This window comes from Neovison vison, chromosome 14 (genome assembly GCF_020171115.1).
Source record: "Neovison vison isolate M4711 chromosome 14, ASM_NN_V1, whole genome shotgun sequence".
Taxonomy (NCBI): Eukaryota; Metazoa; Chordata; class Mammalia; order Carnivora; family Mustelidae; genus Neogale; species Neogale vison.
The window spans coordinates 1923975-2064531 of record NC_058104.1 but is presented as its reverse complement, the minus strand read 5'-3'; the positions used below and the strand labels follow the sequence as shown (position 1 = coordinate 2064531).

General features: G+C 56.0%; 2 protein-coding genes across 2 annotated transcripts; both read right to left on the bottom strand.

The window, feature by feature from the left end:
- Positions 1 to 32050: 32050 nt before the first annotated feature.
- Positions 32051 to 33387, bottom strand: FOXL3 (forkhead box L3). Its single transcript, XM_044233978.1, has 3 exons — positions 33281 to 33387; positions 32735 to 32903; positions 32051 to 32443 (listed from the first exon to the last, which is right to left on the bottom strand). Exons 1-3 carry the CDS (start codon positions 33385 to 33387, stop codon positions 32051 to 32053), a joined length of 669 nt encoding a protein of 222 aa, XP_044089913.1.
- An 8577-nt stretch (positions 33388 to 41964) lies between these two features.
- Positions 41965 to 77118, bottom strand: FAM20C (FAM20C golgi associated secretory pathway kinase). Its single transcript, XM_044233125.1, has 10 exons — positions 76502 to 77118; positions 74523 to 74701; positions 66325 to 66403; positions 54621 to 54713; positions 53803 to 53918; positions 48732 to 48912; positions 48017 to 48126; positions 47787 to 47868; positions 43541 to 43600; positions 41965 to 42951 (listed from the first exon to the last, which is right to left on the bottom strand). Exons 1-10 carry the CDS (start codon positions 77107 to 77109, stop codon positions 42702 to 42704), a joined length of 1758 nt encoding a protein of 585 aa, XP_044089060.1. The 5' UTR covers positions 77110 to 77118; the 3' UTR covers positions 41965 to 42701.
- Between the last annotated feature and the right edge of the window lie 63439 nt (positions 77119 to 140557).

Genomic DNA, 140557 nt, shown 5'->3' with positions numbered 1-140557 from the left:
CTAATAACCATTCTGCCAAGGAGTTCTTATGTCTGCTGGTTGTTGAAGCCGTTCCCTGGCCGAGGGGCCTGGCACAGCGGGACTGATTTTACTGTCACTAGACCCTCAGCTCCTCAGGGACGTCATCTGGAGCCAAAGCTGGCCAGTGAGGCTGAGTGCCTGGTGGTTAGCGCCTTCCACGTGGGCGGGAGCTGGTGGAGTTGGGGATGGGATGGGGTCTTCAGCCCTCCTCCCTCCCTCTGTCTGAGTGACAGGAGGCCCTGGGCCTCCCTGTGTCCTGCGGAGGATGTGGGGATGGTGACAGCCAGCAAGACTCCCAGCACCTACCCCCACATGGCAGTCACGTCCCCATGCCGTTCCGGGGACCCACCTCCCTCTAGGCCACTGCACCAGCACCTGAAGCTTCTGGCCTTACCCCTGGACACGCTGTCCCTGTCGACCTTTCCTGCCTCTCGGGCCTGAGCAAGTTTCCAGGGCTTCCCCTATCCAGCTAAACCCTGTCTCCCTTCTGTGAAGCCCTGGAAGGTTGCTGGTGAGTCATTGGTGGGTCTCGTCTTGGGACCTCAGCCTGGTTCCCGGGGCCAACAGCAGCAGTGTGGCTGGGAACCCTGGGAAATGCAGATGTCTGGGCTTTAATGAGCCCACAGGTGATTCTGATGCTTAGAGTAAGACTCCCGTCCGTCCAACTGTGGCAGGTTGGGGAGGGGCCCAGTGCTGTTAGAAATGTCAAGGGGGCTCCAGGCAGCATTTGGAAAGTCAGGCTTTCTGAGCCCGATCTCAGTTGTTCCTGAAACCTGGCAGCCAGATTAGGCAGCCAGGCCTCACTGTGTAGCCGGGACCCACTGTGCAGCCGGGGCCCACGGCCGAGGACCCTCCTTCCACTCGGCCATAGGGGCAGCAAGCCGCGGGAAAGGTGGGTCCAGCCACCCGGGAGTGAGTGGGGAGCCTGTGTTTTCATGTGCGTGTGTCCAGATCAACATTGACCTAAAAGGAAATTCAAAGCTGTTGTTTGCAGAATATTCACGGCCAAAACACAAGACCACCTGTGTGCACGGAACCCATTTGAAACATGGAGACACATGTAGATGGAAGGTAAACGAGGGGGCCGTTTAAACGTTAAATTGCCGTGCTAACAGCAATCAGAAGAGTGCGGGCGTAGCTACCACATCCGCCGGAACCCCGGTTAGAGCAACAGCTGTGGGCAGAGATGGAGAAGGCGGTCGGGACAAAGGGCCAGGTGTCCGGGCAGACGGAGCTCTGAACACGAAGCGGGAGGCATCGTGCGGAGGGATGGGTGTTTCAATGAATGTTTCTGGGACACCTAGGTACCCACACACAAGAGGTGAGAACTGTGCTTCTGATTCACACGTCTGTGATACACACACACACACACAGACACACACACACACACACCCGGGTCAATTAAATGCTCAACGTAAAACCAAACTAGAGCGGTTTTACATTAGAATATGGGGACCATCTTCATAACTTTGCACTGTGTACAGACTTCTTAAACAATTTACAAAATAATCGTCATAGAGGCAAAGACAGATGCAGCCTAATTAAAATTAAGAAATTCCGTTTCATAAAAAGGCACCATAAAAGGAGAGAGCAGACAGACCACGAGGTAGGAGGAGATCTGCCATACGTACGACCAAAAAAGGAAGGTCTAGAATATAAAAAACAAACTTTAAAAGGCATCAATGGGACAAAACACCTAAGAGTAAAAATGGGCCAGTGACTTCACCCAAGAGGAAACCCAGATAGGATCAAACCTCATTAGTAATCAGGAAAAGCAAGTTCGAGTCACAATGAGAGACCGTTACTCACCCAGAAGGTTGGCAAAAGTCTGAAAAGTCTGACCATACCAAGGGCTGGCGAGGCCCCGGGACCCTCCTGCCACCAGGCTGGGGCTCCACCAGGCTTGGAGCGCCGAGCCCATACCCCGCCCAGCTGCCTGTCTCGGGGAAAGTCTTGTGCCGTGAATGCAGGGGCTTTTATGGGAATGTTCAAGGCGGTGTTATTTACGGAGCGAAAAACTGGACACAGCACAGATGTGCACTCCCAGCGGTGGGAAGGACGTGTGTGAGTTTACCCAGCACGGCCGGCAACACCGGCGGGAAGGGCTCTCTCGGTGGAGGGGAGCGGCCGGTCCCACGCCGTGGGAGGTGTGACCTTGTCCGTGAGGATGGTTTGTGATACAAGTACGTAGGAGAGCAATGCCGTGACCCTCACGCGACCCAGGACGGGAGCCAGAGGGGAGGGTACGGCACTTCAAATGGGACAGAATGGCATCTCCTCTGGGCTGGGATCAGGCTGCCACCTCCTTGTCCCCCACTGGGGCCCTGCTTGGGCGGGCGCACCTGCTTCCGCCGTCAGCGCTTGGCCCAGAGCTCTCGGCCCGGGCCCTCTCTCCACGGGTCAAACGTCCCGCATCCTCCCTTCCTCCCCTGAGAGGATTTTCCATTGACTTTGGCTCCTGCACACACAGGCAAGCCGTCCACCTCAGATCCCGTTTGCAAGTGGTCAGGGTCTGAGTCAATAGGAGCAGAGGAGCTGGGGGTGTCCAGCCAGGCCCCTCCAGGAAGTGGCCTGGCCACCTGGTGTGCCCACACCTTCCCAGGGCCTCCAGGGAGGAGGTCCCAAGTGTGCCAGAAAAAACAACCACCTGGGCAATGGGCTGAGCCCCAGCGCAGACTGGCTGCCTGGGAGTCTGGGGCTCCCCTGGCCATTCTGTATCTGCTGGGCACACTCTCATCAGGGTCCCAGAGCGGGGAATCCCGTTCATGGCTGGCTGACGGGGACCAGCGGGCATGTCTCATCCGTGATAGCAAAGTGTTTTAATTTAAGGAGCAAAAATAGTTTCTAGGAGTCTTAAAGCAAACAGCCTTTTGGAGGAGCGCTGGTCTGGGGCAGGGCTGCTGGGCAACTTGGGGCAGATCCCATAGTCCTCTGGGCTTCAGTTTCCCCATCTATACAGGGAGAAGGCCAGCCTCTGTCCCGAATCCCCTTGCAGGCCTGGGCCCCTCTGACAGGAGTGTCTGCTAGTTACCCCCTCTCTCCCCACGGGATAAGGAGCCTAAGATGGAAGGTAGGCAACATGGGGCCCTGTTGACGGGGTTCCTTGGGATGGGTGGAGGTCAGCGCCCAAGGTTCCCCCTTCAGAAGGCCTTTCCCAATGCAGGTTTACCATGAGGGGTGCCCCAGGAAGGCCCCTTGGGAGCAGAAACCTTGAAGCACACAGAGCCCAGAGCTGGGCTGGACCTGACCTGCTTCTGGGCAGGGAGAGGGCTCCCAAAGGCAGGGCTCAAAAGGAAGGGTTCCCTATCTCTGCTCGGGGCCCACTACGGATAGAATTATGTCCCCCCCAGTTCCTAGGCTGTAGCCCTACCCCCAGTGTGCCCAGGTTTGGAGATGGGGCGTTTAGGGGGTAATTACAGTTAAGCAGGGTCATATGTGTGGGTCCCTGATGCGATGGGAGCATGTCCTCATGAGAAGAGGGGGAGAACTCTGTCCCCACGCACACGCACCTGGAAAAGGCCATGAGCCCATGGCAGGGAGGGGGCTGTCTTCAAGCCAGGACGAGAGGCCTCAACAGAAACCCCCAGCTGTCCCTCATTTTGGGAGGAGGTCCGGCTGCCAGCACTCGAGGGTCTCTGTTGTTGGGTACACAGCCTGAGCAACAGGAAGGGCCCCTCGGGCTGGGAATTCTGCTTGGTCCTTGAGGCCCCCCACACCCCCTGAACCGCCCCCAAAGAGGGCCACCATCCAAGCTCCAGAAATGCTGGAGAGTGTCTCGATGACATGTTGCCGTGTAACAAGTTGTCCCAAAACTTGGTGGCCTTCAAGGACAGGGACCACGTTCCTTACTCATGGCCTCCATGGACCAGGACTTTGAGAGCTGGGCCGTCTGGCTCAAGGCTTGACAGGAGCTGGAGGGTCCACTTCCCACGTGGCTCCAGCACGTGGCCGGGGTGTTGGATTCTCTGGGAGGGGCTGCTCCTGCAGAGACCAACAGACGGGCCATGGGGGTCACATGTTGTCCCCTCCCCGTGTTCACGGTGGCAGCAGCCTCATACAGGGCTGGGTGCCAGGTGGCTGGGATCCCTGGGGGCCCCCTGGGCTCTGGCTATCACAAAAATTGGCAGAGACTTTTGCAGAAGGTTTTTATGGAGAGGGAGAAAGGGAGTTACCCGTGCCTCATGCCAAAGCCGTCTTTGCGAAGTTTTCTTTTGTTCACTGCTCCCGATCCCACAGGAAGGCCTTTGTTCATAAGACATTTTCATTCCCAGAAGCAGGTAAAGCGGCCTGGATGGAAATCAAGCAACATTTCCCCCCACCTCCCCAAAGTGCGGGAGGGGCTGTGTCCTCAGAATGGCTTTGCCTGGAGCAGGGCTGGGCTGTTGGCCCATTCCAGCAGGGAGTGCTGCCCTGTGGGCCTGTCTCCAAGCAAGGGACATCCTTGGGGCAGGGGTGGATGGGCCGGAGATGGTGGCCAAATGATGGGCTGGACAGAGACCTCCCAGGGCAGGGAGAGGGAGTGATGGTGGGGTCCAGGCAGGGGTGTAAGTAGCATCTAACTTGAACTTACAGCCAAGCCAGGGGCATCAGGGTTTGGAAAAGGATGGAATCGGATTTGGGAGAATGTCCTCCACCAGCCAGTTAGACACGTAAAATGGGATGCCCACCTACCAAAGCTATAGTGAGGTTTAAATGAGATTTAGGAGGGCGCCTGGGTGGCTCAGTGGGTTAAATCCTCTCCCTTCGGCTCAGGTCATGATCCCGGGGTCCTGGGATCGAGCCCTACATCGGGTTCTCTGCTCGGCAGGGGGCCTGCTTCCCCCACTCTCTCTGCCTGCCTCTCTGCCTACTTGTGATCTCTGTCTGTCAAATAAATAAATAAATAAATGAGATTTAGGGTGTGAGACTCCTTGGGTATTTCACCTGTGGGTGTAGCCGGGGGTCTGAGGTCTGTCTAAGCCAAAGTGACTGAGAGGATAGCAGCTTCCCTGAGCCCCAGCCTGTTATATTTGCAGTTGACACAAAGGAGCTCCTAAGCTAAAAAAGGATGAGGAATTTATGCATCAGTGTCTCGGGAAAATGTAAAAAGAGAGAAGTAGTGATGTTGGTGATGATGTTGTTGGTGATGATGACGATGGTGATGGTGATGATGATTGTGATGATGGTGATGGTGATGACGATGGTGGTGATGGTGATGATGATGGTGGTCATGGTGATGACGATGGTGATGGTGATGATGATTGTGATGATGATTGTGATGATGGTGATGGTGATGACGATGGTGGTGATGGTGATGACGATGGTGGTGATGGTGATGATGATGGTGGTCATGGTGATGATGGTGGTCATTGTGATGACGATGGTGGTCATGGTGATGATGGTGGTCATGGTGATGATGATGGTGGTGATGGTGATGATGATGGTGATGGTGATGGTGATGATGATTGTGATGGTGGTGATGGTGAGGACGATGGTGGTGATGGTGATGACGATGGTGATGGTGATGATGATTGTGATGATGATTGTGATGGTGGTGATGGTGATGATGACGATGGTGATGGTGATGATGATTGTGATGGTGGTGATGGTGATGACGATGGTGGTGATCCTGGTCTAGACCTGACCACCAGCATGGAGAGGACCTGAACTACAGAAGGAACTGCAGGAACAACGAAAGCTCTGAGACCCACATGGCTGTGCCTTGGGCCCAGGGCAGAGCTTCAAAGAAGGAATCAGAACAGCTGGTGCCCAAGGAGTCAGGACAACCCTGAGGGGGAGCAGGCAGTGGCTGTACCAGATGGGGCGATGCCTCTCTTTCCAGAGTGTCTCACAGAACTTGCTCCTCTCTAGAGACACGTGGGGGGGCTCAAGACTTTTCTTGGCCAGACTTAACTGCACACCCAGAGGCACGGGGGCAGTATGTGGTCACGTTTCCCAAAGACAGAAGCCCTAACTAAGACCTCCATTTATGAAGCACCTACTTGGGTCAAGGGTACCATGTATCCTCCGCCATCCAGGGAAGGTGATGTGGGACTCGTCCAAGGTCATCCTGCTCAAGTGAAGGGCCAGGACCCACCCTCAGGCCTCCATCCCCAGAGCCTAGGCGGCCCCCGGTCACCCTTCTCTGGGCCCACAGGGGTCTAGTGAGCCCGGGGCACCATGCCAGCCTCGGGCACATCAGAGAGGTTCATCCTGTGGCGACTGAATGCGCCTTACCCTCCCTCCTGGCATCTGTTCCCTGGCAACTCGCGTCAGCCTGGAAGGAATGTCCGGGAGCTCGTCAGTGTCTGGTGCTTGTGCTGAGGGCTTTCCCTGTGGGCGCGGTGCCTGCGGTCCTGAATCATGAGCATCTGGACTGCCAGCCAGATGCCCCTGGCTCCTTCCTCCGTCCCTGTTTGCCTTTGTGCAATTCAGAGTCTCCCAGATTCCTTGGAAACAGGGCCCATGACCAGCAGCAGCACAGAGAACAGAGAGCAGGAAGCAGAGAACAGAGGGCAGGGGGCAAAGGTCAGACAGAGAGCACAGAGCAGAGGAATGACCCTCCCGAGCTACTTCCCTCACTACGTTCCTCCAGTCCTGGAGACCCTGGCCTTGACTCTCTTTCTCCTTTCAGAGCCTCCTGTGTGGCCTCGGATGGGAGTGCCCCAGACCCCAGGATTCTTCTGTCCTGGGGCTGCGCTCCAAGCCCCTCTATCCCACTGGGCTGCCAGTTCCCCACCATCTCAGGGACGTCACCAGACCCAGGTCGACCAAGGTCCGGCCAGACCAGCTCAGGGACAAGTCTGCAGCCCGAGGGTCTAAAAGGTACTCCCTTGCCCCACACAGTGGGGACGGAATTCATTGTATTGGGTTAATAGTTTACTCTGGAAAATACTTTTTCGTTGAGCATTAATCAATGAAGGTGAGATTATGGTACCCTTGTTTCTATTCAAATGTTACTGAGGCCTGCACGTCTTCACTCTGTGTGCACACGCATGCACACGTGTGCACATAATGCTCTCACACACATGTGCACACATGCTTACACGTACAAACGTGTGTGCGCATGCATGCGCGCGTACACACACACACAACACACACACACACACACACACACCCTGTCTAGGGCTGGCCAAGCTCTTCTTCCATCAAACCAAAGTGTCTCTCGTTCAGGGAAAAAGCCAGGCCTCTGGGGTCAGACGGACCTGCTCTCTGGCTCCAGTCCTTGTTTGGGACTGAGTGGGAGTCCAAATCCTTATCCACGTTCCCTAAGCTTTCTCCTGACAGCCTGGTAAGCTGTTTTCCCCTAGGGATTTGTCCATTTCATCTAAAATGACCACTTTGTTGGCATAAACTATAATCATCTTATTATATTATAATAATGTAATTGAACTGACATAAATTAGGGAAATGATGGAGCCCATGGGGGGCCATTCTGGCCCAGGCCTCCCATCAGCTGGCCCCTGGGCTCTCCATCCCTCCCCTCAGGGCCTCTGGGTTGCAGACTTTCCAGCCTGTCAGAGGAGGCCACCTACCCTCAGGGTTCGGAGAAGTTCCTGCAGAGGTCACCTGTCAGTGCTGCCCCCCACCCCCGCCCTTCCACTGGGGCCTCTCCCACCTCCTGGGCAGCATAGGGCTCTTCGGCCTGCTCTCGGGGAGGAGGGACCCAAGCCCATCCCTCTCTGACCTCCTGGCTGCTTTGGGCCCAGCCTGGAGACGGGGGCACTGGACCACAGGTCTGCCCACGGTGGCTGGCGGGCTCCGTCCAGCTCCGACTTGCACCTGCAGTGGGACCTCAGGCTCGGGCAGGGCTCTCTGCCAGGGGTCACCTCCTGGAATTCTGGAATAGTCCTTTGGCAGGCCCAGCTCTGCCAGCTTCACCCCAGCAGTGGGCACGGAGGCAGTGTCTTTGTCCCGTCTCCACACCAAGCCTGAGATAATGATGAGGGGCACAGGGGTGTGGGGTGTGGGGCCCGTTCCAACCTCTGTTCAGTTTCCTGAAGATGGAACTGTCTCCATTTCCCCCGTGCCTGTGAGAGACCCAGAGCTCTGCCACCAACCGGTGAGGGCCCAGGGCCCTCTGTCACTGTCCCCCAACTCTATGGTCACCTGGTAAGTATGTCCCTCGCCGGACTGGCGTCCCAGGAGGGCAGGGATGGAGTCTGTGGTCCCTGGGCCCACCAGGAATGGCTCCCCGCTTCTTGTGGTTGTGGGGGTGGGGGCACAGCCTCTCTCCCTCCCCTACCCTGCTCACCTCACAGCCCCGGGCGGATGCCTGTCTTATCTTTCCCAGGCCTCTCGGGTTTCAGCCTCGTATTTGTTCTGACATTAGGTGGGGTTTATCTCCCGCTCTGGCTTGTCAATAAAACCCCAAATGCTGCTGGGAAGTCTCTCCGAGGTTCGAGGGGCCCTCTGGAGCAGGCATGGGGGTCACAGCACCCAGGGAGGACTGGCTTCTCCCCAAAACCAAAGCTCCAGAGGAGCAGAGGGCCTGCCAGGGCCGTTACGCAGACGTCCACCCCACGGAGTTTTGCCGCCCTGTTTTTGGGGTGCAGGCGTCCCCAGCAGAGCAGGTTAGCCGGCAGCCCTGGGGGTCAGAAGTGGTGACACACGGGTGGGCAGGACGAAGGCCTGTTGCACCTCCACAGCACAGCCCCGGCCCTGGTGGTCCCAGGTCCCTCCTCAGCAGAGCTCCAGGCTGTGGGCCTGACCAGTCCTGTACTGGGCCCCTGGGGGCCAGACTGCAAAGTGGCCTTTGTTCCAAAAAGAGTTTTCTGGAAAGAGCTTCTCCAACCCTTTCTTTCTCAGATGAGCCTCTGAGTGTGGGGCCTGCTCACTGGGCACGAGTGGTGGGATTCGGGGAGATCAGCTACGACCTGGAAGGAGGGGACATGCCTGCTCTTCCCACCGCGGTCGGGGACCTGGAGTCACCCCTGTCCATTCCCGCTCCTGTGCCTCATCCCCTAACCCAGCTCTGTGCCCTCGCCTGGCACTCCAGAGGCCTGCCTGTCAGCTGACCGGGCCCGACCAGGACAAACTTTTAACCCCTCCCAGCCCCCAACCGGGAGCACAGTGGGCACAAGGCAGGTGTCATCGGAAGTCTGATTAGATCCTCCGCGGAGCTGGAAACGTAAATATTGATAGAAGTCGGGAGGCCTGAGTGATCCCTGCTAGGAGCGATGATGTCACCCCCAGCACCTGTTTCTGGACGGTGCTGTGAGAACACGGGACGGTCTTTACACACTGGCACTGCCAAGTCGAGCTGATAGGTGTGCTTGCCGCAGAGCTCTGGGGGAGGGCCCCTCGGATAAGGGTGCAGCCCGCGGCTGGGCAGGGTGTGTGCCAAGCTGGGTCCTGGTTGCAGGACCTGCCAAGCCCAGCTGGCCCGGCCCGGCCTTGGCTGGTGGACACAGGGCCAGACAGCCGCTCTGGGCCTCCCGGAACTTATCTTGAGTCAATAGGACACTGGGCAGTTATTGACGAGGGCCCGGAGACAAGGAGAGCATTCAGGCCACAGCCCGGTTCCCTGTGGGCTCAGCTGGCCAGGGACCGGCTCGCACCTCTGCCAGGCCTACTGTCCCCGCTGGTCAAAGAGGGGCAGGCAGGGGACAGGGTGCACAGTGACCTCGGGCACGTAGGCCGTGGTTTATGGCGCCCACCCCTGTTGGACACCGCTTCGGTCGGGCAGCAACGGGTTTCTAGAAAAAAAACATGGGATGGTCCAAGAAGTGTGGACGTCCCAGAGTGAGTGAGCGCAGACCCCAGTGTTTCCGGAGCCTGGGGGCTGCACGAGGACCCTGGGCCCGAGGACATGCCTGGTGGGGCTCCGTGGGTGGGAGTGGCTGCCGTTCTCTTGGCTCCCCGGGGCGGGCATCGGCAACACCGTAATCTCTGCCATTGGCTTGCACCCCGGGCGTGGGGGGCCCTCGCAGGGCTGGTAAGGAACCAGGAGGAGGAAGTCCCTGTTGGCCCTCTGGGCGGCCAAGCCGCACTCTCTGAGCACCTAAGTGTTTGTGAGGACCAACAGGTAACAACGCACGACAACCTTTGTCCTCAGGAAAGCAGGGTGCAAAAGCCAAGCGGCTGAGGGGGTTCTGTCTGGGAACATCCTTGAGCAGGGGATTCTCCTACAGACTTCCAGGACAGCAGAGGCCAACCACAGCGCATGAGGTCACCGAGATGACAGGACAGGTGCCTGGGGCATAGAGCTTCTGGTGGCGGCAGTGATAACCGTCATTACAGAGCACTTTGCCCTCGCCGTCCCAGACGCGGCTCTCGGTCATCCGGCCCTCCCTGCCTCTTCTGCCATAGAGGGAAACTGTGTCTGGGGGGGCCTGCCCTGGGCCACATGCAGGCGACAAGAAGCACAGAACCCAGGTGGGTCCAGCCCCAGCCAAGAGAGCCCAGAGGACCCCAGGGGAATGCCGCTCCGGACAGCCTGTAGGTCCTCTGCGGTGGAGGGACCGGGCGGCGGGACCCTGGGTGCGTCTATCCTGAGTCCGGTACTCCCAAGACCTGGGATGGGAAGGTGTGCAGTGAGGGAGACACACCCATATCCTCCACCCCCAGCAACGTGGCTCAGGGAGACTCGGTCCTCCTGCTGGGGCTCAGTTTGCTCACCTGTGAAAGGGTCTCCAAGTTTTCTTGGAGCGGCGCTGTACAAGGGCTGACGTTACTGACGTTGGTGCCCGGACCCGCACTTTTGAAGGGGGTGGGTCCCATGCCTGCCATGCAGATTAGCGCGCTGGGCACCCCTGGGGGAGGTTGCTATGCTTGGATCCCCGGTTCCGCCCAGAGGGGGGTCCAGGGGGGATGGGCTCCAGCTGGCTCCAGGCCGCTCAGGGGTGCCAGCCGTCCAGACCAGCCCCTAGGCATCTGCTTGGGCACCCAGGTACTTAGTTTGCACTGATTCTCACGCCATTAATGCACATTATCTGAAATAACATTGCCTAGAAGATGAACTCCTCTATGATACTGTTTTTGTCTTTTTTTTTTTTGAGGAAAAGAGCACCACATTTCAGTCTGGCCCCAGAGGCCTCTCGCTGTGTACTCGCACGGGCTCTGTCTGCGGACCTCAGATGTGCTAGCGCGGTAACATGTTAGGAGTGACCCTCCGCTGACAAGCAAAGGGACCGGGGGGGGGGGCAGATAGATCAACACTCCAGGCATGGGGTCCCTCAGAGGGTCCCGAAGCAGGTGGGCCTGGGGCTGGAGAAGTGTCCTCTGGTAGTAGCTCCTGCTCTCAGCTATACCTTCCCACTCCTGCTGCCGGAGAACTCCTTCCAAACAACCCAGCCACACAAGAATCCTTGTCTCAGGCTCTGCCTTCAGGGAACAAGGTGACGGGAGTGTGTCTGTTTCTGTGTGTGAGCACGTGAGCATGTCATGTGATTATATGTTCGCACACAATTCGGCTTATTTACATAGGTGGTAGGCTGGCAAACGGGCTTCTCCTCCAAAACCCAAGATGTCCTCAACCTAGTTATTGGAAACTGGGGCGGTCCCAGGGGACTTTATGACAATGGGGCTTTGATCTTAGATGGACTGTCCTGTGCTATGTGGGTGGGCCCCGAGGGCATCACATGTAGGGGGGGTGGAGAAGAGGACGGGACCAGTGTATCAGGCAGAGGAAGTGCCCTGGTGAAGGTGGGGGCAGGCACCTGGAGAGACTGAGGAGGGTGTCAGATCCAGTCTCCCCAGGGAAGGGAGCAGAGCTATGTCTCCGATGCCTCTCGCTGGGGTTCGCTCTATGGCATGCACACACACACATGTCTCTTGGGGACACGCGTGTGTGCGTGTGCGTGTGTGTCTGCATGTGTGTGCGAATGAAGGTGGGGAAGTGGGACCGTCGCCCTCCCGCAGACCTGCTCTTGGGACACGGCCAAGCTGTCTCCATTGTCATGTCAACCAAATATTTTCAGCCTCCACGCCCAGGAGCCTCTGGAGCGCTGTCTCCCGGGCTCGCAAACCCCGGCCAGACTTCCAAACCGCTAGGCAGATTTCGATTCCCTTTTTTTAGCTGCTGAATGAAAAAAAAAAATAAGCAAACACAAATCTGCTGATCCCAGGCTGCCCCCTCTTTTGGAGAATTTAATTTCTGAGCTTTGATCTGATACCAGGACCCAGAGGACTTGTTATTTCTAAATAATGAGCTGAATGTTTGTGCTCTGAGCCTGAACTTTTCTGGTTTGGGGAAAAATATGACTTTCCAAAGAAGTTCTTTGATGCGGCCAGTGGTGTTGTCCACACAGGGATGAAAAGGCCTTTCAGAGGGTTGGTGGCAGGCGGGAGGGGGCCGTCGGGCTCAGACAGCCCCACGGCCCTGAGGACCAGGCCCTCCAGGGCCCCTGCTGCACGGCCCCACCGTCGGGGGTGTGGGCAGCCATGGGGGAGGGACCCCTAGGACCCACCCCTTCCTTCCTGGGAGTCCCTCTCTCCCTGAGCTCTACCAGCTGGATGGCCAGGGACTTGGGATCAGAGGGTCCTGAGGCAAGCACAGAGAGGGTGTCCAAGGGGGAAGCTCGGAGCCCACAGCTGGGGTGCTGGGGAGACCTCAGGATTCCTTTGGAGGAAATTCTCCTACCAGCTTCATCCCTCAAACCAAGAGTGGGGGCCGGACCCCTGCTTTCAGGGTGGGGCCAGAGATGAGGACAGGCTGCTGGGGGGCTGTCACCGGCACTCCAGCCCCTTCCAGAGAGTAAGACAAAGGTGCGCCTGCTGGCAGACGTGGACCTGCAGGTGCTTGGCTGCAAGTCAAGGCAGAGGTCAAGGTGCACCCTCCTGCCCAGCCAGGAGGGTGCGGGTCTGTAGCCTGCACTGTGTCGTCCGTGGCGGTTCAAGGCTTGGGGAGGGCGCGTGGGTGAGGGAGAGCCCTCGGCTTCATTCTTGCCCGGGGTGCCTGGCACCTGCGGGGCGGCCGCACTTGCCCTGGGAAATGATCATTCCAGGTCAGAGCTCGGGGTGAGCCCGGGGCCCCCTCCTTGGCCAGCCCCAGCGGTGACTTCATGCCCTGGGAATGGCTGATTTCACACTCGAGATAGCATTTCTCCTGGAAAGCAGCCTACAAGCTGTGGCAGGATCGGCCCCGGAGGTCAGGAGGCAACACTGTCAGTCATCCGCCATCCTGAGCCGGAGGATCCGTGTGTCCCCCTCACTGGACAGCCCCCGACTCTGTCCAGCCCGACCTGGTCTCGGTGGTTCCCACCAGGGTGTCTCGGGTCCAGCTCCACTCATGGGCCAGACTGGGACCAAGACACGCTTAAAAAAGAAATTGAATAACTTAATTAACAGGTGATATGGTCCCATGGTTCAAAACTCCAGCAGGTTGGGAAAACCAATGAAATGCAAGGAAAGTGTGGGCTCCAGCTAGTGGCCTTGGCAGCTCTGGTAAGTAACTGTGGCCGGTGTCTCCCACGTGGAAGACAGCAGCAGGAGAGAAGGGGAGCTGGGGTATGGGGGCTCTCTGGACTGTCTTCACGACTTTCCCGTCAACTACAAGTCTTCTAAAATAACGTGTATAAAAAAGAAGGGGGGGCAGCCGCGCAGACATTCTGAGGGAGTTGGGGTCTTGATTTTTGCTTTGTGGAGGGATGCCAATGCCGAGGGGCCCAGAGGCCTGTGGCCGACGGGGAGCAGGTGTGTGTGGAAGGGGTAGGTACGGAGCGTCCTGCCTGCAGAGCCCGTGGGGCTGTCTGGCGCATGTCGAGCCCCTCGGACACATCAAGGCAGAGCGTGGCGGTGGGGGGGAGGCAGGAAGTCATGGCCGTGTGCCAGGGAACCCCACTCTATAGCTTACAGACCCAGCACCCCAGGACCGCACCTGTTCTGCTCGGAGCAAGTCTTGGCCCTGGGACCCTGCGCCCGAGTGCCTGTCTGTGTGGGAAGCCCCAGACCACCTCCCACTGCAGGGAAAGCTCTGCTGACCTGCTGGGTGTCTTGGTGCCCCCTGCCCCCCCCCCCCCGCCCCGCCGTCTCTCGGCATCTTTGCGGCGCCCCTCCCCCAACCACCAGACAGCTGCCCCTGCTTTGAGCGAGAAGCACTGAGTTCAGGGCGTCCCTTCTCTGCGATGTCCCAGGCCTCACTGGCCACGCAGCCACTCTGACGTGGACTGGCCTGGGGCTTTCTCCCACCTGGCCGACCAAAGCCAAAATCTGTGTCTTCATTCTGTTTAAAAACTGTTTATTTTATGGGCCTGTTAGGATTTATTTAACAGTTTGCTATTAATGGGCTTTTAGGTTATAAAAATGCATGGAAACCGTCTGCCTATGTGCGCTGTCTGCATGGGGTCAGTGAGTTACACAGCCGGGGGTGGCGGGATCCCTCAGGGACACTGACACCACGCGTGGCTGTGCTAACTTTTCTTTCAGTTGGTACGAGGTTGTCGATAGGGAACGCTGGCTAGCACTTTGCTCTTTCCCAATCTGGATAATAAAACAGAATCCCCCTTAGTCTGATCTGGATTTTCTCTCACTGTGACTGAGCATCTCTCCGGATGTTACAAAGCCACTTGTTTCTTTGTATCTTCTTCCCTTTCGACCAGGACCAGCCTTTATCTTATTGTTTTGTAGGAGATCTTTACATATTTTGGAGAGTAGCTCACGGTTTATTTTATCATTGCTAATGTCTTTTCCCCAGTTGGTTGACTATCTTTCTACATTGCTGATAGCATCTTACTGTTTTCTTTATGTATATCCTGCAGTTTCTTGTTATGTTTATTCCTAGGAATTTGCTCTTTTGTTGCTAAAATATGCTGCTTAATCTCTCTGCTGGTCACTGAGGCCGGCACTCTTGGCAACATTAAATAAAGTCAACCCAACCAGGTGGACAAATGGCAAACGGCTATTGAGCACCTAGCTAGTGTTTAAAGTATTTTCTGAGTGAAGAGGCTTCACTGGGAGACATGGGGATAGAAGACTGAGTCCTTGGGAATTGTTCAGAATCTACTGAAAAAGACAGGACACAAAAACGCACCCCAGTTGGTGACGGGTGTGTGGCTCCAGGCAAGCAGTCAGGACCACGTGGTCACAGGTGGACTGTGCCGGGCGCTCAGGCTCCTGAGAGGTCAGACCGCCCCGGGAGCCACAGGCTAGATGGGGCGGGATTGCCGCGTGGTGGGAACCCGGCCGTCTCCACAGGACAAAGGAACACACATCGTGCACATGGAGAGAGCCCTTCTCACCCGTGCCTGCAAAGTGGCCCTTTATTTGCCCACCAGGTGGCAGAGGTTTCCTCGAGGGACGAAAGCCAGAGTCAGAGGAAATCCCGTTCCATGGGAGAGACCGTGTGTTTGCACGCCCGTCTCCAGATGGGCTTTCTCGAGGACAACTGGATGACCCACAGGAGAGCCTCAGGGCACGTCCTGCTCTGGGTGTTCTTCCCAGGAGAGCACCAGCAGCGGGCCTGCCGCCTGTCTTAGGATCGGGGACCTGCCGCCTGTCTTAGGATCGGGGACCGGCCAGTGAATTATGCCATCCACTCGATGGGACTCCGGGCAGCTTTCCAAGTGATATTTAAGAACATTTAATGGCCTCAGATGAGGTCGTAAAGACACCTACAGATATGGAGAGAGATGTATATATACGCATGTACATATAGGGAGAAGTGTGTGCGTGGAGGACGAAGCAAGAAATGGAGAGGCAGAAACCACTTTAGAGGGAAAACTGCCCTTCTGTTCCTATAAAAGGCCACATAACTACAAAGCAGCCCCTTCGTCCCCACCCAGGCCACGGAGCCGGGCTTGGACCCCGGCAGCCCCCCGCTGTGTTCCTGGCTGCCAGCCGTGCTGGGTGGCGGGCCTCACGGGCTGGGCCAGGACGAGCATGATGAGACCCACTGAGAGCAAATATCAGAAATCAGTGAACGGTGGGATCTGGGGAACACACGAGGACGCACTCTGGCGGCTTCCCGGAGAGCGGTACCCGGGCAGATGCAGCCCACAGTCAGGACCCCACCTCAGCTGTCAGGGTGAGGTCCTCCCCTTCACGGGGCCGTGGTCCCAGCCTGAACGAGATGACCGTCTGTGTGGCGTAGGCCCCGTGGGATACACCTACCTTGAGATACAACACCCACTCTAAATCCACCAAAGGCAAACACCTCGTGCAAGGCTCACGGTGCCCAGGTAGAAGCGGGCCAGGTCCCCAGGCTTTACACGTACGTTGGCCAATCAGATAGGGTCACCCTGGAGTTACTGCATGCGGGGAAATGACCTCATAACATTACAGCTTGTTACTGATTAATCTTGTGTGATAGGGGAGGCTGAGCGGACTGTTAGTTAGGGTGCCTTGTAATGGCAGGCTGGTGGAAGCTTCTGGAATTGTGAAGTGCATTTCAGGGTATTTGCAAAACACAGGACCCAGGCCAGCATGCCCAGCGCTCCCGGGCTGGTGAGCTCTTGCTGACTGAGACACGGACTCAGGAGCACGAGGGCCAGCGGGTGGGGCCAGCCCCTTTTCCGTGCATCTCTGGCCTGGAGGGCTGGAGGGTTAGTCTGTATGTCCTGGAGGGCCGGTAAAGAGGGAATAATGACAGAGAAAATTCCAAAGGCTTTCAAACCCATGGTGACCCCCGCGTCCCTGACATCTGTGCCAATCTGCTCTGTCCTTTCCAAAGCTGTGTGACAACTGCCAGGCCCCCTCAGGTCCCCACGTAGGAACACGTGCATGCCTTGCTCTGAACAAGCCTTGTTTCTGTAGAGTCGTCGGGAGCTTGGCTCAAAGCGCCCGCTGGCTTGTGAGCCGAGCACACCCGCTGCCCAGAGCATCCCGGGAAACAGGATCACAGCTGTGGCAGAGGGAAGGGATGTCCATGGGGGAGCACCGGGCTCTACAAGAACAGAAGGGCCCGCCCAAGCTACCTAAACCCAGAGAGGCCTGGCGGGATGACAGGTTCGGAGAGGGAGGCAAGGGGGTCCAGTGGGTGGGGAGCCTGGCTCCAAGGAGCCCACAGCTGGGCTTTCAGACTTGTGAGGTCTGCGACAAGAGAGCAAGCCGGTAACTGGCTATGCAGGGGCATTTTTGGGGGGCTCTGCAGGGGCCCTGTCTAGCACACCCTGCTGGGCCCTCCCCGTCTCTTGGGTGCACTCTGTTACAGAAAACTGGTGCACAGCCCTAGAAATGAAGTTGGGTTTGTTTAGAGAATCTGATCGATCACTGCCCAGAGGGGAGACCTGCCATCCATCATTTATAAATTCCCTGCAGCCTTCCCAATTTCCTGTTTAATTTGGTGTTTTGAATTCTCCTGCCAGCTGGTTCTAACATGCTACTGGTTTCCTCATTAATTCATAAGTTCAATAAAATCTTCGAAACATTTTATGCTTGTATGATAGTCCTGATTTTACCTTTTAAAAACAACGTTTAACAGCCCCTGATCATCTGAGGTGTGCTCTGGGGCTCAGGGGTGGGAGGGCCTGGAGAGCCTGGGAAGCCTCCAGGGAGGACGGAGATGCCAGCTGGGGGATGGGTTTGCAAGCACGCCTGCCCTGCCTGGCCTCTCCCTCCTGAAAGTACCCCTCCCTGAGGCCTCCCCAGCACCCAGGGCTGCTGTGTCACAGCCCAGCACACAGCACCCCCACCAACCCAAGCTGTCAGTGTCCGGCTCCTATAGGTGCTGCTGACCCTCCAGGCTCCCAGCGAATTCACTCTTACTCTTACTAGGGTGTTAGGGCTGATGGTGACTTTCCATGGATGTTCTCTAACATATCTGTGGGCACACTTTTAAAACTGGAGGGCACGCGAAGTGTGCCCTTGCCCCGGATCAGTCCTATCCAGATTCAGAACTTCTTCAACATTCCTGTTTTTTTAAAATAGGATTGAATGGAAAATCTGAATTCTATGCCAGAGGACATCTGTGTTTATCTTAGTACAAAAACACTACGGTAACAGGTTAGAATCAACATGTGGATTTCTAAACCCCATGGTGTCCTCAGAGGGGTGACTGATGGCATCACTTTGAGAGACTTTCCTAGGGTCCCCCTCAAGGGTGATACCTCAGGGGTCCCTCCTGGCCACAGCTAAGAAGAAGAAAAGATGCTTTCCCAGTCTGGTTGGGAGTAACTCCAGAGACTAGGCTTTGAGTTTGCTCAGAGTTTTGAGCAAACTAGCTTTGAGTTTGCCCCTGAAAGGGCATTTGGGAATGGACAGGGGAAAGGGGACATGAGGGCAAACAGACCTGGAGATCTGGGTCTAATTCCTGTGTCTTCTCATGGTTGGTCTCATTGTGAATCCCACTGGACAGCTGTTCTCCAGGCCCACCCCCACCAGAGCACAGTGGGGGGCAGTGGGAAGATGTGGGGAAGAGCTTTGCTGCGCCAAGAAACCCACCAGGGCTGGAGGTCAGAGCCCATCTGGGCCCAGGTGGTTCTTGTGTCTCTGCTTAGGCTGGAGCTGAACGGGCTGTGGGAGGGGACCAGCAGTGTCTCCGTGGGGGTGTTGGTGAGGGGCCAGCTCGCACCAGGGCACCAGCATGGCCGGGATGGGAGACGTCTCGGATCTCCCTGTCAGTGTCTCCTCTGTGCACCAGGTCCTGGTAAAGATTACATGGGTGTCAGGGGCTTGGAAAGGCCTGGCGGTTTAATCAGCTCTGCGGGCAGAACCTGCCTGCTGCCCCCACTCCCCAGCTCCATCACCCAGGGCACACATTCCTTTTCAGGAAGTCACCCTGGGAGACTGCACCCCAAACCTGGGTACTTTCTGTCAGGGCGGGGGGGGCGGGGCCTGGGCCGCGGGCTGGGGGCGGGACAGGGGCGGGGCCTGATGCGGGGATGGGGCCAGACCGCCACTCTCTGCGCTTGCTCCAGCCGCCTTGCTCCGGGCGCCCCGGGCCCGCGCGTCGCTGGCGTTCTGCTGCCACCCGGTGTCACCGCGCGAGTGTGCACCCTCTGGCCCTCACCTGTGGGACTTGCAGGAGCGGTGAGTGTTCCTGGGAGGCCAGCCCCGCGGAGGAGCTTCCAGGCATCCTGACGCGTGATGGGGAGAGGGTGGGGATGAAGGGGAAGCTGCTCCAGCCTCTGGACTCAGCTTTTGTGCCTAAAGGGGTCCCTGACAAGTGCACTGCCACCTGTGACGTGGAACGAGGGGCTCTGCACCTGGGGGGCTAGGAATGGCTGTGCGTTCACGAGCTGCTCTCCTCACTGTCCTGCTGGGGAAACTGAGGCTCCAGAGGCTTCTCTTGTTCAGGTCCTGGGGCCCGCGGGTCACTGTCAGAGAGCCTAGGGAGAGCCCCAAACAAAGGTCTGGTCTGTAGATGGAGCCTATACCCCAATGTGAAAGGCAAATAAAGAAGGAAACAAATGCCAAAAATTGTAACAGTTAACACACTACAGTAGTGAGGAGTTAATCGTTCTGTAGCAACGGAAGGTGTGGTCACTAACAAAGCCAAGGGAGAGGTCAGGGACTGGGGTGCCGCTGGCTTGGATGGGGTGGCGTTTTCATGGACACCTGAGGGAGGACAAAGAGTGGAGATCACTCCAGGCCAGGAGACGGGGTCCAAAGGCCCTGGGGCGGGAGCCACTGGGAGGCCATCGCTGGAGTGGCTGTGGGAGCCCAGGGAGCATGGAGAAGAAAGTGGGGTGAAGAGGAAGAGACTTCCAGGCCTCGGGCCATGGCACAGATGTGGACTTATTCTAGGTGCGTGAGAAGCCTGGCAGGGAAAGGGGTGGGCATGGTGTGATTCCAGAAGTCCCACTCTGGCCAGCACGGGCAGGGAGCAGGTGGGGGCACTTGCTGCCTTCAGGGCTCGGGGAGAAGGCTGCAGGTAAAGCCTGGAGGAGTTGCTGTGGGTGAGGGCTGATCCCAGGTGTCAGGCCCAAATTACCCACAGGTGTGGTGGGAATGGGGCCAGGTGACGTTTTGTAAATGGTGACATTGCATGCATTATCTCATTATTTAGCACAATAGCCCAGGGCGTTCCGTGCCTTATCTGACTTGATTGGCACAAGTACCTCGTGAGTCAGGGTTATTGCCCCCATTTCAAGCACAAGGAAGCAAAAGCTTGAGAGGGACGTGCTCCCAGTTTCTATTGCGGTGAAGGGCTGAGCTGGGCTTTCACCAAGGCTGGGTGTGTGTGTGTGTGTGCAATTTTAAAACTGAAATATAATTCACATAGCATAAAATTCACTATTTTAACTTATACAGCTCAGTGGTTTTTAGTACATTCACACTGTTGAGCAGCATATGTAAACCCAGAACTTTTTCATCACTTCAAAAAGACATCCCCTTTCCCGTTAGCAGCCGCTCCCCAATCTCCCCTCCCTCCCCTTCCCTTGGCAGCTGTGGATTTGCTTCTTGTCTGTGCACGTTGGCCGAGGTCCTTCATGGAAGCAGACCTCCAGCACGTGGCCTGTGGTCACGGGCTCCTTTCACTTAGCACTTTCCAGCCTCGTCCATGTCTTAGCAGGTGCCTGCACTGTATCACTTTTTATGGCCAAGTAATATTCCCTTGTAGGTAGTGTGATGTAATGTTTGCGAATCGATCAGTGTAGTTGACCATATGAACAAAGCAGCAAAGAACAGCCACATAATTATCTCAGTTAGTGCCGGAGAAGAATCTGACAGAAACTAGTTATCTGCTTCCAGTATAAACTCTGGGCAAATTGGGAACAGAGGTGAATTTCTGTCTGTCCCTTCCGTTCCTGTTCGTGTGGCTATGAGTTGCTCTCCTGGCTTTGTCCCCCTGGACGGTAGCTGGTACCCTCGTCCTGCTCACAGACCAGGTGGGGAGCCTCCCTGCTGGTCTGAGTGAGGGGCCCCAGCGTGTCGCTAACGCCCTCTGTCTGTGTGACGCCTGCAGGACACCGTCCGGGTGCGTCTGTCGTTCGAATGCACTGTTTTCCTCTTGATGTGGCCGGACGGTGCCGTTTGGGTCCTGTCGGAGCTCGGGTTCCCGTCTGCGGACCTCCTCAGCTTCGGAAAGGGACGGCCTGCAGCCTCCGCCCCGCCGCTGTGCGTCTGTACTGTTCCCTTCCGGGGTGGTGTTGCGTGCGTCTCGCAGGCCGAGTGAGGGTCTGTCACTCTCAACTGTCCCTCTTAACCTCTGGAGAAGTTATTTGCTTTGGTGCCCACCTCGCGTGACATTGCATGCATTATCTCATTATCTAGCGTGACACCACCCTTCACAGGTCATTCGGTCCCTGGCCCGGGTTCTGGCTGTTGGAGGCCCAGGGCTGAGCCTCGTGTCCCTAGCCCGGGTCTGGCCGTTGGAGGCCCAGGGCTGAGCCTCGTGTCCCTGGTCCAGTTCTGGCCATCGGGGGCCCGGGGCTGAACCTCATGTCCCTGGCCTGGTTCTGGCTGTTGAGGCCCTGGTTCTGATTGTCAGAGGCCCAGTTCTAGCCATCGGGGGCCTGAGTCTGGACGTTGGAAGCCAGGGGCTGAGCTTCCTGTCCCTGGCCTGGTTCTGGCCGTCAGGGGCCTAATTCTAGCCATCAGAGGCCCAGGGCTGAGCCTTGTGGCCCTGGAACTGATTCTGACTGTCAGGGGCCTGGGTCTGGCTGTTGGAGGCCCAGGGCTGAGCCTTGTGTCCTTGGCCCCTCATGGATGATTCCAGGATGTGTGCTATCTTGGGGCATTTGGAAATTCTCACAGCCTGGCCCATGTGTGTGACTGGCCCACGTGTGTGACTGAGCCTGGGTCTGACCTTTGGAGGTCTGGGGCTGAACCTTCTGTCCCTGGCAGGGTTCTGGCTGTCAGAGGCCCAGTTCTGGCCATCGGGAGTCTGGGTCTGCCTATCGGAGGCCAGGGGCTGAGCCTCGTGTCCCTGGCCCAGTTCTGGCCATTGAGGGCCCTCTTCTGGCCGTCTGTGGCTCTGATCTGTCCATAAGAGGCCCAGGGCTGAGCCTCACGTCCCTGGCCCACTTCTGGCCTTCGGTGGCCCAGGTCTGACCATCCGGGGCCTGGTCTTCCCATTAGAGGCCCAGGGCTGAGCCTTGTGTCCCTGGCTCAGTTCCAGCCGTTGGGGGCCTGGGGCTGAGCCTTATGTCTCTGGCCTGGATCTGACCATTGGGGGCCCGGGTCTGGCCGTCAGAGGCCCATGGCTGAGCCTCATGTCCCTGGCCCCTCATGGATGATTCCATGTGTGTGACACGTCCTGGGTTCTGGTCAATAACTCGGACAGAGGACCAGTGCGGGTTACACTTGCTCTGTCTGGGGAGGCTGCAGAGCCTCCAGGATGAGGGGCCATCAGTCTCCATGTGATTACGGACATGATTCCTTCCCGGTTCCCTGAGTGCAAGCGACCGGCATTGCCCCGCCCCAAATTACATCTCAATCAGTGTAAAACGGCACTTGACATTTCCCTTGATTTATGTACTAACCTTTCCATCTAGCCACGGTTGCACTGATTGCTTTCCCCGGCTGCGTGGCGGCGGCTCCTCTGGGAGCTTCTCAGGGCTTGGGGGCTCCCTGAGCGGGCTCACGGCGGGAACCCTTGGCGAGACCTCAGCCCCCACCTGCCCAGGGAAGAGACGTTCCCACAAGGTCTGGGCCCAAACAGGTGCCACTGCCAGCCGGGGGGGTCTGCAGCTGGTCTTGCATAGGTGGCCTGAGCCAGACTCGGTGCAGCAAGTGCACTCAGAGGGCGGGGAGGGTGGGCAGGGAGTTCGAGTTCAAGAGCACCAGAGAGTCAGGACTGTCTCAGCTCAGACATGGGGCTGGAGGGGCGGGAGGCTGAGCTGGGTGGAGGGTGGAGAGCTGCCAAAGTGTGGGGACACACAGGACGCAGTGCCCAGTTCCCTGCCCCCACCTTCTCTCCCCCTACCCCCCCCCCCGGTTGTGCCTGACCCGCAGGCCCCTGCTGGGCTGGTTCTGAGCCACTGGCCCCCCCATTCTGGCCCTGCCCCTCCCAGCAGGATGCTGGGGTCCATATGGTCCTGACCTCAGCAGCAGGGTTCTGTCCTGCCCCCTCTGGGACAGAAGGTGTGGGAGCGTTGTTTGGGCCTCTCCCTGGAGTTGGGAGTCTGCAGACCAAGCCCCCAGCCTGGGGCAGGCCACATGGGGGCCTTGACTACCTGCCTGTGTGCCCTCTCACAACTGCCCCAGCAGTAGAGAGACCCACACTATAGTTCCCAAACTCTGATGCATCAGAAGGTGTATGAGAATGCGAATTCCAGGGGCGCCTTGGGGGGCAGGGCTCAGCCCTTAAGCTTCTGCTTTCGGCTCAGGTCATGATCCCAGGGTCCTGGGATCGAGCCCCGCATCAGGCTCCCTGCTCAGTGGGAAGCCTTCTTCTCCCTCTCCCTCTCCCACTCCCTTTGCTTCTGTTCTCTCTCTCGTTGTCTTTCTTTCTGTCAAATAAATAAATAAAATCTTTAAAAAAAAAAAAAGAATGCAGATTCCAGTGTCCTCCTCAGCTGTGTCATCTCAGGACTTGTAGAAGACCCTGCATTTTTTTCCTAGGGGGTTCAGACCAGGTCCAAACCTGTGGACCAGGTTTCCATGTTGAGCTTGAGCAGGGGACCTTTAAGCTGTTATGTCAGTTTTACTGATCATGATTCCACCATTAGGGATATATTTCTTGGGCGAAAGCATTTATCCTCCATTGTGGAACAAATGCAAAAACACTTTTGTATAAACAAGATTCTTTTAGTTGGGAGTCTTAGAACCGTAAGTCATATTGCCTTGAGCTCAGTGGAGTAGTACCAGCATAGGTAACTGGAAAGTAATGGCTTCAGGCATGGTTGGATCTAGGTGTTACTGTACTTTCAAGAATCTGTCTCTCCCCACCTTTTGGGTCTATGTCTGGTTGTGCTATTTATTCTCCAACAGGCTTTTCTTAGGCAGTAGCAAGATGGCCACCTACAGTCCCAAATTTCCATTCCACCAGCCAGAGAGTGCTCTTTTCCTCCTGTTCCAGTGGAGACCCTGGTGCTGGGGTTTATTCAGTTGTTTGGGGGTCACATGACCCTCCCTGCCCCAATGTCTGTGGCCAAGGGCAAGGAGTAATCTGACTGGGGAGATTTGAATCCTTTCAAGGATGAGGGATATGCCAAGTGGCCCTGGGTAGGAGGGTCTGTCCCCAAGGGAACAATTGAGTGGGGACAGCTGCAGCCACTGATCCCATGTGATTCCCTGGGCAGAAAGACACTATTCCATTGCGGGTGGGGGCTCCTCTGGTTGTTCTTATGCTGGCTTCAGTGGAGGAAGGTCCCATGCCCCTCGGTCTGCTCCTCTTACTGAAGCCCAGGTATTGGGGAAAAGCTCCAGAGGCAAGACCAGAAAGAACCAACACAGGATGTGAAGGCTCCAACCCAGGGTAGCCCAGAAGCATCGCCTAAACCCACAGACACGTCCAGCCAACCCTTGTCTCATTGACTGTGATGTGAGACCCTCTGAGGGCTGTTGATGAGGACACAGAGCCATGGAGGCCCATCTTTTCTCTTGGCTTCCATCTCTCATCTGTGGAATGGGGATCCATCCCTCGCTCCATCATTTTTTTGCTTTGAGTGCTGTGGATAGTGCCTGGGAGGGTCCTTTGCTCTAGGACTGGACTGTGGGATCCCTGTGTGCTGATGGGGGCGGCAGAAGGTGGAAGGCAGGCATCCTCGGGACCCCAGTCAGTGCCGGACGTGTCCACATCCCATGTTTGGGGCACTGGGCCCCTTCGGCTGGGCCTGGGTCAGACACCCTGCCCAGCCCAGACTACCACCTACAGGGGCGCAATGGCTGCCCTTTGTGCCTGGGGAGCTGGAGGTCTGCCTGTCTGCTTCTCTGGGCTGATGTGAGACACTCTGGCCAGGTTCCTGGACAACATCCGGCCAAATCAGTGATTCTAAACAGAAAACAGTGGGGGAAAATTGTTGCCAGCTTTTCAGAAACTGCAGACACATGGGGCTTGCTTGTGTCCATGTCTGGAATGTCTTGCTCCATGGGCCCGACTTCCCTTGGAGACAAGGACATGTCTGAGATGCGCCTGCTGGGGTGCCTGCAGGGTGTGGGATTGCCAGAAGTCAGAGGAACACAGGGGCCAGGGCCGGGGCAGTGTGGGCTGGGAGCTCCTGCCTCCTCTGCTCCATCATGTCCCTGCCTCTCTGGGGTGGGCAATGCCAGGGACCCTGGGAACCCACACGACCCTTTCTGAGCCATGTGGTCCCGGCACGTCTGTCCAAGGCCCAGCTCCCGCCTCTGTGTCCCCATTAGATGCTGATTGTTCCATGGCCACCAACTGAGCCTGGACCAGATAGCCATGTCTGCCTGTGGGCACCGGGAGCCTGGACAGAGGTGGGAATTTTGCACCATGATTTGAAAGCCAGATAGGTTTTTATGAGGTCATGAAGATGGAAAAGGCATTGTGGGAGTGACCAGTAGGTCCAGCCAGCAGCGCCCAGTGAGACTCCCGTTTCCTTGCTGATGTGAATGATGTGAGAGTCGTATTTCACATGCTGTGGATATGTGTCCATGAGAGTGTGCCTGTGTGCCCATGAGTGTGCACGTGTGCCAGTGTCCGTGATTGTTCTGTGCACGTGTGCCAGCACCTGTGAATGTGTGTGTGTCTGTGAGAGTGTGCCTGTGTGAGCACATGCATGCACGATGGCCCTCTCTGCTCCTTCCATCTGTGAACAGCTGGGGTGGGAATCTGAGGCCCCAGATTTACACGTGGCCATGGCTGCTCCAAGCTGTGACCTCTCTCGGAGCTCAGGGTCCCCCTTTATCAGGCCAGAGTGTCCTCTGCCCACCCCTCTGAGGATGCTAAGATGGTGACTATCAGAGGCCACTGAGGAAAGCTCCCCTTCTTTTTTTTTTTTTTTTTAAAGATTTTGTTTATTTGTTTGACAGACAGAGATCACAAGTAGGCAGAGAGGCAGGCAGAGAGAGAAGGAAGCAGACTCCCCATGGAGCAGAGAGCCCGACGTGGGGCTCGATCCCCGGACCCTGGGATCATGACCTGAGCCAAAGGCAGAGGCTTTAACCCACTGAGCCACCCAGGCGCCCCGAAAGCTCCCCTTCTTCCGCAGGATCTGGCACGGGCACATCTGATGGGTGAATCTCCCTCAGGTGTGGAGATGCACAGGAGGCCAGGCTGTGCGTGGGTCCCCACCCTCACCCAGTACCAGAATTTTCTTTGAGCAAACCTCCCCAGGTCTCGGTGGCTCTGACTTTTGTCTCATTGCACCTGCTTGCCCTACAGAGACAAAGTGGCTTCTCCTGGACTTCCGGCACCCCTGCTGCACAGGAGCCCTCAGCCTGCACCTGTCACCAGGGGAGGCAGCAGGGGGCACCACTGCCCGGGCTCTGTGGCCCACTGGGTTCAGCACAGGCATGGCCCTGCCACCTGCCTCCTCACTGGGGAACAGAACTCCCTGCTCTCTGTCCTGCAGGGTTCCTGTCCCTGGTGGCCAATGGCATCCGTGGTCCTTAAGAAGGGGGTCTAGACCAGGAGCCACCAGGGGCCCCGGCTCTAAGGTCATCCATGTTCGCTGAGCGCAGCACGGGGCTCCAACACACGGGGCAGCCCCGGTGGGACGGGGGCGGTGACACAGCTCAAGTCAGGAATGCGTGTGACACGCTGTCTACAACTAGATCCAGAGAGAGCTGGTTTAACTCGCTTCCTCTGGCTCCACACTTGGTACAGACACCATGGTGTCTGTCAAAGCCAGAAGTCGAGTGACTGAGGGGTGAGCGTGGGCGATTCAGGTGCGTCCTGGGCTCACGGGGACCCAGGGACCAGCAGGTGGGGGCGGGGCATGTGGGGATCCACGACGGTTGTTGGAGCATGAGCGACCTCACGGCGGCCGCTGGGGGGTGCAGGGATGAGGTGTACGGCGGTGGCCTTCCTGCGGTGACTCAGTGCCCAGCAAAGTTTCATCGGTTCCGACGTTCCCCCTCAATCTCCTTTCCTTCGGAACCGGTGTGACTGCGTGACCGTGCTTCATTATAAATCTAATTCCGCTGTCACAGTTGAGCGAGCTTGTGTCGACGTGGATGGGGTCGGATGTGGCCTAAAGCTGGGGAGACGCGGCCCTGCAGGAGCGCAGGGGCTGGGAGTTTGCAGTCGACTGCGATGAGGCCTGACAGGCAGCACCTTTCCTTCCAGGAGCCCGTTTCTCTGGGACGGCAGGCGCCTGGCTTGCCTGCACTAGACGGGCTGGGTATTTTTAACGGGACGAAACATTCATTATTGCAAATGTTTATGGGTCGCTAATTTGGCTGAATGCAAAGTCAGGTTCCAGGCGACAGATAGCCCGGACCCCTTGGTGGCCCAGTTCCATTCGACCACCAGCCGAGAAGGTGTCCTTCCACCTGCAGCCTGATGCCCTGGCACCTGGAGGGACAGGATGGGCCAAGGACCTGCCTCTGCTCCCATGAGCTCTGGGCAGCCTCTCAGAGCCTCAGTCTCCTCCCCTGTGGAATGGATCTGTGTGTGACCCCCATACCAGCCCTCAGCCGACATGGTGTGCAGCAGGTGCTGGGGTGTGTGTCCGTGTCCTTGGCTGTCACTATAGTAGCCTCTTGTCCAGGGCATGGAGCTGAAGTGCCCCGAGAAGAGGCAGGTGGAAGCAGGTGCCCAGGGAGTGTGGGGAGCCCCGGCCCTGCCCTCTCGCACCTCCCAGAGGGACCCCCAGTGTCACGCTGCTGCCAGGCCAATGACCCTGGGACCCTCTAGACAGACTGTTGACTGGTGCGGTTGGACTCCTGTGACCCGAGGATCCTCAGAACCAGAATAGATATGCTGAGGAAGCTGTACATGGGGGAGAAGGAGAGCCCCCCACAGTATCCCTCCCACCCCGGAGGCTGCAGATGGCCCCATCCCAGCCCGCCTGATGGGGAGACAGGAAGCTGGCAGTGCCCAGGGCAGATGCAAGACCCCACAGAAGGAGCAGGGGCCCTGGGGCCTGCTTCAGGAAAGGAAGGTGCTCTGAGGACTTGCCCAGCTTGGGGGAGCTGGTTTCTGTGAGGCCCGTCATAGCCCAGCAAGTCAGGCCCTTCCCTGCCTCCCTTGCTGGGCATGGGCTGAGCAGAGAATTGGGGGCAGGCGGCAGACATGAGAGGGGAGACGCAGTCTGCCTCAGCTAAATCCCCGGGGGTTCTGTGTGGGGCCCATCCTACAGATGAAGAACCTGGGGCTCAGGTGGGCAGATGGCCTGTCCAAGGACACGCACCTGCAAGGCTCCCAGCCTGGGGCTGCTCCCTGCCCTGCCTGGGAGGCCGGGACCATGGGCCCAACGACCTCTGAGGTCAATCTGGGGCAGCTGACTGAGGCTTAGAAGATGCCAAGGAGGTCTGGTGCCAAGAGGAGCTCTGGAAGACCCCTCTCACTGTCTCTCTGGCATCACCCCCCCAGTCAGGACCCACCCAGCTAGGACCTGTGTCTTGGTTTCCTGAGCACAGGATGGGATGGTTCAGGAAGAGGGGCTTGAGGACAAGAGTAAGAGACACGCAGCGTCCAGCATGGAGGCATTAACCAAGGTAAAGTGCCCAGAACCCGGGAGGTGATTGTCCTGTAGGAGTTCCATGTGTCAGAAAGGACAGTGACAGACTGAGGCAAATGCAGGAGATGCACTTCAGACCTCAAAGGCTAAAGACATGGTGTTTGTCATGGATTTGGGAACTGGGAGAGTGTTTCCCCCTCCCAATGCCTTCCTCCAGCCTCAGTGGCCTTCTGCAAGACACCACCCCAACTCCTTCCCCCCTCAGGGGCTCAGCTTACCACCTCCCACCCAGAATGCCCTTTCCTCTTGGCACGTGGGCACCTGCCAGTCCTTAGGGCCTCAGCTTGAAGGTGGCCCCCGGGGGGCCCTGTCCAGCCACCCTGTCTGAGCTGGTGGTTGACTTCTGAGCCACCTGCTCTTTTGGCTTGCTGGGCACAGGCTTCCTTCCTGGCCTCCTGAGGTGTGAGCACTCCAGACACGCTGGGGGGACAGGCTGGTCCATGATTGCCCCACAGCCCCTAGCACGGGGCGCATAGATGTTTGTGGAATGAATGAACACAGAGTCCTAGAACCACTCAGTCAAGGAGGGAGGGCATTCGAAGAGAAGGGAGGCTTTTTCTCTTCTTCCCCAGGGGCACACCAGGGGCCAAAGGGTAGCTTGATAGGGAGGACACTGTTGGCTGAAGGAGGCCTCTGTGGGGACACACGGCGATGCCAGACCCTGAGGTCGGATATGCGGAGGGGAAGGCACCGTCCAGAGCTGCTTTGCACCCATAGACCTGCTCGTGCTCTCATCCCAGGGCTGTCTCCCACCTACCCAAACGTGGTCATCACGGGTCTCTGGCTGGGGCGGAGCACCCAGGCCCGGCCGGCTGCTGTGAGGAGGGCACCCTCCCGCAGAGTCTGGGTGAGGAACGGCTCAGCCTGGGCGCAGGCAACTTCGCTCTGCATGATGGCGGTTTGCACGAGCCTCCCCTAAGTCCCGCACGGCAGCGCCTCCCAGCTTTGTTAATGGAAACGCGGTGATCCGTAACCATGTGGCAGACATCTGCTCGGGGGTAACACGCGGGTAATGTACGTATCGGTGATCAATCAGCGGATTTGCAAGAGAGGCATAAAGTATTTAATTAGACGTGCGCCGGGCGAGTCTGCATGCTGCTGGTATTTGAATAGGTCAGAGCCGGCCCTCACCCCTGCAATGTTGTTTGGTATGAAATGCCACTCACTCAAAAGACTAGAAGACCTGCCTGAGTCGTGGGCTATCACACGCTGGCAAATTGAAAATGTCCCTTTGCTTTTACAAACATGATTGATATCCTTTGCAAAGCAAATGTTAGACCTCTGAGTACCCAAAGCTCGCCTGCCGGGCACCCCTTTGCTCCCCAGCAGCTGTGGTCACCTGGCCCAGACCCTGTACCCACGGAGGACGTGCTGGTCACCAGGCCCCCTCTCGCCCTCCAAGGCCGGGGCTTCCAAAACCTCCCTCTTTACGACATGGAACTTTCTGTTCCATCAGGCTTTGCTCACCGGAACACAACGCAGGAACACGGCCAGAACCCAAAAGATAAAATGCAAATTGTATTTGCATGATGGGTAACAGAAAAATAGATCTCCAGCGACTCTGTGTGCCATCTACTTACATATAGCAGTACAGCCTGCATTGTACCGCCTATGTCTTATCTACTATCGTTTAAAACAATGCTTTCAACACAACTGGCAAAGGGATGTCAATAACGGGGATGCACACAGACATCACAGCTATGACACACACACGCACATACATGCACACGGACACTTGGAGTCTGCATGAGCCACGGCTTGGAGGGCATGTTAGCAGCCCAGCCCCAAAGCCACATGCCTGGGCCCTGGGCCTGGGTCCACCTGCGTGCAGGTCCACATCTGTAAAATGGGGATGCGAAGTAATGCAGCCGTTCACCAGGGCTGGTGTTGCAGCCATGGAGACAGACCCTATCTCCCACCTACCCAAACATGGTCATCACGGGTCTCTGGCTGGGGCGGGGCGCCCAGGTCCGGTCAGCTGCTGTGAGGAGGGCAACCTCCCGCAGAGTCTGGGTGAGGAACGGCTCAGCCTGGGCACAGGCAACTTTGCTCTGCTTGATGGTGGTCGGTGAGGGCCCACTGGGGTCGGGCGCTTTCCCAGTAAAGGGTTCTGGAGGCCGGCATTTGCGAAGGAGAGATGTCATTTTTGTTGCAGACTTAGTCCTGCTTTCCAGAGGGCTGTTAGAGGCAGGGCTTGCCTCCCCCCATGAGGCCGACAGGTTGCCCCATTGGCAGGGCCTGGCCAGACCAAGAGAGCGCTGATAGGCAGGCGGTGGGCACACTACCAGCAGGATTCCTCTCTGGACTTGGGGATCAGGCTTCACCACATCGCTAAGTAACAGCCTTCTCCCCTCTTCTCAAAACGATTACATCAACCCAAGGAGCCTCTCCAGGGTGGCAGTTTCAGGAAAGGTCAGGTTGTCTGAATCAGAAGCGAGCCAGTCTGAGCGAGTCTCTTGGAAGGCTCTGTCTCTACCTCCTGCCCGCCTTCCTTGACGGGCCTGGGTTTGTCAGAGTCCGAGAAAGCACGACCATGTAATTCCCAGTCGAGACAGTCAGCCTCCTTGGGTGTGTTTTTGTTGTTTATAAAATTAGCCAATCATTGTCACCTAGTGGATCAGATTAGGTGTAATCCATACTAATGTTCAAATTAAGTCATGGAAAGCAATTAACGCCGCAAAAATGGGCTGGTGAAAAATGATAAGGTTGGTCAAATAGTTTCACTGTGCATAATGGTGTTTTTTAAAATGCCCGTCTCCGCGCAGTAATTAAATCATTTACATTTCAAATGGAGTGCACCCACCTCCAACGCTGGTGATTGCACACTCCCTAATTGCACACCTCTCCAGGTAGCGGGGATCTATCAGCCGCTGCTACAGAATGTCTGCTTCCCCGGGAAGCCAGCTGGGCTCCGCGTGCCCCAGTGGAAGCGTGTGCCTGGCTCAGAGGGACAAGAAAAGTGTGCTTTGCCCTGTGTTGTCCCAAATTTGGACCTTTCCCTCCTCCCTCTCGCTCCTTCCTTCTTCTTGCCTTCTTTCCTCTATAAATAAGTACACAGGATTTCTCAAGCAATCAAATCAAATCAAATGGAATATTCTGCCACAGCACAAGATGCACTTACACGTTCGAGCCCATCATCTGTAACAGGGCCACAGCCAAAAACTTTGGGGTGACGTCCACGGGTTCAGCTGATACCCGACTTCTCTTTTAGCCCTTTTAGCTCATGGGAGGATGCCCACCCGTTTCACCAACTGAATACTGACACCCTGGCTCCTTCCCGGGCATGGCTGTCTATGCAGCAAACTCTCAGATGACGGAGGGGTGAAATGTGCCCCGGATCTAAGCGGACCTAAGTGGCCCTGAACCCATGTTCCTAGTCCTCAGAGGAGGGTTATTCAGTGAATCTAGAGCAAATGCTTTAGTCAGGTAGAACCCCATGGGTCTTCTTGCAAAGGGGACTTGGAGCAATGAAGCCAGAAGACTGACCTCCCATCTCTGCAGCCCAGGGTGGTTTTCAGCCTGGAGCAGGAGGAGTCTGTGGAAGTTAGTAGGATGTGGCAAAACCTTGCTTCTTGGCTTGAGAGGGGGCTGAAATCCCCTGGAAGACCCCAGGCTGCCTGGGTGCCAGCCCTGCCTTATGCTGTCCAAAGGTGGAGGTTCATTTGCTGGGTCCCCGGCTGGGGGTTTCTGCCCTCCTGGGGGCTGCAGGAACATTTGAGCCCCGGAAAAGGGTCGGGTGAGGACAGGATGTAGTCAATGCTGAACTTGATGCCCCTGGTCTCCTCCTTCCTCAAGGCAGCAGGACTGGTGGGGGCAGGGGGCTGGCGGTGGGGGGTCGGCTCAGGCGGCCCTGGAGGCCCCTCCGCGGCCCCTGTGCGCGCTTCCCCCGCCCCCTCGCGCTTGGGGCCACGGCGACGGCGCCTCCGCCGGTAGTTGCCGTTCTCGAAGAGGTCCAGCAGCGACTCGCAGCCACCCGCGAACGTCCAGTAGTTGCCCTTTCCCTTCTCGTGGCCCTCCGTTCGGGGCACCTACGGGAGAGGGAGGGGCTCCACGAGGGTCTGGCCCCCAGTGCGCGTGCCGCCCACCCCTCTCTGCCTCTGGGCAAGTGCTGGAGAGGTCCCTGTCCTTGCGGTGCATGGCGTTGGTCATGGAGCAAATTGGAGGCACTCCGATTTGCCGAAAACGAACTTTCCAGCAGCCGTTGCTGCAAAACCTGCCCCCACCCTGAATCAGGGATGCCTTGGTCCCGGAGCCCTCAAGCCCGGGACACTCAGGGGCCTTTCCCGGGAGCAGGGCGGCGGGCTGGGGCTGGGGCTCACCTTGACAAAACAGCTGTTCAGGGACAGGTTGTGGCGGATGGAGTTCTGCCAGGCGCGCTGGTTGGCTCGGTAGTAGGGGAACTTGCGCATGATGAAGTCGTAGATACCGGACAGGGTGACCCTGCCCGAGGGGCTCTGCTGAATGGCCATGGCGATCAGCGCGATGTAGCTGCAAATAGGGGCACATAGGGCCATGCGGGGCGGAGGAGGGGACACCCCAGAGTCTGGAATCCCCTCCAGCCAGGAGCCCCTCTAGGAGTGCAGGGCTCCTCCCTCCCCAGGGCTCCGTGGTGTGTGGGAGGTGCAGACAGGAAGGGGCTGCTGGGGAGCATGAACCCTGGAGGCCACCGCTCCGCTTCTGCTGGGACCCAGGAAGCTCATCTTCACTCTTGGGACTTTGCTGAGGGAACGCGTCTCCTCCTCTGAATCCCCCCACCGCCCCAACCCCCGCCCCCCGGGGAAGCAAGCCCTCCCTCCATCCCAGGCCAGCCCTTGAGGAGGAGGGTCGCTGGCGGGGGAAGCTCTGACCACGCGCCCCGCGGTCACCTGTAGGCGGGCCGCGTGAGTCGCTTCTCCTCGTCGGAGCTGCCAGCTGGGTAGTCGTCCGCGTCGTAATTGAAGCAATTGTAGGGATACTGTGAGCTGTCAAACATCTTGGCGCGCCCGGCTCCTGCGGGGGCCGCCGCTGTCGTTGCCGCCGCCTCCGCGCCGCCCGCCAGGTCGGTGCGAGGTCCTCCCTGGCGCGGGCTGGCAGCGTCTGCACTGCGGGCTGCTCTGCGCCCGAATTGGGAACCTGGGCTTCTGGGGTCCCCCCGCCCGCGCCCACCCCGTTCTCTCGCATCCAATCCCAGCGTGGGGGAGGCCCCAGCCACTAGTAAAGCGGCTGAGGGGAGCCGAGCGGGTCTCTTGGTGACCCTCTGACCGCCGCGGACCCAGGGAGGAGGGAATGCCGCTCTGGGTGGTCCGACCGGCGGGACGCCATCCCCGCCTCCCGCTCCCGCCCGGGTGCGCGTTGCCGCGCTCCCTGCGCGGGCCCCTGATTTCGAGGCAGAGCAGCTGGGTATCCCTCCCACCCCCAGCCCCCGAGCCAGAGCTGGGGCTCCTCCTGGGCTCCCTGGCCTGGCGGATGTTTCCTCGGAGCTCGCGGGTCCGTGCGCCCTGGACGCGCAGGGAGCCACTAGCTTCTCCCGCGCCCTGGATTCCAGAGTGGACCCTAGGGTTGCCAGGCCACAGGCGGGGCCAGGACTATGGCCTCCTCCACCACCAGGCTCAGCCCCACCTCCTGTCCGGGAGCAGCAGGGTCCAGGCCAGAGAGTTTGGAAACATTGAGTGTGCTTCCAGAACAGAGAGCTCGGTGCCCCTCGCACTCAGGGGCTTCCTGAGTGAGCAGGCTTCCAAACCCCTTGTGGGATCTGGAGGAGGCACCCCTCTGTGCAGTGAGAGACAGTGTGGCTGGGTCCCAGGGCCTTGGAGGAAATGCTGGACCCTTTCCCCCTGACCCCGCTCTGGTCCAGTGCCAGAAAATTCTGCTTTCAAAGCGCGACCTTTAGGTCAGAAATGAGCTCTGTTCGGTCCAGCCAGCTGGCCTCACGAGAGCTTGATGCTGCCCATTGCCGCTGGCGGAGAAGAGTGGGCAGGCCTGACTTGGTGCCTCCAGCTTCCCCCAGCACCACCTGGGAGGCCAGTTTTCTGCTGACAATCCGAAGCCCACTGGGCTCACAGACATTCAGAAGCTCCGTGGTATCCCCTCTGTCAGATGCCAAGATCAGACGAGCTGGACCGTGGGAACATAACACGGTGCAGCCCCCATGGAAAACATTCTGGCAGCTTCTTTAAAAACTAAACAGGTGGCCAGAGTGTTGACCAGCAACTGCCCTCTGGGCCATTTATCCCAGAGAAGCAGAGAAGTGAAGTCACCATATACCTGCACGCACGCCTTTCTGCTCACATCCCCAAACCGGATCTTGCCCAGATGCCCTTCCCCAGGGATATGGCAGAGCAAGCTTCGGTCCCCTCCACGTCGAGGGATACCTCAGCGATGCAAAGCTACCACCCACCGATACCCTGGAAGCCTGGACGGAACTTCCACTGAGGGCAAAAGCCAGCCTCAAAGGGTTACCGACTATGCTGCCATTTACGGACCTTCTCGAAAAGACAGAATGGTAAAATGCAGAACAGAGGAGCAGTTTCCAGGGTGAGGAGGCAGTCCGGGCAGGAGGGATGGTTGCAGTGGTAACAGGGCAACGCGAGGGGCCCTTGTGGCCTTGCCACGCTCTGCGTGTGCTGCATCAGGGCCAAGGTCTTGGTCGTGGGATTGTGCGTTGGAGTGTTGCAAGATGTCCCCAAGAGGGGACTGGGTAAAGCGTCCCTGGGATCTCTGTTTCATTTCTCACAACTGCATGGAATCTACGATTATCTCAAAATGAAAAGGTTAATTAGATGACCCTGCAGCTTGGAGACCCCAGATGCCAGGCTTTGGGAATGAGACTGGAGACAGGCTGTCTGTGCTGAAGAGGGAATCCCATCCCCTCGGCTCCACCGGGGCGTTCTCTGCCAGATCCTGTTCATGTCCTCCTCCTTCCCTCCACATCTTTCTGTCCAGCTCCAGCTGCCTTCTCGGAGAGTCTGGGTTCTGAGGCTTGGCCTCCCCAGGAGCTGCATGGTCAGACAGATGTAGTGGGAGCAGGTAGGATGGGCTGGAGCCCTGTCCTGGCCAGCGAGGTCAGTCGGCATCAGGGGACCCTGTGCACTGGGCTACAAGAAGGACCTTGAAGCTTCTTTCACACAGATGATGGACTAGCGGGAAACCACATGGTGGCTTTACTCCAGCCTTCCACCCCTCGGCGAATGGCTCCTGTGGCCACCTAACCCTGAACCTCATGAGGAGGGAGCCCTGAGCTAGAGTAGCCCAGAGATGCACCTCTCAGGGGAGTTGTCACCTCCAGGCCTGGGTCACGCCTGGCCCATTCAGCACCTTCCATATCATGTGAGCTGGCCCAGCCCCTGAAAATGGTCCCTTCCCTTGGAAAGGCCACATACCAGCCCATGGAGAAGCAGATGAAATTAACCCCGGGCCCTGCGCCCACTGGTGGTGACAATCAGAGCCCAAGACCACTTCCAATGAAGAGCTCTCCTTACCAAAAACTGTGTCCTCCCCCAGGTGTCACTTCTGGGGGCCAGTGGAAATCCCTGAATGTCGTAACAACATGATAAGGAGGTGACCTTCTCTCCCAGCTGCAGCTGGGCTCCTCTGCTGGGGTGGGCATGTGGTCCCAAACCCTGTGATGCACTTTGTGACGCCCCTGTGGAATCCTGCTTCTGTGTAAAGCCAGTAGACACATTCAACGGGATGGCTGGTTCTGCTGGAGTCTGTGTTTGTGGGTGCAAGCCGATCACCTTCACAGCCGCTGGGTCTGAGACTTTGCCGAGGCGCCAGGTCCCTAGTCTGGTTCTGGCTGATCCGTGGGAGCTTCCTCTGGACCCGGAACCCAGCACGAGGCACCTGCCAGCTGCTTTGAAACCCACCAAGAGGACAAGCAGCCTGTCCGAGCTGACAAGAGCTGCCTGTGGCCAGTGTGGCACGTGGCCAAGGAGGAGGAGATGCTGAAGCCAGGCACGGACGGGCAGGAGAGGGCACAGCCCCCGGGAGAGGTCAGCAGGGGCCTTGGCGTCGTGGCAGGGATTCGGGGGGGGTGGCATCAGGGGACGGTCTGGTCGGGCCACCTGGGCAGGGGAGTGCAGGCCGGGTCCCTCACCCCCTCTGAGGTTTCGGTTGATCCCGTCCTGGACTTTCCCAGTGAGGTCACAGGGGGTGGGAGGGGGGCGAGTAAAGCATGAAAGGACGGGACCTCCACACGGTTCCCTTGGTTCAGGAGGAAGTACCGGTTGGTCGGTTCGGAAACAAGCCTAACGAATTTTAGTTCCTTAGACTTCTGGAACATTTATCTGACTTACTTTAAAATGAACTTATTAAGATAGGGCCTGGCAAGTGAAAAGACTTCTCTGATTTTTAGGCAGAAACGTCCTTGAAATTCTACTGAACACAGTGGTGTCAGTAGCAAATAGAGTCAGCAAGGTTCTGAGATGTTTTTACGTACACCGACTGGTTCACCTCTCGGGACGGTCCCTCAAGTTGGACACGCCTGGTGATTCCATTGCATGGGGTCTCGCCTGTGTGACGCCCCCTGTGTGTGGCAGGGAGAGGATTCGAACTCAGACCCTCCAGGAAGGTGATGGAGACTCCGGATGTCCGAATGTGTGGCCGGGAGGCTGGGCAGAGACGTGGCACAGGCACATGGAGGAGATCCCCGGGACCACCAGCCCTCAGGAAGGGTCTCCACGCCAGCCCATCAGTGGTTCTCACCTGCCCACCCAAACTGGCCATGCGGTGCCACTCACAGATATCAAAAGGGCAGCGGTGATTCCTACTGGTTGGGATGCTTTCCTAAATGGCAAGAAGAAAATTCTGGTCTTGATAAACAATCTGTTTTTATGTTTGGAGCAGCGGGAAAGAAGATGGGGAGAGGAAAGGGACATGGGTCCTTTAGACACTCTCTGTTACGCCAAGTCACGGCTTGCTCGGACCCTGCTGTGTTGTTTAATTAAAGGCTGTGTCTGTTCCAGAAAGTGTATAGAACAGAGAAAGATATGAAAATAGAAACCACTGGTAATTCAGTCGTTCAGAAGCAGCCTCCGTCCACACGCTGAATATTCAGTTTCGATTTCTGAAAGTGGGAACTGTTCGCAAAACGGCTAACATAGAACATTCTTCAAGAACTTGATTTTTAACCTTACAGGATATTGAACGTATCAGAACTCATTTACAAGTCGTCTTTTAAATGTAAATACTTTCAGGAAACTCCTTATGTGGATAATCATTAGCTAATTTGGGCATATAGATTTATTAATGCCCAGTTTCCTTAAAAATCAAACCGGAACCTTAAAGAGCAGAGGCCTCCAAGGCTTGCTTGTGCTGGGCTGGCGTTGGCGGAGCGCGCCGTGTTCCAGACCTTGTGAGAAGTTCTCCAGCTGGGCAAGTGTGCAGCAGCTCCCACAGAGGAAAGGTCCTAGTCTTTTCCTACAGTGATTTGGCTGGAGCTCCGAGGGGAAATTTGGTTCTTTTGCTCCCAAACTTTCCATGAGTGACGCATGGGGAGAATAAAGAAGAAATCTAAAAATCACATCCATGTCACTTTTCCAAACCAACACCATAGGCATTAGAATAAGCTTCTGATGGCTGTGGCTGAGTGTGCGCTCTTGGCAGCCAAGGTAAATGGAGGCAGTTAGTATCTTGGGATTTCTTCTTGGCCAGCAATCATGGCTCTTTTAAAATCAGAAGCAAAACAGGGCATTCACAAATATTTAAACATGCCTTTCCAGAACCCTACACTTCGGTGTGATGAATGACCAACGAAAGAACAAAGCTAATTATGTAAATCCTGCCCCCAGATGGGGTGGGGAGACTTCCCCCTTGCATTCTGTCCATGCCTCACACTCACTCCTACCCACAGAGATCCCGTGGATCAAGCTAATGACTGAGGCTCACAACGGCTTGGGATCCTCTATAGCGGGGCGAAGGTCCTAGTAAGAGGAAGGCCTGCTTCTCGAGGGGAGGCAGGCCCCGGGCAGCAGGCATATAGTGGAGTGTGCAGTCTGTCTGCACAAACAACATAGGAGAGCAAACCGTCCTGTGTTTTGCTTATTGCAAGGACCTGTGCAGTAGCTCAGTAGAAACAGGAATAGCTAGGATATAGATATGGAGTCAGGCTGATCTTCTGCTCCTAGCAAGTGAGCTTGGAGCAACTGTGAATGGATGGAGATGTTCTTGAAGTTCATTCAGAAGTCTTGACAGGTGCATTTTGTTCCATTTGCTGCATAACAAGCCACTCCAAACTTAGTGGCTTAGGCTAAGAGCAGACATTTACCCTCTGGACCCACTTTCTGAGAGTTGAATTTGGGTGTGGTCCTTGGGCCCTGTGGTGTGGCTCTTGCTTTTCTGGGACTCTCCTCTAGGTGGTGCAAGTGGACTAGTCTTGGGCAGTGTTTCTGGTGCCCACCCCACCCTGGGGGTGGGGTGGGGTCGGGTGGGGGCCTTTGCTGACTGATGGTGGCCACAGGACATATCTGGCTACAGCAGTCAGTCTGGTCCACTCGGCCATCCTGGCACTGCCAGCAGTCAGTCTGGTGAAGAGAAGTTGCCTCTTAAAGCCCTGCGACCCACAGGGATGGCCACACCAGGGGCCTTGGGTAGGCACAGCAGCCTAGCCTGACCTGGGCCGAGGCCCCAGTGTGGACCCCACCAGACCCCACCCAGCAGCTGACCCCTTTCACAGCTTCACCCCATTTGACCCTTTAAAACCAGCAGGCCAGGAGCCGTCCTTACCCTGTGAGATAGAATGGACGCTGTTCCCACTTCCCAGGTGGGCAGGTCCCAGCCAGCTCTGAACCCCTCCTTCCCAATGCCGTGAAGAGTAAGAAAGTTCCCTCCGTGCATATGGGCAGCTCCTCCCCACGTTTGGGGGCTTTGGGATTCTGCTCTTTTGTCTTCCTTCACTCACCACACCCCACACCCAGGCAGAGGTCGCTTGCGACCTCCTTTGCTCGCCTCTTGTTAAGGTCCCTCTGGGTGGGGTGCTGGGAGGAGCAGAATTTTCCTCGGAAACTGGTCAGGATTTGGGATGGATGCGTGGGGGTGGCTCTGTAATCTGGGTGACAGTGGAAGCCGCTGGGGTGATGCTTTGCGGCTGGACCTCCTGGGAGCCTGCTGAAGGCTCTGCCTGGGCGCTTGGCCTCTGAGGCTCTGGCCCCCATGGTCTGTGCATTCAGGTTCCTCCCAGCTGGCCCGGGGAGCCAGAGGGTGCACCCGGGAGGGCCTGCGGTTCGTGAGGCGCCTTTGTCATCCTTCTCTTGAGCCATGGGGGGTGTCCTTTGTCCTTTGTGCATCTCAGACTTCTGGGGAGGGGCTGGGAAATGAGGGGTGCCCACCCTACCTGCATTGCCCCTCTGCACGCATGTTGTCTCCCATGGCCTCAGGCAGGGTGCTGCCTGCCCCCCCTCCCTGCCCCTCGAGTCTCTATAAGGAGTTCCCAGGCCGACTGAGGGGGTTTTGTTTGAATTCTTGCCCGCACTTTCCCCTAGCCACCTCTGGTGAGATGCTCTCTGGTCTGAGGGCCGGACGGGTGGGTAAGGGTCCGGGGGAAGCTGACTTGCACCAAGAGGAGTTGAATGGGAAGCCCTTTTTTCTCCTGCTTGCTTGGGACCTGCTCCCTCTGCTCTGGCCTCTTGGCACCCCACGGGATTTCACTGGAGCCCCGGGGGGAAGGCTGGTCTGAGAGTTGGTTCTGAGTTCTCTCCCACAGCCGTGGGTGCGCCGGGGATTGGTTTGGTTTGATTTGACTCCAGGTCCCAGAGACAGGTTCTGACGTGAATCTGGGTGACCACTGCGTGCTTGCTTACGACGCTTTTCCTGGCCAGCCCCGTCACTGGCCTCCCCCTGCTTTCCTCCTCCTCCCTTTGCTCAGGCAGCTCCAAAAGACCTGGGAGTCCTGTGCTGGGACCCGAGGGAAAAGCCCAGATGTGGATGTCCCACCGTGCCGTGGGCACTGCTTCAGAGCTCCCGCGCGGGGCTGTGGACACACAGGCGTCTCTTTCTCTCACTGTCCACAGGCCGGACTCTGAAGACCAGGGGCCGGGCTGGCTCCTGGTGAGGTCTCCTGCTTGTCCCCATGTGGCCCGCCCCATGTGGCCTGCCCCTGCGTGTGCCGGGGGCGATCTGCAGGGGTGCTTCCTCCTCCTGCAAGGACGTCAGTCCTGGGGGATTGCCCCACCTTCAACTTGAATTGCCTCCTTGAAGGTCCGTCTGTGAATGCTGGCACATTGGAGGTCGGGCCTCCACTTGAACTCGGGAGACCTGTCTTTGCACATGGCCCTGCCCCAGGATTTCCATTTCCTCTGTCCCTTTGCCATCCCTGTTATTTGGAGCTGCACATGGGAGTTGGCCGTGTGTCCCCCTCACCACCCTGCAAACCTCCAGGGTCCGTTGTGGTCAACAGTGGGCCCTCCGGCCTGCCTCCAGCAGCCACCCAGTGAGCACCATTGGACCCGTGCACATGGACCGGGGGCCTGGGGGGTAAGGACAACAGCCCTAGCTTCAGAGTCCCTGTGTTCTCTTGGGGCGGCCTGGGAGGAGGCTGGGGGGTACGCTCTCCCGGCAGCAGAACTGGCTGCTTCTGATCATGGGACCTCGTCAGGTCCTCCTCCAGGCACTTACCTGTTCCCCGTGCAGCAGGGACAGGGGCCCAGCAGGAGGCTGGGGGGGGGTGAGGCCATAGGTACGCAGGTACAGCCACAGACAGGAAGGGGCAGGGACGCCTGAGCCAGTGGTGTTACCAGGGGAGTGCTGGGTGGGAAGCAAGTGCCAGGTGGGTTATTGATGGGGGGCTGCCTTTGGGGTTCACTTTATCATCCCCCCATTTACTTCCTTTGTAGTCTGAGGTCCCTTTGTGGTTCTGCTGTGGGCCCTACCCCCTCCGCCTGGCAGGCAACGGCTTGGCCATTCTGGAAGCCTAAACTGACTTTTGTGCTGTATGTCAGCCCCTCCCTGAGCCTCCGTGTCCCCACCTGTGAAATGAGGAAAAGATCAACCTTGCCGTTCTGCCTTAGAGACCAGGAATAATATGTGGTGGCAGCTTTGCATGGAGTCAGGTGCACAGAAACCAGTGGTCCTGGGGCACCAGAGGGGCTGGGAGCTCTGGAGGTGGCCAGGGCTCTGACACCCAGGACTTTCTGCTCCCTGGGACTCTCTGGGGTTTACGTCAGTGCTCAGCAGTGTCCTCCCCTTGGAACCCCTGGGGCTGCCCTGTCGCGGTGCCCTGTGCCCACACTAAGCCCCTGCAGGCAACAATCTCGGGGAGCCCCCAGGAAGGGCTCCCAGCAAGATTCAGGCCCTGCGGCCTACAGGGCCAGACTTCTCCTGGCTCCACTGGGCACACCTGGGCTGTGTAGATGTGCTGCTGCCCTCTGGGACTGGCCCATGTCTTCAGGGACCCCCTCCCAGCTTGGTCAGCCACACCAGGAGTAGGACAGGGGGCTTCCCCCACCTCCAGCCTCCCAGCCACAGCCCCTTGGACCTTGGAAGCTGAACCCAGCTCTGCCCTCTTGCAGGCCTGACCTGTGTGGAGGGAGGCTGGGTGGCCGCTGAGCTCAGGGCGTGAGCTGCCCAGACCCCAGCATACATTTGCTCTATTTTTATTGCACTTTTACCACATTGCAAACTATTCCACAAAAATGTTGCAAAATTCATCCTGTTGCCGAGGCCCTTGAAAGAGCCCGTGTGATGTCTTTGCACCAATGATCAAAGCGAAGTCAGGAGACGAGCAGCACCCTGGGCCGCCAAGGGAGGTCCCAGGCGCTGCCGGGTGGCTCTGAGAAACGGAAGACGTGGTCACTGACGTCACTCTGAAACTGGGAGTCTGCCCGCCGACCAGCCTATGGTGCCGTCGGGAGCCCCGCCGTGCACCAGGCCGAGACCGTGAGCCGTCTGGCCATGGGCCTCCCAGGAGGGAGGACAGGTGGGAGTCTGTTTCAAGTTAGGTCCAGAGTGGGAGCACACCTGGCAGGAGAGGCCGGCCCCAGGGGGCACGGCCCCCACGTGTGCATTTGGTGGGTGGTCTGGGGTCTGCAAGGTGTCGCTCTATTTATATACATAGACACCAAGTATAAATACAAAACAGTCAGTAAAGGCTTCCTTCCCATATAGAAGGGTGGGTGGCCCCCGCCGCCAGGCTGCCTTGTCCATGAGCTCAGAGCGCCCCCTCCCCAGCCTTCTCCAGTCTCAAAGCGGACACCGTGAGTCCCGTCGGGCCTGCGGTGCCTGACCCCAGGAGCGGTCCATCTGTTCCCGCAGTCACCGAATCACAGCGTGGACACGCGTGTCCCTCCTCCACGGCAGGCCGGCGGCTCTTGGTCACTACCTGCCGGGGGGCACTCTGTGCTCGGCATCCAGGTCGTCCTCCAGCACGCTGTGCGGCCCGTCCTTCTCCACGCAGTCCCCAATGGCCCGCAGCACGATGCGCAGCCGCCGGTCCAGCGCCTCCAGGTGCGGCCGGTACAGGACGGGGGCCACGCGGTCCTTGCGCAGGGACTCTGCCATCAGCAGACTCAGCCGGTACTCCTCCTTGGCCAGGAGCTGCAGCCGAAGGTAGGTGGACTTCCTGACCCTGCCGGGGAGAGACAGGTCAGGCCCCAGCCTCGGGGCCTGGGCACAGGGGACACCGGCGCCAAGCCAGGGGCAGTCCCAGGCGGGTCCCTGCCTCCCGGAGGCGCTGCGGTAAGGGTCCTGCCTGGCAGAGCAGGTGGCCACGGGAGGTCTGGCAGTGCCCGCAGGGACCCAACACTCCAGGCAGATGCAGGGTGGGGAGGATGGCCCATGTATCCGGGAGACTGAGCCCAGCTCAGCCCCACACACCTTCCCCGGGCAGGGAGCTTCTGGTTCTGCCCCATGGCTTGGTTCCCCACCCGAAAAGGGAAAAGGTATGGGGGGAGCCCCAAAGAGGGTGGCAGCAAGGGGCACGGAGTGCTGGGGGGGCAGGACGCCAGTCTGAGCCCCAGTGTCTTCATCTGTGATGGGGGCCATCACGGCTGGCCTGAGACATGCGCCGGGAGGGGCTGGGGATGCCACAGCTCGGGCCCCGGGTGCTGGGCTGCATGCTGCCAGGCCATGGGAGGGGGGCTGGGGGCCTCTGCCCAATCTGTGGCTGGACTGAGGGCTCCCCGGGAGGCGGGGGGACGCAGAGTGGGGCGCCATACCTGCAGCACTGCTGTAAAGGCACCAGAATGGACAGCTCATCATGGGAATACTTCCCAAACCTGCCGAGGAAGCACAGAATTGTTGGGGACACGACACGCAGGACACCCGTGTGCAGAGCCTGCAACAGGGCACTCCATGGGGGACCCCAGCCCTGCAGCGGGCAGCGCCCTGTGTGCCCTACTGGAGAGCCACAGCCATGGAGATGGGGCAATGTGTCCCCAAGACACTGCTGTCCCCCAAGTCCCGGCTTTGTGTCCACAGCGCCCCAGCTAACTGTCCCCATTACCCAGGACTGTGCCCCAGCCCCCTGGATGAGTGGCCCCAGCACCCTGGCACTGTAACCTAGCATCCCTGGCTGAGTGTCCCTCACACCCCCAGTTGATTGTCCCCATCACCCCAGCACTATGCACCCAGCACCCCCTGCTGACTATCCCTAGCATCCCTGCTGAGCGTCCCCAACACCGTTGCCTATCACCAGCACCCCAGCACTGTGTCCTTAGCACCCCCAGCTGACTTTCCCCATCACCCTGAGTGTCCCAGCACCCTCGGTTGCCTGTCCCCCACCCTGGCACTGTAACTAGCACCCCTGGCTGAGTGTCCCCAGCACCGGCTGGCTGTCACCAGCACTGTGTTCCCAGCTCCCACAGCTGGCTGTCCCAAACACCCCCTGCACTGCATCCCCAGCACCCCGACTAAGTGTCCCAGTACCCCTGGCACTGTGCCTCAGCACTCCTGGCTGAGTGCCCCCATCACCATCCGGCGGAGTATCCCTAGCACCCCTGGCTGAGTGTCCCCAGCACCCCTGGCTTAGTGCCCCCAACATCCCAGCACTGTGTCCCCAGCGCCCCCAGCTGGCCAACCCCAGCACCTCTGGCTGACTCTCCCCAGTGCCCCCGACTGTCTCCACCACTCCGGCACTGTGTCCCACACCCCTGGCTGACTGTCCCTACTATCCCTGGCTGAGTGTCCCCAGCATCCCAGCATCCCTGGCTGACTTTCCCCAGTGACCCTGGCTGTGTGTCCCCAGCATCCCTGGCTGAGTGTCCCCAGGATCCCAGCACTGTGTCTCCAGCACCCCCAGTTGTCTCTACCACCCCGCCCATGTCCCCAGCACCCACAGCTGAGTGTCCCGCACCCTCCGCTGACTGCATCACCCCAGCACGTGTCCTCGGTGCCCCTGCCCGACTGTCCCCAGTGCCCCGGGCTGAGTGGCCCCAGCACCCCCAGCTGACTGTCCCTAGCACCCCGGCTAAGTGTCCCCAGTACCCCAGAACTATATGCCCAGCACCCTTGGCTGACTGTCCCCAGCACTTTGACCCCAGTGTCCCCAGAACCCAGCACTAGATCCCCAGCACCCCCAGCCGAGTGTCCCCAGCATCCCTGGCTGACTCTCCCCAGCACCCCCAGCTGAGGATTCCCAGGATCCCAGCACGGTATCCCCAGCGCCCCGGCTATCTCCACCACCCTGGCACTGTGTCCCATGTCCCCTGCACCCCTGGCTGACTGCCTGTATCTCCCCAGCACCGTGTCCTCAGTGCCCCTGGCTGAGTGTCCCCAGTACCCCCAGCTGACTGTTCCTAGCACCCCTGGATGAGTGTCCCCAGTACCCCAGAACTATATGCCCAGCATCCTGGACTGACTGTTCCCAGCCCACCAGCACTTTGACGCCAGTGCCTCCAGCTGACTGTACCAAGTACTAGGTCCCCAGTGCCCTCAGCTGACCATCACCAGCACTGTGTTCCCAGCGCCCACAGCTGACTCTCCCCAGCAGCCCTGGCACCGTGCCCCAGCATCCCTGGCTGAGTGTCCCCCACACCCCCAGCTGACTCCCCAGCACCCCGGCGTTGCGTCCCCCATGCCCCTGGCTGATTGTCCCAAGCGCCCCCTTGTGGAGTGTCCCTAGCACTGTGTCCCCAGCACCCCGGCTGACTCCAGCACCTCAGCACTGTGCCCCAGCATTCCTGGGTGTCCCCAGTATGCTGGCACTTTCCCCCCACCATCTTGGCATTGTGCCCCATATCCCCTGGCTGAGTGTACCCAGCACCCAGCCCTGTGCCCATCACCCTCAGCTCACTGTCCCTAGCACCCAGCACTGTGTCCCTAGCACCGCCAGCTGTCACCAACACCCCTGACTGAGTGTCCCCAACATCCCAGCATTGTGTCCCCGGTGCCATGGCTAAGTGTCCCAGCATCCCCAGCACTGTAACCTAGCACCCTGGCTGAGTGTCCCCACACCCCCCAGTGGAGTGTCCCTAGCACTATGACCCCAGCACCCCAGCTGGGTGTCCCTAGGACACTGACTGCCCAGCACCCCCAGGTTAGGGTCCCAACACACCCAGCACTGTGTCCCTAGTGCCCCCAGCTGAGTGACCCCAACTATAACCTGGCACTATAACCTAGCACCCCTGGCTGAGTGTTCCTCGCATCCCAGCACTGTGTCCCCATTGCCCCAGGCTGACTATCCCCAGCACTGTGGCTAAGTGTCCCAACACCTCCAATACTATGCCCAGCACCCCCAGCTGAGTATCCCCAGTACCACTGGCACTGTAACCTAGCACCTCTGGCTGAGTGTCCCCAGAACCCACAGGTGACTGTCCCCATCACCCTGGCACTGTCTCTCCAGCACCCCTGGCTAAGTGTCCCCAACACCCTAGCACTATGTCCTCAGTGCCCCTGGATGTCTGTCCCCAGCACCCAGCCCTGTGTCTCCAGCACCCCAGCTGAGTCCCCTGCATCCCAGCACTGTGTCCCCAGCGCCACTGGCTGACTGTCCTCAGCACCCAGCACTGTGTCCTAGGGTCCCCGGCTGACTGTCCCCAGTACTCCTGGCACTTGCCCCAGCACCCCTAACTGACTCTCCCTAGCACACCTGGCTGAGTGTCCCCAACATCCCAACACTGTCCCCAGCGCCACCGGCTGAGTGTCCTCAGCAACCTGGCACTGTGCCCCAGCACCCCCTGGCTGACTGGCACCAGTACGGTGTTCCCAGCTCCCATAGCTGACTGTCCCCAGCACCCCTGGGTGAGTGCCCCCAGTATGCCCAGTGGAGTGTCCCCAGCACTGTGCCCCCATTGCCCCTGGCACTGTGCCCCAGCACTTTGGATTGACTGTCCCCAGACCCCCGGCTGAGTGGCCCCAGCACCCCTTCTGAGTGTCCCTAGTACCCAAGAACTAGATCCCTAGTGCCCCCTGCTGACTGTCCCCAGCACCTCCAGCTGTCACCAGCAATGTGTTCCCAGCTCCCACAACTGACTGTCCCCAGCACCCCGGCACTGTATCCCCAATGCCCCTGGCTGATTGTCCCAAGCACCTCTGGCTTAGTGTCCCCAACATCCCAGCACCGTGTCCGCAGTGCCCCTGGCTGACTCTCCTCATCACCCCAGCACTGTGTTCCAGCATCCCCAGCTGAGTGTCCCCAGCACCCCAGAACTGTGCCCCAGGACCCCTGGCTGAATGTCCCCAGCATCCCAGCACTGAGTTCCCAGTACCCCTGGCTGACTATCCCCATCACCCCGGCACCGTGCCCCAGCATCCCCGGCTGTCCCCAGCTCTCCGGCACTGTGTCCCCAGCACCTGGGCTATGTGGTCTTGTCTTTGCTGTGCCCAGCACCAGACACAGGCCCTGGGATGAGGCATGTCCCTGAAAGTACCCTAATGTTTTGGCTGCTGTACTGGGGTCTGAGACAGGCGAAGTGGAGAAGGTGCCCCCAGGGTCCGGCCATGGTACTGTCCTTGGCAGTTGGGTGACCGCAGCCCCCACACCCAACTGTCCAGGTGCCAGCTGCCAACTTGTCCTAGCACCAGCACTAGTAACCATTTGGGAAAGGCAGGTCCCTGTACCCACATCCACCCAGCAGACGGCTCTCCTCGGTGGCCCAGGACAGCCGAGGGCCCAGCCTACAGTGGCCACAGGCCCTCTTTGTGGGGTAGGAGGGCCACACGTCGCAGCTAGCCAATCCCATGTGACTATGTGATGGGCAAAGTGCTCCTCACGGCCTTTCTGGGCAAGCAGCCTCTCTGGGCCTCAGTTTCTCCTGGGCAACATGAGAACATCGCAGGACTCAACACACAGGGGTGACCCTGGGGACCAGGAGGAGTAACACTAGCAATGCTTCCTGCCGACAGGAGCTGGAGGCCCGGGGCCAGCACCCTGCATCACACACACAGCATCTGTGGGGGACGGCCACCATCTCCCACTCAGAGCCTGGTCCTCCTGGGTCTGGGAGGAGTAAGAACGCGGCTCACCCTCTTCCATTGTCCAAGTGGATAATAAATGTCTCGTTCCCAAACTTCTCAAAAGTCTCATAGTGATGGCGGTCCATGTTTCCTGTGGAGAGAAGCAAGCTGAAAACTCAGGGAACAACTCCCCACCTCTGAGCCTGGAGCCCAAGGGACAGAGCAAAGCAGGGGCTTGGCCGCTGCTGGGTCACACGCAGGGTGGGGGCTCCTGGTGCAAGCCCGGGCTGCCAACTTACCCATGAGGAAGTCAAAAATGGTCATGTCCATGATGTCCAGAACACGGTGGCTGCTGTCATAGGGGGGCGTCTGCTTCACCTCCTCACAGTAGTCGGGGTCCACTTCCCACCTGTGGAAGAGCCCATGTGAGAAGGTCAGTTTCTTCCTCTGGGTGGACAGGGAGGCCCAGACCAGCTCAGCACAGCAGGATTATTGCAGTGAGGACTTGGGGTGGAGAGAGGTGTCACCACAGAGCAGGGCTGCCAGCCAAGGCCGCATTAACAGGAGCAGGGGGTTGGGAGGTGATCAAGCCACATCTGGAGGCTGCTGTTTGCTCCAGATGCCAAGATTCTGGAGGGTTAGGATCTGGACACCACACCCCAGAGACCCCTTCACAGCCATCTCTTCAGGGACAAGAAGGGCACAGAGCGAATGCAGAGTTCCAGTCCTGAGAGGCTGTGTTTCCAGCCTGCACTGGGCCGGCCAGCACCACGTGGGGGACACGTCTGGTTCCCAGAATGAGGCTGCCCTTCCTGTCATCTATGCATGAGGAGCAGTGTCGCCCACACTGGGGGCAAAGAGCTGTGCATGTCCTCCTTTCCTGACACTCCCTCCAGCCTGAGGCGGGCAGCAGGCCCAAGGCCCATCTGAGCACAGTGGGCAGAAGCCTCTGAGACCCCCGTGATGCCAGCAGAAGGATGGGGCCCTGCATGGCAGGGCCTGCCTGACACTCACTCTGCTTTCTTCCGCTTGTGGTACGAGCGCCTCCAGGGGTTCCGCCACGTCTTCCTCTTGGCCAGGGACAGGTCAGGCAGGAAGGCTGCCAGTGAGCCCTCAATCTGGTCCGGCTTCCCGCAGAGGGCATGCTCCGTGGAGCAGTAGTAGGAGCACTCCCCGTAGAAGCAGATGTTGTTGGCTGGGGACACACAGGCACACAGGTGAGGGGGGCAATGCCCTATTGCCAGCCCCGTACACAGTCTGTCCCATGAGGCACATCCACGCTGTCTGCCCCACAACCCCCTGTCCACATCTTCTGTCCCATGGGCCATGTCCACACCATCTGCCCCACAGGCCCCCGTCCACAGTGTCCATCCAACAGGCCAGGCCCCCATCCACACCGTCTGCCCAATGGGGTGGGCTCCTGTCTACACCATCCGTCCAACGGGCTGGGCCCCCATTCACACGATCCACCTGATGGGCCCCCCTGTCCACACCATCCATCTGATAGGCCGGGCCCCGTCCACGTCATCTGTCTGATGGGCCCCCGTCCACACTGTCCATCCAATGGACTGGGCCCCTGTCCACACCATCCACCCAGTGGGCCAGGCCCAGTCCACACCGTCCACCTGACCAGCCAGGCTCCCTGACTTTCTCCCACCGGATCTCACAAATCAGTGCTGCCTGTGGTACAAACGCTAAGGCCCAGAGAGGGGCACTGACCTGCCCGAGGCCACACAGCTGGGGGAATTGGCACTAGGATCTTGGACTGACCCTACTGAAATTCTAGAGTCCATGCTCAGTGGCTTAAAAGAGGCATTCTCCCCATGAAAAAAGTATAACGCTCCTTGCGGGAGAGAACGCTTGCCAGTCTCAGCTCTGACAAGGGTCTAGCAAGCAGCCCACATGAAGAACTATTACGACCCACTAAGATAAATAGCCCCACTCATAAATGGGCCAAGGAGTTCTGCAGATTTCCCCCCAAAGAAACTCCAGAAACAGCCAACACGGACATGACCCCATCTTGGTCATTAGGGGAGTGCTGTGGGGACCACGGTGAGACCCCATTTCCTACACCCCCAGCCAGTTTCAGTTGGGAGAACAGACACTAAGGGGTATTGCTGAGGGCATGGGGACACGGGAGCTGCTTCAGTGCCACTGGGCTGGACACGGTGTGGCTGCTGTGGAAGCCAGGCTGGTGGCCTGTCTGAAAGCTAGTGTGGAAGGACCCATGACAGAGCAACGCTGCCCTCGAGGGAAGCGAGCATGCGTGCATGCAGCGCCCGGCACCAAGGGCCCCACGGCTCTGTTCCCACGGGCCGGGGAGTGCACAGAACCCGCACGTCCCCCCGGGGCTGTCCCTCCATAGAACAGGGTGCACTGTTGACCCAGGAGGAAGCCTCCACCGGGGACAATCCATGTGAACATGACACTCGGTGACAGAAGCCACACGCTGTCGCATTGTGTGTGTGAAACGTCCAGATAGGCAACGGCACACAGAAACCCTGGGGGTTCAGTGGTGGGGCGGCCGGGGGCGGTGATGGCAAACGGGTGAACAGAACGTTCTGGAACGGGTGCTGACGTGGCACGTCGCGAATGCACTAGAAGCCGCAGAACCGCACCCTCCAAAATGATGAACTTCATAAAAAAAAACAAAGCAGAGGGGCGCCTGGGTGGCTCAGTGGGTTAAAGCCTCTGCCTTTGGCTCAGGTCATGATCTCAGGGTCCTGGGATGGAGCCCCGCATCGGGCTCTCTGCTCAGCAGGGAGCCTGCTTCCTCCCCCTCTCTCTGCCTGCCTCTCTGCCTGTAAAATAAATAAATAAAAATCTTCTAAAAAGAATAAATAAAGCAGAGCAAATGTTACTCAATTTAACCACGCAGTATGGGTACATTACTTAAAAAACAAGAATAAAATGCCTTGGTCGTTTAGTTGCCGTAAAAAGAGGGTGTACGTTATGGTACGGGACTCAGATCGCAGGGAACATGGGTCATTTAGGGTTAGTGTGCATCTCCTGCGGCCCAGTTTGCTGATTTGTTGCCAGACGCCCGGCCAGGTGTCCCCTACTGGTCCAGGACGCCATGGCACTTGTGTGCACACAGGGGTGAGGTTCACGTCCTCGTGGTCAGTGACTCTGTGTTTGCGGTGGGTGGGGGAGCCCTCAAGAGCCTGGAGTGTGTAGGGACACGGCGGTCAGAACGGCGGCCACCACGCTCAGGCCCCTTCCCAGCAGTGCAAACGGCCAGCTTCCCAGACGAGGGGTCTCCTCTCTGGACCACGCAGGGTCTCTGTGGCTGGTGAGCAGCCAACTGGGGGACACGGGAAGGCAGCTCAGGGGCTCCCACCGCGCTGCCTGCGCACAGTGAGCCCCCGCCTGCATCACCGGCCTCTCTGCCTCCCTGGGACCTCGTGATCCCAGAACCAGTGCAGCAGGACAGTGTGGGACGGACCCGTCTACAAGCTCGCCTGTGTTGACACGTTCGTCCACGTCCCACTGACGCACCATAAGCCTCAGGCCAGGCGGCGGCTCCTTGTTCAGGAGGGTAACCTTTATCTGATCCCCTGGGCTGGAGCCCTGGGCTCTGCCATCTAAGGGCAGAAGCTGCTGTGAGACAGGTTAATGCTTCGACAGAAAGGCGCTTTGTGAGGGCATAGCGTCCTCTCCAGAGAGCCAAGCCTTGTTCTAAAGGAACGGCCAGGGGGCGCCCGGGTGGCTCAGTGGGTTAAAGCCTCTGCCTTTGGCTCAGGTCATGATCCCAGGGTCCTGGGATAGAGCCCAGCGTCGGGCTCTCTGCGTGGTGGGGAGCCTGCTTCCCTCTCCCTCTCTGCCTGTCTCTCTGCCTACTTGTGATCTCTGTCTGTCAAATAAATAAAATCTTAAAAAAAAAAAAAAAAAGATTTTAAAGGAACAGTCAGCGCAGGGCCCCAAGAGCTTCCCAGGGGTATGACCTTGGTGTGGGGCTTCCCCACCTCGTGCCTCAGTGTCCCCACCTGACCGAGGGCCCCAGCAGCACATGCTCGTGGGCCGAGTGTTGAATACGGTGACCGGGTCGACACCAGTCTAGCAAGAGAGTCAGAGGCCGGTGCAGGGGGGCGGTCATTGGCTCAGCCCTGCACTTGGGCAGAAGTGGGAGAGCAGGAGGAAGGAGTGTGAGCCCTTTTTCATCTCAGTGATGACAATCGAGGTGGTTGGCTGGGAAAATCTGCCTTTCCCACACCCCAAGCCCAGCTCCTCCAACACCTGAGACCTCGGGGGAAGACGGGCCAAGGACCCAGCAAACAGGTGACTCTGCACCAGAACCCTCCCCCCGTGAGGCCCGAGGGTCAAGCCATCTCTACCTCGCACACGCCCATCTAGCTCCCAGCTGGTGCCAAGCTCCCCTGTCAGCTCCTGGCACGTTCCCCTTTCCTGACTGACCCCAGACAGAACCACTCGGGCCCCTGGCGGTGGAGGGGATGTCCGCCGCCGATTAATGTCTCCAACATGCACCTGGTTCTCGAGCAAAGCTCTGTGGCAATGTGGCAATGGAGGGTTCTAGAAGGGCAGGCAAAGCACCAAGGCTACCAGTGAGTCTGAACAGACTTTGTTTTCTAGAACAGGGTCAAAGCTCGCTCCTGCCACTCTGCTGCTTTAGAGAAAACCACACATCCCTGCGATTGTCGTGTGGCACCTGGAACATGACAGCTGCAGCACACGGAACGGCACGCCGCCGGAGTGGGACAGGTCCATGCCGTCACCCGCTCAGACTGAGAACCAGCTCCGTGGTTTGTGTCTAAGAAGGAATCCACGAGCCTTCAGCCGCCCCTGTGGGACATCAGTCGTGGGGTTCTGGACGGGGCTGGGTGCACGGCCCCTTCCCTGCAAGCCCCCAGCGAGGCAGCCATGCGCCCGGGCGAACACCTCTGGACCCAGAGGCAGGTGCCCGAGGGGAGCTCCCTCTGCACCAAGAAAGCAAGATAGAGAAGCGTCTTGGTTTGTTTGTCTTGCTTGATACTCGGACTCTAGCTCCTCCCCTTCATTTGGGCAAGTCACTGAGTCCCCTGTATCCAGGGCCCATCAGCAGACGACGGGATAAGCCAACGCGGTGTGTCCGTCCACAGCAACAGGACTCCGACGAGCACGCGAGACGCCACGCAATGACATAGGGACTCTTGACATGGTGCCTTCGGGCACCGGAGACAAAGTTACACCCGTGTGCCACCCCGACTTGTGCACAACGGTAGGAAAGGCTCAGTAACCCTGAGAGACAGGGAACAGACTGCATCGTTGGAGAGACGGGGCAGGACGGGACCGGGGCTTCTCTGCTCATCGAAATTCACAGAACTCTGCCCTAGGCTACTAGGGACGGCGTGTCAGCCATGCCTCCACAGAATCACGCACAAGTGGGGATGGGGAGACAGTGTGCCCCCGCACTCCTGCCTAGGAATCGAATGGGGAACCCTCTAGCAGGTACGTGGTAGAGCCTGGTATGCAGCTGGCGCTCACTAATGTGCATGTCCCTTTGCTGTGGTAGCACGGCCCAGAGCCTGCCCGCCGTGGGATGACACAGTGCCCAGGGCGTCCTGTGTGTGGGACCTCCGGGCGGGCCCATCCGCGGGCTATGGGGGCGACCCCCACGGAATGGGCTCGTTTCTGGCTACAGGGACGCTCTGCAGCCCGAGTGGCCACAGGCACGACGTGCTCTTGGCAGCTACAGGCCGGCCCTTTCTGCCGCCCCTACAGCAGTCCCTCAGTGAGCCTCTGAACTAGTCCAAGGCAGAGCCGGAGAGCGGCCGTCTTACGTGGAAGGACGCTGGTGACGGGTAACCCGGGGGTGAGTGTGGGGACATGGTCATGTTTTATCTTAACCTCTGAACACTGAGCAACAGCCCCAGAAAGCGTGCACTAGAACCTGCAGAAGTGGCTGACAAGGAGTGACGACGCAGCCCGGGGTCCTGTGGCGTGGCCCAGCCCCCAGGGGAGCACCCCGCGCGGGGTCAGGATGACGGCTCGGTCACACCAGAATTCTTCCTAGTTTCTCTCCTCCATCTTGGAAAGGAAAGCAGGCTCGTGGTGACGTGTGTGGGAAGCCTGGCGAGGGGCAGCTTACCTGGGGAGATGAAGAAGGTCCTCCACAGCTTCTTGTCCCTCGTCACATCCCGGATCTCCTTCGTCATGTTGACCATCCTGCCGGCCACGGGTGGGACCCGGCGGAAGTCCAGGATCCTGGCAGGAAAGGGACGGGGAGAGGGTCTTACCTCCGTGCCCCGGCCAGCTCTGGGCTGGTGCGGAATGAAAACCCCTTTCTCTGCGTTCCAAGGTGGGGTCCCCCATCCCCTGGACTCTGGGAACTGACCCTCGAGCCAGGCCCACGACCGCCCCTGAAGGGTGCACAGCTCTGGGCAGGCAGGGGGGCTGCTGAGAGGCTCACGACACGGCCACCCACCACCCCCTGGCCAGCTCCTCAGCAGTGAGAGGCAGTGTGGACCCTGAAAGGGCATTCACATGCGGCCTGGTAGGGTTGTCCTAGGAGACGGGGGACGGGGGGAAGCGGGTGCGAGACTCGTGTCCCCCGGTCTCACGTGGCCCCAGGGCTGACATCCTGAACACCCTGCCTTAAAACTCCCAGCATTCGTACTCCTCCCCCCTCTCCCTGGTGGGCCATGCCCGCCCAGGTCACTGGCTGCTCTGGGTCCTCTCCCGCCCGGCACCGTCCTTGGTGTGGGGCACGCAGCATGACTCTCTGGGTTAGCCCATCACAGGACAGACCCCACCTCTGCGCTGCAGGGGAATGGTTACCAGCACGGCCTGCCTCAGTTTCTACTCGGCACAACGGGGTAATGACAGGACCCTCCCGGCGGGGTGTTGGGGGGACACCCCCCCACCACGTACGGTGCTCGGACCCAGGGCGCAGGCGGGAGGGCTCACCTGTCCAGGTGGAAGGCAGCGATCTCCGCGTTGTGCCTCTCATAGTCCGAGAAATAAAAGAAGTCAGGGGGCGTCTCCTGCTCCCTCGTTTGCCTAGAAAAAACGGGACGAAACCAAAGGTTGATCACTGTCAAAACCCTCCAGCAGGCGGGTTCTGGTGGCTTGTGCCGCCAGCGAAAACAGGCTGTCGTGCTTCCAAGAGTGCTGTGAGCCCGCTGTCCAAGTCATCCTTGAAGACCAATCTGTATAAACACACAACTACGTAAGCCAGCCTAAAAAAGCAATAAACGTTGAAACCTCATCACTTCCTGCTTACTTTACGACACCCTACTGAGTGCTCTTGGGGCCGCTGACACCTGTCGCCTCTGCAGGTGCCAACAGCATAGAGGGAGGGGACGCGTGCCCCCCACACCAGCTTGAAATCAGCCAGCGAGGAAGTGTCTGGACCCCGGGATGGGGATGGGCCAACTCTTCCGGCCAGGCTTTCCCTTAGGAAGGAGCAGGCTACTGAACACTGCGCAGCCCCCCACCCACCAGGTCCCCACCGCCAGCCAGATGCAAACTCTCCGGGAAGGCGGAGGCTGAAGGAAGCCCCTGGCTCCCAAACCCAGGGAGCTGGGGCAGCCAGGGACCACCTCACACAGAATGAGGGGACTTTCCTGGGACGTGAGCTGGGGGCCAGGTTCAGGCTGCACAGAGGCTCCCTCAGCCCACTGTCAGCCATCTAGCAGTCCACCTGCCCGGACAGCCCCCCTGTGAGGGTGCGAGGGAGGCTCTCTTGGGGCCACTTCTGAGCCCTACAGGAGGTAGGTGATCCATTTTCCAAAGTTCCATCAAGGCTCCCGCTGGTTAGGACCGCAGTCAGCTCCCTCTGCCCCTTCCCCTTCCCCTGAACTTGAGGGAGCACCATCTGCTGTCTCCTGCTCTCCCACACCCACTGCCTTTGCTCAACTGATCCACCTTCCTGGAACCATCTTCCGCTCAGGTCTTCTGGTGGGTAAGTCCGCATTCCCAGCTGTGTGTCCCACCTGCCCAGGGACTTGTAGCACAAAAGGAATCCTCAAAAAGGTTGGAGTTTGGGTAACATGCTTACTGGAGCACCTTCTGGGGCCTCAACAGTGCCCAGTAGCACCGTAAAGGCCTTGACAAGGCCTGCAGCTATATACTGACTACAGTAACCCATCTTGTTCAAACCACATTCTCACACTGAACTTTCGGGAACTGCTGGTTAGCTCCATTTCCGGCTCCTGCTCAAAGGCAAACTCTTTCCCACTACTTTTCCTGATGCCACAGCAAAGACGTCCAGGCTCATCCTGGACCCTCCTGGACCGGCAAGCAGACAGGAAGGCTCTGTCTAGAGCAACGCTGTGCTCCAGCCCACAATGGCCCACCACAAACCCAGAGCCCAGCCCCAGCCGCTGCCCCACACCCCTGTAGCACGTTGCAGGTGGGGGGCGGTGAGCACAGCCGAGTCTTCTCAGGCTGGCTCTGTGTGCAGCCCAGCACGACCCACGACCTCCCCGCCTCCACGTCTCCCCCTCAGGAGGCAAACGAACTCTAGGACCCCCTTGAGTCTGACATCTGTGCCCCACAGTGAGCTGCAGACAGTCCCTCCCCCAGGATTGACACGTGGCCCTCTGCCCTGGCCACCGGACAGGACTCTCTGGAAGGGGGACTATCATTCTGTAAACACAGGTACTTTGCAGACACCCGAGCAGCAGGGACCCATGACGACAGCAAGTGCTGGACCTCAGCAATCCGGGGATGTGCAAAATCATATCAGGGCAAACACGCTCCTGGCACAAAATCCAGGTGTGTTCTGTGCCCCCGCCTGCACTTGTGGGGGCAGTGTCCACAGGAGGCACCTTTTAGGCTGGGCCAGGGACAGCTCAGCCTCGAGCGGGTAAGGATTTACCAAATGCCAGGGATCCTCCCTGCTCTGCAAACACAGGATGGGGGCAACCAAGGGCCTCACATGGGATGCAGCCCACAAGATGGGGGCTTGAATGATGCCCACTCAGGCCCTGCGGCTGGCCTTGCTGGGCAGCACAGACCTCCCCACCCTGTGGGCTCAGCTAACCTCGTGGACCTCCCCACCTTGCGGGTACTGTCCTGCGGGGCTGAGCCTGCTTCTTGATGCGGCCTCTGTCCCTGGCCCCTGCCCAGCGCTGTCCAAGCACGTTCCGTGGGGACGGGCATGTTCTCCATCTCACCAGCCCACGTGTGGCCACAAGGGACTTGAAATGTGCCCAAGTGTGTGCTCCGTTCTGACTGAACGAGAAGAGGCCAGCCTGGCTCTGGCCGCTGTCCCGGGCAGGCAGCTCGAGTGGATGAGGCCTCTCTAGTGCCTCTGTCCCTCTGTGTGTGTCTGTCATCACCTGAGTAGGACTCTGGGCCCAGATCCTTCTCTGCTGGCCCGTCTCTCTGCTTCGCCTCTCCAGGGCCATGCGCATGCACTTGACCCTGGGGGTCCCCAGGCCTGATGTGGCTCTGCCTGCTCTGCAGGTTGGACATCCCTCCCTCCACCTTCTCAGTCAGGTCAGTCTGTGGCCACTGCCTCCAGGAAGGCCCTCTGGAATAGTTCTGTCCTTTCAGAGGCCTCTCCCTACCTGTGCCTGTGTGGCCCCACAGGGCACCGCACATCCACATCCCCGCTCCCCCAGCTGCCCCACAGAAGAGGCGTGTCCCCAGGCCCAGCTCTATACCCGAATGGGGGAGTGGGAGCAGCTGCTTCTTGGGGCTCTGTAGGCAGAGGTCCACTGCCAGCCATCAGTGTGGGGACACACACACTAGTAACTAGGGTCCTCAGGCCAGTCGGGCACACACCAGTAGGGCCCCCAAAGCCTTGTCCTCGTAGGTGGGCCACTGAGACCCAGGGAGCGGCGGGCTTAGTGATGACGCTGAGGGTCACTGTGGGTGGGGCCTGCTGCAGGCCACATGTGCACATGTGCACACACGTGCACACACACGTGCGGGCCCCCTCACCATCGCAGGCCGTCAGAAGGGTCTCAGAGAGAACTAGGACCCTGTCCACTGCCTTTTCTCTGGCACAGCCAGCCTCCCATGAAGAAGCCTCTGGGGGCGGGAAGCAATCTTTTCATTTCCTTGTGGGGGAAGAGACTCCAGGCTCAAGTCGGAGGAACGGGACTGGCCCATCCCCCCCGCCCCCTGCCCCGCTCCTGGCCTAGAGGCAGGCAGGCCTTTGGGGGCAGCCCCACTGCACACTCCGTGGCCAGACCTCGGCTCCTGAATGCTCAGTCCCACAGCCTCCTGGCCAGATCAGCCTGCCGAGGGCCCCTGCAGGAGGGAAGCAGAGGAAGCAGCCCGGAGGTGGCAGGGGTGGGGGAAGCAGGCAGCCCCAGGGTGCTGGCCAGGCTCACCCCAACACACACCTCATCTCCCCATCTCCTTGGTACCTACTCCCTACGCCGACTATTGCCACCAGACACCTCCTGGCCCCCTCCTCGGCTCTGCCCTCCTCTCTCCTCACCCCTGCCGCCTCCAGCATCAACAAACCTCTCCGAGACCCAGCACTCAGGACTTCTCCCCCTCTGCACCTTTGCCTGTGCGGGGCTCTGCGCCTGGACTTGCTCCCCAAGATTGGCCTCAGCCCCCGCAGGCTTTCCCGGGCAGCCCGGCAGGGCTTCCCCGGCTGGGGCCTTCTGCGGAGGAACAGGGCATTGCTACCTTAGATTACGGTCTGCAGGGCCTGGGGCAGGAGGGCCGAGCTGTGTGCCTGCTTCAGAACAGGCGGACGATAAACAAAGGACCAGGTAGAGGAAGGACAGGGAATGGACACAAATCGGTCTGCGGCCCCGAGCTCTCCCACCCCCACGTCTTCAGTTTCTACCTTCATCACGATCATCACCACCACCAGCACCACGTGCAGTGGCGTTAGCTGTGAGGCTAAAGAGGGAGCACTTCTATTTGCCAACTCTGGCTTTTGCTTCCTTCTCCCTCACGCCAGCCCACCCCTCCGATCAGGTCACACATCTGGAAAGCAGGTGGCTCTGGGCCCTGCCGCTCCGGGAAGAGCCAAGCCCAGAGGCTCTGTGGCCAGGTTCCAGAACAGTTCCTGGTGCCCTCACGTCTCCCACCTCAGGGCTTTCCAGTGACCTTTGCGTTCCAGCTGTTCACACCAGGAGCAGCTCTGTCTTCCGCCCCCAGGCCACACACAGGCCTCGGCTTGGCCATCTTAGCTTCCCAATGCCCCTCCCCAGAACAACCCGGAAGGGTGGAGAAATGGAGATGAAGTGCTCTTTGTCTGTGCGCCCAGGGCTGGTCTCCCCTCCTAGAGGCTCCGAGGTGCTCCCGGGGCCTCTGTGTTCTTTGGGCGCGTCTCCAGATGTGTGACACGCCTGTGAGTGGCTTTAAGGCTCCTTCAGGCTGTGAGCAACTTGGGAAGGGGCCCCGCTTAATCAGTGCTGGTAAGGATGGAGCAGGGAACTCAGGAGACTCCTGAAGGGGAGGGTGGGCTCCAGCGTGGGCCTCCCCGCTTGCTTGTTGCAGACACGGTGCCTGTGGGCCGGAGCAAAGGGCTAGGTCAGCCCCATGCAGACCCAGCTCCCCAAGGCCACCGGGGGTGCTGAGGGACTGTGCTCAGCCCCGACCCTCAGCTTCCCCAGCCTGGGAGGGGGTTCCGTGCTCTGGGCGTGGCCAGCGGACCCGGCTCCTGTCCTCAGAGTGGTCAGGACTCCCGCACACGGGGGAGCTTGAAGTAGGAACAATGGCCAGAAGAGGCCTGGGACGGGCAGGTGGGGTGCTCAGGGAGGACGAGGCTGGCTCCCTGCTGGTCTTCCTGCTGAGTGTCTGTGCCCAGATCAACAAGGGGAGTGGAAATCTGCCAGCTCTGCGCCCCCGGCGACAGAAGGAGGCGCGCAGGATCCACCCAGCTGGTTGCCACCTGCATGGTCGGGTGCCGAGACATGGGCCATCAGCAGAACTCCTGCAGGGAGCCCCGACCAGCCAGAGAGGAGAACTTGGGGGGTCTGAGAGCTGGGGGCATGGGGCAGGGGGCACGGGGACTCTTCTCAGGCCTGGGCCACGGAGCAGGGGACAGCATAGGGGCATCTGTGTGGAGTGGGGACCAGGAGGAGATGGGACATGGTGCCCTCGGTGGCGAGGTCCGCCCGCTTCCTGCCACATCCCGGGCGGTGCTGGAGAGCTGAAGGGGCTGCGGCCGACTGGGCTTTTAGGGAAAACCCTTTGGAAAAGTACTGAGCTTGCTGCACGGGCGGGAGACTGCACTTAGCTGAACCCAGTTACCCGGCAGCCTCTCCTTCCTCCAGGTGTCGTGGAGGAAGCCAGCCGCGGTGCAGGGCAGATGAAGGGCGTGGCCTGCCTGGGGCACTGGGCTTCTTCCTGGAGTGTGGGGCATGGAAATGTGGAAAGAAGATGCTATCAGACACCCTGGGGTTGGCTAGGCACCCAGAGCATGTGCCTGCCCTGGCGAGGGGTGGGGAGACCGGGCTGAGGACGAGCGTTTCCTAGAACACTGGGTACCTGGGAGCACAGAGCCAGCAAGTCGCCGTCCTTTCCTGGGCGGGGCGGGCAGCAGCCTCTCCAATGGGCCCAGGGGCAGGAGGAGCCTCCCAGTCTGGTCACTCTCCTGGAGGTCACTGCCCCCATACACGGAGCAGTCAGAACGTGGGAGCCACCCCCCCACCCCGACAGCTGCTGAGGTCAGAGTGAGCCCCCCACCCTGCCCCGTCCCAGCCTTGGGCAGGCCTGAGCAGCAGGGAAATGGAAAAGTGTACACTCACTTTCCTCGGAAAACAGTGGCTGAGGAATCAGGCACAAACCACAGCCAAGCGCACGGTTTCAGGGAAAAGCCTTGGCAGCAGCGATGGAGGGTCAGGGCGGAAAGTCGGGCAGAGCCTGGCGAATTCCGGAGGCCTGGATCCCGGGAAGGTCTCGGTCCTGCTCTCTAGGAAGTTCCCAAAACCTCACACCTCCACCCAGGCAGACGAGCGCACTGGGTCCCACGGGCCACGAGAAAGCCGGCAGTGGAGGCAGCCCGCAGGGGTACTCAGAGCACCCTACTCCAGGCCTGCTAAACCTGGCAAGGAGCTGCTCAGGGCCAGTTTGGGGGGCCTCCCACACTTCCACATTCCTTCTCTCCCCGTCTCCAGAGCTGACCACACCCAAACTCCGTCCCTTTGCTGGGAAGGAAGCACCATAAAGCTGATCATGCATTTTTATACTTAAGTGAGAATGACTGCTATGTTGGACTCTCCCAGGAAATCTCTGGTCTGAATTTCCTTAAAGGGCAGAAGGAATTTTGCAGATGGAATTATGTCTGGGATCTAGAGATGGGGAGACGATCCTGTACTGTCTGGGGTGGAGGGTGGGTAATGTCATCTGGAGGGTCCTTATAAGAAGGAAGCAGAGGGAGGTCTAATAGCTGAAGAGGCCACAGTGGTGGCTTCGAAGAGAGGCTCTGGGAGACACGCTGTTTCCTCCCCTCCTCCAGCTTCAAGAGGCTGCCTGCCTTCCTTTGCAATGAAACACATGGTCTCCCAGAGCCTCCGGAAGGAACACAGCTGGCAGATCCCATTGAGATTTCTGACCTCCGAGCCCGTGGGAGGACGGTTCAGGTGGCTTCACACCCCTGCATTTGTGGTAACCTGCCGCAGAAGCACAGGGAACTGATAGGGAACCGTTGGCAGCCCTGAAGCAGCAGGAAGGACACAGGATTTAGCAACCTTGGAACGGTTATGAAATCCAGTCCGTTTCCTCAGATCTGGTCATGCCATCCCCGCGATATTTCTGAGACTTTGAGGAACTGACGCAGAACATTTGGGGAGAAGGTGCCTCTCTTTTCCCAGAAGCCAAAGAGAGGTGGAATCCAGTAAGTAGCAGGCGAGTCCCCCCTACCCCCACCCCAGGCTCCCATCCCTGTCCCCATTTTAATGACAAGGAAGTCTGAGGTCAGCCAAGGGGAAAAGGCAGGTGCAGAATCACACAGGTAGAAATGGCCACTGCTGGGTTCTTTCTTCAGGGATTCCCCCTCCCAAGGTCAGACATGGCTCCAGCTCCGGGTACTGGGACGGCCCCAGGGGCCCGGAGCCAGTCAGGTGCCCGGCTCCTTTGGGGACTTGGGGAGGCTTGGAGGTCTGGCTGCAGGAACAGTCCCCCGGGCCCCAGAAAGGTCCTGGCTCCCAACAGCTGTGACTTCCACGCTCAAGTTCGTCCTCAACACAGCAGAACCCCTCCCTTCCTCCTTTACAAGCAGGCTCCCCACCCCCGCCCAGTTCCCCCGTCACTATTAACATCTCAGTGTTCTTTAAGTTGTGGGAAAACAGAAAGCTTGGGCTTGGTTAAAAATAGAGGAAATTGGCAGCTTTTTACCGAAGCCTGCGGGGGAGGCAAAGCCAACCGTATCCAGCTCCTACTATGATCTAAGCTGTGTGTGCGGAGTCACTCCCTCCACCTTCATGACAGCCTGCGAAGTGTCCCCGTCCCCCCCAGATCCCAGCCAGTCAGAGAGGTCTCAGCCTGCAAGCGGGAGGCCTGGTTCAGGCTTTGCACTCGGGTCCACGGGCCTGAATCAGCCCCATGGTGCCCCAGAAAGGCTCTGAGGTGGGAGGCTGCGTGGGGTGTGGGCTGGACCCCATTCTCTCCACTGACGCCTGAGAACAGCTGGTGGAGAGGGGTCGGCAAGCCCTGTGTGCCCTCTCCAGGCGGGCCGGAAGCAGGTGCGCCCCTAGCCCCCTTGGAGCAGCGTGGCAGGGGAGGCAGCTCAGGGGAGATGCCTCAGGGAGCAGGGAGGACCCGTGGTCCTTCCCCCTTGCTGCTGCCGCTGCCACTACCACACCTCTGGGCTGACGGAGAGGGAAGGAGGTGTGCAGTCCCGGGAGGGGTCAGTGGGTGCCACACGGCAAGCACGGGGACTGAGACCAGGCAAACGCAGAGCCAGAACAGAAGCGACAGCCAACTGCCAGGTCGGGCTCTGGGGGAGGGGCCCCTGGGGGACTGCTCGGGGGCACAGACAACTGTCACACAGCTGTTTCAGGCATCTTAGGCAGAGCTAGGGGCCCCCTGAGATCCCTGCAGATGGGAAACTGAGGCCCAGACAGAGGAGGGCCACACCTAAACTTTGTGTGTATCAGGGAACAGCACTGCCCGCCAAACCCTGCAGGACAGAAGCAGAGAGAAGGGAACGCCCGGGAGGAGCTCCCAGGAAGCCCATCTGCAGGTGTCCGGGCAAGCACCCTCAGCGGGAAACACGTGTGTCCGTGCTGGCACACACGGCAGGCAGCCACGGCTCCCTTGTGCCGGGCCCCCTGCTCCCCAGGGCTCCCCACCAACACCCTCCCCAGATGAGGACCTAGTGTGGCTGCTTGGGTGATCCCCAACCCCCCGGACCTCCTGCCTAAGGGGATCCCCTCCAGGGCACGTCCACAAGCACGACCCACCAGTGTCTCCTCCCTGATCACCAGGAACAACGTGGCTCACGTCACTCCTGCTCGCCCTGAGGGCACCCCACGGCACCCCAACGCACCTAGGATCACGATATCCCCCCCACCTGCTGCCACCCAAGTCCCACTTCCACCACCCGTCCACTGTGATGAGAGTCGGCAGAACTTGAGGGAGCCTGTGTTGGTGCCTCAGGCCCTTTGCATGTAACTGTTATCCCTGGAATGCTCTGACCATTGACTATCTACTCTAAAGGACAGACTCGGCCCCACTCACAGGCTGAGGCAGAAGCTGGCCAGCTGCGGGTGTTGGGACAAATCAGCCCGTCACCCGACTGTGTACAGAGCTTTATCGGGGCAGTTCCATCACCATCTCCCTGCTCCCCTCTACAAGGACACACAAGGCTGCATTCAGGCGCCAGCCGGCTAACCCAGGTGCCCGGGACCAGGGTCCAATATCCTGGGGGCCCCGGTTCCCATTTCCAGAGAGAACCTCAGGGAGGCAAAGCACCAGACAAGGTGAACGCTTTCCCTTTTCCTCCTGAACACAGCAGATCCCTGACTCACCAAATGAAGGCACAGAAGCAAAAATTAGCCTTTCCATCCTGGGTAATTTTCCCATCACTCACACAGCAGAAAACAACCACCTTGCCATCAAGGAGATATATTAAGCTGTTTAATATCAGGTTTTCGGCTGGCGGATGTTCTAGAAGGGGAGAGAGAGAGGCCTGTCCCTGGCAGCTACTTTAGCATGACCTTTCAGCCATAAGGTCCACTGAGTATTTCCTGCTAATTCTGGTCCCGTGTGGGTGTGGGGGGTCTGTCTGTTTAGTAAAACACGCTCATCGTATTCAGATCCTCTGGCATATGTTCATCCACCCAGACTCTTTGGATCTGACCCATGTTGCTGGAGCTGCAGCAGCCTCTGTGGGGCTCTGTGGCAGCAAAGGGGGCATGGCCACTCCCCCCATCAGTGCTCACCACACCCGTGGCACATGCACGCCAGAGAAACTTTAAGAGTGAGGGCCACAGAAAGGCCTAGAAGAGTGGGGAGGCCCTGGTAGAGTCGTCACGGGGCTGGGAGACCCTGTGTAACACACTCACATGCCCTCAGCCCTGGAAAGCACACGTGTTCCACAAGAATCTGGAGGTGTGACGCTTACAACAAGAACCGAGGCCAGTCGTGAAGACACGGGGTGCACCGGCCTCTGTGGGGCCTGTTGGAAACTACTGCCGCCGCCCGTGAACACTGTCCCTGCTGCTCTCTCGGCAGCGTTACCAGTACCGCTGGTAATGGTAGCCCACACAGGTCATCCCACGGGGGGGATGTGAGCATCGAGCAACCCGGAAGCAGCCCTCCTGCCTCAGCCCCCCTGTGAGAGGCCGCAGCCTCCCAACGGTCTCCCCTCAACAGTGGGGCCAAAACCACGAAGAAGCCCAAGGAAGCTGGAAAGATCTACGAAGAGCCCATGCCCGTCCCAGGCCTTGTTTCCTTCCAGAATGTTCCACGAGAAACCCACACCCAGTCCTAGGTGCATACCCTCCAGTTGTGTGGACCCCGCCCTAATCATCTCTCCTGAGGAGGGCTGGCTGACCACACTCCTGCATCCAGCCGTCTTCCTGCGACCGCCAAGCCCATCGCAGCTCCCTTTTCTCTACTAATTCTCCTGGAGGAGATGGGAAACTCCCTTTCTGCATGGACAAGGGGAAGGAGGTGCCTGTGCTCACAGACCCCTGATAGTAGCAGGGGTGGCTTCACCACACCCTGGCGTCGGGCATCTGCCTCAGATCCCCACAGTCCTGGGCTTCCAACCTGTCCTGCTGTCCTTCCTCTTGCCTGTGTGAATGATGTTCTCACCCCCACCTGCTCCAGACTCCAGGCAGCCCCAATCCCAGGCAGGATCCTCAGGGAAGACCCTGGCAGGACGTCGGTCCCAAGGAAAGGGAGCAAGAATCCCAGAAACACCCTGGACCCAAGATCATACCTTCGGTCACAAGTTACCAACTAGCAGTTGTATTCTGTGTGGCCTCCAAGGCATTTGGGGATGCTTCTCAATTAGTTACCACCATTTTTGAAATTTGAAAGTTAAGCAGAAAAAGAGAGCCATTATTATGAAAAGAGAGCTTATCCTGAAAATTGCATATCAGGACAGATGGTCAAGATTGGGTGAACACAGGCAGCTGCCCCTTCTGGTGGAGTCCGTGCCTGGCAGACTGCCGCTGCCCCCCCCTGCCAGGAGGCTCACACAACTTGCATGGTCCTTGTGGGCACCTGAGGGTGCAACCCACACTTTAAATGCAATGAACTCCCTCTAGCCAGCACACAAATGGCTTTGTTGGCCCTCCCAGGAGACGGCGGAGCAACCTGGGTCCCAATGGGATACCCAAGCCCTGGCATCATCAGGATGGTCATCAAGAACTTGGATGCTAGGTGCCTGGGTGGCTCAGTGGGTTAAGCCTCTGCCTTTGGCTCAGGTCATCATCTCAGGGTCCTGGGATTGAGCCCCACATCAGGTTCTCTGCTCAATAGGGAGCCTGCTTCTCTCTCTCTCTCTCTCTGTCTACTTGTAACCTCTCTGTCAAATAAATAAATAAAATCTTAAAAAAAAAGAAGAACATGGATGTTCTTCGCGAATTTTCTTGAGGTAGCCTGGCTTTCAAATACTCCTCCACCAGACACAGATTTTCATGTGCTACTGAAGGCCTTAATTATTTTGGTAGCATGGTCTCTATTTTATGCAACAGGAAACTACAGTCGGTTGGGGGGGGGGTCAATCCAGCTCCTGCTAGTTTTATAAATAAAGCTTTACTGACAGCCATTGTTTGGCTGCTTCTGGGCTCAGACAGCAGACCCAAGGAGCTGAGACACAGACCATATGGCCTACAAGACTTAAAATACCTATCGGCGGGCCTTTTATAGAGAAAGTTGCCTGATCCCTGAGCCATGCAGGAGAGGCCAAAGTCACCTTCTTTAGGAGCATTCTTTGGTGTCTGTATTTGGGTTCCTTGTTTATAACACTAAAGCTCACCGGGATAGGAATGATCTGATGAGGGTTGGGAGGGGGAGGACTGGGGACACCAGGGAGAGGAGGGGCTGGGGGGCCGGACCCCTGGGTTGCTCACTTGCCTCAATGGGGAGAAAGCCCAGAGCAGTCCCCCACAGTTCAGCCCACAACACCTCTGGGAGGAAACGCTGCATTTTCCGCCAGAAACCTGGTGCTGCTCCCTCCAGCACAGACCCGTCTCGGCACCAGGCACCCCCCTCCCAAATAGTCCCCGGCACTTACTTCATGGGTTTGAACAGCGCCTGCCCATAATTCTGGAATGTCATGATGAGTTTGAGCTGCGTGCCCCCCGACTTCATGGCTGCAAGGGAGAGGGAAAGAGACACGGGGTCACTTGCTGCGTGCAGACTCCCCCCTCTGTGGGCAAGTGAGACCAGCTCCCACCCTGGTCCCACTGCCCCACCTGGGCCTCTGGGTGTGGCTGAGGGCCCCCATGCTGCCTAGAAAGTTTGGGGTTTCCTGCAATGATGCGGATACACACTCCCACCTGACATCAGGTGCTGGGGCAGAATCTCTCAGCCGGTCTGAGCCACGGCCAGAGGGCAGCTTCCGGGAAGGTTGGCCACGTACATGCGCCCACCAGCAACACCTCCCCTGCCCAGACACCTGCATGACCTACTCAGCCACCTGGCCCACCCCACACCACTGCTTGCCCAGTCTGAGTTTCTGGGGTTCTACAGGAAGCCTGAGTGGGGTTAGTCTGAGGAGACCGAAGCCCCCACTCGTCACAGGGGGCTCCACATGGATGATATGGGGGGTGGACGGCTCCAGAAGCATCATGGTGGCTTCTCACTTGCCACGCCAGCTCAGAGGCTAAAGAATTCCTGAAAATGTCTGCTCTTCCCCCCAGACTGTGGCTCTCCGTTATGCTGATGGAGCTGAAGGAAGGAGCACACTCAAGGGTTTCCATGAACCGTGGGGTGAGAGGTTGGGCCTGGACTGTGGCCCCCTCAGGAGCCGAGCTGGCTCGCCCGCCACACCTCCACGTGGTGAGGGCTCCAGACCGTGGGAAATGGGCCACATGGCCTGTTGCCTCCATGCCAGGCACCAGCTGTGCCACTGTTGCCAGAGGAACAAGGGACAGGCAAGGTATCCCCACCAGAGTCTGCGCCCGTGTGGCAGGACAGACTGTAAAGTGTAAACATGGAGATGACCTCAGGCTTCTGTGCAAGAGGGCAGCAGGCTTGAGGGGCCCTCGGAAAGGCCTCTCTGGGGAGGTGACACTTAGGCCGCTCTCAGCGAGGAGAGAGGCTGGCCTGAACACACAGGATTTGAAGAAGGAGGGAGCCAGGCACATTCACAGCCTGGAGGAAGGTCCTGAGGTCCTCCCGGCCCAGTGGGTAGGAAGGAAGTGGGTCCTTCCCACAGGGAGGGAGTGGTCGGCGCTGGGCAGCAGAACGGCCAGGAACCAGGCCCATGCCGTCCCCCACCACAGAGGGGGCTGGCTGCAAGGATGGAAGGTGGAAGCCGGGGGAAGGAGGCTAAGGCAGCCAGAGTGGACACCGGTGGCTTGGATGGCAGAGATGGGGGAAATGGAAAAACTAAAGAAATACCAGGGGGTCCAAGGAACCATGTAGGAGTAGGTGTGGGGTGTGGAGGGAAGAGGGGAACCTAGGTGGACTCCAGTCAGAGCAGTGACAGATGGGGAGGAACGTGCATGGAAGTGAAGATTGAGGCACGTAGCAATGAATGAGGGGCGCCATGCTGGGGGAGCCACATGGGGGTGGGTGCCTGCCCAGCCCCCTTCATGGCGCCGTGGTGAATGTCAAGACATGGAAAGATAATGCATGACTTAATCTGTCAGTTCTACAGGTTGACCATACGCAGCAAGAGCAAGCGGAGTTGGGGTAGGGGGACCATCACATTTACCTCGAGTGGCTGCTACCGCCAGCAAGCGGGTGATGCTCGGGAAGCATCTAGAATGGGGCATGGGGCAGGGCCCATGGCCTGTTCAAGACTGTCACGGGACTGCAAAGGATGACCAGGCGTCCTGAGCTCCCTGAGCATCTTGGGTGGCTCTCCTGGCCTCTGGGAGGGCCAAGGCCCAGCCCCACTCCTGGGCTCCCGACCCAGCCACTTGCTCATTCCTTCCTCTGCAACGTCTGTGGCCGGGACAGCCTGGCTGCCTCGGACGCACCCTGGTCTCGGGGTCCAGCAGCTGGAGCTGAGAGCACCGGTGCCCTAGACCAGTGTGTGACTTGGGTCTGTGGGAGACTCTTGCAGCCTCAGAAAACAGCCCCCAACCCCCGACAAATTCCACTTTGCTCCAGAACACTGGAAATAAGGTAAAAATGTGCAGCCCTTGGTGGGGGGCAGAAGCACAATGCACGGGGAATCCCACGGAGGGAATGCTACGTAGCCCTCATAACGGTACCAGAGACTCTCGAACGATGTGGCAAACTGCTCCTTATCTTATCATTAAGCAGAGCAGCTTAGGAAGCGTGTGTGCTGTGTGAGCTGCCTTTTCTGGAAGGTGTGTATACAAGCGCGTGAGAAAATCTGGATGCCTAGTTAAGAAGCCCCAGCCCCAGCCCAGTGCTCACCCGCCATGGGCAGAACCACAGAGGGTTCTAATTTCCTTTTTTCCCTTATCTGTGCTTTCTAAATTTCAACAATGAACACTTATTATGTTTTTTAATAAGATGAAAACAGAAGTGATCATTAAGAAAATTAGTGGCCTGATTAAGCCCCATTCGATGTCCCCATTTCCATGTAATAACTGGGGTCACACATGTGCTGTCGAGGACAGCACATCAGCTCTCTCCAGGGCCTGCAATCCTGGTTTTCTTGAATAACAAATTATTATGCAAATCTGGTCGGTTGAGTCATTCTTGTTCTGGAAGCAGATCTGAGTGCCCCGCTGACCTGTGTTTTCTGCCGCATTACCAGTTCCTCTCCACGGACCAAGCAAGTAACTAGAAATTAATGGGCCTTAGCATCTGGAAAGGCCAGGCTTTTGCTAGCGGCCCTGGACACCGCCTTTCTCTTGTCTGGGGACATGTGCCTTCCCACCCGGGGCCACTATTCACTCTGCCAAGCTGGGGTTGACAATTTGGAGACACCTGGAATTCCACTTGAAAATCAGGTACGGGCAAAACCCACATGCAAATGGCCAGTAGTCATGGCAAAGGCCAAGTGTTCCTCTGGGATGGGTGGGAGGCAGATGCCCCCACAGGTCTGTGCTTGGGGTGAATGTCCTGGCTCTGCTGTCACCAATGGGCCTGGGGAGAGGGTCAGGGCCAAGGGCCCCGGTGGCAGAGCCTGGACACTAACCAGCCCTTGAGAAGGAGGGTGTGAGTTTGGGGTTTCTTCCTGAAGTCAGACTTGAGAAATCTGACCCGCACGCGTGTAGGAGAGAGGCCGTGGAAGCGGAGGCCAACTTCTGGGAGAAGCCAGGTGTGCGGCAGGGGCCCCGTGTGAGAGCCGGTGGACGTTCCCTCACCTGGCTGGGTCTCCATGTTTCAGGGGACAGAGACCTGTTGAAACCTGGCTAACCTCCGCCCTGGGGGGCACCTGACTGAGCAGTGAGCCCTCTGTGGACTCGTGGACGCGCTAAGGCCTCCAGTGGCCACGTCCCCAGAAGACACTCACCCCAAACAAGCCCCATCAGCCAACTTCTCTCCATCTCCACGGCCCCAACCAAATCTGGGCCTCACTGTCCTCAAATCACCAGCACCCACGAGGGGCACCTAACTGGGAGTCTGGTTCCCTCAAGCCCCATGGAGGGCACCTGTCATATACGCTCTCCCCTCCCCTGCTTGCCTCCTGCAGGCACGTCCCACCATCCAGACCACGGATGTCAGCTCTGTCTTTCCTGCTGTCCCTCCAGAGACATATCCGCCAGCTACGCGTTCATGTATGGTATCAATTAGCACGGACTACTGATCATTAATGACACGCACCAGTAGTTATACACGCTCACACACACTAACAGAACAAATATGCTAATGTTTGCATATTTGTATGCCATGAGCACTAAGACATCTGGACACTGGGGAGTTTGCTGTCTTTCCCCAGAACACAGCTCCCCTCAGAAGACCCAGAATGGGAACGGCAATTCTTAGGGTCCTCCTAGGAAGGGTTGAGTAAACCAAGCACCAAGAGGAGAGAGACAGACCCGAAAGGAAAAGGGGTGCCATCCTGGCCGGGGAACCCGATGGCACCACACCAAGGAGGCGTGAGCGCTGGGAGACACGGGACGCTGGGCTCTGTCCTTAGTTCATCCCGCGTTGCACACCTCGGTGCTGGAAGGGACAAGTCACTTGAATCACTCAGCAACCGGTTTCCCGTGGAAGCCAGGATCAGCATCGCCAGGCTCCCCATTTCTAACAGGAACCCCCAACCCATGTTTTGGTGAGCCACCTCTTTTAAAGGAAAGAAATCTGCTTAAGAGACTGGTGGCCCTCGCAAACATGCCCAGGTGTAAGGCACTGCCAGGCCACCCGTGGGGGCTTCTGCCACCTCCTCTGAGAAGTGTGAGCCATGCCTGTCCTCAGGGATCATGGCCAGGCAAGTGGTCTGAATTTTTTCCCAGCCCTGCCTTGTCTCAAGGCCCAGGATGGCTCAGATCTGGGGGATGTGATGCCAGGAGCCCTTAGGTCAGCCGTGGTCTTCCTTGCCCACCCCAGATGCCTCCCCCCGATCACGGTGTTCTAGAGCCCTGGGTACCATGCAGAGCCCCTTCTCCTGCCCCTGGGCCTTGAGGGACATGGGCCCTCAGAGAGCAGCACAGTGTGTGTCTATCTGTCCATCATCGGAGGACACCCCGGGGCTGGCCTTGAGGGGGCTGCTACGAGCCAGGGACTGGAGGAGACTCCGAGGGCTGGGGTCCTCCTGCTCGGCCTGCTGTGAGACCTTGTCAGGCCTCCACCAGACGTCAGTCCCTCACATGCATGCCCAGGACACTGGAGCAGTAACTGCACTGCCCCCCCCTCCAGCCCCTCTGCTGTGTGGACGCTCACTTTTATCATGATAATTAAACTGACTTAAGGGAGAAAAGAGGGCAGTACCCCAGCAGGCATCCGGCACCCTCCCTGGAGCTAGAAGGAACACCATGGGAACACACCCAGCGGAGCCCAGCTGTTGTCTGCTGGAGATGGAGAAAGCAGGTGCCCAGGGCCCTTGCCTGGGCTTTTGTTCTTGATCTTGGACTAGACTGGTTGCAGGGAAAACTGAGGAGGGGCCCAGCTATTTGCCACCTTCCGCCTGCCTTGCCTGCAGTCTTCCCTCCGGTCGGTCTGGGGTGGTCTGCGTCCTTTCTCCCAGAGGACCTAGTGCCTCAGGCAAACTGAGCATTTTCAGTTGTCGCACCCCCCCCCCCACCACGTGGGAGAGCCAGGACCTGGAGACTGGGACCCACTGCCACCACCCAGGGTGGGAGGGGGACTGTGAGCTCTCTGGGGCTGGAACTGCCTTCCAGAGGAGCCGGCCTCTAACCAGTGAGGGCGGCCCCTGGGCCCTCAGGCAGCTGCCCGCCCTGGGCTGCCCCAACCGCAGCCTCTGTCCCCGGGAGCTCGTGACTGTCAGTCCTGGATGCTAGCTAGATGGGTGAGCGCCCAGGACTCGGGTCCTGGGGACCACAGCTCCTTTGTTCAGTCCCTGCCACAGCTGTGTCCCAACCCGGGGGGAACAACGGTGGCATCTCTCAGCCAGAGGCCGTCTCAGTCCTCTCCGAGTCGGTGTGACCTCTTTTCCCTTTTCAGCAATCCCTGCTACAAAGCAGTTAATTGTGTCATTTATCATTTGCACCTGTAATTGTGCACGGGAGCTACTTAATGATGCCCGGCTGGAGCCGAAGGCACCGCGTGCCTGATCTCAGGCTGAACAGAGGTAGATAACGTCCCGAGCCTGTTTTTAAAGGCAGTGAACGGCCATTATGGAGCAGCCAGGAGCCCGGCTATAAATAAAACTGCCGGCAGCGGCTGCTGTACCGGAGGCCACAAGGGCTTCGCCACACGGATCCAGTGGCTCTGAATGGGGAGAGTGAGCGGGACTCTTCCGGCAGGAAGCTCTGGAAAACTTGCAGGCGCCGTTCCCCGTCCCAACGGTGTTTCTGGGCTTGCCCCTCCTAGGGACCACTGCCGCTGGACGGTAAGGGGACAGAGACCTGAGCTGGGAGCAGGGCCTCCCTTTCCAAACTGGCCCGGCCAGCTCTGCTAAGCCAAGGGCCCACTAGGGGCTGCTGTCTCCAGCAGGGGCTTGGGTCAAACATCTGACCGGACGCGGAGGCAGACACAGCCTGGAAAGCGTGCACCCCAGGGCCGGCCCCTCCCCTGCTGCTCCCTGTGGACCAGAGCGTTTTCACAAGCGCAAACTCATTGGGGAACTCACCGAAACAGCAGGGAGAGCGGGGTAAAGGAAAGGCCTCCACAGGCTCGTCTGCACAGGCTGCTGCGGTCAAGGAGGCCCTGGCCTGCCCCCGAAACCCTCCACCCTCCCCGCATACTGACACCTACTGGCAGGAGAAGAATGGGATGCTCCTTGGGCTCTGTTTTCACCTTCCAAACAGCTGGAGGTTGTTTGTTCCCTAAGCGCTATGGTGAACTTGGCCACGTTTGGGAATCCCCACAGCCCCGTGTCCACCCCAGACCCTGCCCTTGAGTGGGGACCCGTCATGCACAGGGTGCAAAGATCTAGTTACTACTTATAAGCTTGGTCACGGGCACCGTCTTATCAGAACAAATGCAAGGTACCCGAGCAGCCACAAGCCCACTTGACAGATAGGGAAACCAAGGCAGAGAGGGGAGCCACGGACAGCTGTGGAGCAGGATCTTTTAACATTGTACCATTTCTAAAGTTTCAAACATTGCTCTCGTTTTCCCAGAAAGCCCAGCCCCGCCCTGCTGCCTTGCATGACTAACGCCTACACTTTGTTTAAGCCCCGGTCAGACGTCTTTTCTTAGACAAGGGGCTCCATACCCCTCCTATAGCCACGTGAATCGTGTTCAAGGCATTTAGTCTTCCTTACCGCGTCTCTGTTTCCTGTTCCCCTGCCCGGGGCCTCTCAGGTCAGCAGAGACGTCTTACTGAGGCTCATTCATGCTCGTACCCACCACCCAGAAAGGGGTCTCCAAGGGCAGGGGGTGTCCGAGGAAAGCTGCTGAACGGGTGAACGAGTCGGTCAAGTCCCTGGATACTTCTCTAATGGCCCTGTCTACTCTCAGGAGTGAAGGGGACACCCCGGCCGTGGCTGTCCATGGGACAATCTCTGTCGTGCACACGGACTGCTTCCCAGCACCCCCAGAAGGCTGTGGCGTCTGCAGGGAGGGCAGGAGGGAGTCTGGCCTTCACACAGGGAGGGCCGGGGATGCCTGGGCTCTGGGGAGATGCTCAGACCCCTCCTGCGCATCAGCTAAGATGCACAGGAGGGGCTTGTTCCTGCGCACTCCCCTTCATGAAGGGGGGCAATCACACGCTAGACAGAAGCCACATAGCCAGGCAGGTGCCCCAGAGACAGCTCAGTACTGGGCAGAAAGAGCCAAAAATAGTGCAGAGAGACGTCTGGAAAACCCACTTGCCAGCTGCACTCCCCTCTCTCAGCGAGTGGACGGAGCCCCGGGACACGGGGACCGGAGCGGCATCAGTTGTTTAGAGGAATACCAAGGAGATGGAGTCTGACTGCCCGCTCCACACATTGGGAGGGGAGGGGATCTACCCTCACGTTACCCCGGCTGGCCTCCCTCCACCCCACTCCTGGCTGTGTGTCCCTAGGCCAGCTCCCTGCAAAGCCCCCAGGACTGTTCTTTCCACAGCCCGTCCCTCACTGCCTCCTCAAGCCACCGGTGACTAATGCGGACCTTCACAGGCAATCGCCTACAGGCCCAGGAACAATGGCACCGAACCTCCACGCTCTGAAACCACTGGGGACACATTTCCCTGAAATCAGTAATTGGATGCCTTTTTTCTGTCCAGTTCAGCAGATCTCAAAGTGCTCAGCAATGTGGCCTCTGAATTACTAAGTGAACAGGCCTCCGCCTGAGACAGAGCTGAGCCCTGATCCCTGCCAGTGCTCAGGAAGTTGAAGGAGCCTGGTGGAGCTCTGCCCTGTCTCCCTGCTGTGCTGAGGGAGTGGCCCCGGCCTCCAGGGGCACAAGCCCCCTTTTCACCCCTGGAGGGGGCAGACCTGTCCTCTGGAAAGTGCCTCTCCTCGGATGGATAAGCAGAACGGGCTGTGCGGCATCTGTCCCTCCCTCACTGGCCTAGCGAGGGCAGCGGTAGCCCCTAGACCACATGGACAGCATCGAGGGTGTCCCTCCCCTCCCTTCGAGGCCCTGCAGGCATGTCCCTCTAGAAGACTGCCCGTTTTGGTCACTCCAGAGATAACGTTCCATCAAGGTGCAATGGCTCCCCAGCTGCCCTGCAAAGGACAGCCAGCCCCCAGCACCCCTGACGCCCTCGGGAAGCTCGGGGAGGGCACCTACCCACACTGGTTATCTTCTGAGCACCGAGGTCGCGCAGGAGGGCTTCGATGGCTGGGTTATGCCTGGAGTAGAGTTCATACCGGTTAATGCCGATGTGGAACTTGAGCCAGTTGGGGTAGGAGTCCACAGCCGCCTCCCCCGTGGGCAAGAAGTCTTCATTTTCAGTGCCTTCACGTGGCCTACAGGACATGCAGAGGACCCGGAATCAGCGGGGAAAAAACGGAGTCGTTCCAAAGCCAAGGTTCTAACTGTGGATCCAGACAAACGTGGATGTGTTCACAGATGCCTCTGCCCAAACAGGACCTTGCGAACGTCCCTACTTTTTCTGCAGCTGTTGTTCTAACTAATAACATATCTAAACTGTAATTCTCACTTACCGTCAGGAGACGTCCAGACAGCTATAACTAAAATCAAGACCGAGCCCAGAGCGTCCGTGCCAGGCCCTACCGCGTCTGCCCTGGGGTCACGAAACAGCCCAACAAGTGTGATGTCAGCTTGGGGTGTGAGAGGCTGTCAGCTCTTCCTGGGGACAGATGAGCGAGCCATCTTTGACCACGAACCGTGTGCATGCCGGAGACACACCCCGCCTGTCAGAAACCTTCCCTGGGCGCTCTGTTTTGCTTCCAACAACCAGGGGAGAAATGATGCAAGAAGCTAAATTTGATTTTAACGAGAGCAGTCTTGGGTGGGGAGCGAGGAAAGAGGTAGGCACTCGCTCCAGCTGAGACCCAAAGTCAGGACCTGCCGCCCACATGGCCCTGACATCTCTGGAGGCAACGGGCCCATCTGGGGGAAGGCAGAGCCTGTTTGCTGCTGAGCCAAACGGAAAGTGGAACTTGTCTTAGCTCCAACCCACCTGCAGACGAGATCCTTCTGGCCCCAAATCCTCTCCCACAGGGGCCACATCCTGGATCCCCAGTCCTGGGCTCTGTCTCTCCTGTGAGGAACCCTGAGCCTGGGCCACTGCTCCGATTCTCAAGTTTCTAAGCATTTCCTTGAACCTGGCCAGCACACAAAGCTCCGAGGCCACCAAACACTTTGGTGTATTTAGATGGAAAAGCCTGGGCCTGGTCAAATTTCAGGGTAGAAAGGATTTTTATGCGATGGCCTTCCCCCTGCATGGCAGGGGTGATATCTACCTGCAGCAGGTATTTGTTCTGGCCTTGTTGCTAGTTAATATTTCACTCCGGGCTGCAGCATGGGCTCATGCTGGTCTGTGTGGCTGAGGAGGGCCAGGGGGAAGGGTTTAAGCCAGGACAGTTTAAAGAGATGCTACTGAGGATGCTTCTCCCCTTTTATGAAGATGTCACCCAACACAGCTGGCAGGGTTCCAAGGGCAGCTGCTTTGGGCACCCCGGTTGGGAGAACCCTTTTGTTATGCCTCACTGGGGCCAGCACGCCCCTCTGCTAATTTTGTTCTCAGCCACCAGCTTACAAGACTCATTAGGCTTCTGCAGACTCTCCTGACGTGTCCACCAGAGTAATGTCCCCGAGCATCTGAAAGCTTGGCGCCAGCAGCTCCCCAGGGTAAGGTTAGGGGCAGGCCCTCCCATTCACTCCCTTGCCAGCTTGTGCATGCACTGCCTGACTTAGTTTCGGGAGCCAGGACCCCGCAGGGACCCCGTAGGCCACCCTGCCCTCCCGCAGAGTCAGCACCGACCCTCCCTGGACTCCCAAACCACCCAGCAGCCCTTCTCAAGGAGGCAGTCGTTCTGGAGACAAAGGCACTGCCCTGAGCAAGAGGCAGCATGCTCTCCTGCTCCACAAACCTCCCTTGCTGGAGAGGGGTGCTGGGGTGGGGGTTGAGCACTCTGCCAGGGGGGTTCCTGCCCCCTGGGGGTTCCCGAGCCCCTGGGCCTCTTTAAACGAGGCCTGGGATGTGCAAGGCCATTTCCTGGGAAGCGGAGCACAGATTAACGGCTGCTTGACGGTGTGGGGCCTGCCAGCACCCACCCTGAGCTGCCCTTCGCCTCACTCACCAGTCAGGATTCTCCCCGGCAGCCTTGGGGTTGAACCTGATGTCGCTGTTCACATTGAAGAGGACGTCGTCCTCCGTTAGCGGTGGAACCTGCACCTGGTAGAGCGGGTGTTCAAACAGCCGGGCCAGGAGAGAGCTGTCCCCGCTGGGGCCAGGGGGCGGCGCCGACCGACGGAGTCCGGGGTCTCGGAGCAGCGGCCGGTGCGCGGGATCGCGGGGCCGGGGACCGCCGGAATTCTGCCCCTGCAAGGCGCTTTCGGCGGGTTCGGCTGCCGCGGGGAGTTTCTCCAGCGAGTGGGATGTGAGATTGGAGGAAGGGTCGGAGCTGAAGTCCTGCAGGATCCGCAGCGTGTGTTTGTTGGGCCAGCCCGCGTCACCGGCTGCGGAGGAAGCGGCAGGGGGCTCCCCCGGGCGGCCCCGCGCCTTGGCCCAGGCAGGCGCCGCCGCCTCGACCGCGGGTTGCGCGCACGAGCAGCCCGGCTCCCCCGAGGGCCGCACGGCGCGCCGCTCCAGTTTGGGCAGCAAGTCCAGCACGATGTGCAGCGCGCAGGCCACCAGGAACACCATCAGGATGAGCACGCGGAACCTGCGCACCAGGATCATCTTCATGGCCGCGCCGGAGAGCGCGGCCTGGGACTCCGGGCGCCCTCCCAGAGCGCGCTCCGCCGGTGCCCCAGCTAGCCTCGGCTTGGCACGAACGCAGTGCCGAGGCACAGGTCAAGGTCCATCTGGCGTCGGACAGCTACCAGCTCCAGGGTTGTCCCCCCGCCCACACCACGTGTAGGGCGCCCACCGCCAAAGAGCCCGCTCGCCCGGCCATCTCTGGCCCTACCCTCTCGCCTCTCCGGAGTGGCCGCGCCGTCAGCGGCCGGGCCCAGAGGCCCTGGTCCACGGAGCTGGGTGCGCAGCCGGGTGAGGCCCCGCGCACTCAGCGGCCGGCTTGGGGTCTCTGCGCTCATCCGGCGCGCTGGGGCCTGACGCGGCGGCCCATCTAGGCCAGGGCGCGGCGGCCTGTGGGTGGCGGTGGAGATGGCGCGGTGCAGTCCCCTCCGCGGCTCCGTGGGCCACGCCAGGCGCCGGGCCGGCCAGGCGGAGAAGGGGCGGCTCCTTCGGGCAAGGCTCGTTTCTCTCACGCAGCGGTCCGGAGGCTGGGACCTGGAGGGGGAGCAGGGCGCAGAGCCGCGGGGACAAGGAGATGGTAGGCACGGGTCTGGGGGGCGCTCGGAACGGCCGGGGAGGTCCCCGGGCAGGTGCAGCTGCCGTCCCCGGAGCGCAGTGCCCGCGCGGCCGAGCCTCTCGGCGCCCCGCGCCCCGGCCGGCAGATATCCGAGAGCCGCGGAGCCGCCCCCCGCGTCAGCGCCCGCAGATTGGCGGAGACGCAGCCCCGCGAGTCACGGCCAGGCCTGAGCCGACTCCGCTCCCTCTCCTTTCTCCTCCCCTCGGCCGCGCCCCGCGTTGCCTCTGCAGCTCCCGGCCCGCTAAAGAGAGGGCGCCTTCTTTTCTTGGTGGCCGAGAGAAGACGGAGAGACCCAAGAGACAAAGGCCGGAGGGCTCGGGCGCGGCGAGCCGGCTCCCGCAGGACGGGGAGCGCGCGTGGACGCTGTCGAGGGGGCCTCTCCGGCCAGGCCCCGGGACGCGGGACCTCCGCCCGCCTGGGGCCGGCCGCCGCCAGCTGCAGCCTCCGGGCTCCTCCCCAGATGAGCCGAGGGCCGGAGCCCAGGCCAAGTCCCTCCCCGGAGCAGCTGGGCGTCTGCGCTGCCGGATGAGCTCCCTGCCGGGAGGCGACCTTGTGCCCCCCACCCCGGGAGGCCCCCCGTGCGCCCCGCACCGGGCGTAGGGGAGGAGGGGACGATCGGCCGCCGCCGCGCCGCCGGAGAGACGAGAGGAACTCGGTATTTCGCCCAAACAGCAAATCCGGAGGGGATGCCGGAGCGGCTCCTGCTCCAGGCTGGGGCCCCACCCCACCAAGGGGACACGCCTGCGCCTTGACTCTGGTGGCGCGGGCGCCCCCGCGCTAGGATTCGCTTGGCACGGAGAGGTACCTGGTGTTTGCGGAGGCCGCACCTCGCTGGCCTCTGTGTGTGTGTGTGTCTCATTTGCTTGGCTAGGTGCCAAAATCAGCCACCCAGGCCTAGGGGCGTGGCACTTCTACGTGGCCTCTTCTGGGCCCCCAGCCCCCAGTAGAGAATATTAATGTGAATGTCAGTCTAAAGTCCTGGTGAGGAGGGTAGGTGACCCTGGCCAGCGAATGCAGTCCAAACATATCCACGGCCCAGCAAACAGGCTATCTGTCTACCCCATGCCCTGGAGGCCCAGCCAATGTTCAGCCTCTCTGGCAGGACTGAGTGGGGGGGCCTGGGAGTGAGCCCCTCTTTCCTGTCCACTTGCTGTGCTGCCCTCTCTGGACGCCAGTTTCCTCTTACCTGCATTCAGGGTGCTTCTCCCCTGGGACTCATGGACTCTCCGTGTCTGGCCCGGTCCCTACCCTGCATGCAATAGGCACCCACCAGATGCTGGTGACGGAGAGGTGTCCCAGCCCAGCTGGCCAGCGAAGTGAAGATCTCTGAAGCCATTTGAATTAAGTGGAAAGGTCACTGGGCCCATCTGGAGCTGAAGATAGAGCTGGAGGTGGGAGGGGGCCGGAAGGGAAGGTGGATCTGACCTGGCAAGAGCTCCTCCTCCCTCCCACACTGCACCATTTGTGGGCAGAAGAGGTAAGTTTGGGCAAGGTTACCTGGACAGGCCAAGGAGGTGATGTCCAAGATGAGACGGAGGTTGGTGAAAGAGCCCCTCCCCCTTACACTGGGAGAGCAGAGTCATGAGCCCCACAGTGTGTCCCTTGGCCTTGGGGTTCTGCAGCCTCTGGCCCCCTTAGCCCTCCCCTGGACTGTGGCCTCAGGGTGGCGGTGGGGAGGCCTGACCCCATGAATCATGGACAGCATGTAGGAGGCCTCCCGGGGTCTCATGCCCAACCGCCCCCACCATGGATTCTTAGGAGAGCTGAGGTGTTAGTTGGACTTCTGGATTAGTTCACCACTGGATGGCTCCCTTGCCTAGTTCTTGGTTCACCTTAACTATCACCTTGAAGAGGCATTGTCTTGCTGACCAGATGGTTTCAATGACCCACTACTCTGTTTTCCTAGCAACATCCACCACTACCTGAAAGTAACATCTTCTATTCTTGTCTATGGCTGGTCTCTCCTAAAATGCATGGGTCTCACTATGTAGGAGCCTCCCAACATGCCTTGCTCACAGCTCTGCCCTGGAGCAGAGCAGGTGCTCAGGGCCCCTGGGTTCTCTGAGGACGCCCCAGCGGGAGTGTGGTCCCCAGGGTGCCATCTGAGGCAATCTGCTAGGGAGGGGGATGGTGTCCCAGAGGACTGTGGAGGGAGGGGTTTTCCAGGGGTAAGGGCAAGCAGCCTGGGGCCTGGATGTAGATGTAAGGCCTTCAGGTTCTTTGTGGCTGGTCCCTGGGCACAGGCAGCACGGGGAGATGCCGCTTGCTCTAAAGTGCTTAGGATAACCCAGAAGTCTGCCAGTCACTCTTTGGTCTTGGTTAAAGCACAAAGGAGGCGAGCCTCCCACCCTGAACCTCCCCTGGGTGTGCGAAGCCCCCAGCTGGGCTGGCAGAGGAGGTGCCCTGAATACAGAGCCCCTTTAGGAGAGCAGAGTTGAGGCCAGGGAAGAGTGCCCGTGTAGGAGATACACAGTGCTGGCTGTGGAGTGAGGGACGGGGGAACCAGAACAGTGGTCATCTGTGATGTGGGACCCCCATCACAAGGACACTTTGGGGTTGGTGTAACAGCAGAGCTGCTGGGGAAAGACTGTCCTGGAAGCTGCAGGCCCAGCAGCGGAGGATGACTGGTTTTCCTGCCCAAATGGCTGGAGAACATTCCAGAAGGGCCCAGGAGGGAGGCCCAGAGGGACCCACCCACAAGGTCCTGTCTCAGTCCCTTGATGTTTTCCTAAGGATTACTCATCCAGGACCCAGCAGGGAGGCTTCTGGGGCTGTTGACCACAGGCCAGTCCTGGCCACAGGCTATTCTGGGAGCTGGGGGCAGGCAGGCAGCAGGGAGAAGGTCATGGTCTTCACCTGGGACCCGTGTCCAGGCGTCATGGGGTGTGAGGTTCTAACCCTTGTCCACTGGCACCAGGCAACGTGGAACTGGACTTGGTGGGCAGGGGGACAGGCTCATGGGCCTGGGCAGCAGAACTTACACAGGGAAGGCCCACCACCGGGAGAAATGCCCCCGCAGGAGACGGTGAGCTGACACCAGGGTCCTCTGTGCTGGCTTTGAGCCACTCCTGGGGTGGCTTGGAGCAGGGGGACAAGGCGGGGCCTCTAGCTCATTCATTCCCCAGCCACCAGGCCATCGCCTGAGGGGTCTTTGGAAAAGAGAGCTTCTTTGTTCTAATTTAAAGCAACAGGTCAAGAAGCCAAAAATGAACAAATAAAACCATAAAAAAGCTTGACTTTACTTTGGAGATTTTGGATTGTTCAAATACATGATTTATATTCTAGCATACATGGAATAGCCATGAAAACTGACCATCTGTTGACCATAAGGAAAATGTTAAGAAACTGCAAAGGCAAATGTCTACCGTCTGTTCATGGTGTGTGTGCACGGACACACTGACAGAGAAATGCAGATACACATGAACTGTGGTCCCTTCATTGAACACAACGCAGCTCAACAGAAACAAGAGCTAAGCTTTAAAAATTTTTCTACCTGGAGATTAAGACTACAAATAAAAACTCGTATGTATAATTTTTTGGGGGGGGTCATGAAGGAAACCAGAAGGGAAATTACACACTTTTTAAAAATGAAAGCAAGTGAGTGCCTGGGTGGCTCAGTGGGTTAAGCCGCTGTCTTCGGCTCAGGTTATGATCTCAGGGTCCTGGGATCGAGTCCCGCATCGGGCTCTCTACTCAGCAGGGAGCCTGCTTCCTTCTCTCTCTCTCTCTGCCTGCCTCTCTGCCTACTTGTGATCTCTCTCTGTCAAATAAATAAATAATATCTTGAAAAAATGAAAATGAAAGCAAGTGAGAACAGCACCCATTAAAACCAAGGGGTGCTCAGAGGGAGGTTGGGGTGATGCCCGCACTCACTAGAACACAGGAACGACCACATGCACGTGAACTGAGTTTTCACTCCAAGAAACTAGAAGAGCAATTTTTAAAACCCCAGGTAAAGAAGGGATGAATTAACGCAGAGCAATCCAAAAGCAAGTGCATTAGAAAGGGAAGAGGGTTGGAGGTGGCTAAGAAGATGGAAAAGACCAGCGGGAGAGCCAGTGAGTGGTGAGGCCAGAGTGAGGGACGGGAGGGGACACAGATGAGAGCCCTGGAGAGAGGTGTAGGGCTGGGCGGAGGTCCCTGAGGAGTGAGTGCCTCCATGCCAGCTCGATGATGCAAACAGAAGAGGTGTTTTTAAAGAAAAGTTCAAATGGAGGTCTAGAAAACAGGGCTAGACACATCATCGTAGAAGTTGAAAAACGGTCAAGTATTTATCCCTAAACACAGAAGTGTTTGCCGGACCTTCGTCAGACATTTGAAGAACAGATACTTGGCATGTTACGGAACTTGCTCCCGAGTGGAGGAAAAGGGTGGAAAGTCATCGGCCACTTCAGACACTGATGTCCCCGGATAAGACCATCCCACGTCTAAGCAGTGAGCACGCCACTCCGTTTGCTTCATAGAGAAAGGAGAGAATCCTCTGATTGTTCGACAGGTGCTGAAAATCCACTTTGTAAAATTCAGCCCTTGTCAGTGTTAATATACCCAGCAAACCACGAGTGGTAGAAAATTGCCTCTCTCCGACTGGGATGCCCATGGACCCTGCTGCTCCAACCACTCACCAGAGGCTTGTTACAAACACTCCACTCAGGCAGGAAGCGCTTCTGAAACACACATGCGCCCATGTCCTCATGGCTTGGGGCTTCCAGGCCCCCCACTTCCCCAGCTCCAGCCCTAACATCCCAACCACTGAGCAGATCCCAGTCCCCTCCAGCCCCCACTGCTCCTTCTCGGCCGCCCTCGCTGTGCAGTCTGATAACCCGGCTCCTGTGCCTGGAGATGAGAGCTCAGACCCAGAACCCCTATCTCCATGTGTCCCCGGTGTCTCCTCCAGTCCCACTGAAAGTCATTGGTGCACTCCCACTCCACGTCCGCAGGACGAACGCCCAGCTGGCTTTCTCCGCTCAGATGACTGATGAAAATCTCAAACCCAGCATGCCCAAGACCAGAATCTGCCTGCTGCCCCCCACCTCTGCCCCCCACTACCCCAGGACCCCTCCTGGTCAAATCTTTGCCTGGGCCGAGAAATCTTGGAATTATCCTGGACATAAATCCTGCTAATGTGGTTTTCCAAAACTCGTCCTTACCACCGCTGCTGCTGATTGAAGCCGGTGTCAATCGCCTGGACTGTTGGGATAACCTCTTCCCTGGTTTCCTGGCTTCCGTCCTTGTCCTGCCCTCCCACTCCCACTGCATGCTGCACAGGACATCAGACTGATCCCACTAAGACAAAGAGTAGGTCAGTTTTCCACTGCCTTTCCATCGAAAGCACTGCCCATGGCCTGCAAGGCCATCCAGGATCTGCTTCTACCCCACACTCTGACACGTCTTGTACTTCCCTCTCCTCTCTTTCCTAGGCAAGCAGGTGCCTACCCCAGGACCTTTGCATATGCTGTTGAAGGACTCTGCCTAGATGTCTGTGGGCTTGTTCTCTCATTTCTTTTAGCTCTTCACACCCTCGCTTGCCGCCCTTCACCCTGCTAACAGAACTGCCCTCAGCAAACTCACTTGGGGCCAATGAAGCAAAAAGCAGCTTTAATTCCTAATCACAGGGCAAAAGCAGCATCAGGGGACCAGTCGGAGACTGAGCCTCCCAGCGAGGACCCAAGGTCACATGCAGGCGGCAGCCCAGGGCTTTTCGCTCAGCTCCTTGGAAGAGAACAACTTCGAGTCCCAGTAGATTCTCATGGTGTGTCACCCTTTGGTCGTGGGAGCCACGACTAAGCCATGCTTAGTGACCATTAGGACACTAGTGGGGAATGTGTGATCCTGTGGAGAATCCCAGAATTCACATTGTCAGCCACTGAAGATGGGAAGGAAGGAGGACGAGTTTGAGGATCTGGGCTGGGTCTGTTGGGAAGACCCTGGTGGGTCAGTGGGGCCAAAGTGACCCCGCTCCTAGAGGTCACCACATGCGGCCTTCTTTCCTTCTCCTGAGGCTTGAGTTTGAGCTTCACCTTCTCGGGATCGTCTCATTGAGCGTCATTTCCTGTCACAACTGGCACCAGCCTCTGCAGGAGGTTGGGTCCCAATTGCTTCATGTCCCTTTCGTCTTGTCACCTCCCCCCACCCCCACATCTAGGGCGCTCGGTGTGGTAGGGACGGGAGCAGGGGGGTAAAGGTCAATTCAGCTGCTGTTTGCTGTGGACATACTGCTGTTTGCTGAGGACCTGCTGCTGTTTGCTGAGCACCTACTGTGTGCCAGGCCCTCTGCTAGGGATTCAGGGGACAGAAGGAGTGAGCCAGACAGGGCCCTGCTGGAAGGCCTCGCATTATCCCGTCACCTGGAACTCCTACCAAAAAGCCACTTAGAGCAACGACTGAACTTTGAAAATAGCAAATTCCAATAGTTTGAAACATTTCCAAAAAATGGCCAGGGTTTCTGCTTCCTGAGCACTCAGCAGGACCAGGCAAACCCTGGGCATAATGGGAAGGGGCCAGGGGCACACAGGCCCCCTCCTGGTGTCAGGGAGGCAGGTCCTTCCTGGAGACCTGCTTGAAAGAGCCCACAGACATAGCCAACCTGGCCTCAGGAGTAGGAGAGGGATCTTTCCCCTGCAGACCCTGGCCTTAAAAAACGAGGGGGCAGACCTCCACGGGGGCCACATCACCAGTCCAGAGGGGACCACAGATGGAAGGATAGAGGAGCTGGCGGTGGGGCCCCCCGATAGCCTCCCACAGCGGCCACATAGCGAATCGCCCCTACAAAGCATGGGGGCTGTCACTACTTCTTATAAGGGAGAAGACCCATAGCTTCCTCCCACAGTGGCCTGTGCACTGGGGCTGGGGACTGACCCCCGGGATAGGGTGCTTGGGGGGGGGGACTGTGAACACAGCTGAGCAGGGAGCCCTGAAGACCTGGGTACAGCAGGGTCCATCGCTCACTGCAAACTAATGATGAGCATGTGGATACATTTCTGGGGCCTTGGTTTACCCTGCTGTGAAAGGGACGTTTACGCTTTGCCCTGTGGGTCAGTCCATACCCGGGAAGCCACTCTTCTTTGCCTCGGTGGGTCTTTAGGGGCAGGGCTCTGGGTCAGACTAGCCAGGTTTATATCCGGCTGCGGCCACATCCCACCCACGAGGCATGCAACCTTGCTTGCATTTCTGAGCCTGGCTTTTGACCTGAGCAAGAGTGGACGGGCGTCCCCTTCCTCCTCCCAGGGCTGTGGGAAGGACCCTGGAGTGTAGAGTCTCTGTGTCCGAATGGGGAGCCAGAGCTCCAAGTGGTTAGGGCTCAGCCCTGTGCGCAGTGTTCAGTACTCAGTACTGTGCTCAGTACTGTGCTCAGTAAACCCAAGGAACTATTTCTGGGTCTCCTCTGTAAATGAAGGCTTTTAGCCGAGCGCAGCCCGGTGGGAGCCAGCCACAAGGAAGCCTGTGCCATGTTCTTGGTTCTGCAGAGGATTGGGCCTCCTGGAGATCAGAGATGGTGGACACAGAGTTGTGAGAATCTGGGGGCAGATGCCTCCAGATCCCGACGGCAAGGCACCTGGGGCGCTGCTTTGGGACCACCAACTCAACTGGAGCCACGGCCCCACTAAGGGGGAGAGTCTGGGGGGAGGATGGGGACAGAGCGATGGAACGTGGCATCACTTAGATTGTCTCCTTCCTCTCCACAACTGAGGACATCAGTCCGATGTCCATCCGTGTTTGCTAACCTGAAGAGAAAAAGCCAAAATTAGTAAAACTTGCAAAACATTCTCACCTCCAAGTTGCCAGTGACGTCATTCTGTCCTTTCCTGGGTTGAGGGGAATAATTTTAGAAAGAGGCATTCTGTGAAATTAAAAGGCATTCATCAAATGCTATTTTATGCGTAATGTAATCTACGGCTTTGCCGATTAAAGATGAAAATGCAGATATTAGACAAGTTAGTTCTGATATTTGGAGGCAAGTGAGAGACTAAATTACAGTAAGACTTCTTATACAGAGCCCTAGAATTTCTGGGTCTGGGGCACATGTTCCTTGCCAATACCCTGCCCTGTATGGGGATGTCAGGTTCCCCGGGGGGATCAGCTGTGCGAAGAAGGCCGTTGACCCCAACGGCCAGTGCTGACCACCTCCTCAGCCACATCATGAAAATTCCAAGTCTCCTCTGTTTGTCGGGCACAAGCTCCAGGGGAGCCCGAGCAGGTTCTCGCAGGCCTGTCCTCCCGAGGCTCCCTGTCCTCCGCACACCTCAGGCTCTGCCTGGGGCTGTATGGTCAGATGGCTCCTTGCCAGGGAGGATGCCTGCCCTCCTCCAGCCCAGACAGAACCGGCTGTTCTTGTGTTACTGTAGAAGCAGATTCAGTACCGGGCTGAGATCCTCCCCCAGTGACTGGGAGACCCCAAAGCTGGCCGGCGTTCCCCCAGGCCCCCGTGTGCCAACGCATCCGACGGCAGAGGGCACAGCTCATGGGCACGCACGGCCACTTGTCCCCCAGGGGACAGGGTCCTGTGCTCCCAGGGCCATGGAACATGTTCTAGACGCTTTCCTGCTGCTAATGGAGGGGGGAGGGGTGTGTTGCCCAAGAGGGGCATCAGTAATCGTTCTGGGAATAAAATTACTGCCCACAGATAAATCCTAGAAACAGCTGCCTAGAATATTCTTTATATTGGAAAGTGTGCTTTGAGGTCATTACTCAGGATTTTATAGGCCATTTCTTGGCTGAGCCCCAGGATGGCTTATAGCTTTGCAAACAGACGACGTCGCCTTTTATGAATGACAGATGGCTTTTATCACACCTCTGCAGTACCGCTTAAGGCGATAGGGCTGTGGTGATGCCCCGTGGCTGTGAGCACCGGAGCGGGCGACGTGGACACAGCCCGCAGGTCTGGCCTTGAGTAGGGGGGTCTCTGGACCACATTGGCTGAGGGGCGTTTCCCACTCTGTTTTCCTGCCAGTCGCGTCACGGCGGGATAAGCCTCTGCTGGTGCCCCCGTATCGGGCACAGCCCCGGCACAGGCCAGTCTCCATGGGGATCTGTTGCCCCCCACCCCCCAAGGTCCCCGCACCGAGGCCTTTGTCCTTCCTCCTCCACCTTCTGCCCCATGGCCATCTGCGTGGACCTCCCTGCCCAACCTGCTCTCTTTACCAAAAGACAGAAGTCAGTGTTTGTTGATCTCCTGCAGTTCAGGCCTGTGTCTAGTGGTCAAGGCCAAAAGCCCCATTCTCCTCCGTCTCTCCCCTGGGCCCCTGCTGGGTGGGTGCCTGTTCTCCCCGGGGATCCCGTAACTGGGGCTCAGATCTGCTCCCGCACCTCCTGGCACGACAACAGGGTTGGGAAGATTTCTCAATCTGGGGAAATCACTGCACTGGACTAAAGAGGAATGGGTTGAATATCCCAAATTCAGCTTGGGTTCCTCATCCAAAGGCTGGCGGGAGAGCTCGGCCGCCTGAGAGCAGGTCAGGGCCCCCACTGTGCTGCTGGGGTTGAGGGGCAGAGAAAGAACCTTGGGAACGTCAGCCAGGGCGAGCAAGGCAGGACAAGCCGCAGGATGGAGCCCATCTAGAAGCAGGGAGGCAGAGGGACCGCAGTAGAAATAGGGACAGGGAGAGATGTGGGTGTGTTCAGAAGCTTCTCGAAGGGACCCCAGAGGTCGCTCACTTTCCCTGGGAGCACTTTCATCACCTGGATCTCAGGGTTTGCACCCCAGGCACCCCGGCAGGAGCTCTGCCCTGAACCTCCCAGACTGCCCTCCCCACCCTGTGGCCGGGGGACATCCCTTCTGTCCCTCTGAGCAGAGCCTGCTCCAGGCTGCTGTCCCCCAGATGGGATCTGACCACGGTCCGTGCTGGTGCCCTTAGGACCATCTTCATGTTCTCCGGGGAGATGAGTAGGAGCCTCGGACAGTCTTGGGGGACACCAGGTGCCCTTTAGAAAACCCCCAAACCCAGCCTTCAGGGGACCCCAGGGCTGCCCAGACTGCCTTTGACGCCTCCCGGAAAATGCAGCCCCCTCCCCGGTCTGTCTCCCCCGCCCAGCACATGCGGCTGGCCCGTCCCTGGAGAACACAGCTGTAAGGATTGCGGTATTCTGGGAGGCCTCGCCGATTTGGACCACACACGGGGAAAGCGTAAAGAGGGGGTCCAGGAGTCGAGGGCCATCAGCAGCCTGGGGGCCCACAGTGACTCCTCAGCGGGGTGCTGACACCTTGATCTGTGGGTGGGCTTGGGGGAGCCCTAAGACTGGGAGGGGGTGTGGCCTGCCCAGTGATCTGGTCTTGAGAAAAGCAAGGGGCCAACACTGCAGAACAACAGAGGCTCGGGTGTGAACTGGGCGCAGGACTTCCTGACTTCCTGGGAGGTGACTGCTGCACCCTGGCCTTTGGGCTCCAGTGTTCCCCCCTTCCCACCAGGGAGACCCCAGAGGGGGAGGAGCAGCCCCACACACAGGCACAGGGCCAAGCCTGCACCACGGACCCAGTCATGCTTGCTGAATCAGGGACAAGGTGACTCTTTGGGATACGGTTGGTGTTATTTTAAACACTTAGGGACTGAAATCCCTGAATGTGAAAGAGGCGGACTGGCCGTCCCTCCTTCCGCTCTCTGGCCCCGACCTCCGTCTTTTCTCCCGGTCTCTGTTGGAAAACCAGGTGGCGAGCCCCGGCTCCACGGGTATTGCTGCCGTCACGGTCTGCAGCTTCCTGCGGCCCCCAGTCGGCCCCCAGACCCAGCACGGTGGTCATGGGCCAGGCCGACTGCAGGCAGGGTGTCTTAGGTGTCCACTCAGGTGGCTGGAGGCTGGACATCCAGAATCAAGGCACTGACCCCCACGTGTGATGTCTGGCGAGGACTTGCTTCCTGGACAGTAGATGGCCATCTTCACACCGTCTCCTTGTGTGGCCGAAAGGACAAAGGAGCTCTCTGGGGTCTCTTCTTATGAGGGCACTAATGCCATCCTTTGGGGCTCCCACCTCCTGGCACCATCCCCCTGGGCATCAAGTTTCCATATATGAATGGGTGGGCGGAGCGGACTAGGGTTTCAGCTCATCCGAGAGTCGGAATCCATTACTAAAATACAAGCGGGTTGACCCCCTGCCCAGATCTGGTGCCGGGATCAAAGGGCACCCCCTGGGCTGACATGGCATCAGAGAAACGAGAAGGGAGAGGCTGGAGTGAAGGTGGAGGGCCAGCAAGTTTCTCTTGGAGGAGAAACCCAGAGGGGCTTCCCCGAGGAATGAGAGCCTTCCACCAGCCCCGGGTGCTGACCTACCTGCCGTGGCCTGACTCCCACCGGCTGCCCCATGGCCCATACCCAGCCCCTCCTGGGAAAAGAAGTCAAGGCATTTGTGCCGTCTGCATACCCCTGGCCATTTCTGTGTCCTCTCGAGGGCATGGGTGAGTCCAGCTAGTCTCGAGGACTCAGGGCCCAAAGCCCAGGCTGCTGTGGCCATAACACATGGCTGAGGCCGGGTTGCAGATGCCTGGCAGCTTCGGGACCTCGGGCCTCTTCCTTCACCAAAACCACTTGCTTCTGGCCTAGGGTGACTCAACCGATTCTCTATTTTGGGCATCTGCAGATGTCTTCCTTCCTTTTCTGTCTTGTGGAGACTGGTGTGGTAACAGAACGGCCCTGTATGCACTGATTCTGGAATCATTAGACCTGGGGTGGTGACAGGAGCCCACCGCAGGCGAGCCCTGCTTCCCAGAGGCCACCTGGCTGGCATCTGTCTTCCGGGCCATCATGGGGAGCTAATGCCAGGCTTTAAAGATTTTATTTTATTTATTTGAGAGAGAGAGAGACAGTGAGAGAGAGCATGAGCGAGGAGAAGGTCAGAGAGCGAAGCAGACTCCCCATGGAGCTGGGAGCCTGATGTGGGACTCGATCCCGGGACTCCGGGATCACGCCCTGAGCTGAAGGCAGTCGTCCAACCAACTGAGCCACCCAGGCGCCCCTAATGCCAGGCTTTAAAGCAAGACTCCCAGACCCCTCTCACTGGTGTACAACACTGGGACACCGTGTTAAAGCCTCGTGGGGTCGTGCCTTATAGTCATGTTCCTGGCTGAGCAGAGGAAACCCCAAGAATCCCAGATCAGAGGTTTAGTTCTTGTTGAGGAAGGACAAAGAAAGCCATTCTCTCCTGGCAGCAGGAAGTGCCAGCCAAGGACTGGGCCTCACCAAGACTCCCTAGCCAACCATGGGCTCTGGGGAGCCCAGCGGGGGTGCTCAGGGCAGGAAGGACAGCTGAGTATCTGGGTAGGCGCCCCCCGCACATGGACACGCATGGACATGTGGCTCTGCATGTGTGTGTGCATGTGCACACACACCCCCCCACCCCCCACACACACCCTCCTCCCTGCAGCAGCAACCACACAGTGAATCTTGAATCCCATAAACCTAGGGCAGCAGAACGGCAGGAACACCCATGCCAAAGAGTCTTCTTGGTCACAGAAGACATGTGCTACCAGCCATCATCCCATTGTTCCTGGGACAGATCCAGAACCTGCCTTGGAGTAATTCATAAAAGGCAAAAAGTGAAATGTGCCCACCCCATCTCCAAAATGCACCCATGCCTTCACTCTGGCCAGGGTACCCCACCTGCCCTCCTGCGTGGACCCACACCCCCTGGCCACATCTGCACGCCCTTCTCCACACCACAACATGCAAGAAACTCCTTTGGTTTGTTTCTCACTGAATCTCTCCCAGTCTCAGCACCTGAAGGCAGAGTTACCACTGTGAGCTTTGAGCAGCGTCCCGGAGTTTTAAAAAAGCAGCTCTAAATCCGTGCAGACTGAAGATCTGGATGGTGACAGCATCTCAGCTCAGTTCCAGGTGCTGTGGGGGGGGGGTCCCAGCTTCCCTGAAACTCTGCCCCTCTCTAGGGTTCCTGGGGGTTGGGGGATCCTCTTGTCTGGGAGAGGTGGCAGAATGGCATGAGGGGTGGCCGTGTGTGTGCGGGGAGAGAGGAAAGAAGCTGGTGTCCGAATCCTCCTGGGTACGAGATCCCAAGGACCCTTCCAGATGCAAACCTCTCCTGTATTTTTAAGAGGTGCCAGGCCTGTCACTGCCAGATGCTGGGGTCCCGCCACCTCCCAGGCCCCGCCCTACACAGCTTTGCGTGGGACATTGGGGAGAACGGCCCTTGTTTCACCTACACGCAGCCTCCCGAGGGTGCAGGAGGATCCTTAGCCTTCAGGGTCCCTTTGCAGGGAGACAGGGTGGCTCAAGGGACCAGGAATATGGGTGGTCACTCCTGGCACACAGCCAGATTTCTGGTGGGGCCTGGCTGGCTTCTGGCCAGTACAGGTAGCCTGGCGGCTCAGAGCACCTGGGACAGGCTCCCTCCAGCCCTGTCAGCCAGAGAGCACCTAAAACAGATCGAGCAAAGCTACTGGGCCTAGAGCACTTTTCCAGTTCTCTCCCTGAAAAAAAAGCAGGCAGAAAACTTTCTCTCTCTCTAGGCCAAGGATAAATTAGCTAAGGACACATGCAGCGCGACCATCATCTATCATCACGAGCCGGAAAGGATCCTGGGAACCTGTCCTGGCCTCGTGACTCAAGGTCAGAAGCTTCTGCCTTCCCTCATTATTTCTATTTTTAACAGTTGCGTTCAGGCCTCTTGCAAAAATAGCAAGAGGTGAGAACATTTCAAGTGCTAGCATGCCCCTCTTTGTCAGAAAACCGCAGGGATGCAGGAAAAACCGGCCAGGATTTGGGTAGCGTGGGTAGCATCCTTCACCACCAGAGCTGAAATGACCCCAGTGATGCATGGGTCCATCTGCTCACAGCACAAGCGGGTAAACTGAGGCCAGTCAGCAGGCAGGTGCCCAGTCAGCCAGGGAGTGAGCTCAGGTTCTGGGGGCCTGATGGGCAGGGGGCAGTGCAAAGGGGCTGTCCCCTGCAGGCCCCCACCTGCACAGAGGGCCATCTCCCAAGCTGCCCAGGGACCTCGGAGGCTGCACACCTGTCACCGTCCTGTCACAGGAAATTAGGGCAAGCCCCTCTGATGCCAAGGCCCAAGCATGCACTCTTTTTTGCACACACGTATATGCATGTACACATGTGTCTATGCACGATGCACGTATATTCGAGGGCACCGCTGTGTGTGTGCCTGTGCACAGGCCTGGAATGGGGCTCCTCTGCAAGACGGGCAAGGCCCCAGCCCCACCCAGAAGGGTGGGCATGGGGGTCTTTCCTGGAGAAGCCCCAGGCCAGCAACCCAGCCTCACTGTTGGAGCATTAGGGCAGCGGGTCTGAGTCGGCTAGGCCCAGTGAGCCTCCCCTCACACACCCCAGTGCTCACACCCCATTTCTCTGCCCCTCTCCATCTTCAGCACATCATCTGGCTTCAGGCCCTCGGAAGGAGAAGAGAGGAGTTGTCGTGAGAGGACAGCAGGCCAAGCCTCTGGCGGTCCCCAGACCTGCCGGCTCCCTGCACCTTTGGCTACACTGCGGCCTCCCAGCCCTGACCCTTGGGAACAGTCCTCAGGGCTGCCGGGGACCTTGTCCTTCCAGGAAGGCCTTGACGGACCCTCTGGTCCACGCACCCCCTTATTAGCTGACCAGGCATCTCAGAGTGCCAGCTGGGTGCTGGGAGAGTGGACAGCTGTCTACAGTTTGATGTGGGAGAGGGGCGTGCAAGGTCGTCAGGCCCCAGGGGAGGAACACATGGGCTGGGGAGGCTGGGGGCTGACAGTGTGGAGGCCCTACTGCATGCCGGCTCTCTGAGACTCACTGGTCCCCTCATACCAGCCCGACAGTGGAGGTGGGGAGTGCTCAGGCTCTCCTTCCGGAATGAAGCCAGGGCCGAGGAGCCCAGAGAAAGGGACTCCGATGCTGCCTCTGCCTGGGATCCAGGTACCATCGGGAAGTGGCTCCCGACAGGGGGTATCAGAGTGGGATGGAGGTGCCCCATCAGAACTCGCCCTGCGGACTTGCGGTCTGGGGAGGCAGACCAGCCCCTGACCTGATCTGTCCGCAGCTTGGACTCTGGGGGAGATTACATCTCATGCTGAAATTTCAGTGTCTTCATCGGGGCCTCAGGGCCTTGGAGAGGCTGCCCTCGGTTCCCTGCCACGTGGGTCTATCAGCAGCTCACAACACAATGGGCTTCCAAAGAGAGCATGCTGAGGGCGAAGTGGGGAGATGGAAAGTCACGGGAGGGACAGCCTTTACGACTCAGTCTCTGAGGAAGAGGTAGCCATCACTGGAAGCAAGTCCCCGGGTCCTGGCCATGCAAAGGGGCGGGGGCCACATTGGGCAGTGAGGAGTTCACGAAACACAGAGTGAGAACAGAGGGGAGGGGACCTGTCAATCCCCAGAGCCTCTTCTAGGGCCTGTCACTCGGCTCCGTCCGGAGGGATCCCACCCTGCAGACCGCCACCGCCTTTTTAAAAAGCTAAACCCAAAAGCTATTCGTCACCCCTGACCCCACAAAAAAATCACTGAACTGAAGAAACAGGCAAACAAACACATAACAACAACAACAAAAAGGCAAACTTCCATTCTTAGAGATATTTGTGGCATGACCTGTTGAAGGATATATATCAGAGGGAAAAGAGTATTTCCACATTCGAGAGATAGAAGGTGAATTTTGACTTACAAGCTTATTGGAATATGATGTAACTGGTTACAATAATAGTCTTCAAAATGACTTAGATCTTGAGAAAACAGTGTGGATTAGAGGTTAAAACAGTATTATATATGCACTAAGACAGAAACCACTTAAAATGTCTGTCCGAACTAAACATGCTACCTGACGTAGCAAATGTTAAAAAAAAAAAAAAAAGTAAAATAACCAATTTCAGGATATGTGTTTTTCTCACATTTCTCCCTAACAAGAAGATACAGATTTTGTGAACACAGAGACTAGAGCCTGCCCGGCGTGTGGACCAGGTCTGAGCAGGGAAGCTGCCAGTGGGAGTTAGGACCTCGGGGAAGGAGGTGGGAGCCAGGCTTGGGGAGGAAGGCCTAGTCTCTGCGGGATTTATCATCATGAAAGAAACAAAGATCAATGATGTTAACATTCTCCCAAAATGATGATGGAGAAACTAATTACTGAGAAAAATTTTTTTAAAGATAATGGAAAATAAGCTGTGCACCTATAAATATTTTTGCCTTTTAATCAATTGTGATTAGAAAAGCCAGTGCCTGGAGCTGTTGTCTGGTGACAAGACGCATAGCTTCGGTGCACCGGCCTGGCCATTACTTAACCAGGGGCTTGATGGCAAGAAACACATCACCCACTGGTTCATTTTATGGCTCATTAAGCAAGCATAGCAGACACCCATTACTGGTTTTTGGCATTAAGGAGATTTTGAAACGTATGCACGGCTAATGATGCTGGAATTAGCAAAGGTCAGAGCGAACGTTAATGGAATTCTTAGAACATTAATGGAATTCTTCTCCGCACCGAGTAAGAGGGCCCATTTCCTCCTCCTGGTAATGCTGTGGGTGCTATTAAAAGCAAGGCTGGTGCCCACAGGACTAGGAAATTGCAGCCCCTGGCAGGAGGCCTCTGAGGCCTGCCTAATGCACAGTCCTCCTCCCAACGTGGCCTGCGTGCCCCGGGGGAAGGGCACACCTATGCTCCCCCGAGCTGGGCGTCAGGACAGGGCTGGCCTCACTTAAGGGTTCTTGCGTTCCCCAAGGCTCCATTTAAAGACTTCCCAGGCTGGGTCTCCCCCCAAGGCAGGGAGCAACTCAAGTCTGTTTTCCCTCTGAAACAATCCTCTGGATTGTTAACATCCAAGTGCTTTAGAGGCAATGATTTTATATTCTGCTTTTCATGGGTTTTTCAATAAAAGCAGAGAAAATACCACAGTGAAGTTACTAGGGAATTGCCAAGAGTGGGTGCTCGGAATCCACCCCCCCCAAGGCCTTCCTCACCCCCTTCTAGTGGCACAGGCATGCCCCTATAGCTCTACAGGATCAGAGGGACCCTGTTAGAGACCCTGGCTTTCCAGGGGCTGGCTGTCCATGCACACGGGGCATACCTATCTGACAGCATGGGCTTTCCCTCCCCGTGGACCCTGGCTGGTGGGGCCTCGAGCACCTCCTGAGACAAGACAGGTGTGATTATGGACAATGTGCGGCCTGGCCAGGCCACGAGACAGCACAGGGAGGTCCCGCCCACAACATTGGCAGCAACCAGCCCTGGAGACTTGCCCTGGACATTGCGGGGAGAAGAGCCTCGTCTCTACAAGGCAGGATGATGGGGCCCAGCTCATGGGCACCGAAGGCCGACGGCCCCAGAAGAGTGGTCTTGGGAGCTACCTCTTACCTTGACCTCTGTACTGATTGGGGCAGAGGGGGGCTATCTCAGTGTATGGTTGCTTAACTACCTTTTTGGGCTGGAGGCATAAACCCAGAGAGACTCTTGAGGACCCTTGGAGATGCAGAGGGAGTTACACAATGTTACTTCTGTGGGTCGGGCTGCTGACCTGGATCCAGAAAGGGGCAGTCCCATGTCACGCTCCCAATCACCCAGCCCGGAGGGTTATTCTGCCCATTTTAAGAACAAGCAGACAGAGGCCTGGGGAGACTAAGGAGGCTTTTCTAGGGGCATCGGGCTGGCATGCGTCAGAGTCTGCACTGTGTTGTTACCCAGGGTACAATCAAGCACACAGTAAGTGCTTATAAATGCTGATTCTGTTTTCTCTCCTTAGCCTCATGGATGTAGGATGTAGATATTGTTTCTCTACTTGACCTGGTCCCTGGGAGGGGGAACTCTCTGTCCTCAGGGCTAGCAGAGGTCGGTGTGTAGCTGTGATGGGACCCAAGCCCCTGAGCCTGGTCCCCCTCATCTGGGATCTGGTTCCTGCCCATGAGCACAAGAGCCTCTGACTCCCAGGCAGATGTCCAGTGAGAAGATCCCTTGACCAGTGGAGCCCACTTTCCCCACCCTCCTTCCTACACAGAGTCAGGCAGGTGTGGAGCCTTAGGACAGGAGTCCTCATACCACCTACCCCATGCCCTTCCTGCTAGAACTCCTCCCACCCCTGCCCAGGGTCTGGCACTCAACCCCCTCCCCAACGGGACCATCGTCCCAGTGTTTCTGCCCAGAAAGCTGGATATCAGGATGAGACCCTCCCCCAAACACAGGCTGCTGAGGTCCCCGGGCCTGAAGGCTTAGGAGAACGGTTCCAGGAGGAGATGGAAGGCATGGACAGATAGGAGGGCTGAGCTGGGGCTGCATGCTGGGTTGGTAGAACACGTGGTGTGGGATCCTGGGGCTCGTGGGGGCAGTGCCGAGGGCCTGTGTGTTGCTTCAGGCAGTTAGAACTCGACCTTGGAGGCAGGGGTCTGGAAACCACTGGGAATGCAGGGTCTCATGCAGGGCACAAACTGGGGCTCATGCACACAACTGTAGCCAGCACTGAGGCGAGGCTCCCAGCTGCCTGGACCAGGTGGCCCTCCTGCCCTGGGCTTCCACAGAAGGACCCTGTCTTCCAGTGAGATTTTGGTGGGTGTGATGTCAGCCTGCCCTGCCAAATGCGTGAGGGGTTGGGTCTCTCTTCTTGAGCTCCTGCTGCCACCACGGACCCAGACCCAAGCACAGGCCCGCACCCCCACACCCGTGCTGACCGGCAGACCTGTGAGGAAGGGCTCCGTGCTCTTCAACAGAAACTGCTCGAGGGGGTCATTTCCTCTGTGACCTCACTGCAGCCACAGCCTATGGAGAGGACCTTCTCCGGCACGTGTCAAATTAGAGACCACATGTTCCCCAACCCCTGCCTCCTCAGTCACTCACCCTGTGAGCCTCAGGCCGGCACCCCTGCCCAGGACAGGTCTCGACACGTCTGCTTGTCTTGCCGGCAACTCAGGGCTTGCACGTCGTCACATGGAAGGGTGCTGCCACGGACGGCAGGATGGGGTGGCCGGGTGACACCCACGGCCACGGGGAGGCACTCAACGACTGGTTCCTTCTGTCCACCCTGGCTCTGTGCTCCAGGCTAGGATGCGTCCCTCTTTCCCACGGTCCTGGTGCAAGCGTGGCCAGTCACAGAGACCCCATGGAACTGGCCCACGTGGTTCTGACCACCGGGACCAGGGAAGTGGTCGGCCCTACTGGTGTTTACAGCGCAGTTGGGAGTGAAGGGCTGCCCGTGGGGGTGCTGCTGACGGACAGCACATGCCCCATGTCCCTGCAACCTGTGTCCTCCTGTAGGGGAGTGGGCCAGGGGGAAGGGGAAATCAGGGCAGGGCGTCCTAAGGGTCATGTGGCCAATGGCCAAAAGCAATGTCCCTTGTCCCTTAGAGGGGGAGACCTATCTGGGGCACAGGGAGGCTCTCCTGCCATAAGATGAAGCCCCAGGCATTCTACTCTCTATGTGTGCTCAGGTCCCAGAGCCTAGGGTCCTCCACAAGTCAGCCTCCCAGCTGGGAGAGCACCGTTCCCTCTCACGGTGGGAGGCAGAGGGGGCACTGTTCCCTCTAAGAAAACCTGCCATCCGAACCCAGTGAGGTTCAGTTAGGTTGACAGCTGTGAAAAGATGCCCATCTGGGTGGCAGTGCAGTGAGAATGTTGGGCCGGAGCCCCGGGAATCTGCCTCCCAGAGAGTCGAGGTGTCTGCTGATGAAACCTGGTGCTGGGGGACCAAGCTGGCCCACGCGGATGTCCCGAGCAGGCACTGCTGCCAGTGGAGGCCCTGGGTCCTCGCTCCTGGAGGGGCGGTGCCTGGTGGAGAAGCTCTCCTGCTCCCGTGTCCCCGTGGACCGTCCCGCCAACCCTCCTCCTAGGGGGGTCCACTCCTTGTGCGGCTGGCCGACAGAAGCAGCCGCTGAAATGCCCTTGAAAACGCTTCCATCAGGAAACATTCAGACACTTTAAGTATACACCTCGTATCATGCTAAATGACTACTTTGCTTGCTTTGATAACTATGATTTCTTTACCTTCCAGTAAACAGGGACCTGGGCTTTTTGTTTTTACTTTGCAGAATAAAAGATAGTTCAGTGACTCCTTCTCCCGTGCCTGCCATGCAACCTCTCCAGCAAGTGTCAGGAAAAGGAACAATGCAACCCCTTGGTGGGAGGTCTCTGCCTCCATGCCCTGCTGCCCACCTCCAAACCCAGCAGGGACCGGACACCCACCTGAGGAGCCGAGAGAACAGAAAGGGGGGGGTGACAGCAACTGCACTCCTGGGTATTTATCCCAAAGATACAGATGCAATGAAAAGAAGGGCCACCCAAATGTTCATAGCAGCCATGTCCACCAAAGCCCAACTGTAGAAGGAGCCGAGATGCCCTTCCACAGACCAATGGATAAGGAAGATGTGATCCATATACACAATGGAATATTCCTCAGCCATCAGAAAGGATGAATATCCATCATTTGCATCGACATGGATGGGACTGGAGGAGACTATGCTGAGGGAAATAAGTCAAGCAGAGAAAGTCAATTATCATAGGGTTTTACTTATTTGTGGAACATAAGAAATAGCATGGAGAACATTAGAAGGAAGGAAAAATGAAGGGGGGGGATCGGAAGGGGAGAGGAACCATGGACTCTGGGAATCAAACTGAGGGTTTTTAGAAAGGAAGGGGTGGGGGCATGGGTTAGCCTAGTGGTGGGTTTTAAGGAGGGCATGGATTGTATGGAGCACTGGGTGTTACACGCAAACAATGATTCATGGAACACCACACCAAACACTAATGATTTTTGCATGGTGACTAACAGGACACAGTAAAAAGAGGGGGTGAGAGTCTTTGCTCCAGCACCTCCCACTCAGACCCCCGAGCCCCAGGAAGGCCTGTGGCTGGGCTCAGAAGGGGTAAAAGCCTCTTCAGGTCAACCACGATGCCTCCCACAGACCACATCAGGTTTGCCCAGTACCACACCTTCCTCGTGGCCATGATGCACTCTGTCCACAAACTGTGGCCTCCAGGCCACGAGGCCCCTCTCTACTGCCCTCTGCCCTCACTGCCATAGGTCCCATTATTCCCTGAAACACCCTTTACCAGCTCCCCGCTTCTCCACGTGCCCAGTGTGGTTGACTCCAGCGTGGCCTTGCTGCTTCCCTTCCCCAGGCCCTAGCTCCCCACGGCTGCGCTCACACGCCCCTCACCACGCTCACAGCCACATACTCCTGGCGTGTGCCACGCGTGCTGTGGGTTACCATTATGCCCAAGGGGTGCTCCCATATGCTCCCCCAGCCTGGCCTGCCACGGTTCTCCTCTGCAGTGAACGGCCGCTGCCTGAGAGGCTATATGACCAGATGTGAAGGCTGGAGCTGCGGCAGCCACTTTTGGAGGGAGAACGGAAGGCGCACACAGCGGGATGGAGGGATTCCCGCTTGCTAGAAGCCCCACTGCAAATTCCATGCCAGCAGGGAATGCCAATGGCCATGCTTCCTTCCCCGGAAAGAGAATGCATTTGGGGCTTATTTTAGCCAGTGTTGTTTTGGCTTTCTATTTACACAGCTGAACCAAATCATAGGGAATAACAAATCCACGATCATTACAGAGCTGTCTCCCCTATAGTTTAACATCTTGGGCACAGCCATGCTGCTGCCCAAGAAAAACATTTCTAGCATAGAAAGCAGGCCCGGAACTCTCCAGAGCACCGGCCGCAGGACACGAAGGAAAACGAACCGGAAGGCTACTGAGGAAATCCATATTCTTGGCTAACATCTTTTGGAAAAATGCCAGGCAATCTTTCTCGACCTTCTGTGTCACAACAATTAAGCAGCTGGTTTATGAACCATTAAACTGACTGTGCTCATTGATGATATTTTAGGTTCTGTTGAAATTCATAAGCGGGTTCATCTTTCATAATAATCTCACAATGGGTCATCCATCACGTTTACAGCTTCAGAAACGGAGCAGGAAGTGTCACATCCTGCAATGTCTCCAGTAATGTTTATTTTTTCTTTAATTACAGCCTGAAAGCAAGGCTGCCCATGTGGATGGTGGAGGGTGGGTGGGGAAAGTTCCTGTAGCTGCTGAAAGGACTTGAACGGGGGCCATATAGGCTGCCTTCTTCCTCCAAGGAAAAGCCACCAGTGATCAGGAGGGCCCACTGTGCACGGCTCTGCGGTCTCCGGGGCTGGTCCCAAGAGGAGGCCGGCTGTGGCCAGTGGCCTGCGGGGGCTGTCACCAGCTGCACAGACTTCCCCTGACCAATCCTCGTTTACATCTCTGGGATTACCCTGGGCATTGTGAGTTGCACCCAAGTCACTAACGCAATCGCTGTGTATTCTGGGGGAAGGGGGAAGCTCCATTCAGAAGCAGCCTGGGCAAATGCTCCTACCCCATGAAACCCTCAAAGTCCTCTGTGTCTACTCTGGGGGTGGGAACAGCCCAGCTTGGTCTTAGTATTTACAGGAGTAACGCTCGCCACCCACACCGTGTTCTGGGCAGGGACTGGTGGCGTGTCCCCAGGACTGGCATTCTGCCCCCTGTGGAGTGCCCACGAACCCATATTTCCCCAGATGTCTCCAGAAAGACCAGACCACTGGGGTTCAAGCGGTAAGCCTGGTTGGCACCTCTCAGCTCCCTTGTGGACGCAGATGTGGGGCAGAGCAGGTCCCAGACCAGGACAGTGGGGCTGTGGGAAGGAAGGGACAACTCAGGGATGGCAGTCACAGGCCAGGGTCCTGGGAATTCTGGATGATGAGGGAAGGGATGGGGGTCACTGGAAAGGACTAGCCTCCTAGAGACTGCTGAGAAGGAGACTATGATATGTCGACCTGATTTAATCTCTTGTACCAAAAAGAACAGCAATTTTAATTTTGAGAGAGAAAGTTCTTAGTGTAAAGAAATTTAAATGTGGCATGATTTTAAAGAAAAAATGGCTCACATGGAAAGAAGTATTTGGCCCTAGCGCTGGCTTTGTTTCCTCCCACTGGCTCAGTGTCATGCTTCTGGGCCTGCAGAAGGGTGGCGGGACCACTATCCCGACCCCAAAACACACTCCCACACAGACACCAGAGACCAAGAGAGACTTAATTATGGTTATGGAACAAAAGAGACAGCTTATCAGCTTTGTAGTATGAAAACAGCCATCTGGGAGGAGCTGGAGAGGCAGAGGGCCTGGCAGGGCGCCAAGCTCTTCACGTTGTCAGCGACGGACAGGACAGACTGACTGCTCCTAGATGTGTGGGGATCAGTGAGCACAGCGCAGTTCTCCTCCTGGGAGGCACCCGCGCTGTCCTGCTGCAGATACGGGTTTACTCTTGTCTTGTTTTTCAGACATGGGGGCCTCTCTTGGACATGGGGACCAACCCTGTCGTTTGTTAGCATCTTCTCTGTGCCCTTATTTGCCAAGACCTGCTTCTTTTTTCTTTTTCTTTTTTTTTTTTTAAGATTTTATTTTATTTATTTGAGAGAGAGAGACAGTGAGAGAGAGCATGAGCGAGGAGAAGGTCAGAGGGAGAAGCAGACTCCCCATGGAGCTGGGAGCCTGATGTGGGACTCGATCCTAGGACTCCAGGATCACGCCCTGAGCCGGAGGCAGTCGTTTAACCAACTGCGCCACCCAGGCGTCCCCCAAGACCTGCTTCTAATGTTCACTGGAGAACAGCTTTTCTCCATTACAATCCATTATCCCCAAACTCTTAGGCAGTCTTATGGATATCGGCTTAAAAAATTACCTGGAGTCACCCCCACCCCTGCCAACCAAAAACAAAACAAAAAACCAAATAGCCAGAGGATTCCTGATAAAATAGAAACTAGTTCGCAAAGAAATTTCATCTAAAAATATAGCAATTTCCGCTCTCACCTCATTGTAGAAGAGCGTACTGGAGGAAAAACTGGGACCTACATCCAGGTGACTGTCATTTCCAATGCCTCTTCTGTGTTATTCCCTCGAATTACTCAAAAATAGGTAGAAAAAGAAAATCTGTGACAATAGAGAGGTGGGTCTTAAAAAGAAATGTGCATATAGGTAGGTCTTCCCAGCTAGGCAAAACCATTTTCTGCACAAATAATTCAGGTAAGCCAGGATAAAAGGTATATTGATGATGAGGGAACTCAGGACAAAGCCATCTGGGCTGGATATTGTTGCTGATGGATCTTAAAAAGATTGTGCTAGAAGATTCTGTGAGCTGTCTCAACTGTGTCATTATTCCCTTGATCTCTGAAGCGCTTTCAACTCCCCAGAATGGAGTGTGGGGCTTCTGGAAGGGCTGTGGCGGCAGTTCAGTGACTGGGGCTTCCTGCCCAGGGCTACATGTGACCCCATTAGAGTGGCCAATGAGGAACAGATCCTGTCTGCTCCACATGCGCTTGATCTCATTCTCCATGGGCAACAGGGAGAATTGCATAACGGCATTATTAAGTATCCCAGAATTACAATTAATTCTAATTAGCCAATAAAATCTCAGTGCACTAAAATCTTGATGAACCAGAACTGAGATAGCCAGAATTGCCATGTTGTATTGCACTCTTCAGAGAAAGAGACAGAGCAAGCAAGAATGTAATCTAAAACCAAATTATAACAGAAATTCCAGGCGACATTCTGAGACTGATATATCTCTATGTTAGTCTAATACTACTCTCCTCTATAATGCAGGACACACTCAAATCTGCCTGTGGGGACTTGGCTTTGGCTGCCTGGCCCCCTTCATCTGCCAGGTCCAACTTGTCCTCACCCCTCCCCATCCTGGAGGTGCCAGGTTCCCTGCCTTCCTCATGGAGGTCCTCCCTCCCAGCCTACATTTAAGCCTGGGTCTAAACTGCTTGTTCTCATTCAAAACACTGGGTTGCAGGCCTGGCTGTGATTCTCTGACCTTTGTTTTCATTGTTTCATTTCATTTCAAGTACACCACTCCTGCATATATAGTGATTAGGATAAGACATACCTCCCTCCCACCCTCACCCCCCATTCCAATACCCAAGCATCCCATAGTCACAGCCCCTAAATCTCAAGAAACACTAGTGGTGAGATGGGTGAGCACCTCAGGAGGCGTGGGGTGTGAGGTAGCTCTAGGACACCTTCAAGGTGGGCAAACTCTGAACAGGACGGGTCCCTGCAGCCCCATCCCGCCCATCTCCCACACAGAGGGAAAAGGAGGCATCACTCTGACTGCTCACCCTGGACTGTACAGAGTCTGTTTGACCATGGCCGGTACCTCCTCTCCCCATTATTGTCCAGGTTAACATGGCAATCTTCCCTTCGCCCCCCTGATACTGGCCCTTCTGTAGGGCACACTGGGCAGTTAGTTCTGGCATTTCTGACCACACCTCTACCACCCACTTCCTGGACTGTGAATCACCATGCACCCAGGAGGGCCATCAGAGAAAGGCTGTCCTTTAGAGGGCAAGGTCTCAGAGCTGGGGCTGGAGCAAAAGTGGTAAAGCCAAGCAGGCACCCCTTGCCTGGGACACCCCTAGGTCACACCCCAGGGCCAGTTGCCCCATCTAAAAGTGAAACTTTCCCACAGTCCCTTCTGGTGCGGAGTCTGTCAGTGAACTGGCCCCCATGGGTCTCCGCTCACTCCTCAAGTTCCTGACCCCACACCCACACAAAGTTCAAGAGGAGCTCTTGGCGACTGAGACCCCCTCAGATAAACGACCTTCCCAGCAAACAATACCAAGACCCTACAAGGCAGCAAGGACCTTCCTAGGCCTCGGGTGTTGAGAACCCAAATGAGCCAAAATGATTGATCAGTGGTACCGAGGACATCAAAGAGTGACCCGTCCTAAGCATATTCAAAAGAGCATTAGGCGTGGGAACCTGGGTGGTGCAGTCAGTTAGGCATCTGACTTAAGTTTCAGCTCAGATCATGATCTCAGGGATTTTAAGATCAAATTGGGCTCCGCGCTCAGCCGAGAGTTTGCTTGAGGACTCTCTCTCTGCTCCCCCCATCATGCTCTCTGTCTCTCCAATAAATAAATCTTTTTAAAAAAATCATGTGTTTATTTAGGTAAACACAATTCTTGTGACGTCCTTGTTGGAGAAGCCTTACGCTAAAAATCCAGAACCGCAAGCACCGTGCGCGTGGCGGCCCTCACTTAGATGCACAAACCCAAACACCAGACCTGGACGTGCTACGCACGCGCAGAGCGGAGCGCAGTGCTGCAGCGACCCAACACGCTGCCGCAGAAATCGCCCGGCTCAGGTGCGGGTCCGTGCACGCGCAGAGCCTAACGCAGGCCGCCGGCGAGACGGCTGGGACGGAGAAGCCGTGGGCAAGGGCAGAGTGTGGTGCCGGAGGCGCACAGCACCCGCGGCTGTCGTAGGGTTGGGGGAGGCCGGCGCACGCGCGAAGGCGCACAGCAGGGTTACTCAGAGACATTAGGGGACGGAGAGCGAAGCCTGCGCGCCTGCGGGCCAGCACGGAGACACCGGCGGCAGCGGAACAAGATGGTGGTCGGGAAGGCTGAGGGGTGGGCCCTTTGTAGGCGGAAACCCAGGTACAGCGTGTGCCTCCTAACTGGGCGGGCCAAGAGCCCTCCACTTGAGTTGCCCGGTGCATGCGGGGGCTCCGCGAGGGACTCAGCGTGCGGGTGGAGAGAGGCGAGGAGGACGGCACTGCGCAGGCGCAGTGTGGCGGCAGGCCCGGCGCATGCGCGGACTGTGGACCAGCCACGGAGGCCGGCCATCGGTCCCCCGGCGTGTGTTGCCAGTCTCCGCCGCCCGTTCCGCTTCCGCAGGTATTTATTGGTGCGTGCAGCGAGGCTGCCCCGGCTAGGAGCCTGCGTCCAGTACCAGCCCCGCCTTTGAGCCTCAGGGTCCGCGCAGGCCTATGACGCCATCGGGAGGGGACGGGAAACCCACGCGTCCGTGCCCTGTCACCTCGCGAGAAGGAGACTCCCGCTTCCCGCGAACGTGGCGCGCGTCCGGCTGTCGGGCGGTGGCCATCGGCGCCTTCCCCTCCCCTGCTGTCCCAGCTGGAGAGCGGCCTGAGCTTTCCCGGGGCGGGGGGCGGGGAACAGGCGGGGGCCGCGGTGGGGGCGGCCGTCTGAGTGTTCAGAAATGGGGTGGGCGGCCTTCCCCCTCAGGTTCTCCCCCGCGTTCCCCTCATTCTGCTCACGTTCCCCTCAGGTTCTCTTCCGCGTTCCCCTCACATTCTCCTCACGTTCAGCTCAGATTGTCCTCACGTTCCCCTCTCATATCCTCCACGTCCCCTCACGTTCCCCCTACGTTCCCCTCTCACGTTCTCCTCAAGTCGCCATCACCTCCCCCTCACGTTCCCCTCACGTTCCTCCTCATGTTCCCTTCAGGTCGCCATCATCTCCCCCTCACGTTCCCCTCACATCCCCCTCACGTGGCCTTCATGTTCCCGCATGTTCCCCCCCCCCCCGTCGCCATCATGTCCTCACATTCCCATCATGTTCCTCATCACGTTCCCCCTACGTTCCCCTCAAGTCGCCATCACCTCCCCCTCACGTTCCCCTCACGTTCCTCCTCATGTTCCCCTCATGTTCCTCCTCATGTTCCCTTGAGGTCGCCATCATCTCCCCCTCATGTTCCCCTCACATCCCCCTCAAGTGGCCCCGCCATCGCCATCATGTCCTCACATTCCCATCATGTTCCTCATCACGTTGCCCCCATGTTCCCCTCATGTCGCCATCACGTTTCTGTCACGTTCCCCTCACACCCCCTCACCACGGTCCTCTGGGGGCCTGTCCCATGTGGGGGTCTTGGAATTCGGTTTAATGACCAGTCCTTACCAGCCGCTTGGTTGAGAGAAGTAGGTCCTCAGTCTATTTTGTGGTGTTTTCTAGTCGCGAGTGTAGATGAGCATTCTAAAGGGTCCTTTCTTCACCCTTTGCCTTCTGAAGGGGTGGACCTGTGCAAAGTGCGGCCCTCGGCCTGCTGCTCACCGCCTCCCCCTGGGAGCTGTTGTCACCGGTGAGCCCGGGGTCGAGGTCGCAGGTGAGCGCGGGGTTTGTTACCTTTTCGTCTCCATTCCCGCCTCCGAAGGGGTAATTGGAGTTGGCGAGTCGCGGCAGACGGACGTGCTCGGTATATGACAGGTGTCCAAGTAACGACACTGTTCTTTTGTATCCCCTGTAAGAGGGGCGAGGTGTCCGAGGCCACAGCTTCCGACAGAGTCCGTGCACCAGTGAACGAGGGCCGCGTGCTGCCCGGGCCAGGACCTCCAGCCCCAGCTCGCCTGCAGGGACGGGTGTCCCTGTGATGCAGGTATGCCCGGGTCTGCTGGGCTCCCCACTTTGGCCATCGCCGTGCTCTCCCCCATCGCCGTGCTGTCCCCCGTCGCCTGGCTCTCCCGCATCGCCGTGCGCGCCCCCATCGCCTTGCTCCCCCCTATCGCTGTGCTCCCCCCATCGCCGTTCGTCCCCCCCGTTGCCGTGTGCCCTCTCATCGCCGTGCTCCCGCCTATCGCAGTGCTCTCCTTCATTGCCGGGCATGCCCCGCCACCATCGACTTGCTCCTCCCTATTGCCGTGCTCTCCCTCATTGCTGGGCTCCCCCCATCGCTTTGCTCCCCCTCATCGCCTGGCTTCACTCTGTTGCTGTGCTCTCCCTCATCGTCGTGCTCCCCCCATCACCTTGCTCTCCCTCATCACCCGGCTCCCCAACATCGCATGTCCTCCCCCGCACCCCGCCGCCATCACCAGGCTCCCCCGTCATTGCTTTGCTCTCCCCTCATTGCATTGCTCCCCCCCATTGCTGGCCTCCCATCTCTCTGGTGACCTTTTGTGGTCGCTCGGTTCTCCCTCCGCACTGGGAGCTGCACCTCATACGGCATCTCTCTGTACCCTTTCCTGGTCCTGGAGAGGGCATGGATCTCTCCTCTGTGGGCACACTGTGCCCCAGTTACTGAGGCCATTGTGTGTGTGTGTGTGTGTGTGTGTGTGTGTACGTACGCTGTGTCTCATCTATACTCCAGGCTCTGTTCACCCAATGCCCGGAGCTCACAGACACAGTAAACACTTGTTGCCTGACAAGCTGAGTGGATGAGGGAACGAGTGTAGGTTTCTGAGTTTTTGTCGTGCTCAGTACAGGAAATAGCAGCAAAGCAGGCAACTGCAGAGAGGGAAGCAGCTGTTGGTGTTGTCCAGACAGCCTCCAAGACCATAGCACACACAGCAAAGGTGTGACTCGGTTGGTGGTGCTGCTGCAGAGGAGGGGAATTACTTAACAAAGAAACGGTATTTACGTCTTTTTTAAGATCAGCTCTGTTGGGGTATAACTTACGCAGCCACTTTACATGTACATTTTGACGAACTCCGGCACTTGGCAGCACCCATGGAACCACGACTACAGTTGAGATCTGGAACTTCTCCCTCACCAGAGATGTTCCCATGAGCTCCTTCCCAACCAGTCCCTCACGCCTCAGTCCCAGGTGCCTCCCATTCTCTTGTTCTCCCTGTGGAGAGTTGTCCTGTGGTTCATGCACCTGCTGCACAGGGAGCCAATGACTGAGACTCTGGCTTTGAAGCACAGCAAGCTTTATTATCATAAGGGAAGGGGTCATTCCCAAAGCTGCTTTGCCTTGTTGAATCTAAGGGTAGTTTACATATGACTGGTTAGGAATGTGAGTATGTGAAGGGAATTTTATGGGTTTCTTGAAACTTGAGGGGACAGTCTTTTTTTTTTTTTTTAAGACTTTATTTATTTGACAGAGTGAGAGAGTACAAGCAGGCAGAGCAGCAGGCACAGTGAGAGGGAGAAGCAGACTCCCTGCCGAGCAGGGAACCTGACGTGGGATTCGATCCCAGTATCCTGGGATCATGACCTGAGCCCAAGGCAGACACTTAACCAACTGAGCCCTCCGGGCACCCTGAGGGGACAGTTTTGAAACCACTGATGGTAAACATTCTTTCAGACAGTGAGGCACCATCTAGGACTGGTATACATCAGATAGTTTTAAGAAAAATGTTATCATCTGTTTTTTTATCAGATTTGTATAATCAGTTGCAAACAAGGGTTAGAGTGACAGGGACAAAGTTAATGATAAGTCATGCACAGGGCTTAAGGAAACACAAAAGTACAGAACATGGGACTAGGTTAATAAAACAACTATAGTACAACTTACGATTTCAGAACAGGTCCCAGGACCAAGTGTTTGGCCTCACTTGCTGTAATTTCAAATACATGGAATTCTACAGCAGGTACTGGTTTTTGGTTTATTCGCTCAGCACGGCTCTGCTATTAACTGGTCCCATTATATTGCTAAGTGCTGTCAGGCAAGTGTTGTAGCCTTCCTGCTGATGAGCATATGGGTGTTTCACATTTGGGCTGTGGACACTTCTGTTCAGGCCTTTGTTTGGACGTATGTGTTCTTTTCTCTTGGGTAAATTATTTGCAGGGGAAGCCACTGTGTCATATGGTGAGTCTTTGTGTAGTATCTTTTTTTTTTTTTTTTAAGATTTTATTTATTTATTTGACAGAGAGAGATCACAAGTAGGCAGAGAGGCAGGCAGAGAGAGAGGGGGAAGCAGGCTCCCCGCTGAGCAGAGAGCCTGATATGGGACTCGATCCCAGGACCCTGGGATCATGACCTGAGCCTAAAGCAGAGGCTTTAACCCACTGAGCCACCCAGGAGCCCCTTTTGTGTAGTATCTTAAGCTTCCAACCTGTTTCTGTTATTGATATATTGGACTTCACTACAGTGTAAAGGGGCTCACTATAATAAGATGCCACTAGACCACACAGCACAGATAGGGATGTGGAGTGTAAAATGGTAGAGGCACTCTGGGAAAAGTTCTGGCAATTTCTTACAGAACTAAGTACCAATCTACCTTGTGAGTTGGTAATTCTACTCTTAGGTATTTAGCCATGTCTGAAAAGGACTTGTACAAAAATGTTTACAACAACTTTGTTCATGGGGTGCCTGGGTGGCTCAGTGGGTTAAGCCTCTGCCTTTGCCTCAGGTCATGATCTCAGGGTCCTGGAATCAAGCCCCGCATCAGGCTCTCTGCTGGGTGGGGAGTCTGCTTCCCCCTCCCTCTCTCTCTGCCTACTTGTGATCTCTGTCAAATGAATAAATAAAATCTTAAAAAAACCACAAAACTTTGTTTATAATAACCAAACTTGGAAACAGCCCTTGTACCCATGTAGAGAATGGCTGAATTGTGTGCTATCCATACAGCAGGTGGTTATTCAGCAGTAGAAGGAAAAGAGCTACTGATATGCAGAATGCAATCTTTTTTTTTTTAATAGATTTTATTTATTTGACAGACAGAGATCACAAGTAGGCAGAGAGAGAGTGGGGGAAGCAGGCTCACCGCTGAGCAGAGAGCCCAACTCGGGGCTCGATCCCAGGACCCCGGGATCATGACCCGAGCCGAAGGCAGAAGCTTCAACCCACTGAGCCACCCAGGCGCCCCTGCAGAATGCAGTCTTAAAGGAGGACATCACATGTGATACCAGTTACGTAAATCTGACCAGAGAACTCTGGTGAGGAAGATTCAGGAAAACTGAACAGGTTGACAATAGGATATTTCAAGTATTTGATCTAGAAATTCTAAAAGGCTTTGGAAATCCTAGCACGTACCTATAGTTAGCCACACTTGCTAGTGTGTCCACTGTGTTTTGACTTTATTTCAGCTTGTTGGAGTCACCCTGATGATCTTGTGCACCAAGCGTGCTCAGATTGTGTGGACTGGTTACTTGATAATGAGAATTGCAGAGAGTCATTACCTCTTAGGAGACATTTGGTGGACTCCACATCTTAACATGTGTGTGAGGCTCATGGGTGAGAAATGGGAAGGGGCACTGGTCTTGGGGAGCAGATGAGGGGCAACTCCCAGAAGTGACCTCACCCCAGTATGACAGTGATGGGGGGGTTTACTCATGCTGGGAGTGGTGTGGGGGGCTGGGGAGACCACAAGACCACCTCCAGCTCCTACAGACCCTTTTTGCAGATGGAAGAATGCCTCCACCAAGGAGATGGCCAGAAAATGCGTGTTCATTCCAGGCAGGTGTGCCCTGCTGGGCAAGACAGGGTTAGTCCTTAGGGGTGGAGGCAGACCAATAAATGGGTACACAAAGGCTGGGAGTGGGTTCAGTTAGCGCAGAGAGAGACCCGAGGAATGGAGCTTGTGACAAATGGCTTGTGTGGCATGATGGCTGTGAACGGGAAGCTTAAAAGGTGCAAACCAGTTTGGTGTAGTGGATAGTTGTTAATGACTTCAGTTTTTCCCATTTTTGCTTTAGTTCATCCTGGGTCTCTTTTGCCTTTTTTGTGGTTGTTTGATGGGATCATTTTGAACTAGATCAGGCTGGCCAGGGACTAGTCCTACCCAAGTGATGCTTGTTGGTTGGGTAGGGTGTAAGAGCATAGGAGTCTGCTCTTCTGCCGCCGAGGGAGGTGCCAGTCTCCCTTTGACCCCACTCACAGCCCTGGTGGGTTGTTTTTTTTTTTCTTAGATTATATTTATTACCACTTTTTAATTGTTTTTTATTTTTTTAAAGCTTTCTGTGTTCTTTTTTAGATTTTATTTATTTATTTGACAGACAGAGATCACAAGTAGGCAGAGAGAGAGGAAGGGAAGCAGGCTTCCTGCTGAGCTGCGAGCCCAATGCAGGGCTTGATCCCAGGACCCTGACCTGGGACTCACACCCTGGGATCATGACCTGAGCCAAAGGCAGATGCTTAACCAGCTGAGTGCCCCAGGCTCTCTCAGCCCTGCATTCTTGATAAAGGGAAATACCAGCTTCACTCATTGCCCCAAACCTGCAGGTTTGCTTGGGCAGTAGAGAGGTGGCTCCAGGTGCAAGTACAGTGTCCCAGGGAGCCCCAGGTACTTCTATGAGCTTAAGGAGAATTTTCTTTCTTCTTTTTTTCTTTTAGAGATGGAGGTGGGGGAAGGAAGGGCGGTGAGGTGAGAATCTTAAGCAGGCTTCATGCCCAGTACAGAGCCCAAAATGGGGCTCTATCTCATAATCCTGAGATCATGACCTGAGCCGAAATCAGGGGTCAAATGCTTGACCAAATGAGCACTCAGGCACCCCAGGGAGAACATTTTCTCAGCAGAGCTCACTACAAATCAACAGAAATGGAGTGTGGTGGGGATACTTTGACATTAAAATATGTGGAGGAATGCTCTAGTGTTCACTTAGGATATTTTGGAAAGAAATCAGGTGATCTCTTGTAGCGTAGGTCAGGACATCTTGGTGAAGAAAGAATCATCATGGAGCCTTTTGACACTCAGGGTTGTGTAAATCATGTAACACTGCATGTTGGTTCTTGCCATTCGCTGTTCTAGCCATCTACCTACCTCTGTAGGTAGATCACAAAACTCCTTTCCTTTCTGTCTCCCTGCTCTCTGATTTGGGAGTTTCTTTTGCAGAGGATGGAGACCCTGCAGTGTCTGAGAAAATAAACTGGACCATGCATAGGACGTTGGCCAGTGGTCCTGCATAGTGGAGATGCTCCCCTGCACACAGGGTTGCCTTCAGTGACATGAGGCAACCAAGCTGAAAAAGAGTCTCTGCCATTTCTTTCAGTCTAAAAGGCCTCCACTAAGTGAGGATTCAGAAATGTGCACGGATGTGGCCACCTGGCCTCCTCAGGGGTGATGATGGCTGAGGGGGTCCACAGAGGCACAGGTACATTGCTGCACAGACATTCCCAGTCCCTGCCGCCCACATTCTTGGACAGGCTGTGCTCATATTGCATGCCCTCAGCTTTCTTTCCACACCCTGAGAATCATCCCAAGGTCTTATCCCATGTCTAGACTCAGGAATGCTAAGATGAAACCACAGCCCTATACACGTTCCTCCTCCCTCTGGAGGGGCTGACTTCTTCGATACCAAGCAGAGTGCTGGCCACAGCAGTCAGGCTTGTCCGGACGTGGTCAGAGTCAGGCCACAAGTCCCTGCACCTCAGCCTTGCAGACTCACAGGGTGCACACCCAAAGTCCTGCCTAAATCTTGCATACATATTCCAAGTCTTCTCTCCAAATCACCAGAAGATTAACTTTTTTTTTTTTTTTTTTTAGGCAGAGATCACAAGCAGGCAGAGAGACAGAGGGGAAGCAGGCTCCCCACCAAGCAGAGAGCCCAATGCAAGGCTGCATCCCAGGACCCTGAGATCATGACCTGAGCCGAAGGTAGAGGCTTAATCCACTGAGCCACCCAGGCGCCCTGGAAGATTAGCTTTAATACGAAATTATGACCAGCAATTTGAAAACTAGACAGAGGCCCCTCTGGAAAGGCTGTAATCCTGGTGATACCAACACCAAAAAGGGACCTGGTCAGGTAAAGTAGCTACCTGTGTCCACTGTGTGTGACCTGCTCCCTTGGAAGGACAGCATTCCTGCACATGCTCTAATGAGTCAGAGTGGTCTCTGCTGACCAGAGGCTCCAGCTGCTTGGGAGGGAGGGGGAGAGCACCCTGTAGCTGCTCTCCCAGGATGGCCCATGGGCACGGGGTCCCTATATGGTGGTATGTGGGGGTTTGTGCACAGTCACCTCCCATAAGGGTTATCTTGAAAAAATGATCAGTAGGTAGTCTGGGCACCTATGTTTCATCCCACCCCACCTGCACAAGCAGCTCCGGGAACTTGCTGGTGCCCTCTTGACCAGAATCTCCAAAGGGGGTCCCTCTTGTGGCTCCACTGGCCTTGCTGTTTCCGGACATCTCAACACATTGACCTCCTTGCTTTCCCTGGTCCCTGACCCTGGGATCCTGGAAGTGCATGGTTTAACGCAGAGCAGCTGCAGAGGGAGAGGACTGCAGGCCTCAGAGCCAAACCTGGTATCAGCAGATGGCCAAGAGAAGGCCCAACTATGCTGGTTCTATGCTGTGTATGCTGAGCCCTAATATTGTTGGGAGGGTTACATCAGCACAGGTGACCCCCAACCCCAAAAGAAATGGACCTGTACCCAGCACATCTTCACAATTTGTTCCTTTATCCCATCAATCAGTGAAGTGTCTGTCTTCACTGGGATGTGGTGAAAGCTTCATTGCATTCCTTTCAGGCACCTTCTGGGTCCTGGGGTGAGGCCAGAATCAGCCCTTCATGCAGGGCTGGGCTCTCAAGCCAAGGCCTGGAACTCAGTCTCTCTTCCCCGGGGAGCCTACTTGAGGGGTCCTCTTGTCTCCATTCCTGAAAAGAGTGAATCTGTGCCATCAGATCTCACAGAGTCCCCAGTAAAGTCTAAACTTCAGGGTGGGCAGAGTCACAGTGGCTAGAAAACTCCTCTCTTGGGAGATGAAGGATGGGAAGTGACCCCTGGGAGAGCATTGCTTTCAGCTGCCCAGACACTAGCCTGGGTTCCATCCTCTGCTCCCTGTAAGTGTGGGTCAGTCTGGGCCTCTGAGGGGCCCAAGGGCAGTACAGTGTCCCTGCCAGAGATGTGCCAGGATCCCAGATCCAGGAGGGCCACCCCGGTCTTCAGGGCTGCAACCATCTGCCCCTGGCCTCATTGCCTCATTTGCAAATGGGCTTCACCCTCTGTGTCGTGCCTGGGCTTTCAGAGAAGGCACTACTGTCTTATGTGCATGGGACTCCCTCCAGAAGTCAACACCGTGCATGAGAACTTGAACATGTCCCAAGGAAACTCCGTGAAAACAAAGCAGTGCCTCTGGCCACAGTAAGCCTGCCCTGGGTCCTTCCCTGCAGTACTCACTAAGAGAAAGCTGCAGTCCTCGTCAGCCTGGTACTTGGGTTTCTGCAGCACTGCCCCCACCCCACCCAGGGCCTGGGGGCTTGGTTCTGAGGGAAGGATGAGAAGGGAAGTTTGAAGCAGATGCAGAGAGGAGAGAGGGGGCCTCACAGCCCCCATTTCCTTTTGTGATCATCACTGCAGATCATCAAAGTCAGAGGCCACATGTCTGATTGGAGCAGATGTAAGGGTGAAAATGTCTCCAGATAAACAACATTTAATAACATCTTCACATTTGTATTCACATCACCACCACTGCTAACAGAGGTGACCCCCTGCCCAGCAAGGAGGCCCACCTGGGTGGCCTTCCAGGAGTCACCTCATGGCCCTGGGTGTCCTGGGAGAAAGCTGGAGACAGCAGGCAGGCTTCCCCTCTGGGTCCCGGGCACCGGTCACCCACCATGAAAGGAAGGTGAGCGTGGGCTTCTGCTGTCTTTTCTCTACCTTGTTAGAATTCTGATTTCTTAAAAAAATTTTATTTATTTATTTGACAAAGACAGTGAGGGGGAACACAAGCAGGGGGAGGGGCAGAGGGAGAAGCAGGCTTCCTGCCGAGCAGAGAGCCTGATGCGGGCCTTGATCTCAGGACCTTGACATCATGGCCCAAGCCAAAGGCAGATGTGTCACTGGCTGAGTCACACAGGCGCCCCTACCATGTTAGAATTCTAAAAGATGGGACCTTTTCTGTATTTAGGCAGCTCTCCAGGACCTTTGTGTGCCCTCAACTTTAGTCAACTTTCTAATTGGAAAAGTTCTTACTCTAAGGTGGCTGGTATTTTCCTTTCGTGTAGGATCCTGCTCCCAACCCCTGATACTGATGAAAATTATTAAATTTTATTTTATTTAAAATACATTTATTCCTGGTGCACCTGGGTGGCTCAGTTGGTTCAGTGTCCAACTCTTGATTTTGGTTCAGGTCATGATCTCAGGGTCGTGGGGTCTGGTGGGCTTCATGCTCAGCACGAAGTCGGCTTGAGATACTCTCTCTCCCTCTGCCTTTCCCCCCTGTGCTTGTGCATGCGCCATTTCTCTCTCTCTCTTTCTCTCGGTGTCTCTAAAATAAATAAATCTTGGAAATACATTTATTTTTTCATTGTGACAGTAACAGAAGGAGTATTTTTCCAAAACTAGAAGGATCTGACAGTTAATTTTAAAAGCTGGTGAAAATAGGTAATAAATAAGGAGCAAACATACTTTACATATATTTTTTACTTAAAATCTGTAGCTGTGCATTAATTTTTAACTAAGTTTATTGAGATACACTTTTCACACAGTGAAACCTTCAGGTTTTGACACCTCATGTTGGTAAGTTTTGACAAATGTAGAACTTCGGTAAAGGTACGTAACAGTTCCATTGCTCCAGAAAGTCCCCTCTTGCCTTGCTGGTCAGTACCCTGCCCAGAGGCCACGGCACCACTGGCCGCCATCCCCAGGTGGCCAGTTCTAGATCCAGTTGCCACTCTGGATGTTTCTCTACAGGGTTGAGGGCTCTGAGCAAGTACCGGTCTCAGGACTGGGTTTTTAGTCTCCGGTTTTAGTATAAACCACATTCTTAATTTGTCTTCCTAAGATGTACAGTTTCAGTATTTTTCCTCAAGTGGACTGAGAAACCGAGTGCATTTGTAAAGAAATTGAAGACCAGAATTCTTCCAAATATTCAAAAATTATTTTCTGTTTAAGAGTTGTCTTGCCTATACCTTATTCAAAATCAGTTTTAAAAACAACTTCATAGGTGCTTGGTGGCTCAGTGGGTGAAAGCCTCTGCCTTAGGCTCTGGTGATGATCCCAGGGTCCTGGGATTGAGCCCCGCATTGGGCTCTTTACTCAGCGGGGAGCCTGCTCCCCCCCCCCCCGCCCCGTGATCTCTGTCAAAGAAATAAAATCTTAAAAAAAAAAAATAAAACAACTTCAACTCACCTTTATCTTGATTCTCTAAATCATTTATCTTAATCTTCATAGAAACGGTTTTCTTTCATTTTACATTAACAGGTAGTTGGTTTACATAATCAAACAAGCTGTGCGGTAGGGAGAATGTGAACGGGTGGCATAAACAGGTTTAGGGGCAAACTGAGGTGTGCTAGCCGAGGTCCCAGTGGAAAGTGGTCTGCTAGTTTTCGCTGAGCCCGCAAGCCCGTGGGTGGTAGAGCAGAGGTGGGACCGTGGCAGGTGCTTATGTACCAACACATGCAGATGGACGAGAACAGACATGGACGTGGTGCTGCTCCCCACAGTGTCTGTTGTCAGCATGTTTCCGGATAGTTTTCCAGTCTCACGAATGCGGTCATGGACGTGGAGTTGACATTATTGCCAGGTTGGAGGGAACAGCCTGTGTGTACAACTGCAGGTGGGGGCCCCCCGCAGGCCACTCTGAGCTCGCTGAGAGGTGACATACTCCTGGCTGTGGTTCATTACAGCAGAAGGATACAGGTTAAAATAACCCAACGAGAAGACCGAGAGTCCAGACTCGGAGCTCCCAGCCGCCTGTGGGCAGCGCTCCTTCCTGCCATCCATAGTCTCTCCTGGATCTCTGTCATCTCCTGCTCTTGTGCCTGACCTGTCTCCAGCCCCTCTGGAGGGTGCCTCAAAACCCCCATCCTAAGTCACAGACTTCCTTGTGGGGCTCAGGGGCCGCAGGCAAACAAAGGCATTGTGGGGCTTAGCCATCCCCTCTCAGGATCTGAGGGCAAGGCCAAGCCTGTCTTTGGACAAGGTTAAGTTCTTTACCACACAGTCCTATACAAATTCTTTCTTCCCCCGGAAAATGGAATCACACCATACATTTTATTTTGCAACCTCCTTTTCCTATTTTCTACCTATATCCCTTTCCTTGGTCCAGAGAACATTTTTGGGCATCATCATCTTATAGATTCATGGCATGACAGCTTTGTTCACCTAGGCTTTCTCGAATTTTCCATCACTATCTGCTCACTCTGGCAGCTTTTTAGGAAGAGAATTTGTATACTGGCAAGTGAATGTGGATGGGTGTCAGTCTGGGGTTCAGGAGCAGACTCTGATATGAGGAATTTTTGAAAGGGATACAAAGGGCATGTTCCCTGGGAGATATGGTATTGAGGAGCAGGGAGTGACTTGGGCTCCATCTCATGAAGGAACTCTGGTGACTGCAGGTCACAGCTCACAGGTGTCCCTCTCTAGTGGCAGGGGTGTTCAGGTTCATAACCTTCCTGTCAATGACCAGTTAGGGGTTGTAATTCCCAGACAGTTCCATCCCTCCAGGAGCTCAGGGGAAGGGGAGTCTTGTGGTCATAGGGCAGCCCTCTATTAAATATTTAGAAGCTGGATATTGGGAGTGAAAGACCTGGAGCTTAGGTATATAAAAACGGTAGACGGACAGCTGGAAATGCAGGAAGAACATGGATGGCATCTACTGCAATTAGATCCAAAGAAAACATGACATTCAGAGGGCCGCAAGTACTTACCTTCTGGATTAAGTGGAAGCTCTCGGTGGAATCCCCTAACCTCAGGTCCTAGTGGGGTGAGCACCTAAACCAGAAGCAGAAGCTCAGGGACCACCTGCCATCACCCCTGAGCCCTGGGCCAGGTTTGTTTTGGTGTTGGCTTCTGGCGTGCTGGGCAGAGATGCTGGGGAAGTGTCTTTACTCTGTTAGATCCCACACAAGCTCAGATTTTCCCCAGGGACTGTTAATAGACAAGTAGAACATGGTGGCAAAGATGAAGTGACTGCTGCCTCCAGGAATACCCCTCCACCCATCGGATTCTCTGTCCTCCCCACCCGCCCCACCCGTCCCATCTTTTCTGTCCTACCCACCTCATCTTCTCCATCCACCCTATTTGCCCCTCCTGTCCCATTTGGTATAAGATTATTTGAGTGAAAGACACTTGGAAAACAGCAGGCACAAGAAGAACAGTCTTACCTCTCCTTCCTTTCTGAGAGCAAGAGACAGTCCTGGGGAAAGGTACCACCCCTGCCCCAGGAGAAAAGCAGTGGCCTTGCCAAGGGGATGGGAGTCCAGGCTAAGAGAGTTCTGAGACCTTACAGTAACTCCCATTCAGGTGTTTTGGATACTTTCCCACAGTTTCCTCTTTGTGCACACTGACATGAAACAAGGTTTTGTCATTTCTCTGGGTCTTCATTCTTATGAGGGCTCCCACGTTATGGAAAACTTATACTAAGTAAACTAGTGCAGGTCCCCCACCCCCGCCATCCCGCTCCCTGATAATTCTCAGGCCAGGCTGGAGACTTCAAGAGGGTTGAGTGCTTTTCCTCCCTACGTCCTCAGTCCCAGAACAGCTTCAGCAGCAAATGGGAACTAGAAGACGGTGAGTGAGTGAGCGGTGACCACAGCATTCTCATTCCTCCCGCAGCCCTGCCCCAGGGAGCCTGTGAATCTTCCCTTCTGGCATGTGTGCTTTTGCTCACTGTGTTCTTTAGTCCATAGGCCGAGTTCTCAGAACACCTGTGTTTATTTGTCCCTGAATGTGGCCTTCTACCTCCAAAGAGGACCCCAAGGAGAAAACAGGAAGGATTCATATACCCAGTTAAAATGCTGCACAAGCAATAGGCAAAGAACAGAGCAGCGATGTGATGAGACCATATATTCAATAATTACATAAAAAATTTAGGATCCTCAGGGCAGCTGGGTGGCTTAGTCCTTTAAGCATCTGCCTTTGGCTCAGGTCACGATCTCAGCATCTTGGGGTCGAGCTCCACATCGGGCTTCCTGCTCAGTGGGGAGCCTGCTCCTCCCCGACTCGTGCTCTCTCTCTCTCTTTCTTGCTCTCTCTCAAATAAATAAAATCTTTAAAAAAAATTTAGGACCCTTAGTGAGTAAAGAGCTTTGAGAGAGAAAATTCCGACAGACAGTGACATAGAAAGACGTGGACAGTGCCTCACATGAGGGAACGTAAATGACCACTTGGCCTGAGAGAAGGTTCCCCTGCACAAGCCATCAAATAAATGCAAATTGAAACAAGATTGCTTTTTCTCTTATCAGAGGGGCAGAGATTAAAACATCATAATATCCCCTGTTGACAGGGGAGACTGGGAGGGATGCAGATGTGAATCCTGTCTGCACCATTGGCCTCAGAAGGTGCTCACCTGTGTGGATTGTCTTGCAGAGAAACATCAACCCTTGTCCAAAAACAAGAGAAAAGCATCTCTAGTTCTTGTTATGGCCTTTCCAGAAAATACCGTAGGGGGTTATATTCATGGAATTGCTTCAGTTGCTTCTCTCCTTTGTCCTCCTCTCTGCATGAGTGGATCCCGTGGAGGTAGTCTCTTGTGTCCTTCTTCTCCCTGCACCTCTGGGGAAGCTGGGTGGATGTGGGCACTGGGCTCAGTCTTTACTATGCAGACTTAGCCTGTCTGTTCCCCAGCCCATCACGACCTCACTTGTCATGAGAAAGGGGCCGTAGCCCTGAGCCCTTCCTGGGGCCTGGGGTCAGTGGTGGGAAAGGTGCTGAAATCTGTGCTTGCCAGCACTGCCCTTTATGTGTTTCTGTTCAGCCTCACTGCAAGGCTTCAGTTCTTGAAATCCTTTGTTTCAAGGATTTGGTGTGTTGTACATCAGAACCATCCCGAAGTTAGCAGAAAGCCAGACTCTTAAAAGGAAAAACCAGGTGAAGAAACAACCACTCTCCCAGGCTGCAGGGAGAGTGCTTTTGAGAAGTTCTGATCTATAAATATGAGTAGAGCAATAGCTTCTCAGCAACCCCGGCACAGGGCATTGGTCCATATCTTGGGGGAGATGCTGCCAGACTGTGCCAATGCCCCATTTCTCCTCAGATTTTTGCCTTGTAGACAGAAACAGCTATTATGGTGGTGTTTGTCTAGTGGTGTTTGTCTACTGGTGACATTTTACTTCCTTCGTCCCATCTGCATTTACTAATGAGAGCTTTTCTGTAGGAAAATACTGTTCCTTCTTTCACATTTATGTATCTATTTGGGTATTTATATCAGCACGGATTCCTAGATGTTTTTTGGTCTATAGGTGATTATCTAACACTGTCCTTATTAATTAATTCAGAACAAATGCAAAACCATTTGTTTTTCCTCAGATCATTCTAGCTTTGGTCATTTGGAGCTATTTCAAACTCCTTGATACTTACTTGGTGAAATTCTCAAAGCCAGCCTTCTCAGACCTCCTGTGGGCAAGAGGAAGGAGGTGTGGGGACAGTTCCCCCAGGGGAGAGTGAGTGTCCAGACCGCTGGTCCCTGCAGTGGGGGACCAGAATCCACAGATAAACACTGATGGTAATAATCACAGTAAAAATGACCATTTATTGAGTGTGTCAGACAGATTGGGTACATTTTCTTATTAAATCCTCATTATAAACCTAAGGTTTTAGTTTCACTATCCTCATTTATTTTATACATGAGGAAACCGAGTCTAGGAGCTATAAGACCTTGGCTGGGTTCATCCGACTGAAGGAGAGGGTTTCCTGGACCACGTGTCCATTCATTGTTGCTGTGCGTTCTCGCTGCGACCGGAATTGGGGTCAGTGAGGATGATGCCTTGCTCACGTGCGTCCTTTCCAAAGGCTCTCCTCTTTGCAGGGCTGGAGCAGCTGATAAAAAAAGGATCTCTCTGTTTAGGCACTGGCTCCTCACTCCCAGTGGAGCTACAGGACCTAAAAATAACCACATGTTTTCTGTTTTATACAGAAAAAAATATGCAGTTTATTTTGTAATGTTTACTATTTCTGAGAGCCTGAATTTTTTCTACATGTATTTTTAAAATGTCTTTGGAGGTGTCCTTGGAGAAAGACACAATGCAGGTTTCGCAAGGGTTCCTCCACTCTCTAATCCAGAGTTCCAGGGAACAATTGCTGGAGACCAGATCTCTTGACCAAGAGACAGATTTTCAGGAAGCCTCCCAGTTGCAGATCAGAGGAAGATCAGCTCCTGAAGAAGCATGGGCTGTCCCTGTGCAAGAAGGGGCGCATAATCCCATGGCTAGAGGCTGACTATGGGAGCACAGGCCTCGGTGGTCCTGAGGGGTGAGTGAGAGGTGGTAGTCGTTGAGCATCACTCTGGCTGCTGCCAAGCACAATCTTCGTGGAAGGAGGGGAGGCATTTTGCTAGGCCTTTGTTTATGCTTCTTTGCTCCTGTAGTGAGTGTAGTGGGGAACTCAGTTGTTTCTAGGGCTCCCCCAGAGACGGCAAGCTAGGATGGTCATGGGCGGCTGGTGGTGCTCGGTGCTGTTCCCTGCCTTTCCTTCGCACTGAGACACTGGAAGGTTCAGAAATATATAAAGAACAAATGAAGTGGGGTGCCTGGGTGGCTCAGTGGGCTAAGGCTCTGCCTTTGGCTCAGGTCATGATCTCAGGGTCCTGGGATCGAGCCCCGCATCGGGCTCTCTGCTCAGCAGGGAGCCTGCTTCTCCCTCTGTCTCTCTGTCTGTCTGCTTCTCTGCCTACTTGTGATCTCTCTGTCTCTGTCAAGTAAATAAATAAAATCTTAAAAAAGGAGATTCCTTAAAAAAAAAAAAAAAAAGAACAAATGAAGTAAAAAGAGACACAAATTGCCCGTAGCACAGGAAGCTGGCATATGGCTGAGAGTCACAGACCACAGGGTATTTCTAGTGAGCAGAATAGTGGGACTGTGGGTGGGTGTGGGTGTGTGGGTGGCGGAAGAGGATCCCTACCCATTCCAGGGACTGCAGAGGACAGGGTTGCCTGGATGTCTTCCAGGGAGCTCTCCCCTGTGGCCACCATGGGGGGCCCTTCCCATCAGGACCTCTCCTGCCACGTGGCTGGCACCAGCAGACCTGAGCAGAAGTGTCTGGGGCATAGAGCCAGAGGTGGGCAGAGGCAGGAAGTAAGGGGGAACTATATAGGTGAGAACGGTAGCAACAAAAGGTGTAAAATGTACACGTGTCCTATAGAAAGTCAGTAGTAATTTGGAAAATGTGGTAGGGCCAAACTGAGACCGGATCTCAGTAATAACAACTTAGTAATTATTTGGAAAGGCAGAGGCATAATGTGGAAAATGCTCACAGTCTCACTGAGGTTATTAAAACATTCTGAGTGAAGGAGAAACACTATCTCCTGAAGGCAGAGACAGACTAGCAGGTGGATTCATTCTGGTTCAGAAATTCCATATAAGTCAAAACAAAATGATACCTAAATTTTCTAAACCTGCTAATGTGACTCAGAGCTTATGTGGAGGAATAAGTGAACACAGAACCACAAGTGTCCCAAGGGAAGAACAGCTAGGACAGAGATTATTTATCAGCTCTTAAAACAGAGTACAAAGTGATGATCACTCAGAATGGGTGCAAGAGGCATCGTCTGTGACACTGGAAAAGCACAGATCAGTCTGAGAAGAATCCGAATTCATGTAATCTACTAAATGTTAATGGTATTATCAGTAGTCAATGAAGGGTTATTCAGTCAGTGATATGAGGCCAAGAAATAAGCTACATACATTAAAATTAGATGTTCTTATATCCCCTTAGAATATAATCAATTCTAGACAGATTTGATTTCCAAATAAAGCCACAAAAGAAGACTAAACAGAAGAATGTTTATCACCTCTAAGGTAAAAATTACATTCTTCAGAAAAATATGTAAGAGTGCACACAAAAAGTAGAATCGGCATTGAAATTATAATTTAAGACAACAAGATGAAAAACAGGAGGGTAGTTATAAAAATTTTTAGACCTACTCCCATCATATGTAAGAATTTCTAAAAAATGATTATCCTATCAAATGAGAAATGGGCAAAAGATGTAAGGCAAACAATAATAGTAAACATGGAAAAATGCATCATTATTGATCAAATCGATAAAGCAGGTTTAGATCAGAAATTGTTACTGATTTTAAGAGGATTATAGGCAGTGTTGGTAAGGGAGGCATTTCCAAGTTCTTCTGGTGATGGTGGTGTGGAAAGATAAAAATTTTCTTCATCCTTAGTTAAGGAAATATGTTGAGTTGACCCCTCTTACTCTGCTTCCCTTTCTCATTCAGTCCCTTCCTAAAGGATTCAAGGCCACTGTCTCTGGGGGCTGAGCTCAGGGGCCAGGGCAGGGTGAGGGGCATCCAGTGGGAGTGTGGCCAGCATGGTGGGTGATCGCTCACAGCTGTTGTGATCGAGGCAGTGTTGGGGGCACCTTGAGGGACTGGCTTGAATACCATCTTTACCGAAAGAAACAAGGACTTTTTGGTCTGACAGCTCCTTTTGGTGCTGTACCTGAGAAAGATGAACAGGGACTCTCAGACTGTGCGAGTCAGTGAGGAATTGCTCTCAGAGTGATGGGAACATGTCAGATACCACAGAAGCCTGTGCGAGGGTCCCATCTGCCAGTTGCAGGACAAGTGCAGCGTCAGAACAAGTAAAATTTGGGACAGGTTGAATGTAATAGAAGCCACACATCAAACTGTTGTAAAGAAATCCACAAATAAGTTCAGAGTTCCATGAGAAATGGAAGATTTCAGTAGAAAATCAGTGCAGAAGCCTGGTGCACACCGGTGTAATCAAGTGATGAAAAGGAACATTATCAGCAAAGGGACAGATGGATACACACCTGAAGTGTGTGTGGACAGTCCCTTGCATAGCCTCCCTGTCCAAGATGCATCAAACCCCAAGGAGACCTCAGACGGACCCAGATGGACAGACGCTGCACAGAGCAGCGCACCGAGATCACCAGAGTCAAGATGGGACTGAGCGCTCCTCCTGACTCAGGGGAAAGGGTGAAGACGCTGCAGCGTGGTCCAGACTGGACCCTTCTGCTCTAACAGTGACATTGGACCAGCGGCAAGACCTGGGAGGAGCTGAGAGGTAGGTTAATGCAGTGCACCCGGCTACGATGTGGTTTGATGTGGACGGCTGGGCCATCCTGACGCAGCACAGTGCCCTGGCTTGTGGGAAACTTGGGAGTGATGGAGCCTCCCAGTCAGCAATTTATTTTTAGAGCAGTCAGAAAAAATCCTTGCACTGCGCTTGAACTTCTGCTTAGGTTCGAGCTTTGTCACACACATAGGCACACACGTGTGTGCACACGCACACATGCACACACATGCTCTTTGGCCTGGCCGCTCTACTTCCAGAGGCTGTCCTAGGACGGTAGCTAGAGCCCCTGGCCGAGCAGTGGGCAGCGAGATTTAATTCATTAGAGTGAAACACTGGAGACCCGGTGAGGGCCTGCCAGCAAGGAGCTGCACCCTGACACAATCCCGGTCAATATCTTGTCATCAAGACACACGTCTGTGAAGGACATCTGATGACAGTGGAATGTGTCCATGATGTGATGCATCCACAAGTTTGTAGAAGGGTATAGGAGAATATTCCAGTTCAGACAGATGTGCAGAAGAACCTGGGAGGTTCAAGAAAGCAGGCAGGGGCGCCTGGGTGGCTCAGTGGGTTAAGCCGCTGCCTTCGGCTCAGGTCATGATCTCAGGGTCCTGGGATCGAGGCCCGCATCGGGCTTTCTGCTCAGCAGGGAGCCTGCTTCCTCCTCTCTCTCTGCCTGCCTCTCTGCCTGCTTGTGATCTCACTCTGTCAAATAAATAAATAAAATCTTTAAAAAAAAAAAAAAAAAAAAGAAAGCAGGCAGACTTTGGATGACATCAGGCACGCACAAGGAGGAGGATAGAGGAGGGGGAGGGGCTTATGGCTCATTTAGGAAACAGACCTTTCTGCCTTATGGCTGGGCCTTCCCTTGGGAGCCCAGCCCCAGAATCAGCTCAAATGCAGAGCTTCATGACTTTTGGACCTTCATAAGCCAGCCTGCGCAGGGCAAACTCTGAGGGCCCAGTGTGAAGGGCAGGGAGCCTTCCAACGGCATAGCTCTGGGGTCACCCTGTGGGCTTTGGGCTGCAGCTGGGGCACTCGGAGAGCTCCCCAGGTTGGACCACGGGCTCCCTAAGCTCCACGTTGCTCCTTCCTTGTGCTTTCCATCCTGTGTCCATTTGCATCTGGCCTCTGGAAGGATGGCCCTCCTCCCCTGACTCCCTCTGTGGAAGGGAGCAGCCTCAGTGCAGGCCCAGGCTCTGGGGGCAGGGTAGGGGGAGTTCCAGGCATAGCTGCCCACCTTGAGCATTAGGCTCAGCCAGCAGCCCACACAGGGCCACGTTGACAGGTGCCTCGGACAGGTCCCTGCTGTGGACAGGTGTGTCCACCCTGATTAGCGTCTGTGTCACCAGCCCAGCATGTTTTCGGCTCTGTCTGCACCAGCCTGTCACGCGCCGGGCATTGGAGGCATGAAGATTCTATAACGGGAAGGTAGTTGTCAGGCTCCCTTACACCCCAACGCTTGGATCTCCTGACAAGGATTGTAATGGAGACCTGGTTTGCAAGGATAACTGCCCCATTCTCTGGCCATCGTGGTGCGGGGGTCTCGGTTCAGTGTGTGTGGGGACTGGAGGGAGGATTCAGGTGCCAGAGAAGCAGCCCCACGGGTGCCTGGGCTACCACAGCCTCAAGGGTCAGGGCTACAGCAGGGCGGCACCCACGGGCCTGGGGTCAGGCTGCAGGAGTTCAGAACCCCGCACTCCCTCTTCCATGCCTCAGCTTGGAAGTCTGTGGGATCTTTTTATTTCTTTATCTGAGTGTGAAGTACACAAGTGTTTTCAGTTATGAAGCTTTTATCTGTGTGAGCGACACTTTGCTTAAAATGTGTATTTAGAGGAAAAAAAAATGAAAATACACTGAGGGAGCTTAAGTCCCTGCTGGTGTGAGGCCCGTGTGACAGCCCCTTTCTTGCTCTGGGTTCTGTTTTCACAACTGCCAAGTGTAGAAGGCCACATAGATTCTGCTGTGATTCTGACACAGTGAGGACACCCCATTTACCCCAGTACCTCTGACATCGGAGCTACCAGTGCGTGCCGTTCCAGGAACCTGGGGAGAGCAGGGCCACCCCAAACTGCACCCCACCTGGGTAGAGGGCTGCCCTGTGCGGTGAGGTGGTCTGGCAGGTATAAGGAGCCTCTGGGCTCTGGCCTGCAGGTGTTAATCCAAGGGCAGCTCTGCACAAATGCCAAGCATCAGGCCTGGAGAACAGAGAGGATTGGATTCCCCTACAGCCTGATTACACAGGAATGTTCCCTCCACCGCCGGCCCTGCAGAAGTCTCTTCCCTGCATTATTAGCCACTCCTTCAGTTTTCCTCATTTTGTGCATGACAAGAGGGTGTCTCAGAACCAGAGCTCTTGCCAGGGCTCCCTCAGATGGCTGGGACCATCTCAGGCTCACCTGCATGGACACAGTAGCATTTCCACCCTGTGTCCATCTGCATCTGGCCAGCAAGATCCCTGTCCAGGCATCTTCACCATGACCTTGACCTCAGGGCCCCGTGGCCCTCAGCAGCCTGTATCAGTCCCCATGACTCATGGAGCACACAGACTCCAACTTCCTTTGGCTTGTCTAGAGTCAGCCCATCTGTCAGATTGATCTCATTTTCCACTTGGAGGGAGTAGGGCAGAGGGCCTCCAAGTGAGCCCTCCACTGCTGGGGATCGGGTGGGGTGGCGTGGGAGGGCCACTCTGGGGTGAGGCCATAGCCCTCACCCAGGAGCACCAGGGGCATCTGGTGCCTCTGGTTCCCGTTTCCAGTTGGGCCCCTCCTTGTAGCTGAGAAGGAGCCGCTGACCTCTGGTGCAGGAAATCTCTTAATATTAGAGAAGCATTCAGACAACCTGTATCTGGCTGGGCTTTACAGACTCAAATTCTGTCCTCTCACTCACCTTGCAGACATCCCCGTGCCGGGCAGACCCAGGGCCTGTGGGTAAGGACAGCCTGCTCTTCCAGGGTGAGGAGGTAAGCTGCTCAGCCTCACGGAGGTGGCCCTGGAGCCAGCCGCAGTCCACACCGACGCCATCATGGGCTCATTCCCTTTCCTGGCTCGTCCTTCACTCTAATGGCGTTTTGTTTGTTGGTTTGTTTGTTTGTTTGTTTTTTAAAGATTTTATTTATTTATTTGACAGAGATCACAAGTAGGCAGAGAGGCAGGCAGAGAGAGAGGGGGAAGCAGGCTCCCTGTGGAGCAGAGAACCCGATGCAGGGCTCGATCCCAGGATGCTGGGATCATGACCTGAGCTGAAGGCAGAGGCTTAACCCACTGAGCCACCCAGGCACCCCTCTAACGGTGTTACTGAGGTGTAGTTCATGTAGCACACAAGTTGCCGCTTTGGCTTTCCTGCGTTCATACACGCATGCAGGCATCACCACACTTCACTGTGGGCCATTTTCAGCCCAGGGAGACACCTGTACGCCTTCGCTCGCCCCATAATGACAATCACGGTGCAACTGGCCGATTCCAGTGGGAGCCACCTCCGGCGTGGTTCCTGATGCCACAGACCCCACCCGTCCTTGCTGGAGCCCTGGCTTAGCGGTGGGGTTCTCCTTGTCCAGCTCCTGGTGCAGAATGGCTGCTCACAGGCAGGAGTGTGGGACTGGGGCCACGTGGATATAAGTACAAATCCAGCAGCCCTCATTGTAACCACTGGAGAGTTATCTGAGCAGAAGTCCCAAGATTATGGCGCATGTGGCCTTGAACCCTCCCAGGGTGGGTAAGGCACTTGACCTAGCATGGGGCCCCAAGGACCTGACCCCCATTAAAATAGTTAATATGGGCCAGTGTGAATCAAAGAGGCCCTCGAGAACTGAGACTTCGGGCAAGTGAAGGCAGTTCCTCCACTGGACAGCCGCTGTGGGCATTCCTCAGCTGGGCCCACGGTAAAGCTCAGCTCCCAGTAGTACTAAATCCACTGACTCTGGCTGACAGGAGCCCTCGTGGACTTTGCTGTTACGGATCTGGCTGACTGATTCTGTGTGGGGCCCATTTCGGCCACTGTGTGTGTGCCCTCACCCTGGCAGCCGTCTTGGCCTCTGCTGACTGCTGGCAGCTTCTCTGTCCTTGGGGATGAGACCACAGGGCTCGCCCCCACACCACTGCTCTCTCCTTCCCAGAGACATGCCCTGAGCAGACGGTGGGGTCTGGGCATGCAGGACGCAGTGGCTCAGAGCAGTCCTTTCCCCTTCATCCGGGAGCTAGCTATGGCTCAGGACAGGGAGGCATGCAGAGACTTCTGCTGGCCCGGCAGGAGCTTTGCCCCCTCAAACAGAAGGGACCCTCACATAAGGCAGAGAAAGCACTTTCTGGGTGCCTCCGAGGCACCTTCAGGCTACAAAGCGGTGCCCAAGGCAGACATGGTCCCAACCCGCCCTGGTTCTCCAGGGTACTCAGGCAAGCCTTGGCTTCTCTGAGAATTCAGCTGCTTCAGGAAGGAGTCCATCTGGGCTGGAGTTCAAGACCTGTCACCAGCCTTGTGGCCTTTGGCATCCCTTGACCTTCAGGTGTAAGCTCCAGGGAGGCCTGAGCAGATTCCCTCAGGCCCGTCCTCCCGAGGCTCCCTGTCCTCCGCACACCTCAGGCTCTGCCCAGGGCCGTGTGGTCAGAGGGCTCCTTGCCGGGGAGGATGCCTGCCCTCATCCAGCCCAGACAGAACTGGCTGTTCTTGTGTTACCGTAGAAACAGATTCAGGACCAGGCTGAGCTCCTTCCCCTGGTGACTGGGAGACCCCGAAGGCAGCCGACGTTCCCCCAGGCCCCCGTGTGCTGATGCATCCGACAGCAGAGGGCATGGCTCGTGGACACGCATGGCCACTTGTCCCCCAGGTTACAGGGTCCTGTGCTCCCAGAGCTGTGGAACACGTTCTAGATGCTTTCCTGCTGCTAATGGAGGGAGGAGGGGGTGTGCCACTGAAGAGGGGCATCAGACACTGCCCGGTAATCGTTCTGGGAATAAAATTACTGCCCACAGATAAATCCTAGAAACAGCTGCCTAGAATATTCTTTATATTGGAAAGTATGCTTTGAGGTCATTACTCAGGATTTTATAGGCCATTCCTTGGCTGAGCCCCAGGATGGCTTATGGCTTTGCAAACAGGTGACGTCACCTTTTATGAATGACAGATGGCTTTTATCACACCTCTGCAGTACCGCTTACGGCGATAGGGCTGTGGTGATGCCCCGTGGCCATGGGCACCTGAGAGGGTGGCATGGGCACAGCCTGCAGGTCCAGCCTTCAGTAGGAGTCCCTGTACCACACCAGCTGAGGGGCGTTTCCCACTCCATTTTCCTGCCAGTCACGTCACGGCGGGACAGGCCGCTGCTGGTGCTCCCATATGGGGCACAGCCCAGGCACAGGCCAGTCTCCACGGGGATCTGTTGCCCGCCACCCCTCAAGGTCCCCGCACCGAGGCCTTTGTCTCTCCTCCTCCACCCTCTGCCCCACGGCCAACTATGTGGACCTCTTTGGCCAACCCATTCTCCTTGTCAATTTTTGTCCTTTTTTTCTCTCCCCACAATCCAGGCCTGGCATAGAGGGGCAGCAGCTGCTGTCTGTAGCTCTGCGGCCCTTGGGGGCTCACGCTCACTACAGCTCCTATTGGCTTCAGCCCTGCTCTCACTTCAACAGAATTATTATTATCTTATTTGTTTGTTTATTTGTCAGAGCAAGAGAGTGTACAAGCAGGGGGAGCAACAGGCAGAGGGAGAGGAAGAAGCAGGGTCCCCAATGAGCAGGAACATGATGCAGAATTCGATCCCAGGACCTTGGGATCATGACCTTAGCCACAGGGAGATGCTTTGCCGACTGAGCCACCCAGGTATCCCACAACAGAATTATTTTTAATAAACGGATTTATTTCTCAGTCTGGGAGAGGTCACTGCATTTGGCCAAAATAGGCATGACTTAGTTTTTAAAATCAGCTCTGCTCAAAAAATGTCTAAAGAAAAGATGGCACACAGAGACTAGGCTGTTCAGATGACCGGAGATGGCATCAGGAAGAAGCCCAGGGACCAGGGGCTAATCCAGGGCTGAGACTGTTGTTTTTCCAGCCTGTCATGGGGCAATGAGTCAAGAAGCAGAGATAGGATGAGTCAAGACCACAGCCCAGAAACTGCGGTGACACATGAGCTGCTCTGGTGACCCAGGTGACCCTGGCTTTAGAGGAGCAGGGGGTAGGGGGCTGGGGTTCAGGAAGAGGGGGGGACTGAGGGCAGGAGGAAGGGGAGGAGGGGGAGGAGGGAGAGGGCTGGGGGAAAGAGGAGGGTAGGGGACATGGGGAGCTGGGGAGTAGGGTGGGGACAGTGCCCAGGTGCTGCTTGGTCCCTGAGACTCACACCAGTGGGTGTGGCCTGGTGAAACAAAGCTGCCTTGTGCATATGCACATCCATTCAGGAGGGTGGGTGGACCCACTCGGCCTCACACAGCCCAGCGTTTCCTATGGCCATGAACAGTGGGCCCTCAGCTTTGAACAAGCGCAAAGTCAAGGATCAGGAATGAGAGAGGGCTCTTGGCTCCGTGGCTGCTCCTGAGAGGACAGGGGTGTAGTGCTGGGAGCTGAGGCCCGGCTTACAGCATCCCAGCAGCGTCTGCATCCCCCCAGTCTGGCTGCTCCCCACTCGAGCCATGCGGCCAGCTGGCCAGGGTGTTGAGCCGCCTCATTCTGAGGGTCCCATCTGTCCTGGGGTGGCAAGCACTCCCACGAAGCTCATGTCCCAAGGCCCAGATGTCCCAGGGCTGTGGCAGGGCCAGCAGAGCCTGGGGCACTTGGCTCCCAGTCCAGGGTCCCCTCCTACCTCCTCCAACTCTGTCACCCAGGCCGGGCAGGGAGACCCCTGGGCAACCCAGTGGGGTGTGTGAGGCCCAGTACTGAGCCTCCACTAGGGACAGGGAAGCTGACTTCTGAAGTCAGGGAGGACAGAGCAGGCCCTGCACCCAAGCCTCCCAATGACCCTGCTCTATTAATTTCAGGGTGAACCCTGATGGCCAAGAGCACCAGGAGCTCAGGCCATCGTCCCCACTAGAGGTTCCCTGCCCCAGGCGCTGGGCCCTCCTCAAGGCAAGGCTGGGAAAGGCTCCAAGGGGCCACTCCTGCTTTTACCTCTGCAAGACTGGGAGGCCCCAGGGGACCCCGAGCCTCCAGCTCATTAACCCCAATCTGCACTTGGTGCCTGGGTACATGGGCAGACCCCGGGGTGCCCCAGGCTCAGCAAGGATTGATGTAGCACCGTGTCAGGAGAGCAGAGCCAGGGGACCTCTCTCATTCTCACTGACCACCGCAGAGCTGTGGAGCCTCTCTGTGGCCCTTGCCTGTCAAGGTGCTGGCTGGAACCCGGAAGCCTGCCTCACTAGCACCCACCTTGGTCTGTAACTTCCATTGCTGATGAAGACAAGAGCAGTATAAGGAGAGCAGAGGGCCCCTCACTCAAGCGGGGGGAGCAGGACAGGCTTCTTTGGGGAGTCGAGGGATGAGGCAGGATGGGGGCTGGAGGGAGCCGGGAGGGCCCTGTGAGGGGCACTGATTGGGGGGTGGGTGTGGAGGGGAATCGAGGCCTCAGGGAGCTGAGCAGGGGGCCGGGTTGGGGAGTGGTGGGAGCTGGAGTGGGGAGGACATCAGGGGTTTCCCAGAGGAGACTCTTGAGGTGGACGTGGGGGGCACGTGCCCTTTGCCAGAGTTGGCTGTTGAGTCGAGACCCAGACTTTGAAACAGAAGGGGCCTGCCGGGGGCTCTCTGCCCCAATGTCTCTCTGCCCTGTCATCTCTCTGTGGTGTCCGCCCCTCGTCCAGTGACCGTGTCCAGCAATCTCTGCCCTTCATGGGGCTGCAGGGTCCCCGTGTCTCACCCGGGCAGTGAGCCCGTCGTGACCTTTGAAACCAATGCCATGTACGATTTCCCCAAGTGTGACTCACCAGATGTAAGGTTCCTGCAGAAGGGGGTCTGAAGGAGGATAGCTAATTGCTGCTTCTGCTTCCTGCAGTGATTCTGTAAGGTCACGCCAGAGTCTTTTCTTCACAGAGGACAACCAGGAGATCTGCACGGAGTGCAAACAGGAGCCTTCCAATGGCCCTGGGGCGTGATGAGCTGCTGCAGCAGATCGGGGGACTAGTGTGAGGAGAACTCTCTGGGTGGCCTCAAGCTGGCCACACACTGCAGCCACGCGGGAGGCGGTCTGCGGGGCAAACGGGGCCTCGCCTCCTGGAGAACGAGGACATACAACTGGGGGAGTTTGGGGATTCCAGAAGGGGAAGCTGGTATGCCTGCCCCCAGCTTTCTGACTGACCGGGCCACCTGCACAGAACATTCCGGAAGCAACCGGCCAAGGACAAGACCCGAGCTGAGGCTAGAGCTGCAGCCCTGGGGAGTCGAGTTAGCTCAGCTGACATCACCACCAGCTGAACCCAATGAGACAAAACACCACTGGCAAAAAACACCAGAATCCTAAAACCAGTAATACATTATATGCTAATTAATTGACTTTAAATTAAAAAAAAAAAAAAAACACAGAATCAGAATCTTCTCCAGACCACATTCATAATGTGGACACAACTCGGAATCACTATCCAACATGCAGAAGAATGAATCCATGGGATGCAGTCCTCCGAGAGAGGAACGTGAGTGGGGAGAGAAACCAGGACGCCCCAGGCGGCGAGACCCCAGATGGGGCTTGCACCGTGTGCCGTGAAGCTTGGTGACTCGGTGCGGAGATGTTCAGTATTCTGCCCTCTGCATCCCTGGCCCATGGGGGGCTGTGCAGGGACCCCCTTCGTCCCCGGCTGTGCTCGTTCTCTGCAGTCCCCTCTGTCCTCTAACGGTACAGTCACTCCAGCTCTTCTGGCTTGCGTGAGCGAGATTTTTTTCAATATTTTTGCTTTTGTGTGTGTTTTTATATCTCACGTGGGTGTGGGGCAGGCAGCACAGGGTTGAGTCCTGCTGTCTTACCCCACCTGACAACTTAGGTCTCCGGATTGGTGTTCGCAGAGCGTTCTCATCTGATGCTGCTGTTGGTAAGAATCATTCTTAAATCTGCGACCTTACTATTTGTTTTTTTTTTTTTTACTATGTTGTTTCTGTTTCCCTTTTCCTCTTAATCTGCCTTCTTTTCGAGAATTTGAGTATTCTTTATGATCCCATTGAATCACATTTTTGCTGGTTCCGTATAACTGTGTGCATATGTGCACATCTGTGTGCACGTGTGTGTGCACGTATGCGTGCTCACATGCTTTAGGGTTTGTAGTGCACAGTTTTGACCTTGTCCATCTTCACATAACATCACAGTCCTTCATGCCAGTTCAGTGGCCTCACAGCAGTGGCCCCATCCCCCGGCCAGGGTTCCTGGTGGTGTTGCCCTGTCCACACTCGTCTTCATACCCGGTCCCCCTGTGGCGTCATCTTCTTTCTGCCTGAAGGACTTCCTCAACGTCCCTTGACGCTGCTGTGCTGGACTTGATGAATTACTGTAGCTTCTGTAAGTGTGAGAAAGTTGATGTGTCACCTTCCTTGCACCATTTGTTCCTGGTCATAGAATCATGAATGAGTAGTTTTCCAGATGATGGAAGGCAGGCATTTGCCAGTAAAAGATAACTAGTACTAAGCAGAAAAAAGACAACCCTACAGAGATGCATCAGAATCAGACAGACGGTTGCCAATGCCAAAAAGCAAATCTCAAAAGCAACTAGAGGAAAGGTGACTTTGTACACAGCGGGAATAATGGTTTGATCAACAGCCAACTTCTTATCAGACTCTGTGGGGATTGGAAGAGAATGAGACAACCAGAGTTAAAGTGTAGAAAACAAACAAAAAGGCCTTTCAATCCAGAACCCTGTATCTCTCTGTGTCCCTTTATATTCCCTGTGTCCCCCTATATCTCTTTTATCTCTTAGGTCCCCTATGTGCTCCTACTTCCCCTCTATCCCCTACTTCCCCCATGTCCCCTTCTGTCCCTCATGACCCTCATATCCCGTAGGTCCCCTATGTTTCCCTTCATCCCTTATATTTTTGTATATCTCTTTATATGCAGCAAACATATCCTATAAGAGTGACTGCTGAAATACAGATTTTCTGGATTTTAGAAAGCTTAGAGAAATTACCACCAAAAAACTCTACCATCAAAGATGCTAAAGAAAGCTCTTTGGGATGGAGGACATTACAGCAGAGCAAGGAGACATAGATCCTCAGAACGGAGTAAGTAGCCTCAGAACAGTAAACAGGTCAATGTAAAAGGCTCCTTGTGTTAGTGCGCGTGCTCCCCCTGACTTTTGTGCAGTACACACGACTTAAAGTCAAAACTGTAGTATCACTGGGGCTGTGGAGGGATGAACAGGCGCAGTGGAGGATGTCGAGGTCACCGAAACCTTACTGTGTGGCTCTGCAGTCACGACACGTGTCGTCCATGTGTCCAAATCCACAGAACGCACAATAATGCGGACTATGGGCTTCGCTTGGTGATGTGACAGCGGAGCTTCCTCAGTGATAACAAGTGTCCCTCCATGCCAGGGGTGCTGATCAGGGAGGAGGCTGGCCATGTGGGAAGGCAGGGAGCATGTGAGAAACCGCAGTACCTTATTCTGGAATTTGCTGTGAACCCAAAACTGCTCCAAAAAAAAATGAAGTCTTTAAATAAAACTGTAGTATTTTTTCCTGAGCTGTCTAAGGTGTGTGGATGTAGGACATGCATACGCTGACTGCAGCATGAAGGGTGGGAGGGGTGGCCCAGGATGGCTGCAGTATTTCCACATTGTACTTGAAGTATTAAGATGTTCATTTTAAGTGGGATGGGAGAAGTTCAAGATGTGTAAGAAAATGGTATGACAAGCAGAAAACACATCTGAAGAAATTCTATAGCCACTCATAATTTTTTTAAAAAGCCCAGCAAAGTAGAACTTCTTTAAAATGATATAGACATCTACAAAAAAAACACAGTTAACATCAATAGTGAAAGGCCGAATGCTTCCTTTATAAATCAGGACCAAGACAAAGATGTCCTTTCTCGTGTTTCTTGTTCAGTATCATGCTGGAATTCTCAGCTAGTGTGAAACAGCAAGAAAAAGAAAGAAAAGGCATACAGATTGGAAAGCAAGAAATAAAACTATCCTTTTTCATAGATGACATGATGTCTAGATAGAAAATATTGAAAAAATAAAACCCAGAAGGCCAGTAGAATTCATAAATGAGTATTACATTGTCATAGGATATAAAGCCAACATACAGAAATCATTTGTATTTCTATACACTAGCAATAAGTGATTGGAAATGGAAACTTCTAAACTGCCACAGAAGAGTAGCAAAAATCATGGCATACTTTGGAAAAGATCTTACATATACAGGATCTGTCTGCTGAAAACTCAAAAACTTGAAGAAATTTGGGCTGGTTTAACACCAGGACTGGGTGGCTTATAAAGAGCAGAAATTTATTTCCTACATTCTGGAGGCTGGACGTCCAAGGTCAAGGTGCCAGCATGGTCATATTCTGGTGGAGGCCCCTTCGTGGTTCATGGACAGAACCTTCTCCACATCATCCCATGGCAGAGGGGACCAGGGCTCTCTCAGGAGCCTCTCCTATAAAGACACAGATTCCATTCATGAGGATGGCATCCGCATGACCTGATCACCTCTGAGAGGTGCTTCGTTCTTTTGTCAATTTCTTGAGGAACCCAATATTCAGTGGCCTTTCCCCAGTGGCTGCCCCATTTGCATTCCCACCAGCAGAGCACTTGAGTTCCCCTTTCTCCACATCCTCACCAACACATGCAGGCTTTAGTTGTTTTGATAAGAACCATCCTAACATATAGGAGATGATGTATTATTGTGGTTTTGTTTTGCATTTCGCTGATTTTCAGTGATATCAAGCATCTTCATATGTCTGTTGACCTTTTTTTTTTTTTTAAAGATTTTATTTATTTGACAGAGATCACAAGTAGGCGGAGAGGCAGGCAGAGAGAGGAGGAAGCAGGCTCCCTGCTGAGCAGAGAGCCTGACACGGGGCTCTATGCCAGGACCCTGGGATCATGACTGGAGCCAAAGGCAGAGGCCTTAACCCACTGAGCCACCCAGCTGCCCCAGTCTGTTGACCACTTGTACGTCTTCTGAGAAATGTCTATTTGAATCCTTTGCTTATTTTTTTTTAATTTTTTCCAATTTATTTATTTTCAGAAAAACATTATTCATTATTTTTTCACCACACCCAGTACTTATTTTTAATTGAGTTGTTTTTTTGCTATGGTGCTGTGCAAATTCCTTATATTTTCAATATTAATCTCTTATCAGATGTACAGTTTGTAAATATTTTCTCCCAGACTCTCGGCTGTCTCTGCCCTTGATGTTTTCCTATGTTGTGCAAAAGACTTTCACTTTTTTTAAAAGATTTTATTTATTTATTTGTCAGAGATCACAAGTAGGCAGAGAAGTAGGCAGAGAGGGGGAAGGGAAGCAGGCTCCCCGCTGAGTAGAAAGCCCTATGTGGGGCTTGATCCCAGGACCCTGGGATCGTGACCTGACCCGAAGGCAGAGGCTTAACCCACTGAACCACCCAGGCGACCCAAAAGGCTTTCACTTTGAATGAGTTCCATTTGTCTATTTTGCTTTTGTTGCCTGTGCTTTTGGAGTCATATCTAAAAGAAGTGTTATACAGGCCAATCTCAAAGAGCTTTTCCTCTCTATTGTCTTCTAATAATTTTATGGCTTCAGGTCTTAAAGTTTGTAATCCATTCTGAGTTGGTTCTTACGTGGGAAGTGAGTTAAGGGTCCAGTTTCATTCTTTTGCATGTGGAAAACCAGTCTTCCCAGCACTTTCTGTTGAAGACACTGTTCTTTCCCCATTGTGTGTTCTTGCATCTTTACCAAACTTCAGTTTACCCTGTGCACAGAGTTAGTTCTGCTCTGTCTCCTCTCCTCCATTGGTCTGTGTGTCTGTTCTTATGCCTGTGCCGTGCTGTTTTGATTACTATAGCTTTTTTTTGTTGTTATATAGTGCCATTTTTTATTTATCTCTTTAAAGTTTTGTATTTTTTTAAGTATACCTGTTTTGCATATATTTTGTTAGCTCTGTCTCATTTTCTGTTGCTATTTTAAATGATACTTTTTAAAAAAAAATTATTTATTTTCAGCGTAACAGTATTCATTGTTTTTGCACCACACCCAGTGCTCCATGCAATCCGTGCCCTCTCTAATACCCACCACCTGGTTCCCCCAACCTCCCACCCCCCGCCCCTTCAAACCCCTCAGATTGTTTTTCAGAGTCCCTAGGCTCTCATGGTTCACCTCCCCTTCCAATTTCCCCCAACTCCCTTCTCCTCTCTAACTCCCCATGTCCTCTGTGTTATTTCTTAAGCTCCACAAATAAGTGAAACCATATGATAATTGACTCTCTCTGCTTGACTTATTTCACTCAGCATAATCTCTTCCAGTCCCATCCATGTTGCTACAAAAGTTGGGTATTCATCCTTTCTGATGGAGGCATAATACTCCATAGTGTATATGGACCACATCTTCCTTATCCACTCATCCGTTGAAGGACATCTTGGTTCTTTCCACAGTTTGGCGACTGTGGCCATTGCTGCTATAAACACTGGGGTACAGATGGCCCATCTTTTCACTACATCTGTATCTTTGGGGTAAATAACCAGGAGTGCAATTGCAGGGTCATAGGGAAGCTCTATTTTTAATTTCTTGAGGAATCTCCACACTGTTCTCCAAAGAGGCTGCACCAACTTGCATTCCCACCAACAGTGGAAGAGGGTTCCCCTTTCTCCACATCCCCTCCAACACATGTTGTTTCCTGTCTTGCTAATTTTGGCCATTCTAAATTAATGGTTTTAAATTTAATGGTCTAAATTAGTGGTTTTAATTTGAATCTCCCTGATGGCTAGTGATGATGAACATTTCTTCATGTGCCTGATAGCCATTTGTATGTCTTCATTGGAGAAGTGTCTGTTCATATCTTCCGCCCATTTTTTTATATGATTGTCTGATTACTATAGCTTTGTAGTACATTTTAAATCAGGTAGTGTGAAGCCTCCAACTTTATTATTTTTGTTCAAAGTTGCTAAACAGGGGCATCTGGGTGGCTCAGTGGGTTAAAGCCTCTGCCTTCAGCTCAGCTCATGATCCCGGGGTCCTGGGATCGAGCCCCACACCGGGCTCTCTCCACAGTGGGGAGCCTGCTTCCCTTCCTCTCTCTCTGCCTGCCTCTCCGCCTGCTTGTGAAATCTGTCTGTCAAATAAATAAATAAAAGTCTTTTTAAAAAATTGCTAAACAACTTGTGCTGGTGACTCCTCTCCTGACATCCTGATTAATACTTATTTTTATGGACAAAGGTTTTCTTTTCTTTCTTTTTTTAGAAGATTTAATTTATTTATTTGAGAGAGTGAGTGAGAGAGAGCACAAGCTGGGGCAGGGGAGAGGCAGAGGCAGAAGGAAAGGGAGAAGCAGACTGCCCATTCAGCAGGGAGCCCGATGTAGGTCTCTGTAGCAGGACCCCAAGGTCATGATCTGAGCTGAAGGCAATCCCTAGGGTTTTCAGTTAAAAGGCAGAGATTGTCAGGATGGATACAAAACCAAGGTGTAGGATGAAAACATGACAGCGAGTGGTTTTCCTCATTCGAATATTAAAATCATCTCAGTAATAGACCATTTTCTAGCATCCTATGTTTTCCCACTCTCCTAATGTTATTACTGAATCTGAATAATTTTAAGGGGGAAAATTCTTTGTTTCATAGAAATGCCAAGTGGGGGACCCATTTTAAAAGACGTTGTCAAGGGTAATTCCAGGGCTTATCTTGAAGGAGGACCCAGTGCCTGGGTCCAGACCCTGGCTGAGGTCTTCCTGCCAGGACATGACCCTTGGAGGGAGGGGTAGCAGCCTCTGTAGGGACTCTGAGCTCCGCCAGCGGCAGGCAGAGGCCCTGGGGAGGCAGGGACACGGGAAAGCTGCTCGCCTACACGGGGCCCAACCCTGGGCGAGGCCTCAGGAGCTGGGAGGACTCCAGCATTACTGCGTAGACCAACACACCTCACCACGAATTCCGGTAGGAAATCGTGAGAGAAAGGGAAGGTGCTGAGCTGGGGAAAGCAGGGCTTTTGGAGCTTCTGCTCCTGCCCCAGCCACAGGCTCAGCGACCAGCTTCCAACAAGCTCCTTTCTACGTGGCTGGGTTTCCTCACCTGTAGTGACACAAGCCAGGTGGTCCATGCCACGTGAGAGGCGCCCATGTAGGGCAGGTGTGTGTTCTCCTTCCTTGCCCGCAGTGCACCGGCAAGACCCCAGTGCCTCAGGTCACCCCTGCCCAACGTCCCTTTAGAAAGAGCCTTTGAGACACAGCCGGAGGCTTGGGTCCTTCACCGGTACAATTTTAGTGGGCTGCCAGCGTTTGCCGAGGGCATATGGGAGGGAGGGTAGTTAGTGACCTTGGCAGACAACAGTCCCACACCAGGGAAGGTGGGGTGCATCACTTTCCTTCAGCCGCTCCACGTTCATCAGTGGGACAGTGAGTGAGGCTTGTTCGACCCAGTCACGGTGCAAAATGTATAATTTCTCCCAAAGAAATTTGATGTTAATGAGAAGCTAGATCATAGGAGAGAGTATGCACGTGTCAGGTTAATTTTAAATCAACCTTCAGGTCAATCTGTCTTAATTATTACATTAACCGCTTTTGACTGGCAATTCCAGTAATTATATTAGCATAACACTTGGTGGTGTAATTGCTTTTTGGATCCTGTTCGTTGTGATTCCAGAATCAGCTTCTGGGCTCTTTCCCTGTGCTGGTGTTAAGTGTGTGTGTGTGTGTGTGTGTGTGTGTGCGCACGTGCACGTACATGTGTGCAGGTGCATTGAGGGTGCTTTTTCCTGATTATTAATGAATGCATTTCATGGTGCTTATTGATATCAGGGAGCCCTGCCTTTATTTAAAAAATTTTTTAAAGAAAATTTTAAATTTTGAATATTTTTAGATTTAGAGGAAATGGTGACAATAATTTCCACGTACTTCACATATGAGCTCCTCTGCTATTAATATATTCTTTTCCTGTGGCCCATTGGTCACAATTAATTACCCAATATTGATGCACTATTATTAAAGTCCACGCTTTATTCAGATTTTTTTCTTTTGCCTTAATGTCCTTTTTCCGTCCTAGGATCTCACTCAAAAAATACTACCTTCCAGTTAGTCATCACATCTCCTTAGTGGTCTCTTGGCTGTCACAGATTCTCAGACTAGCCACTTTCTGGTGATCCTCCAGGTTTTTCTTTGTTTTTGTTTTTGTTTTTTTTAATTTGACAGAGAGAGATCACAAGTAGATGGAGAGGCAGGCAGAGAGAGAGAGATAGAGGGAAGCAGGCTCCCGGCTGAGCAGAGAGCCCGATGTGGGACTCGATCCCAGGATCCTGAGATCATGACCTGAGCCGAAGGCAGCGGCTTAACCCACTGAGCCACCCAGGCGCCCGATCCTCCTGGTTTTAAAGAGGATGGTCAGGCATTCTGATTGTACCGCGGTCAGAATTTATTAGGATTATGCTGGGGGTGGGTTTTGGGGAGGCAGACCACAGAGGAGAAGCAGCATTCTCACTGTGCCCTGTCGGGGTCCATACTAGCAACAAGACTCATCATTCTGGATATGACCTTGGCCACTTGACTGAGGTTGTTTCTCTCTGACTTCTCTTCTGTAAAGTTATTCATTCCCCCCTTTTCTACTGTACTCTTCGGAAGGCAGTCATTATGCAACACCCTTATTTTTTTAAAACGGCTTTTTGGGGATATAATTCACATTCCAGACAATTCATCCACTTCCCATTTACAGGGCACAATTCAGTGGTTTTTAGTGCACTCACAGATAATGAGTGACAATCACCACACACATTTTTAGAACAATTTCTTCACCTTGAAAGGAGACTCCAAACCTTTTAGCTCCTCCTTGCCCCCATAAGCCCATCCCCAAACCCTAAGCAACCACCAGCCATAGATCTGTCCGTTCTAGGTATTTCGTCTGAATGCAGACATGGAACACGTGTCTATGGGACTGGCCTCTTCCCCTGAGCCTAGTGTTAGAAGGTCTGTCCCTGTAGTGAAGATGCCAGCCCTTCATGCCTCTTTCCTTTCCTTCTTTCTTTCTTTAAGTCCTTAGCTCCTTTTGATATTCCTTCTGTGGCCACACCACAGCTTGCTCATCCGTCCCCCAGGTCACAGAGTCGCTTTTATTTCTCAGCTTCATGGAGAGCACCCACACTGGGAATGTCTGTGTGGGTTGTTGCTGGAACATGTGCTCTAACTGGCCTTGGGCACCTGCCGAAGAATGGGCGAGCAGGGTTGTATGCTGGCTCCCCGGTAGCTTTGGAGGGCCGGCCAGCCGTGGTCCACGGCAGCTGCTCCAGCCCCCCATGGCTCCAGCCACTGGGAGGGCTCCGTCACGTCCATCCCCGCCGACGTCACCCGTGTCCTGTTCTGAGAGCAGCCGTCTCACTTCAGGGCTCAGCCTGGTGCTGATTTGTCTTTCCCCAGTAACTAATGGGATTCAGCATGACCTGCTTAGTGCCCGTGTGTACATCTT

Excerpts from the sequence above, each read along its gene's own strand:
- FOXL3 (XM_044233978.1), bottom strand. The coding sequence starts at position 33,387 with ATGTTTGACAGCTCACAGTATCCCTACAATTGCTTCAATTACGACGCG. Across the intron at positions 32,904-33,280 it reads CTCACGCGGCCCGCCTACAG|CTACATCGCGCTGATCGCCA; the intron begins GTGACCGCGGGG and ends CCCTATTTGCAG. Across the intron at positions 32,444-32,734 it reads TGAACAGCTGTTTTGTCAAG|GTGCCCCGAACGGAGGGCCA; the intron begins GTGAGCCCCAGC and ends CCTCTCCCGTAG.
- FAM20C (XM_044233125.1), bottom strand. The coding sequence starts at position 77,109 with ATGAAGATGATCCTGGTGCGCAGGTTCCGCGTGCTCATCCTGATGGTG. Across the intron at positions 53,919-54,620 it reads GCTGCCTTCCACCTGGACAG|GATCCTGGACTTCCGCCGGG; the intron begins GTGAGCCCTCCC and ends CTTTCCTGCCAG. Across the intron at positions 47,869-48,016 it reads CATTTTTGACTTCCTCATGG|GAAACATGGACCGCCATCAC; the intron begins GTAAGTTGGCAG and ends TTCTCTCCACAG.